Source organism: Bombina bombina, chromosome 3, assembly GCF_027579735.1.
Source record: "Bombina bombina isolate aBomBom1 chromosome 3, aBomBom1.pri, whole genome shotgun sequence".
NCBI lineage: Eukaryota > Metazoa > Chordata > Amphibia > Anura > Bombinatoridae > Bombina > Bombina bombina.
In genome coordinates this window covers 684,655,982-684,800,160 of record NC_069501.1, presented here as the reverse complement: position 1 = coordinate 684,800,160, position 144,179 = coordinate 684,655,982, and the positions used below count along the sequence as shown (strand labels likewise).

At 40.1% G+C, this 144,179-nt stretch overlaps 1 protein-coding gene and 4 non-coding genes across 5 annotated transcripts; all 5 read left to right on the top strand.

Annotated features, from left to right (window-relative positions):
• The first annotated feature begins 36,673 nt into the window (after nucleotides 1-36,673).
• CCT6A (chaperonin containing TCP1 subunit 6A) lies at nucleotides 36,674-110,554 on the top strand. The gene is made up of 14 exons (XM_053707458.1): nucleotides 36,674-36,903; nucleotides 37,854-37,917; nucleotides 38,912-39,046; nucleotides 39,921-40,094; nucleotides 41,580-41,683; nucleotides 54,502-54,612; nucleotides 62,517-62,676; nucleotides 72,397-72,479; nucleotides 73,281-73,377; nucleotides 85,884-86,031; nucleotides 86,188-86,321; nucleotides 87,783-87,885; nucleotides 110,004-110,076; nucleotides 110,225-110,554. The coding sequence occupies exons 1-14, from the start codon at nucleotides 36,767-36,769 to the stop codon at nucleotides 110,295-110,297; spliced, it is 1,596 nt and encodes a 531-aa protein (XP_053563433.1). The 5' UTR covers nucleotides 36,674-36,766; the 3' UTR covers nucleotides 110,298-110,554.
• On the top strand, nucleotides 45,258-45,387 carry LOC128654774 (small nucleolar RNA SNORA15). The gene has a single exon (XR_008401501.1). It is a non-coding gene; the product is annotated as a small nucleolar RNA SNORA15 (small nucleolar RNA).
• On the top strand, nucleotides 55,519-55,648 carry LOC128654780 (small nucleolar RNA SNORA22). The gene has a single exon (XR_008401506.1). It is a non-coding gene; the product is annotated as a small nucleolar RNA SNORA22 (small nucleolar RNA).
• LOC128654779 (small nucleolar RNA SNORA22) lies at nucleotides 62,739-62,870 on the top strand. Its single transcript, XR_008401505.1, has one exon. It is a non-coding gene; the product is annotated as a small nucleolar RNA SNORA22 (small nucleolar RNA).
• LOC128654767 (small nucleolar RNA SNORA23) lies at nucleotides 87,244-87,424 on the top strand. The gene has a single exon (XR_008401495.1). It is a non-coding gene; the product is annotated as a small nucleolar RNA SNORA23 (small nucleolar RNA).
• Nucleotides 110,555-144,179: the final 33,625 nt, after the last annotated feature.

Sequence of the window (144,179 nt, the reverse complement as noted above, 5' to 3'; positions counted from 1 at the left end):
ACAGGTTGGGGAGCTGTGTGGGGATCTCTGACGGCACAAGGAGTTTGGGAATCTCAGGAGGTGAGATTACCAATCAATATTTTGGAACTCCGTGCAATTTTCAGAGCTCTTCAGTTTTGGCCTCTTCTGAAGAGAGAATCGTTCATTTGTTTTCAGACAGACAATGTCACAACTGTGGCATACATCAATCATCAAGGAGGGACTCACAGTCCTCTGGCTATGAAAGAAGTATCTCGAATTTTGGTTTGGGCGGAATCCAGCTCCTGTCTAATCTCTGCGGTTCATATCCCAGGTGTAGACAATTGGGAAGCGGATTATCTCAGTCGCCAAACGTTGCATCCGGGCGAATGGTCTCTTCACCCAGAGGTATTTCTTCAGATTGTTCAAATGTGGGGGCTCCCAGAGATAGATCTGATGGCCTCTCATCTAAACAAGAAACTTCCCAGGTATCTGTCCAGATCCCGGGATCCTCAGGCGGAGGCAGTGGATGCATTATCACTTCCTTGGAAGTATCATCCTGCCTATATCTTTCCGCCTCTAGTTCTTCTTCCAAGAGTAATCTCCAAGATTCTGAGGGAATGCTCGTTTGTTCTGCTAATAGCTCCGGCATGGCCTCACAGGTTTTGGTATGCGGATCTTGTCCGGATGGCATCTTGCCAACCATGGACTCTTCCGTTAAGACCAGACCTTCTGTCGCAAGGTCCTTTTTTCCATCCGGATCTGAAATCCTTAAATATAAAGGTATGGAGATTGAACGCTTGATTCTTGGTCAAAGAGGTTTCTCTGACTCCGTGATTAATACTATGTTTCAGGCTCGTAAATCTGTATCTCGAGAGATATATTATAGAGTCTGGAAGACTTATATTTCTTGGTGTCTTTCTCATCATTTTTCTTGGCATTCTTTTAGAATACCGAGAATTTTACAGTTTCTTCAGGATGGTTTAGATAAGGGTTTGTCCGCAAGTTCTTTGAAAGGACAAATCTCCGCTCTTTCTGTTCTTTTTCACAGAAAGATTGCTATTCTTCCTGATATTCATTGTTTTGTACAAGCTTTGGTTCGTATAAAACCTGTCATTAAGTCAATTTCTCCTCCTTGGAGTTTGAATTTGGTTCTGGGAGCTCTTCAAGCTCCTCCGTTTGAACCTATGCATTCATTAGACATTAAATTACTTTCTTGGAAAGTTTTGTTCCTTTTGGCCATCTCTTCTGCTAGAAGAGTTTCTGAATTATCTGCTCTTTCTTGTGAGTCTCCTTTTCTGATTTTTCATCAGGATAAGGCGGTGTTGCGAACTTCTTTTGAATTTTTACCTAAGGTTGTGAATTCCAACAACATTAGTAGAGAAATTGTGGTTCCTTCATTATGTCCTAATCCTAAGAATTCTAAGGAGAAATCGTTGCATTCTTTGGATGTTGTTAGAGCTTTGAAATATTATGTTGAAGCTACGAAATCTTTCCGTAAGACTTCTAGTCTATTTGTTATCTTTTCCGGTTCTAGGAAAGGCCAGAAAGCTTCTGCCATTTCTTTGGCATCTTGGTTGAAATCTTTAATTCATCTTGCCTATGTTGAGTCGGGTAAAATTCCGCCTCAGAGAATTACAGCTCATTCTACTAGGTCAGTATCTACTTCCTGGGCGTTTAGGAATGAAGCTTCGGTTGACCAGATCTGCAAAGCAGCAACTTGGTCCTCTTTGCATACTTTTACTAAATTCTACCATTTTGATGTATTTTCTTCTTCTGAAGCAGTTTTTGGTAGAAAAGTTCTTCAGGCAGCGATTTCAGTTTGAATCTTCTGCTTATGTTTTTCGTTAAACTTTATTTTGGGTGTGGATTATTTTCAGCAGGAATTGGCTGTCTTTATTTTATCCCTCCCTCTCTAGTGACTCTTGTGTGGAAAGATCCACATCTTGGGTAGTCATTATCCCATACGTCACTAGCTCATGGACTCTTGTTAATTACATGAAAGAAAACATAATTTATGTAAGAACTTACCTGATAAATTCATTTCTTTCATATTAACAAGAGTCCATGAGGCCCACCCTTTTTTGTGGTGGTTATGATTTTTTGTATAAAGCACAATTATTCCAATTCCTTATTTTATATGCTTCGCACTCTTTTTCTTATCACCCCACTTCTTGGCTATTCGTTAAACTGATTTGTGGGTGTGGTGAGGGGTGTATTTATAGGCATTTTAAGGTTTGGGAAACTTTGCCCCTCCTGGTAGGAATGTATATCCCATACGTCACTAGCTCATGGACTCTTGTTAATATGAAAGAAATGAATTTATCAGGTAAGTTCTTACATAAATTATGTTTCTTCCCCTGTGTATTGCTTAATCTTATTTGGATACATTTTGACAACATTCACACACTTTTGCATATGTTTTGATTTTTAAAATATAGATTAAATTTTTGTCATTGATCACGTCATTTAAGGGACATGCCAACTAAATTTTACATTGAATGATTTCGAAACGTGATTTTATAGTTTTGTATAAACATTTTATTAGCTAAATTGGTTCAGTCTATTGTTTTAGTTCTTCTAAAAACATATTGATTTTGGTTTAGGTTAAACAATGCATTACTGGTATTATCCGGCTGTTTTTTTATGCATAAATTGGCCTTTTTTCATAATTTAAAATCATGTGTTCAGATAACAGTAGTACATAGTTTCAAAAAGTATACAATTACAAATTTTGAGCTTCATGTCCCTTTAAGAGAGGATAATTAAAGATTTTTTAGGATATCCTTAACTAACATATTAGATTGTAATTGCATGCTCCATCCCATTCATTACATCAACATATGGAGTAGAGAATTCATTAACAGCAACATTGTCAAATCAATATATTTTTATATTAAAGGGACACTGAGCTAAAATTATTACTGTTGTCATTCAGATAGAGCATGCAATATTAATCAACATTTAAATATAATACTATAATTATATTTTAAATATTCTATTGATAAATGTATTTTAAAATCAAGAATGTACGTTTATCTGCAGCTCCATTTTGGTTGACCAACCTGGGTTGTTATTGATGATTGGTGGATACCTTCAACAAACAATATTTATTGAATCCAATATTGCTTATCTGCCTTTAAGATTAAAATGTTGCAAAATTAAAATTATAATAGGAGTCAATGTTAAATAATTTGGAACAGTTTGAACAGTGAAATCACTGATTGAAATAAATCATGTCAGTGTCCCTTTGATAAACAATAGATTCATTAATCCTTACATTCTTTGGATTAAACAATATTGATATATAATTCACATATTCACTGTTTGAGTTACTTTTTAGATATAAGCATACTCTAACAGCGCCATGATTACATATTTGTACAAATCAATTTGGTTTGGTATTGTGATCAATATGTGTTGTGTCTTAAACAAGATTACTGTACATTGCACAAATGGCTCGATGTGCCACATGTCTTTGTTTATATTTGTCAACAGCTGTTATTCAAAATGTGGTTTGTGTGTATTCTTTTAAGAACATTGATCAATGGGTATATTTAGATATGCAATAGCATCGTATGAGATGAGTTTGATGTCTAATATAGTCAGAAATTAAACATATGTTAAATACATCATTTTTTACAGAATCCCCTTGATTCAATCAAGCATTTTTTATTCTAATGACTGCTCTATTCTTCACATTTTCAAGTTGATTATTCTTATAAATCGATACAGATGTGATTTAGTGCTATCCCAAATGTGTTCACTAATATATATCTATATCATTCATAGAGAGAGTTGTTGTGGGGAGCCCAGAGGGATCCAGCACCGACACAGAGCTGCCTTTGCAGTCTTCTGGTAAGTCCATTGACTCATTTATATGTCATTGAAGGTGTATTGGTAATCAATATTATAAGCATGATTCTGATGAAGCATAACATTTGAAACAAACATATAATTTACTCCTCTGATTATATATCAATTTTATTTTAATATTCAAAGATTAAGAATTACAATTTTCTTAGTCTACACCTTTGTTATTCAGAAGATGTATAGCATATGTTTGTGTCCATGTTCAATTTTGACAACAATCATCAAGTGATACACACATGAGAAATCTTAAATGTTCAATGTACTATGCTTTTATGATTTTTAAATTAATACAAACAATAAATCGAAAATCTGAATCATTAAGAATAACAAATCTAATGTCATTTGTATGCTCCATCAAAAGGATGTAAATCATAACTTTGGGTGTGTATATCTTTAATGCAACATTGATGTGCGTCTTTGAGCAACAGTAACATATGTTATAATATCTGATCTTAACGTGTACACAACATGTTATGTTTTACAGAGATTGATTTAACATGTGGGACGGAGGAGGAAGAGGCTCCCTTGAAGTCTGATGGTATGTGAAATATATCTAACATGTATCCAACATGTTTCTTTATTGGAAATCATTTTATTGAAGACATTCAAAGTCTACAGCTTTTGCACTTTAAAAAGGAATATTATTTGTCTGTTCAAATACACTACTGCCCCCTTTCTATATCAGGCAGCATGAAAATATGCTTGGATTATTCTTTTTTTTTTTTTGGATTCCAGGCCAAACCACAATAATAATTTTATAATTGTACAGACAGTCATTGCTATTCATCTGAGTGCCTATATGCATACCATATCCTCATGTCATCATTGTTTAGAAATTCAAACACACTTCTAAGTATATTGCAAACATAATCAAGTTGAAATGCGTTGATTTGATTTCATGATGTATGAGATGTTAATATATTTTTATTATTTATATCAGATGGATCCTCCACTTCTGGTCATCAGTTTTCCGCCCCTGCCCAATCCCCTGTCCAGTCCCCTGCCCAGTCCCCTGCCCAGACCCCTGCCCAGAACGCTGCCCAGGCCCAGTCCCCTGCCCAGACCCCTGCCCAGGCCCCTGCCCAGTCCCCTGCCCAGCCCCCTGCCCCTCCACAGACCACAGACCCTCCCGGTCCTTCACATTTTTCCTATCCTGTTCCTCCCAAAAAATGCCCCTTCGTTCCCCTTCTCCGCTCTCCCCGTCTTTTGGCCCGTACAGCTACCCCAGCTGCCCAGCCCCCAACTCACCACTCCCCAGCTCCCCCCTGTCTCAACCTTCATTGTCCTGGGTGTCGGATTGTCCTTCCCAGGCACAGCTGTAAGTATCATTCAAAATCAACATTATAAGATACTTAAAGGTACACTGAAGGCAAATTGTTTCTATTGTGATTCAAATAGAGCATGCAATGTTAATCAAATTTATAATTTACTACTCTTATCAATTATTCTTCATTCTCTTGCTATCTTTATTGAAGCAAAGAAATGCCTCTAATTATTTTTAAATAAAAAAATATCTGGACATCATTTCTTTATTGTTGGATGAATGTATCCATCAATCAGCAGGGACAACCAAAGTTGATAACCAAAAATGGCCTGCCCTGTAAACTTACATTCTTGCATTAAAAATATAGCTATAGAATTATAACATTTAAAGAATAGGAGTAAATTAATACATTTATTTAAATGTCATGCTCTATCTGAATCAGTAACTAAAATATTTTGGTTTAGTGTCCCTTTAATTTGATATCACTACATATACCAATCACCACTACTTGGATCCAACAATTTATGTACAAATGTTCATACATTATCTCTTGTATAACTCAGTGGGAATGTAATTTCTTCTGGTTGCTATGTTTACACAGCTTGTCCTCAACGCCAAAATGTTTAAGGATAGGTGTGCCTACCACAGTATAACTAAAATATTTAAATTGCTAATGTAAATACAATGTAAATCCTTTTACAAGATTTTATACACTCAAGCTGTAAAAGTGGATCATCGAAAACCAATTAAAGGGGACAACATGTTTGAGTAAACTGTCCCTTTAATGGTTTAGGTCTGTCTGAATAACATATTTCATGTGTAAAGAATCAATTTAAACTAATTGATGTAAAGAATGATTTGTCTTTATGATGACAATGTATCTTTGCTTATTTTTTATTCTGTTGTGTAATTATCATTAATATTTTATTTATTCTTTATTTTAGGCTGTGACTCAACATGGCTCATGCTAGAAGGTCTAGCCCGCGTAGAGCAGGCCGTGTTGAGGAACGCAGCTGTCCTGAGAGGGATGAACGACACCATGCAGGCCCAGCTACAGGTTCAGCATTTGACTCTGCGTCAGATGATGCGGTTCAATTCAATGCTTGAATCTGTAGCTGGACAGGCACAGGACGATGAAGGGGATGACCAGTAAGTGGAGGATCTGGAGATGCTCCAAGGGCGCAGATAAGAATCCTCCGTCCACATGTTGATTTTGTTTTTTATGGTTGTCATTTGGCCTTTTTGTTATTATTGTTGTGTCTGTTGCACTCTTTTACCTTGTCATATGGCTCCAATGGGGCTATGCTGGCCCTTGGCAACTCCCTTCATGGACTGTGATGCACTCTGTTACCTTGTCATATGGCTCCAATGGGGCTATGCTGGCCCTTGGCAACTCTCTTCATGGACTGTGATGCACTCTGTTACCTTGTCATATAGCTCCAATGGGGCTATGCTGGCCCTTGGCAACTCTCTTCATGGACTGTGATGCACTCTGTTACCTTGTCATATGGCTCCAATGGGGGTATGCTGGCCCTTGGCAACTCTCTTCATGGACTGTGATGCACTCTGTTACCTTGTCATATGGCTCCAATGGGGCTATGCTGGCCCTTGGCAACTCTCTTCATGGACTGTGATGCACTCTGTTACCTTGTCATATGGCTCCAATGGGGCTATGCTGGCCCTTGGCAACTCTCTTCATGGACTGTGATGCACTCTGTTACCTTGTCATATGGCTCCAATGGGGCTATGCTGGCCCTTGGCAACTCTCTTCATGGACTGTGATGCACTCTTTTACCTTGTCATATGGCTCCAATTTTCAGGATCTTTAAAAGATTATTTATAAACGTTGTTGATGTTTTCTGACATACTAATAAAAGACATGTCATTCCATGATTCTTTGTCCTCTTTATTCATGTCATTGATTGAAATCTCTAGTTTATCTGGTTAATCCTTAAAGGGACATTAGCAAAAATAATGGTGTTTCCTGAATCATATATGTAATACAATTGTAAATGACTTTAAGATTAACATCTCCAATTTTATTATTTGTCTTTATATATTTTTCTTTAAGCTTTATCATTGCATGATTATGATTAGCATAGTAATTCTTTTATATATGTATATATAGATTGTTATTTTTGTATATATATGTATATTTCAAATTTCACATACATGTGTTTATTTATAAACTCTGCGTGAATTGATGCACCTTTAACAAATGATCCGAGGATTGATACAATGAGATAATCCCTGTAAAGTATTAATTTTACTGAAATAGTATTCTCTCTGTGTATCCTCTTTTTTTTTTTAAATTTCATGTCCCTTTAAGTGATGCTGACCACAATTGTTAATGAATGGATTTCCATTTCTAAAGCGTTTTTGTCCTTTTTACATGAACAAGGACATATAATCTTATTAATAAATAATCTTATTGTAATGTTGACAGCACATGTATTTAAATTTCAATTCTATCTTATTGTAGTAGTGTAACCAAATCAATATCTGTGTGTAATGTGCATATTTTAGATGAGGAATATGTTTTTCAAAATATTTGTAAAAAATACTTCTCCTCCCATATATGGCTAGAGGTAGGCTGACCATATTTCAACTTGAATAAATGATACGTTTGATCAATACATGTGTCATTATTGTTATTCCAAAACAATCTAAACATATCTTAAAACATCAATGGCATATGTATTTCTCATGTGTATCTTTTAAATGTTAAAGATATACACCATAACTATAGTTAAAGGGACAGTCAAGTCCGAAAAGATGATTCATGATTTAAATAGGGCATGCGAGTTTAACCAACTTCCTAATTAGCTTTTATTCAACATTTAGCTTTGTTCTCTTGTTATTGTTATTTGAAAGGTAAACAGAGGAGGTTCATATGCTAAGTTCTTCGACCTTGAAGACTGCCTCTAATGTTTTAAAAATATTGACTACTATAAGGCATTAGTTCACATGTTTCATATAGATAACATTGAGATCATGCACGTAAAGTGACATAGGAGTGAGCATTGATTGGCTAAACTGCATGTCTGTCAAAAGAACCTAAATAATGGGGCAGTCATCAGAAGCTTAGATACAAGATAATAACAGAAGTAATATGTATATTAATATATAACTGTGTTTGTTGTTCAAAAATGAGTAATGTGTAATAAAGGGATTAGCTATATTTTTGAAAATTCAATTTCTGGGGTTGACTGTCCCTTTAACATATAATATCTAACACATCCCTATTTTACTAATGCATCTCCTAGCATTAATTTTCTTTTAAAGGGACAGGAAACACAATAATCCAAATATTTACATTTATTGTAACAATATATTTCAAATTGCAATGTTGTACATAAACGTGTAACCAATATTGATTTAATTTGTACTTAAAACATGCTGCTTGCTAAATATTTTAGTTATAAATCCTCTGCTTCTAATGAAATATCTCCTTATTTTCGATAATGTATTATATTTTATAGATCACAGTATTTCGTTATCTATCGTGACATTCCTAGATAGCAATATAGACACATACTAGTTACTAAAATATAAATACATTTCTTATTGATATGCCAAGCTATCAACTGAGTCCTTGTATTGGCTGCGTTTTTTCAGCGATCTCGGATGCGCCATGTTGCTTAAGACGTCACCTGCCAGGCTGTCCAATGATTCCTTGTATTGACTGACGTTTTTACGCGATCAAGTATGCGCCTTTTATTGGATGGCGTTTTTACGCGATCAAGGATGCGCCTTTTCTTGGATTGCGTTTTTACGTGATCAAGAATGCGCCTTTTATTGGATTGCGTTCTTACGTGATCAAGGAAGCGCCATGTTAATTAAGATGTCACATGCAAAGGTGTAAAAAACGTCTGATTGTATTACGTAGTCCCGCAATATTTGTTTGGGCACGTTACACACGTTTGTGAATGAGAAGACAAGTTTAAAACCATGGCGAATATGGATTGTGTGCATCATGTAACATTGTTGACCCATAGCTGATAAAGACCACCACATTCTCTTTTGCTGGATGTCTGGTTGAATAAACAAATGAAAGCAAAATGTTTTCATGCATAAGATATATTTCGAGGCAAGTGCAAATCTCTATAGTCCATCTTGTTTAAAATGTTTGTCAACAATATGTTCCTTTTTATGAAAAATTACTGTTGTGTTTAATTTTAAAGATATCGAAATCATAAATGTGCGCTATTGTATTAGAATAAAGTAATCAATATGCATTTATCTTTATCACATGATAAATATATGATGCTGACTTCTTCTAAATGTAATTTCGTCGTATATTTTATTAAAGGTTCATTAGACACTCACATTAAAAACCAAAATATTTTATTTGGTCTCTAGTTATATAGTCCATTGTTTACCAAATACATGTCTACTTTTGCTTCTGTTCAAATAAAGTGTAAGTAATTTTCAGACTCCTCGCCAAGCCTCAAAGTTTCATGTGAGTACCATCTCCAGCTTTCTCCTGTTTGTGTAAAGGGTCTTTTCATATGTTAATGATGGGTGTTGTCTTGTTTTACGGTTGTAATGGGGTTTCCATCTATATTTTCAATAGAGATAACCCGATTTTCTTTGAAAGTGTTTAAAGCTTTTTAATATTGATTTTGATATCAGTATATGTTAATCTTGTTGTTTCTAGTAGTGTCTATTACATGCAGTTCTGTTAAAAAGATTGTATACTGTCCCTTTAATGCAAATGTTGATTTTTGTATCATGTATGAGTTCCAGATTGGTTAATCTCCAAATATATTATTGTTAGCATATTTTTTTTGTCACTCCTAAAAGGACTTTAAACCAAATTCATTGTTAAAACAAATGTCTTTCTAAAAACAAACAAACACAATAATGTCTCTTTAAGAAAATAGACTTTATTTAACACATCAATAGAAATCTTTTTGCAATATTTCTTCTTTGAACAAGTACATGTAGATATACCAACAATCACCAAATATTATATGTTAGCATATGTAATTTTGTTAAAGGGACAGTCTAGAAAACAAATAATGTTTTGCATTATTAAAAAAGTAAATTTTGTAATATCAATGATATCAAAGGTTTCTCACCAATTAATCATTTTTCTGTGTTTATTTTTATTTGCTAGCTAAACCTATGAGGTTCGTGTGCTCATTTCTTAGAGCTTGAAGAGTGCATGTAATCAGAATGCAATTTGACCAATTGAGGGCATTTTGAGAGCATTTGTATATATAAAACCTTGAGCTCATACAGCATATGTACCATGTATTGATAATTGATTGTTTAAAATGTTGTTTTGTCAGAACAAGAAATAAGTGGTAATTTTTCATAGGCATAGATACAAGGGTAAGCACATAAGTCACACGTATTTCTCCATGTTTTGTTGTTTCAAACTTGATAATGCGTAATACAGTGTTTTCTTTGTAATCAATAATGTTCTGACTGTCCCTTTAAGCTGTGTTATTGGCATTCAAACAGTAATATGCCATCATGGATAATTGTAATGTTAATTTTGTTTGAGATTCGGGAAACAGTTTGGACATCATATCACAGAAACCAATCAATATCATGAACAAGGATAGGTATGTGATGATGTGGTTTTCACACACTTATAACCCACACTCTGCAAACAATCTGCCTCCATGGACCCGGTCCCATAGAAGTAGATTATATACAGAGTGTGGTCCACAAGTGTATGAAAACCACATCATCACATACCTATCCATTACACATTAAATAAAAAATAAGTAAACATGAAAACAAATACTTACTTCCTCTTCCTTCCCCTCTTCCCACGAGGCTGAGGCTCTGGGAGGGGCAACTGCCGCCGCCTCCGACGAGTTCTCATTGGAGATGTTGTGGGAAGAGTGGAAGGAAGAGTACTGGGACGACCAAGGTGAGGAGGAGGAGATGGCCGAGGAGATAGGCCGGCAGGAGGAGATGGCCCGGCAGGAGGAGATGGCCCGGCAGGAGAAGATGGCCCGGCAGGAGAAGATGGCCCGGCAGGAGAAGATGGCCCGGCAGGAGCAGATGGACCGGCAAGAGCAGATGGACCGGCAGGAGCAGATGGACCGGCAGGAGGCCCAGCAGATGGCGGCCCAGGAGCAGGAGGCCCAGCAGATGGCGGCCCAGGAGCAGGAGGCCCAGCAGATGGTGGCCCAGGAGCAGGAGGCCCAGCAGATGGCAGCCCAGGAGCAGGAGGCCCAGCAGGAGGTGGCCCAGGAGCAGGAGGCCCAGCAGGAGGCGGCCCAGCAGGAGGCAGACCAGCATGCGCCTCCCGGAAGAAATTAAACATCTCTTGTTGGAGTCGAAAGGTTCTGTTTTGGCCTTCTTCTATTCGAGTAAGGAGGTGTATGATTTGGGTTTGGCCTTCAATTATTTGGTTTTGGCCTTCAATAATTCTATTTCTGCCTTCTATATTTTGGATCCGGGAGGTACGCATCTGGTCAATGTAGTCTAGTAGAACCCGCACCTCCTCTATTTCCTCTTGTTGTGCACGGCGGGGTGCCCGTGCATGGCGGCCTGCTGGTGCACGGCGGCCTGCTGGTGCTTGAGGGGCCTCTTCCTCTGCTTCCGCGGCCTCTTCCTCTGCTTCCGGGGCCTCTTCGTCAAGGGGGGCCTCTTCCCTCTGAGGTGGAGATTCATCCCCACCACTCTCATCCCGGGGAAAAGGAGGAGCCGGTAGTTGCTGTGCTGCCTCCTCCCCTCTGTATATTTGAAAAAGAAATAAATGTATATATTAGCATATTTCCAAATAAAGCTTTAAATTATTTAGCTTACGATACAATTACAAATGCAGCCTCATTAATCCACTTTGAAATCTAACAATCAATACGATTTCCGCATTTTCAAAACCGTGTTTGTGATATCTCTGGTCAATTTGAATGTTTTAGCGTTTGTTTTCAGTCTGCACACCTAACCTATAGCCTAGATACTAATGTAACCGCAAAGTAATTGTGAATGTGTTTACGTAATAATGTGTTAAACAGCGTAATAGCATTAATCTTATCCTTAAAGGGACATGAAACCCAATGTTTTATCTTTCCTGATTTAGAAAGAGCATACAATTATAATCAACTTTCTAATTGACTTTTCTTATCTAATTTGCTTCATTCTCTGGATATTCTTTGCTGAAAAGCATATCTAGATATGCTTAGTAGCTGCTGATTGGTAGCTGCACATAGCTGCCTCCTGTGATTGGTTCACCGTGTGCATGGCTATTTCTTCATTAAAGTATATCTAAAGAATGAAGCAAATTAGGTAATATAAGTAAATTGGAATGTTGTTTAAAATTGTATTCTCTACCTTAATCATGAAAGGAAATGTTTGCGTATAGTGTCCCTTGAAATACATTCGTATGTTAATTTATTCTTAAATGAGCTTACCGTCAGATGAGAATGGCAGGTTCCCGGTATCGATTCCTCCGATACCGACTATATCCACCTTGGAGATGCTGGGACGCAACATTTCCTCCCATCGGTAGTACTCGACTACCAGTGCAGGGCCGCCACCGGTTCCTGCGGCATGTTGGGACTCCCGGGTTATCTTTTTTTTAAGATCCATCTTGCAGTCCCGGTAGCGATGTTTAATAGAGTCCATATCTCTATTCCGTCCACCCACTGCATTGACTGAATCCCTTATCTCCTGCCAGAGCCTCCTCTTCTCAGTCGGGGTGGTCTTCTGATGCTGCAGCCTCCTATACCTGGCCATATAGGCTTCTACGAGGGCCTCCTTCTCCTCCATAGAAAACCTCACCTCCCTAGTCGCCTTGGCCTTCCCCTGTGACGATGCCCTCTGTTTCCCAGACTGTGAAGCCCTACTCTGTCCGCCACTGGGCCCAGCCACTTGTTCATCTTGAACAAAGTGGCTGGGTCCACCGACCGCTTCCACCCCCGCTTCCACCCCCGCTTCCTGCCCTCCTTCCTGTCCTGTTCCTCTCCCCCTCCCTCTCCTCCCCCCTCTACCTCTCCCCTGCCTGCCCTCCATCTCTTCCCTAAACTAAACCCCAAATAAGCAAACAAAAAGTGAGTGTGATCAAATGAAAGGGGGTCAAAATAAAGAACTAAAAAGACCAAAAAAGTGCTGAAAGTGTGAAAGGGATATAAATAAAAGAGGGTAAGGAGTATTTAAATAAACAAAATGAAGAAGAAGACTAAAAGGAGGATATGTAAACTAAATGTAACTAGGGGATGGGGATGGGGTATGGGATAAGAGTAAATGGGATGAAAGGGAATGGGACTACAGGGAATGGGGTATGGAGTGTAGTATGAGAGGGTATGGGGTATGGAGTGTATGTAGTGTTATTGATAAGTGTATGTATGTATTGAATGTGTTTGCGTGTAAATGTGTTAAGTGTACAGAAAAAGCACTCGCACACTCACCCAAACCAACTGTCGCTCACTAACTCACACTACCACTAACTCACACTACCACTAACTGACTCTCTCACACTACCACTAACTCTCAATAACTCACACTACCACTAACTCTCTAACTCACACTACCACTAACTCTCTAACTCACACTACCACTAACTCTCTAACTCACACTACCACTAACTCTCAATAACTCACACTACCACTAACTCACTCACGATAACACTAACTGACTCTCTCACACTAACACTAACTCACTCATAATAATGCACAAAATCTCAAAGCTCCAATCTCATAAAACCCACCAGCAACACAGTCAAAGAAGCCATGCTTGTGTGGTGCTTATATACCCTGTGTAAATGTTTAATGATGTACCGGTTTGCGTTGTAAATTGTGTTCAGGTGTGCTTTATTAGTAATTAGTATTTGTGCAATGTGTATTAGGTGTGTGAATTTGCACATGCTCATTTTGAGTTAGTATTTGTGGAATGTGTAGAATGCGATGATGTTATAGTGCTCGTTTTCTATAACATTGTCCCATAGTATTATGTGTAAATGTTAATTTGCGATGATGTGGTATTAGTGAAGTGTTGTATATGTATGTTTGTCCTAATATATAGTAATATTGAATGCGAGTATTTTGCTAGTGTATGATTGTGATTTTTTTTTCCTTGTTGTTATTTTCCGTATTTCTGCATCTTAAATGATATGCGTATTCCCTGTATTTTATTTTATTAAATTTCCCCCCGCTTCTGAATGTGTAATACTTATGTGCTTTGTTTTGTGATTGTTGTTGTGACATTTGCGGTGTGTTATTGTTGTGCATTATGTGGTATACGTCATATGACCGAGCTGTGCGTATTTCTCGCGAGATCGAGTGTTAGATGAAAAAAGAGTGTTTGTTTGTTTTTCCATTGATCTCTATGGGAGACTGTCTAACGCGGGCGGGATTCCGCGTGTGAAATACACACGTTAGGAGTACCGTTAAATGGTTATTTATAAACTCTAAATACCCGCGTTAAAAAACTCTGTGCGTTAGAAATAAACCACGCGTAGCTAACGCACCCCATCTACCGCCAAACTCTAAATCTAGCCGTTACAGTTTTGCTTATTATTTTGCAGTCATGTCTGTACCCCCACTTAATTTGACTGACCCATTAAAAGGGACCCCAAAAGAACATACTGCAGCCCAAAAAAATTCATGCAGTTTATTTTCCCTGTTTGTTATGCAAAACTGTTCCAGTGGACTAAATTAATCAGTTATGTGCTAATTGTGTCCTACATCTCCAATTCAAAAGCCATAATCCTATCAGTATGACATCTGGCTAACAATTAGTGCCAGTGGGGCCGAATTATCAAGGGCCAAATGGCCCTGAATAACCCTGTTTCCGCATGAGCCTTCAGGCTTCTTAACTACAGAGGCGGCGGACAGCAATCAACCCAATCAGATTTGCGACCGCTAGCAGGGGGTCACATTGCACAAGCAGTTCATCATAACTACTTGTGCAATGTTAAATGCCGACTGTGTATGCTGTCAGCATTCAGCGAGGTCGGGGGGACAGGATCCACTGTGATCCAAGTTTGAATCCAGTATTCAAAGGACTATGACAGAGATTTTAGCGGCTATCCTCAAACCAAGTAAGCGAAAATCAGTTACCATCACTCTTACAAAACTCTGACTTGGCTGAGTCTCTGAGGGTGAAGTCTCCTCTGAAGACCTTGATACTATGCCTAAGCCTGAGGCTGATTCCACATTAGATTTAAAGTGGACCATTTCCACTTCCTACTTCAGGAAGTTTTGAATACCTTGCAACTATCTGAATCGAATCCAGAGGATTCCAAACGTGTAAATAACTTGAAGCAAGTTTTTAAAGCTCTGTCTAAAGTGCCTAAGGCTTTTGAAGCATAAGACTTGGTTACAGACTATATAGACAAAGAATGGCAGAAACCAGACATTCCTTTTGCACCTTCAAACAGGTTAACAAAATGTATCCAGCCTGGGAATTAGTTTCTAAGGTTGATGGAGCCATTTCCACCTAAGCTAGATACACTACTATTCCTATGGAGGATAGTTATTTGTTTAGGGATCCAATGGATCGCAAATCTGAGTTTTTGCTAACGAAATTATTCTCCCAATCGGCTCTTCAGCTTAGACCTGCAGTTGCAATCACCTCTGCGGCCGCTGTGGCGGCATCCTGGTGTGATTCTCGTCAGATGGTTTCTGATCAATCTTCTAAAGATATTACCAACTGCAGTTAAGTACTTAAAATGGCTAATGATTTAATTTGTGATGCAGTCTTTGACATCATCATTATTGATGTAAAAAATATGTCCATTGCTGTTTTCTTAAGGAGAGCTTTATGTCTTAAATCTTGGTCAGCTAACATGGTTTCTAAGAATAGGTTATTATCTGTACCTTTAGAAGGGTAGATGCGTTTTGGATCAGAATTGTATTCTATTATCAAAACTGTCTCTGGGGGAGAAAGGGGTAGCACAAACAAATTGTTTTTGTCCCTTTTGCTCCCCTAGAGTTTAAAAGTCCCCTCCAACCAGAAGTTATGCATAGGAGATGAGCATCGAACTGTTGTTAACTAACAGTCATCGATTTCGCATCTATTCAGCATTTTACCAACTTTATTTATACCCTGTCACTAAACGCCACCACTATACTAAAATGTTTAACCCCTATCTATATTACATATTAAAAAACACTAACCCTACTCAAATTATTTAAATCTACTATTAAAAATTACTAAATTCCACAAAAAAAAACGCTGTTACAAAAAATAAAAAACACTAAATTACGAAAAACAAACAAACCACAGTATCAAAAATAAAAACGAATTAAGCCTAAGCTAATAGTCCTATCAAAATAAAAAGGCCCCCAAAATAAAAAAAAAAACCCTAGCCTACAATAAACTACTAATGGCCCTTTAAAAGGGCCTTTTGCTGGGCATTGCCCCAAAGAAATCAGCTCTTTTACTTGTAAAGAAAAATACAAACACCCCCCAACAGTAAAACCCACCACCCAACCACCCAAATAAAAAGCCTATCTAAAAAAAAAACAAAGATAAGATAGGGAAAGGGAGGCTAGTAAAGCCAAAAATTAATTCTTTACCTTGGACTATATGGCAACGCCCAGGTGTAGCAAAACCTTATATGAAGGAAAAATAGCAAATGTGCAGACCCTTAAATTATTTAGGTATACAATATAAATAAGGGAGATTATACAGCAACCGCAATTAGATTGCTATAGAGATAGACAGGGATTTCAGCACATATTTTTTATTATTTATTTGTTTGTAAATAGCTCAGCAAAATTCTGAGCTCCGCTAAATAGCGGTAAGTGTGATCTAAACTCGTTCACCACATTCCCATATGTCACCCAGAGTCTATATGAGTCAAAAAAAATACCAACCAATGAACAAACAAATGAACCAATGAATCAGGAAACGTGATTGGACAAATGCATTAGCACAGATTCCACTGTGCAGTTTTATTGTAGATCACACAGAGCAAAACAAGGGGGCTATAAAGAGCTGTCTATACTGACAACACCTCCACTATTGGGTGGTTACGTGTGAGCGTAAAATCTGCCACCATAGTGATCATAGAGGATCTATGTCAGGACAGCTCATGTATAAATTAGACAGTAAGTAAATGACACTTAAAAGACTGAATAAAGTGTTAGATGTAATGCTTAAATAATGTGCACCTTACCTAAATTTGGCCAAATTGTGCAATAAACCTCCTCAAAATAATTTGGAAGAGAACAGTATAGTCTGTAGGGGGCCAATGAAACAACTCCAGTAACAGCGGGCACCACCAACTATATGAGAGGTATCAGGTGTCATGTTATAATGAATCAGGATCTATGTTTCTTAACCCCAGTGTATACAGACTAACTGTAAAGATATACATTGAGCAATATACATATGCTAATTTATACAATAATTTTCAAAGACAAGAAAAAGTTATGGGGATAGAAGATAACAACTCCAGGATTCAGCGGGCACCACCAATGATTAAAGGTATCCAGTGTCATGAATAATTACTTTCTGGATCTATGTTAGAACTACCCCAAAACAAATCTTTTTTCGTCTTTCACAGTTGCATATATACTGAAAATAAAAAGCATTTCAAACCCATTATACTTGATGCATAAAATGCCAGATAGAAATAAAGAAATTGTACACAGGTGGTTAATGTAGCGGTTTAGGTAGATCACCCTTTAAACAGCTTAAGTATGTCCCATAACTTGGAGCCGTGTGTACAAATGGTGCATCAAAACACCCTCTGATATCCAAAACTTTAACAGGCTGAAAAGTCAGATGATAAGTACTCAGTTAGTTATACAACCGTGTGTTAGCTTCCTGTAATAGGATTTCCAATTGGTTTCTGTGTGAGAATAGGCTTCTATTCGCCATCATGCTAGGTTTAGCACAGCGTGGACGCCACAACGATCTGTCCTTCATGCACGTCCATCTCCACTTCCTACGTCACTGCCGACGTACGTTTCACCCCCCACGTAACAGCCAGAAAGCACAGGGGTTTCCTCAGGGCAAAAGCGGATGCTGATTCTCAGTGCAGCCGCATTATAACCCTCCTTCTTTAAGCTCATAGGAGGATATAGGAAACAGTAGTAGCCAGTAGTAAAAGTTTTACTACTGGCTACTACTGTTTCCTATATCCTCCAATGAGCTTAAAGAAGGAGGGTATATATGCAACTGTGAAAGACGAAAAAAGATTTGTTTTGGGGTAGTTCTAACATAGATCCAGAAAGTAATTATTCATGACACCGGATACCTTTAATCATTGGTGGTGCCCGCTGAATACTGGAGTTGTTATCTTCTATCCCCATAACTTTTTCTTGTCTTTGAAAATTATTGTATAAATTAGCATATGTATATTGCTCAATGTATATCTTTACAGTTAGTCTGTATACACTGGGGTTAAGAAACATAGATCCTGATTCATTATAACATGACACCTGATACCTCTCATATAGTTGGTGGTGCCCGCTGTTACTGGAGTTGTTTCATTGGCCCCCTACAGACTATACTGTTCTCTTCCAAATTATTTTGAGGAGGTTTATTGCACAATTTGGCCAAATTTAGGTAAGGTGCACATTATTTAAGCATTACATCTAACACTTTATTCAGTCTTTTAAGTGTCATTTACTTACTGTCTAATTTATACATGAGCTGTCCTGACATAGATCCTCTATGATCACTATGGTGGCAGATTTTACGCTCACACATAACCACCCAATAGTGGAGGTGTTGTCAGTATAGACAGCTCTTTATAGCCCCCTTGTTTTGCTCTGTGTGATCTACAATAAAACTGCACAGTGGAATCTGTGCTAATGCATTTGTCCAATCACGTTTCCTGATTCATTGGTTCATGTGTTTGTTCATTGGTTGGTATTTTTTTTTTTACTCATATAGACTCTGGGTGACATATGGGAATGTGGTGAACAAGTTTAGATCACAATTACCGCTATTTAGCAGAGCTCAGAATTTTGCTGAGCTATTTACAAACAAATAAATAATAAAAAATATGTGCTGAAATCCCTGTCTATCTCTATAGCAATCTAATTGCGGTTGCTGTATAATCTCCCTTCTTTATATTGTATACCTAAAAAAAAACAAAGCTCTCCATTGCCCTGAAAAGGGCATTTGTATCGGTATTGCCCTTAAAAGGGCATTTAGCTACTCTAAAAATAAAACCCTGTCATGAGATGCAGGATATATGCAGGACACAGCAATGATGGTACAACTCTATTTTATTACAGAGCACAGAAACATACATCTAGTCAGGTTGATTTCACTAACTAACTGCAACACAGACTACCTGACCTCAGCCCCGTCCCCAACCTAGTGACATCACTTCCTGCTCTCATCACATCTTCCCCCTTTTCAAAGGGCGAAGCATACATTTAAATATAACAAATAACAGGGTATACAAAGAGCATACAACAACATTTTTGAACAGTATATAGCAAATTGGTTACAGAAAAATAAACAACATTAATTACATCCTGACTTGGACATCGGGGTAGACTACCCTAGTCCACAGTGACCATGGGATTATTCTGCCCATACTTCCGGTCACTGTTCTAGCTAACGTCAGTCCCTATATCGGGCCAGAAGTTTCACCACTCTTCCGCTTGATGTAACTTTGCATGAACTGTCCTCTGATACAGAAGAAGGTGAATAAGAGTCCGCTGGAGGCAAAGACATATCCCCGCTGTGATCTTGCTGAGGGGAAGGCACCTCTCTTAGAACAGGGGATCCCACAGGCGGTGGTACTGAGGCATCCAGTTCAACTCTCAGGTACAGGCTGAAGATGTCTTCGGTTACGGCGTGTAACCATCCCCCCATCAGTTAGGACTGCATAAGACCTTGGTTCTGGAGAGCGTCCAATTACCGTAGCAGGCGTCTTCCATTTCTTCTCATCATCCAGTTTAATTCTGACACTTTGCCCTGCATTTAGTTCCTGTAAGGGCCTGACAATGTCTCCTGTCGTAGAAGAAACAATAGCCCTTTTTGGCCTCTTCATCCCTCCTAAGGACTTCGCCCCGTGGAACAGAGCCAGTCGGCTTGAAGACACCCACTGAGGGTAAAGTGGTGCGAATCTGGCGTCCTAGCATCAGCTGTGCCGGGCTAAACCCGGTGGCTTGAATGGGCGTCGCCCTGTATGACAAGAGGGCTAGGTAAGGCTCAGATGGCTTTAAAATGAACTTTGTTGTTTGAACTGCCCTTTCAGCCATTCCGTTGGCCTGCGGGTAATGTGGACTTGACATGGAATGTACAAAGTCATATTCCCTGCTGAAAGCACTGAACTCTGTAGAAGCGAACTGCATGCCATTATCACTCACCAGCTCCATCGGAATGCCCCACCGGGCGAACAAACTCTTCAGACGAATGATAACGGCTTGACTTGTATATCATTCAAAGGTGCAATTTCCAAATACCTGGAATAGTAGTCGATCACAAGAAGGAACTTTTTCCTGTGCAGTTCACACAAATCAGCAGCTATTTTCTGCCACGGCCCCACAGGCAGCGGAGTAGAAATCAAGGGCTCCCTTCTCTGAGTAGACCGGCGTTCCCGGCAAAAGGCACATTTAGACACGTGATTTGCAATGTCGGAGCTGATTCCAGGCCACCACACAGCTGTATCTGCCCTTTCTCTGCACTTTGTAATGCCTAAGTGGCCATCGTGAATCCTGTTTAACATCTCCTTCCTCATGCTGACAGGAATAACGATGCGGTCTTGGAACAGCACCAGCCCCTCCAGCTCTGTGAGCTGCGACCTCTCTGACTGATAAGAACTTAAAGACATCCAGGCTGCCCGGCTCTCGGGCCAGCCTTCTTTTATGTACTTTATAACCTCTTGCAGATCTGTGTCCAAATATGTCTCTTTCTTTATTTCTTCCAGTTTCCTTGAAGAAATGGACTTTGAGGCCAGAACCAAATCAACATACACTTTCAAATCAGATTTGGTTGAGGATTCTTCAGCAGCAGCCAGCGGGAGCCTGGATAGTGTATCTGCCACAACCAGTTGTTTCCCCGGCACATGCACTGCCTGAACATTGAACCTGAGTAGTCTCATTAAAAGTATCTGGCATCTTAAGGGTGTTTTGTCGATATCATAAGAGCTGATTAGAGGGACTAGTGGTTTATGGTCAGTCTCCAGACTAAATTTCTCTAAACCCACTAGATAACGTTGAAAGCGCTCACAGGTCCAAACTGCAGCCAGGCACTCTTTCTCAATTTGAGCGTATTTTGACTCAGCAGCTGTAAGTGTGCGGGAACAGTAGGCGATGGGCTGTAGTTTATTTCCATTTAACTGCAGGAGAGCAACCCCCAACCCATAACTGCTTGCATCAGCACTAACCACAGTCTTTTTGGAAGGGTCGTAGAACCCCAGCACTGGGGCAGACCCCAGCAGGGACTTGGCCTGCATAAAATATTTTTCTTGTTAAGGTCCCCCGACCCAGGCAACGTCTTTCTTTAGCAACTCTGTGATAGGGTGTAGAACTGTGGATAAATCTGGCAGAAACTTGCCCACATAATTTACAAGGCCCAATATTTATCTTAGCTCATGTACATCAGAAGGACTTTTCATCTGTTCAATAGCACGAATTTTCTCGGGGGCTGGTTTGATGCCATCCCCATTGATAATATGCCCAAAGTAACATAATTCAGTTTTCCTAAAATGACATTTTTCTTTATTTAACTTCAGCCCAGGCTCTTTCATAGCCTGTAGCACACAACTTAAATGCTGATCATGCTCCTCCACTGTAGACACATACACAAGAATATCGTCCATGACTACTGCCGTGCCCACGTGGTCACTCAGGAGAGAACTCATTTCCCTTTGAAAAATTTCAGGAGCAGAGGCTATCCCAAAGGGGAGTCTGCATAAGCAAAACCGACCTACCGGTGTGATAAAGGTAGTCAGTTTGCGGCACTTTGGATCTAGGGGGATCTGCCAAAAGCCGCTAGAAGCGTCCAATGTAGAAAAGAACTTCGCCCCAGCCAACTTTGGAGCTATATCTTCTAATGTCGTCAGCACAAATCTCTCTCTCTTCACTGCCTCATTCAACCTTTTCAGGTCCACACAGATGCGCACCTTTCCGTTTTTCTTTGCAACAGGAACAATGGGGGCACACCAATCAGTTGCTTCAACAACCTCTTCAATAACCCCCATAGACTTCATGCGCATAAGCTCCTTCTCTACTTGAGGCATGAGCGGGAACGGAATTATACGGGGAGTAGAAATACTGTATGGGACTGCGTCACTTTTAAGTGCTATATGGACTGGCTTGCAATTCAGTAGGCCCAATTCGCCAAACATATCTTCGGAGATCTCATTTACTCTGGCCACGAGGCCCAAGTCACAGGCTGCTTTTCTGCTCAATAAATTGCTAACACAATTACCTCGAATCACATGCACCCACATAGTGAATTTCCTTTGCTTGTACTCACAGCTGGCAAGAAATTTCCCCGCATAATCAATGCGGCCACCGGGACTATGGACATTTGTAGTAACCTTCGCCAGCTGGGGCTGTCGAGGCAGTTTCATAAATGCAGCAAAAGACATTACAGTGATATCTGCTCCTGTGTCAATCTTAAAATCAACTTTGGCTCCCATTACAGTAAAAGTAACCTTCCAATCTTCCTCTGAGCTTGGCCGTTCCACAACAGATCCCACAAAAGACACTTCCTGACCCTCTTGGTCACTATCCACCTGCATCTCCTTAATGTATTCAGTTTTACACACCACTTCAAAATGGCCCATTCTGTTACATTTTCTGCATCTTTTATCTCTGGCCGGGCATATAGCACTCTGATCATGGGCACGGTTGTACCGTGTGCATCGGGCATGCTGCGCCCATCCACTTCTAGCTCTATCCGTTATTTTAGATCTACCGCTCACACTGTGCCTTTCACTAGCAGTTTTGCTGAACTGTTGCACTTCATCCACAATACTCTCAGACCTCAGATCAGCACTTTGCTTTTTCACCAGTTCACTCTGGCGGGCCATCCTAATAGCCCCATCTAATGTTAAATCAGGCTCTAACTGCAGCTTCAGCGAGACTTCAGCATCTGCAATTCCAATAACTATTCTGTCTCTGATTTGCTCTTCTTTAGCAACACCAAACTCACAGAATTCAGCTAGTTCATACAGGCTGCGCACAAATGACTCCATAGATTCTCCCACACGCTGATTACGTTTGTGAAAACAAGCTCTCTCATGAATCACATTTCTTTTGGGCACAAAGTGGGCACTGAGTTTATCCATAACTATATCAAAGTTAAATTCTTCCCTTTCTTGGAAAATAAAAGCATTGAACACTGGCTCCACATCCTTCCCCATAGAGTATAAAAGAGAATTAACTTGTACTTCACCACTCGGTAGTTACAAAGGTTTCAGGGTTTCTTAGGACTCCCTGTAGAGGTGCGCTCACGGAAGGTTATAACAAATAATATCAAATAAACAGTCCAATCGATTCCAAAAAACGGCAGCTCTTCCAATTGTTTGTGGTACGATGAGCGGATCTAGATTGAAAGTAAGAAGGCGCCAGACATAGGGTAATATTGTTACAATCTGCAGACACGCTCATGTTACTTGAGCGTGTCTGCAGATTGTAACAATATTACCCTATGTCTGGCGCCTTCTTACTTTCAATCTAGATCCGCTCATCATACTTCACCACTCTCCTTGTTCAGTTTAGAAGCGATCCTGAAGCGCTGAAACCGTTGACGCCATGTGGGCCAAGCTGCAGGCTGAGAGAAGTCAAAAGGCTCAGGTGGGGTAAACTTTGACATCGTCATCGATCAGGAACAGAAGCGCAGGCCAGAACTTCTGACACCATGTCATGAGATGCAGGACATACAGGGAGTGCAGAATTATTAGGCAAGTTGTATTTTTGAGGATTAATTTTATTATTGAACAACAACCATGTTCTCAATGAACCCAAAAAAAAAAAAGTAGTTTTTAGTTTGTTTTTAGTTATAGCTATTTTAGGGGGATATCTGTGTGTGCAGGTGACTATTACTGTGCATAATTATTAGGCAACTTAACAAAAAACAAATATATACCCATTTCAATTATTTATTTTTACCAGTGAAACCAATATAACATCTCAACATTCACAAATATACATTTCTGACATTCAAAAACAAAACAAAAACAAATCAGTGACCAATATAGCCACCTTTCTTTGCAAGGACACTCAAAAGCCTGCCATCCATGGATTCTGTCAGTGTTTTGATCTGTTCACCATCAACATTGCGTGCAGCAGCAACCACAGCCTCCCAGACACTGTTCAGAGAGGTGTACTGTTTTCCCTCCTTGTGAATCTCACATTTGATGATGGACCACAGGTTCTCAATGGGGTTCAGATCAGGTGAACAAGGAGGCCATGTCATTAGATTTTCTTCTTTTATACCCTTTCTTGCCAGCCACGCTGTGGAGTACTTGGACGCGTGTGATGGAGCATTGTCCTGCATGAAAATCATGTTTTTCTTGAAGGATGCAGACTTCTTCCTATACCACTGCTTGAAGAAGGTGTCTTCCAGAAACTGGCAGTAGGACTGGGAGTTGAGCTTGACTCCATCCTCAACCCGAAATGGCCCCACAAGCTCATCTTTGATGATACCAGCCCAAACCAGTACTCCACCTCCACCTTGCTGGCGTCTGAGTCGGACTGGAGCTCTCTGCCCTTTACCAATCCAGCCACGGGCCCATCCATCTGGCCCATCAAGACTCACTCTCATTTTATCAGTCCATAAAACCTTAGAAAAATCAGTCTTGAGATATTTCTTGGCCCAGTCTTGACGTTTCAGCTTGTGTGTTTTGTTCAGTGGTGGTCGTCTTTCAGCCTTTCTTACCTTGGCCATGTCTCTGAGTGTTGCACACCTTGTGCTTTTGGGCACTCCAGTGATGTTGCAGCTCTGAAATATGGCCAAACTGGTGGCAAGTGGCATCTTGGCAGCTGCACGCTTGACTTTTCTAAGTTCATGGGCAGTTATTTTGCGCCTTGGTTTTTCCACACGCTTCTTGCGACCCTGTTGACTATTTTGAATGAAACGCTTGATTGTTCGATGATCACGCTTCAGAAGCTTTGCAATTTTAAGAGTGCTGCATCCCTCTGCAAGATATCTCACTATTTTTGACTTTTCTGACCCTGTCAAGTCCTTCTTTTGACCCATTTTGCCAAAGGAAAGGAAGTTGCCTAATAATTATGCACACCTGATATAGGGTGTTGATGTCATTAGACCACACCCCTTCTCATTACAGAGATGCACATCACCTAATATGCTTAATTGGTAGTAGGCTTTCGAGCCTATACAGCTTGGAGTAAGACAACATGCATAAAGAGGATGATGTGGTCAAAATACTCATTTGCCTAATAATTCTGCACTCCCTGTATGCAGGACACAGCAATGATGGTACAACTCTATTTTATTACAGAGCACAGAAACATACATCTAGTCAGGTTGATTTCACTAACTAACTGCGACACAGACTACCGGACCTCAGCCCCGCCCCCAACCTAGTGACATCACTTCCTGCTCTCATCACAACCCAACCCTACTCTAAAAATAAAACCCAACCAAAAAAAACTTAAATAAACCTAACACTAACCCCCGAAGATCCATTTACAGTTATACAAGATGGAATTATATATATAGTTTAGGAATAAATTCAGGCCCTATTTTATATTGATGTATGTGTTTATGCTTATTATAAGATAAATGTTAGCTGTTGTTAGAATATTTACTATTGAAGGAAAAAGGGGTTCTGTAATAAATACTTCTCAATTGATTTTAAATTATTATAAAGTATTTTAGAAATTGTATTCAAATTTTAGCCATATTTTATTCATTAATGCTGCATTGATTGGTTAAAGGTCCAAAATAAATGACATAAATTTTGATAGCTTTAAATTCTTTAAATTTAAAAAAAAAAAAATCTGTATATTTTTTTAAAAACAAGCTGTTTTTATATATTTAATCTTACTTTGAACTTTGTAAAATAGTCCCACGTCGAGGTCTTTCAAAACGTCCCAGAAATGGCTGTTTCTTTCCTAAATTTTCCATGTCTAATCAGAATAGCCTTTCTGATCAGACACAAGAGCGAGCACGCAATATTACGCTGTCAAAGTAAGGAGGTTACACAAACTCTGCTAGCGTGTCAGTTTTACCGATGTGCTGTTGCAAGATGAAAAGAATACTAGATCGTATAATTGTTTAGCCCTCATTTTAAGGTAATAATTCTATAATATATATATTTTCAATGAAAAATAATATTATAGTGTATAATAATATATAAATAAACACATGTTTATATTATATGCTGTAATATTTTGCATTGACATTATAAGGCCGATTTAACAAGGGCAGAATGGCTCCTGATTGCTCTGTTTCCGCGCAAGCAGTTAAGACCGCTGTTCCTTGGGTTGATTGACACCCCCTGCTAGCGGCTGATTGGCCGTGAATCTGCAGGGGGTGGCATTGCACAAGCTTGTGCAATGTTAAATGCCGACAGCGTATGCTGTCGGCATTCGGCGATGTCAGGCAGACATGATCCACTACAGCCGATCATGTCCCTCTGACTGTTGATAAATCGGCCCCTATATTTATTATAGAATTATCAACTTAAAACAATTATACATTGTGCTTGCAATTATGTCACTGGCAGTCTTAAAGGGACACTGAACCCAATTTTTTTCTTTTGTGATTCAGATAGAGCATGCAATTTTAATTAACTTTCTAATTTACTCCTATTATCAATTTTTCTTCGTTCTTTGCTATCTTTATTTGAAAAAGAAGGCATCTAAGCTTTTTTTTGGTTGAGGACTCTGGACAGCACTTTTTTTTTGTTGGTGGATGAATTTATCCACCAATCAGCAAGAACAACCCAGGTTGTTCACCAAATATAGGCGGCATCTAAACTTACATTCTTGCATTTCAAATAAAGATACCAAGAGAATGAAGAAAATTTGATAATAGGAGTAAATTAGAAAGTTGCTTAAAATTCCATGCTCTATCTGAATCACTAAAGAAAAAAAATTGGGTTCAGTGTCCCTTTAAAGTAAATGTGCAGTCAATCAATCTACTAAGTAAACAAAGCAGGTAATAAAAACTTTAATAAGATATAGCTCCTTTTATGCAGATCTCACGCATGAGTTCACACAGCAGGACTGGATCGGCTTTTGAGTGACACTTTGCAGCCTGCACTTCTTTGCAGAAGCTTTGAGGAGGTAGATGAAGGCTTTAATGAGCAGGCTCCGACTTCCATATCGGTTATATGACGCGGAGCATAATTGGAAGCAGAATCAGTGATTTCACTGGGCGGTGGAAAGTATATAAATTTGTAAGACTAATATTTTTAAAACAGTGTAATACATTTAATAGGTATATATTGCTAAAATTGTATGCACACATTAAATGTTTTATTAACCCTTTCATTAAAAATGACTATAATGGCCATTTAACATTCTCATAGAGCTTCCTGGAAAAATCCCTGAATTATTATTGTGACTAAAATTGACTTTTAAATTTCTGCTTAAAAGTCTATTTTATATTTCAGCTCAATATTTTACATGTGACCATCCTAGGAATTGTTAATATATCAGTGTAATTTATACATTAGTGTATAGGAAATAAATGTATCCATTGAGACTAAAAGATTTGTAAATATTGATTAAGAATTTAAATTATTATAAAGTGTTCTAGGGTTATATTCAAGCGGAGATACATTGTATTCGCTGGTAAATGCTGGATAGCTGGGGAACCATTATAAGGTTTCTAACTGATATACAGTATATATGATTTATTGACAATTGTGCTAGGTCTGAAATTCAGTCATTAGATCAGTTGAGATCTAACTTTCCTATACAATATTGTGCCCACAAACATAGTGTAACATGATTTGGTCAAGTTTGAATTCATTTTAATATTTCTATAGCTTGTTGAACTTAGTTATTAATTAATAATAATAATTGTATTATTATTAATATTCATAAACATTCATAATATTTAATAGTTTCTGCAGTTCATAGTCCAGGGGTGTGCAATTGGGAAGCAGACTTTCCATGGGAATGGTCTTTTCATCTGAAAGTCTTCAGTCAGGTTATAGACCTATATAGGGTCTTCCGGAAGTGGATCTGATTGCTTCTTATTTTAACAAAGAACTCCCCAGATATTTTCTGAGGTTCAGGGATCCTCAGGTGGAGTTTGTGGATGCTCTAGTAGCTCCTCGGTTGTTTTGTCTGGCTTTGTTTTTTGTCCACCTCCTGTTCTGTACCAAGGGAAATAGCCAGAATCAAGCAGGAGGTATCACTAGTAATCCTGATTGCCCCAGTTTGGCCTGGCAGGATTTGGTTTGCAGATCTGGTGCAGATGTCCAGGGGTCCTTCGTGGCTTTTCCCTCTGCGTCACAGCCTTCTGTCTCAAGGTTAGTTTTTTTTATCAGGATTTAAAATCTCTAACCTTGATGGCTTTTACAAAGAGAGGTTTTTCTGATTCTGTCATTTTGGTGCAGGCCTGTAAACTTTTTGACAAGGAAGATTTATCACAAGGTTTGGAAGGTTTTTATTTCCTGGTGTGTGGAACATGGGTTTAGTTGGCAATCTTTTAGAGTTCCTAGAATTCTTCAGGGTGGTTTGGATAAGGGTTTATCCACTCTGCTCTTTCTGTCTTGCTTCACAAGAAGATTGCTGAATATTCAGAATTGTATCCAGGTTCTAGTAATGTTTAAGCCTGTGATTAACCAATTTTTCCTCCATGGAATCTTATTTGGTTTTCAGAGTTTTGCAGGTTTCTCCTTTTTGATCCTATGCTTTTTTTGGATATTTAGTTTTTGTCCCGAAAAGGTTTTGTTTCTCTTGGCTATTTCAGTATAAGGCAGTTTTGAGAACTACTAAGGATTTTGACAATCTTATAGCTTGTTTATTCAATTTTTCTCTGGTTCCAGAAAGGGTCAGACGGCTACTGATGGTTTTTTTAGCCTCTTGGTTAAAGCTTTTTTCAGTAATCCTGATTGCTCCAGTCTTGCAGGATTTGTTTGCACGTCTGGTGCAGATGTCCAGTTGTCCTTTGTAGCTTTTCTTTCATGTAATTAGCAAGAGTCCATGAGCTAGTGACGTATGGGATATACATTCCTACCAGGAGGGGCAAAGTTTCCCAAACCTTAAAATGCCTATAAATACACCCCTCACCACACCCACAATTCAGTTTTACAAACTTTGCCTCCAATGGAGGTGGTGAAGTAAGTTTGTGCTAGATTCTACGTTGATATGCGCTCCGCAGCAAGTTGGAGCCCGGTTTTCCTCTCAGCGTGTAGTGAATGTCAGAGGGATGTGAGGAGAGTATTGCCTATTTGAATGCAGTGATCTCCTTCTACGGGGTCTATTTCATAGGTTCTCTGTTATCGGTCGTAGAGATTCATCTCTTACCTCCCTTTTCAGATCGACGATATACTCTTATATATACCATTACCTCTGCTGATTCTCGTTTCAGTACTGGTTTGGCTTTCTACAAACATGTAGATGAGTGTCCTGGGGTAAGTAAATCTTATTTTCTGTGACACTCTAAGCTATGGTTGGGCACTTTATTTATAAAGTTCTAAATATATGTATTCAAACATTTATTTGCCTTGACTCAGAATGTTCAACATTCCTTATTTTTCAGACAGTCAGTTTCATATTTGGGATAAATGCATTTGTTTCAATCATTTTTTCTTACCTTAAAAAATTTGACTTTTTCCCTGTGGGCTGTTAGGCTCGCGGGGGCAGAAAATGCTTCATTTTATTGCGTCATTCTTGGCGCTGACTTTTTTGGCGCAAAATTTTTTTTCTGTTTCCGGCGTAATACGTGTCGCCGGAAGTTGCGTCATTTTTTGACGTTTTTTTGCGTCAAAAATGTCGGCGTTCCGGATGTGGCGTCATTTTTGGCACCAAAAGCATTTAGGCGCCAAATAATGTGGGCGTCTTTTTTGGCGCTAAAAAATATGGGCGTCATTTTTGTCTCCACATTATTTAAGTCTCTTTATTTATTGCTTCTGGTTGCTAGAAGCTTGTTCACTGGCATTTTTTTCCCATTCCTGAAACTGTCATTTAAGGAATTTGATCAATTTTGCTTTATATGTTGTTTTTTTCTTTTACATATTGCAAGATGTTCCACGTTGCAACTGAGTCAGAAGATACTTCAGGAAAATCACTGCACAGTGCTGGAGCTACCAAGCTAAGTGTATCTGCTATAAACTTTTGGTATCTGTTTCTCCAGCTGTTATTTGTATTGCATGTCATGTCAAACTTATTAATGCAGATAAAATTTCCTTTAGTACTGTTACATTACCTGTTGCTGTTCCGTCAACATCTAATTTTCAGAGTGTTCCTGATAACATAAGAGATTTTTATTTTTTAAATCCATTAAGAAGGCTATGTCTGTTATTTCTCCTTCTAGTATACATAAAAGTCTTTTAAAACTTCTCTTTTTTCAGATGAATTTTTAAATGAACATCATCATTCTGATACTGATAATGGTTCTTCTGGTTCAGAGGTTTCTGTCTCAGAGGTTGATGCTGATAAATCTTTGTATTTGTTCAAGATGGAATTTATTCGTTCTTTACTTAAAGAAGTGTTATTTGCATTAGAAATAGAGGATTCTGGTCCTCTTGATACTAAATGTAAACGTTTAAATAAGGTTTTTAAATCTCCTGTAGTTATTCCAGAAGTGTTTTACCTCCCTGATGCTATTTCTGAAGTAATTTCCAGGGAATGGAATAATTTGGGTAATTTATTTACTCCTTCTAGACGTTTAAGCAAATTATATCCTGTGCCATCTGACAGATTAGAGTTTTTTGGGACAAAAATCCATAAGGTTATGGGGCTGTCTCTACTCCTGCTAATGTACTACTATTCCTACGGCAGATAGTACTTAATTTAAGGATCCTTTAGATAGGAAAATTGAATCCTTTCTAAGAAAAGCTTCCTTATGTTCAGGTAATCTTCTTAGACCTGCTATATTTTTAGCGGATGTTGCTGCAGCTTCAACTTTTTGGTTGGAAGCTTTAGCGCAACAAGTAACAGATCATAATTTTATAGCATTATTATTATTCTATAACATGCTAATAATTTTATTGGTGATACCATCTTTTGATATCATTAGAGTTGATGTCAGGTATATGTCTCTAGCTATTTTAGCTAGAAAAGCTTTATGGATTAAACTTGAAATGCTGACATGTCTTCTAAGTCAACTTTGCTTTCCCTTTCTTTCCAGGGTAAATAATCATTTTCGTTCCTTTCCTCACAACAAGGAACAAAAGCCTGATCCTTCATCCTCAGGAGCGGTATCAGTTTGGAAACTATTTCCAGTTTGGAATATATCCAAGCCTTATAGAAACCTATAGCCAGCTCCTAAGTACCTATGAAGGTGCGGCCCTTATTCCAGCTCAGCTGGTATGGGGCAGATTACGTTTTCTTCAAAGAAATTTGGATCAATTCCGTTCTTAATCTCTGGTTTCAGAAACATTGTTTCAGAAAGGTACAGAATTGGCTTCAAGTTAAGGCCTCCTGCTAAGAGATTCTTTTCTTTCCCGTGTCCCAGTTAACACAGCAAAGGCTCAGCATTTCTGAAATGTGTTTCAGATCTAGAGTTGGCTGGAGTATTTATGCCAGTTCCAGTTCTGGAACAGGGGCTGGGGTTTTATTTTATCTCTTCATTGTACCAAAGAAGGTCAATTCCTTCAGACCAGTTCCGGATCTATCATTATTGAATCGTTATGTTAGGATACCAACATTCAAGATGGTTACTGTAGGACTATCCTGCCTTTTGTTTAGCAAGGGCATTATATGTCTACAATAGATTTACAGGATGTGTATCTGCATATTCCGATTCATCCAGATCACTTTTAGTGTCTGAGATTCTCTTTTTAGACAAGCATTACCAGTTTTGTGGCTCTACCGTTTGGCCTAGCCTCAGTTCCAAGAATTTTTTTCAAAGGTTCTCGGTGCCCTTCTTTCTGTAATCAGAGAATAGGGTTTTGGTATTTCCTTTGGACGATATCTTGGTACTTGCTCAGTCTTCTCATTTTCGAAGAATCTCATACGAATCGACTTGTGTTGTTTCTTCAAGTTCATGGTTGGAGGATCAATTTACCAATCAGTTCATTGATTCCTCAGACAAGGGTAACCTTTTTAGGTTTCTAGATAAATTCAGTGTCTATGACTCTGTCCTTGTCAGACAAGAGAAGTTTAACATTGATATCAGCTTTTCAAAACCTTCAGTCACAATCATTCCCTTTGGTAGCCTTATGCATGGAAATGTTGGGTCTTAGGACTGCTGCATCAGATGCGATCTCCTTTGCTCGTTTTCACATGCGACCTCTTCAGCTCTGTATGCTGAACCAATGGTGCAGGGATTGCTCTAAGATATCTCAATTAATATCTTTAAACCGATTTTACGACACTCTCTGACATGGTGGACAGATTACCATCGTTTAGTTCAGGGGGCTTCTTTGTTCTTCCGACCTGGACTATAATCTCAACAGATGCAAGTCTTACAGGTTGGGGAGCTGTGTGGGGGTATCTGACGGCACAAGGGGTTTGGGAATCTCAGGAGGTGAGATTTCCGATCAATATTTTGGAACTCCGTGCAATTTTCAGAGCTCTTCAGTCTTGGCCTCTTCTGAAGAGAGAGTTGTTCATTTGTTTTCAGATAGACAATGTCACAACTGTGGCATACATCAATCATCAAGGAGGGACTTACAGTCCTCTGGCTATGAAAGAAGTATCTCGAATTTTGGTTTGGGCGGAATCCAGCTCCTGTCTAATCTCTGCGGTTCATATCCCAGGTATGGACAATTGGAAAGCGGATTATCTCAGTCGCCAAACGTTGCATCCGGGCGAATGGTCTCTTCACCCAAAGGTATCTCTTCAGATTGTTCAAATGTGGGAACTTCCAGAAATAGATCTGATGGCTTCTCATCTAGACAAGAAACTTCCCAGGTATCTGTCCAGATCCCGGGATCCTCAGGCGGAGGCAGTGGATGCATTATCACTTCCTTGGAAGTATCATCCTGCCTATATCTTTCCGCCTCTAGTTCTTCTTCCAAGAGTATTCTCCAAGATTCTGAAGGAGTGCTCGTTTGTTCTGCCGGTAGCTCCGGCATGGCCTCACAGGTTTTGGTATGCGGATCTTGTCCGGATGGCCTCTTGCCAACCGTGGACTCTTCCGTTAAGACCAGACCTTTTGTCTCAAGGTCCTTTTTTCCATCAGGATCTGAAATCCTTAATTTTAAGGTATGGAGATTGAACGCTTGATTCTTCGTCAAAGAGGTTTCTCTGACTCTGTGATTAATACTATGTTACAGGCTCGTAAATCTGTATCCAGAGAGATATATTATAGAGTCTGGAAGACTTTTATTTCTTGGTGTCTTTCTCATCATTTTTCTTGGCATTCTTTTAGAATACCGAGAATATTACAGTTTCTTCAGGATGGTTTAGATAAGGGTTTGTCCGCAAGTTCCTTGAAGGTCAAATCTCTGCTCTTTCTGTTCTTTTTCACAGAAAGATTGCTATTCTTCCTGATATTCATTCAATTTCTCCTCCTTGGAGTTTGAATTTGGTTCTGGGGGCTCTTCAAGCTCCTCCATTTGAACCTATGCATTCATTGGATATTAAATTACTTTCTTGGAAAGTTTTGTTCCTTTTGGCCATCTCTTCTGCCAGAAGAGTTTCTGAATTATCTGCTCTTTCTTGTGAGTCTCCTTTTCTGATTTTTCATCAGGATAAGGCAGTGTTGCGAACTTCTTTTGAATTTTTACCTAAGTTGTGAATTCCAACAACATTAGTAGAGACATTGTGGTTCCTTCATTATGTCCTAATCCTAAGAATTCTAAGGAGAAATCGTTGCATTCTTTGGATGTTATTAGAGCTTTGAAATATTATGTTGAAGCTACTAAGTCTTTCCGAAAGACTTCTAGTTTATTTGTTATCTTTTCCGGTTTTAGAAAGGCCAGAAAACTTCTGCCATTTCTTTGGCATCTTGGTTGAAATCTTTATTTCATCTTGCCTATGTTGAGTCGGGTAAGACTCCGCCTCATAGGATTACAGCTCATTCTACTAGGTCAGTTTCTACTTCCTGGGCGTTTAGGAATGAAGCTTCGGTTGATCAGATTTGCAAAGCGGCAACTTGGTCCTCTTTGCATACTTTTACCAAATTCTACCATTTTGTTGTATTTTCTTCTTCTGAAGCAGTTTTTGGTAGAAAAGTACTTCAGGCAGCGGTTTCAGTTTGAATCTTCTGCTTATGTTTTTCATTAAACTTTATTTTGGGTGTGGATTATTTTCAGCAGGAATTGGCTGTCTTTATTTTATCCCTCCCTCTCTAGTGACTCTTGTGTGGAAAGATCCACATCTTGGGTAGTCATTATCCCATACGTCACTAGCTCATGGACTCTTGCTAATTACATGAAAGAAAACATAATTTATGTAAGAACTTACCTGATAAATTCATTTCTTTCATATTAGCAAGAGTCCATGAGGCCCGCCCTTTTTTGTGGTGGTTATGATTTTTTTGTATAAAGCACAATTATTCCAATTCCTTATTTTATATGCTTTCGCACTTTTTTCTTATCACCCCACTTCTTGGCTATTCGTTAAACTGAATTGTGGGTGTGGTGAGGGGTGTATTTATAGGCATTTTAAGGTTTGGGAAACTTTGCCCCTCCTGGTAGGAATGTATATCCCATACGTCACTAGCTCATGGACTCTTGCTAATATGAAAGAAATGAATTTATCAGGTAAGTTCTTACATAAATTATGTTTTTCCTCTGTGTCACAAGCCAGTGATTAACCAATTTCTTCTTCATGGAATCTTACTTGGTTTTCAGAGTTTTGCAGTTTCCTCCTTTTTGATCCTATGCATGTTTTGGATATCTAACAAATATCTATCAAATTATAGAACTTTTAGTCCAATGTTTTGTTAAGGGTGCTTATGACAGGTTAGCCCCCAAGCAAATAAATGTAAATACCAGTGTTTGCATGTTAGATCTAACGAAAATAACAATTGCCCTAACCTGATCTAACAAACTGAATGAGGCTTGTTTTAAAGTTTTGATTCGGGGGGGGGGGGTGCAATGTGTCTGGTTAGACTAATAATATATCCAGTTACAAAAATAGCCATACTCTCCGACCTGTGGACAAATTAGCCATTTGTTTATACAAATTAATGCAGAATTGCAGAAAATGCAAGTCTATTTGAAGGAACACTCAAGTCAAAATTAAACTTTAATGATTTAGATAGAACATGCACATTTAAAAACCTTTCCAATTTATTTCCATAAACAAAATGTGCAGTCTTTTTATATTTACACTTTTTGAGTCTACTGAGCATGTGCAAGAATTCACAGAATATACATATATGCATGTGTGATTGGCTGATGGCTGTCACATGATACAGGAGTGGAAATAGACGCAGACATCCCAACCTGCAAAAACTTATTTCAGGGAGGTGGCTTCACTCAGTACTGCGCTTCCACCCCCCCCCCACTCCAAGTTATATATTGGGACACTTTGAAACCCTAAATAAGATAGATAATTATCATTAAAGTAGCTTCCCACTAAAGTCTCATTAAAAAAGTAGCTATATTGCACAACTACATACAACAAACCTATTTTCCATTGATCGTATGCTTGTTGAATGCTTAAATATTTCAGAATACGTATTTTAATTACGTGCAGTAAATAAGATAGTATTTGTGTTTTATTTTATTAAAATCAGTGGGGGCTTTTTAGTTACTGACGCATGCTTTGAGGGTTCTATAACGTCTCAGCAACTAAAAGGCATTCCTTAAAAAAAATGCTTTTCTGGACCACAATGGATCATGGTACTTGGAGTTTTCAGGGAGATTGCATTCAGTTTGCTGGCATCAGGGAGCCGCTATTACAATCAGGGAGAGTTGGGATGTCTGTAGACATAACTTTTTATTGCATTGTCTTTTTATCATGCATTTGTTGATTATGCAAAACTTTTGTATTTACTGGTCCCCCCTTGGTGCAGTTAAACATATAGCATTGCATGATTACTAGTGTTAATAAAATGACATATTCCAATGAAATAGGTCACGTAATTTTTTCACTATAATTGTCATTTAATATAGCCAATAGTTTTAAAGCCTAACATATTGGTAACGCAGCCCGCTAATATGTATAGATAATATAACAGATGTGAAATCATCCCTTCCCACAATGCATTCCTTTACAAATCAGGAAAAAATAAAGACAATATTTAACGAAGACTGAATTGTAAATAAACAAATAAATGGTAAATCGCTACAATATATCATTGTAGAAATCTTTATTTGGCGTCACTGCACATTAATGAAACCGTTTAAAAAGATGGCTTTTGTACACATGTACATAGTTGACGTAACTAACGATGCAGCCCTAACTAGAGATAACGCTGCTTCTCAAGCTCCAGCCTCCAATGAACCACCCACCAACCAACCACTAGCTAATGAATAAATGCCGTTCGAGATTAATGCTTTGAAATCTCGCTGTAAAGTTACGTTGAGAACGCGAAAAAGTACAGCCAATAAGAAAACAGAATATCATGTCTCAGCCAATGAAATTAGTAATTAGGCGTGCCGTGGTTGCTTAGCAGTTTAGATTGTTCTGGAACTGCCCGGCACTTCTTTCTTCTACAGCGCGGTGTGGTAGGGAAGTGAGGCCTGGCCGTTAGCTGACTCACTGTCCTTCTCCGGCCTCTTGCAACGCTTTCGTGATGGCTGCAGTTAAAGCTCTTAATCCCAAAGCGGAGGTGGCCCGGGCTCAAGCGGCTCTGTCTGTTAACATCAGTGCGGCTCGTGGGCTCCAAGATGTGCTGCGCACTAACCTCGGGCCTAAAGGCACAATGAAGATGTGAGACCATTTGCAGTGTGTAACACGTGTGATTCTATTTCTAGTGAGAGTGATAACGGCATCAGCTGGAGACTGTAACTGTTCTACATTGTGCCATGGGCAGGTCTAGTTTAACCCTTTGTCTGCAAGGCAGATTTACCATAGTTGCATTGCAGTCATGTGGTTAACGCCTTTTTCGTTAGTCTATTGTTTTTAGACCGCGGCGCTAACAACGGAAGGGTTAAACGACCGATTTAGTGACAGGCATGGTTGTTGAGTCCTGTTGAACGTACACTTTTTGACTGGTTATTTAGTGTTAAAGGGACATGAAACCCATTTTTCTTTCTTTCATGATTTAGATAGAGAATGCAATTTTAAACAACTTTCTAATTTACTTTGATTATCTAATTTGCTTCATTCTCCTGATATATTTGCTGAAAAGCATATCTAGATATGCTCAATAGCGGCTGATTGGTTGATGCACATAGATGCCTCGTGTGATTGGCTCACCCATGTGCATTGCTATTTCTACAACAAAGGCTATCTAAAGAATGAAGCAAATTAAATAGAAGTAATTTGGAAAGTTATTTAATATTGTATACTCTACCTGAATCATGAAAGAAATTTTTGTGGTTAAGTTTTCCTTTAATAGCAGTCACTTGTTAACGATTGTGTAGGTATATAAACATATAGGTGATATGTATTTTATATAGAAAACTTGTATAGTTTAGATTTCTACCTAAATAAAATATATACATTTAGCTAGGTCTGTTCAGGTCAAACAACTGTTAGATTTTTTTTTTTACGATATTTGGCCTGTTTTCTTCATTCAGTTACATGTAAAGGATAAGTCAGTCACTAGACACTAGTTTTTTTTATATTTTTCAGCTAAAATATAAGCTGATTTTGATGCCAAGTAATGTTAGATACTGCTTCATGTCGTGTAATAACTGGTTTTGTGAATCTTACAGGCTTGTGTCTGGTGCTGGAGAAATTAAGCTTACCAAAGATGGCAATGTGCTTCTTCATGAAATGGTGAGTGTGTCAGCAGCAGGAATGTGGTGTCTGGTTGCTTATAACAGCCCTTCTTCAGGTTATTTTACACATTTCTTCTTGGAGGTTCACATTTGCAGACATTGAAACATGTTTGAGTTTTGCCAAACAGCACTTTTGCAATAAATCCTACACAGTGGCTTGGTGAAGTATATTTATAAAATGGTTCCTAGAGACAAGAGTGTAGATAGCATGTATAGGGGTTGGGGTTGTTCTTGGTATTTTAGGTAGAGCATGAGAGATCCTGATTGTTTGTGAGCGGGGAGTACACTATGCAAAAAGTTGTAGCATAAAGTGCATTCCATTCATAGTAGTTATGTAGTGTTGGCTAAAGTGATGGCAAACTCTCCCCTTTTTAAAATCAGATCCAGAATGTTGCAATGAAGTTGTGCTAAAACTTAACTTTTTAATATAGATCTGAAATTCAAAGAGCGCAACTAAATTATAACTGATGAATTAAATTCCATTTAAAATATCACTAACATTCCGGATCTGATTTTAAAAAGGTGGAGAGTTTACCATCACTAAGTCGTTAGGGACAGTAAGGTCAAAATTAATCTTTTGATTCAGATAGAGCATGTCATTTTAAATAACTTTCCAATTTACTTCTGTTATCAAATTTGCATCATTCTTTTGGTATATTGAAGAGTAAAACTAGGTAGGCTCACGAGTGTGCACGTGTATTTAGTTCTCTATAGCAGCAGTATTTTGCAACATTATTTGTAGCAAAATGTTGCTAAACTGCTGCAATAGAGTACTGTACTGTATATGTACATTCCTGAGCTCTTATAAGCCTACCTAGTTTTACTCTTCAGTAAAAGATACAAAGAACGACACAGCATTGTTAACATAAGTAAATTGGGAAAGTTGTTTAAAATTGCATGCTCTATATAAATTGTGAAAGTTTAGTTTTGACTTTACTGTCCCTTTAAATTTGTGTTCTATTATTAATATTGTATAACTTTCATGTTTGTAGCAAATTCAGCACCCCACCGCCTCCCTGATAGCAAAAGTAGCAACAGCTCAAGATGATATTACTGGAGATGGAACTACTTCTAATGTCCTCATTATTGGAGAGCTTCTGAAGCAAGCTGATCTGTATATCTCAGAGGTATGGTTCGATGATTATTGTAATATTTTCTTGAAAATGGCTTTGTGGGGACATAACCAAAGAACCAACAGTTTCTTACAAGCAATATAAACCAGAGCTTATATAATAAGCAAAATAAAAATATGGTAGACCACATGAGAACCTAATACTCTGTCTCTGATTACTGAAATGATACATTTAATAAACCAGACACTTTTTTTTTTTTTTTTTTTTAAACCTATATTTTGACTCCTGTGAACTTATGTAGCAAACAGTTTTATGTTAGATGCATTTAGACTGAATGTATAAATCAAATAATTTTTCTTTAACTTTATGGTCCCAGCCTCTTCCTTTTTTTAACTTCCAATCTTTTATCTATCATTAGTCCTGAGTTCACACTTTTGATTTACTGTGATTTTACTTTTGATCTCACAATATTTCATAGTAAACATTTTTTTAGCGTGATTTTAAATGTTGATGAATTAAAGCCCAGGATCAAAAAGTAATCTTTTAAACAGGGGCACTTTTAATTCATTAAAGTTTACAAAGGCGCTTGTTTTTAAAAATACTTACCTTTTGCGTTATGGTAAACATAATGCTGATCCTCTGCCCGTAGCTGCTTTTTTTTTTTTTTTTTTTTTTTTTTTAAGCAGATAAAGACGAATCCGACTTCCTCCAATCGTGCTGGACGCCAAAGGTGGCACACAAAGATTGAAGTAAGACGGATTCGTCATCTACAAAATAGAACTGCCATCGAATGTTAAATAGATTTTTGTAGGTGTTTGTTTTGAGATTTTAAGTGTTTTCCTTTAAATACAACTAACAAATTTTCTCTGGCATTAATTATTCCTTTTTAATATAAAAGTTTCTTGGTTTAATTTTTTTTTTGTTTTAGGGTCTTCACCCTAGAATTGTGACTGAAGGATTTGAAGCGGCAAAAATAAAAGCACTTAAAGTTTTGGATCAGCTTAAAGTATCCAAAGAAATGGACAGGGAGACGCTTGTTAATGTAGCAAGAACTTCTCTGCGAACAAAGGTTCATGCTGAACTAGCTGATATTTTAACCGAGGTAAAGGAATATTTGATAATTGTAATATTTTTGTAGTTTGTTATCCAAGGAGACTTTGGATTTAAACTGTCTTAAGGACTAATATGTATTATCCTTAAAGGGACAGTCAACACCAGAATTTTTGTTATTTAAAAAGATAGATAATCCCTTAGTTACCAATTCCCCAGTTTTGCATAACCAACAGTTATAATTATACACGTTTACCTCTGTAATTACCTTGTATCTAAGCCTCAGCAGACTGCCCCCTTATTTCAGTTCTTTTGACAGACTTGCATTTTAGCCAATCAAAGCTGTCTCCATGGTAAATTCACGTGCATGAGCTCAATGTTATCTATATGAAACACATGAACTAATGCCCTCTAGTGGTTAAAAACTATTAAAATGCATTTAGATTAGAGACGGCCTTCAAGGTCCAAGAAATAAGCATATGAACCTCCTAGGTTTAGCTTTTAACTAAGAATACCAAGAGAACAAAGCAGAATTAGTGATAAAAGTAAATTGGAAAGTTTAAAATTACATGCCGTATCAAATCATGAAGCTTTTATTTTTTTGGACTTGATTGTCCCTTTTAATCAAATAAATGGTACTCTGTATATTGCATTGAAGGCTGGATAAGGTTTGGCACCACCCAACTATGAAGCTAAAAATTATTTTATCATGCACTGCCTAAAGGAATCTAGGATGCTATACACCTTATATCCTTGTGCAATGAAAAATGTTATGCAGTTCTTTTAAAGAAGCGTTAAAGAGACGGCATACTGTAAATAGTTTTTACCTTAGTTTTTCCAGTGACTTTTTAAACCAGCTGCAGTGAATAACATGTGAGCAATAGCTCCTTTATGTATAGTTTTGCATTTGAAATAGCTTGTTTTGTTCTTTGAAACAACCCATCAAAATGGTTGAGCTTGAAGGGAATTCATATCCTTTAACACTTTCTGTACACACATGCTTCTTTATATTCTGTCTGTAAACCAAAGCCCAATACTTAGAACAATGGAAAACTAACATTTTATTATCTCTTAATTCATGTAGGGACTTTATTATACACCTCTAAAAAGACTTAGAAAGTATTTAATCAGTTATGGCATTTTGTTTTGACTATGTAACGGGCACATCTTGTATGCTACTGACTTAAATATAGTTTGTCTTCAAAACAAATGGTTTAAGAAACTGTCTCAAAAATAATTAGAATTGATCATAAAAGTCCTTAAGGGACATTAACATCTAAACTTTCACGATTCAGATACAGCTTGTAATTTTTTTTTTTTAACAGATTTCCCCTTTATTTGCTAATGCATGCCCTTCAACAAATACCAAGAGGACAAAGCTTATTTGATATTAATTTGTAAAATGGTTTAGAATTGCATGCTGTGTTTGTTATAAAGAAGAAAATAAACTTTGCTGTCCCTTTTTAAGCAATTGTTCTCATTGCTGCAAGTATGTTAAAGCCAAAGTGTTTTTGTTTGTTTTTTTTGTCCTCTCCAGGCTGTTGTGGATTCTGTTTTGGCTATTAGACAAGAAAATGAACCTATTGATTTGCACATGGTTGAAATTATGGAAATGAAACACAAAACTGAAAGTGATACAAAGTGAGTATCATCATTATTAGTATAATTTATACGTTTTACATATTATTCCTACAGTTAAAGACCAGTCAATAAAGTAAATTTGCATGATAACAAGACAATGTACAATAGTACTTAATCTGAACTTCAAATGAGTAGTAGATTTTTTATTTTATTTTTTCTCACATTTCAGTTATCGATTTCCACTCCTGTATCATGTGACAGCCATCAGCTAAACACAAATGCATATACATATATTCTGTGAATTATTGCACACACTTGGTAGGAGCTGGTAACACAGTGTAAATAGAAAATTAATTTAAATATAAAGACAGCACATTTGGAAGTAAATTGGAAGATTGTTTAAAATTTGCATGCTCTGTCTGAATCATGCGTTTTAAATTTTGACTTGAGTGTCCCTTTAAGCAAACTTACACCTAGATTTAGAGTTCTGCGTTAGCCTTAAAAAGCAGCGTTAAGGGGTCCTAACGCTGCTTTTTAACGCCCGCTGGTATTTAGTTTGGCAGGTACATGTGTACCGCTCACTTTTATTCCGCGACTCGAGGCTACCGCAAATCCCCTTACGTCAACTGCTTATACTATACTTTCTATGGGATTTGGCCAACGCTGGTATTACGAGTCTCCAACTACAAAAAAAGTCAGTAGTTAAGAGTTTTATGGGCTAACGCCGGAACATAAACCTCTTAACTGCAGTGCTATAAAGTACACTAACATCTTAAACTACCTATGAACCCCTAAACCGAGGCCCCCACATCACAAACCCTCTAACAATTTTTAACCCCTAATCTTCCGACCGGACATCGCCGCCATCTACATTATCCCTATGAACCCCTAATCTGCGCCCCCCCCCCCAACCTCGCCGCCACCTACCTACTTATTAACCCCTAATCTGCCCTCCCTAACATCGCCGCCACCTACCTACAATTAATGCCTAATCTCTAGCCCCAACGTCGCCGCTACTATAATAAAGTTATTAACCCCTAAACCTAAGTCTAACCTTAACACCCCCACTTAAGTTAAATATAATTTAAATAAAACAACTTAAATAGGAATAATTTATTTAATGATAGTAATTTTAAACTACTTACCTATAAAATAAAAACCCTAATATAGCTACAATATAACTAATAGTTACATTGTAGCTATTTTAGGATTTATATTTATTTTACAGTCAACTTTGTATTTTAACTAGGTACAATAGCTATTAAATAGTTAACTATTTAATAGCTACCTAGTTAAAATAATTACAAAATTACCTATAAAATAAATCCTAACCTAAGTTACAAATACACCTAACACTACACTATCAATAAATTACCTACAATTATCTAAACTAAAATACAATTCAATAAACTAAACTAAATTACCAAAAATAAAAAAATATTACAAGATTTTTAATCTAATTACACCTAATCTAAACCCCCTAATAAAATAAAAAAGCCCCCCAAAATAATAAAATGCCCTACCCTATACTAAATTACAAAGTAATCAGCTCTTTTACCAGCCCTTAAAAGGGCTTTTTGCGAGGCATTGCCACAAAGTAATCAGCTTTTACCTGTAAAAAAAAAAAAAAAATATAACCCCACACACCCCTACTCTAAAACCTAACACTACCCCCCCTGAAGATCACCCTACCTTGAGCTGTCTTCAGCCAGCCGGCCATCGATGGGACAGAAGAGGACGTCCGGACCGGCAGAAGTCTTCATCCGATCGGCATCTTCTATCTTCAATCAACCGGAGCGGAGCCATCCTCTTCCGATGTCCTAACGGCGAATGAAGGTTCCTTTAAATGACGTCGCCCAAGATGGCGTCCCTCGAATTCCGATTGGCTGATGGGATTCTACCAGCCAATAGGAATTAAGATAGGAAAAATCTGATTGGCTGATTACATCAGCCAATCGGATTGAAGTTCAATTATTAATTATTTAATTAATTTATTGATAGTGTAGTGTTAGGTGTATTTGTAACTTAGGTTAGGATCTATTTTACAGGTAATTTTGTAATTTTTTTTAACTAGGTAGCTATTAAATAGTTCTTAACTATTTTAATAGCTATTGTACCTTTTTTTTAAAATAAATACAAAGTTGCCTGTAAAATAAATATAAATCCTAAAATGGCTATAATGTAACTATTAGTTATATTGTAGCTATATTGGGGTTTATTTTATAGGTAAGTATTTAGTTTTAAATAGGATTAATTTATTTTATGATAGTAATTTTAGTTTGTTTTATTTAAATTATATTTAACTTAGGGGGGTGTTAGGTTTAGGGGTTAATAACTATTATTGTTGGGGGCGGGAGATTAGGGGTTAATAAATATAATATAGCTGTAGGCGATGTTAGGGACAGCAGATTAGGAGTTCAAAGCTATATTGTAGGTTGCGGTGGTGTTCGGAGCGGCAGATTAGGGGTTAATAAGTATAAGGTTAGGGGTGTTTAGACTCGCGGTTCATGTTAAGGTGGTGGGTGTAGGCTTTGAAAGTGTTTCCCCATAGGAAACAATGGGGCTGCGTTAGGAGCTGAACGCTGCTTTTTTGCAGGTGTTAGGTTTTTTTACAGCCAGCTCAGCCCCATTGTTTCCTATGTGGACATCGTGCACGAGCACGTTTTTCCAGCTTACCGCTACCGTAAGCAACAGTGGTATTGAGAGTAGAAGTGGAGCTAAATTATGCTCAACGCTCACTTTTCTGAGGCTAACGCAGCCATTCAGAAAACTCCTAATACCAGCGTTGTCTTAAGGGAGCACTGGAAAAAAAAAAAAACGTTAGAGCCGCAGGTTTTTACTGACAAAACTCTTAATCTAGCTGTTATTGTCTTAAACCTTTTTCCTGAAAATGTAGTGTGCGTGTGGTACACAATATATCCACTTTCTTTTATATTTAGTGTGTTAATACTGGGCCTATCCGATTATACATTTTATTTTATAAGTAATAAAGGTCTGTAAATTGTTAGGGTAAATATTTAAACATTTGTTTCTAACTTTAAAGGTTATGAAACCGATATTTGTTTCATAATTCAGATAGAGCATGCAATTTTTTTTTGGTTTACCAACTTTATTTACTTCTATTAATGTTTCTTTAATTTCTTGGGATCTTTTGTTTGAAAAGCAGGATATAATCTCAAGCATACATGTCTGGTGCACTATATGGCAGCAGTCTTGCAAGAATGTGATCCATTTGCAAGAGCACTAGATGGCTGCACTATTTCCTGTCATGTAGTGTTCCAGACACCTACCCTAGGTATCTTCAAGAAAATACCATGGGAATGAAGCACAATTGTACACTCTGGTCTGAATAACAAAAGCAACCTTATGGGTTTCATGTTCCTTTTTAATACCTGCAAAGACTTCAAACAAAGTAATCTGTGAGCCATTTGTGGATGGATGACTGGACATGTTCGTGGCTTATTTAACCTTAGTTGAGATTTAGATAAACCGTTAAACAAAAAAATAAATTTGTTTTTTAAAACATTTTCTAAAGATGTCTTTTTATTGGGATCTGCTTTAACATAGTTCAAGCTTTTCCTTGAATCTAGAGTGAGGAGGGGAAATGGTATTCAACTTTTTAGCAACACAAGTGGCATGGACGAATTCTGCATTATCTTGATGTAGGTATTGCAGTCAGACACCATGCTAGAATAAGTCTCCCTTTTGCTTGTTTGATATGGCATCCTAACTTTTAGGTTGACATAGCACAGGGGAGTACAAATGTAAAATTTAAAGGATTCCATAGAACCTTTTTAAGGGGGGGGGGGTAATTTTTATTCTAAATGTGTAGTTTAAGCATATTAGATGGAAATTCATAATTTAGTTTCCTTGTTTCATATGTATGGCATACATTCTCGGTAAAACTAGTATGTATGTGTATAAGAGACGCACACTTTTCTCCAACATTGGTGTGTCCGGTCCACGGCGTCATCCTTACTTGTGGGATATTCTCTTCCCCAACAGGAAATGGCAGAGTCCCAGCAAAGCTGGTCACATGATCCCTCCTAGGCTCCGCCCACCCCAGTCATTCTCTTTGCCGTTGCACAGGCAACATCTCCACGGAGATGGTTGAGTTTTTTGGTGTTTAAATGTAGTTTTTATTTTTCTATCAAGTGTTTGTTATTTTAAAATAGTGCTGGTATGTACTATTTACTCTGAAACAGAAAAGGATGAAGATTTCTGTTTGTGAGAGGAAGATGATTTTAGCAGACAGTAACTAAAATCAATTGCTGTTTCCACACAGGACTGTTGAGATGAAGTAACTTCAGTTGGGGGAAACAGTTAGCAGACTTTTCTGCTTAAAGGATTACTTTCTGTTATAATTTTTAAGCTAAACAACTAACATATTAAAGTTAATAAACATTAATTTTTACCTACTGACCTATATTTTCTCCAAAACAAAGTTTCATAACGTTCTAAAAGTTATATCTTTTATTCGCCGATGATGTCACGTTATCCTACCCACTATTTTCAGCACTGCATGTTCAAAATACTTAAACCAATAACTTTGTGTTTAAAGCGCCATTTTGAAACCTAGGTACTGTAAACGGATTGGTACAGAGCAAAGGATACCCACAGAGTGGGTTTGGAAAACAATTAAATTTGCAGACTAGATTTCTGATATACGGTAGAGATATGTTAATGAAATGCTATTGATAAAAAGCGTATTTGGGGTAGTTAGTTAGTAACAGGCATAGAAAATATTTACTTACAGTGGCCCTTTAAGGTATGACTAGCCATATTTCTAACAAGACCATGTAATGCTGGAAGGCTGTCATTTCCCCTCATGGGGACCGGTAAGCCATTTTCTTAGTCAAACATAAAAGAATAAAGGGCTTAAAAACTGGTAGACATTTTTATGGGCTAAAACGATTGCTTTATTGGGGCATATTATGCAGATTCTAGCTAATAATTGGCATTATAATCTTGGGGAACGTTTAAAAAACGGCAGGCACTGTGTTGGACACCTTTTTTAGTCTGGGGGCCTTTCTAGTTATAGACTGAGCCTCATTTTCGCGCCATTACTGCGCAGTTGTTTTTGGAGAGCAAGGCATGCAGATGCATGTGTGAGGATCTAAGAATCACTAAAAAAGCTTCTAGAAGGCGTCATTTGGTATCGTATTCCCCTCTGGGCTTGGTTGGGTCTCAGCAAAGCATATAGCTGGGACTGTATAGGGGTTAAATTTAAAAACGGCTCCGGTTCCGTTGTTTTAAGGGTTAAAGCTCTGAAATTTGGTGTGCAATACTTTTAATGCTTTAAGACACTGGTGAAATTTTGGTAATTTTTGAACAATTCCTTCATACTTTTTCACATATTCAGTAATAAAGTGTTTTCAGTTTGAAATTTAAAGAGACAGTAACGGTTTTATTTTAAAACTTTTTTGTGCTTTGTTGACAAGTTTAAGCCTGTTTAACATGTCTGTACCATCAGATAAGCTATGTTCTATATGTATGAAAGCCAATGTGTCTCCCCATTTAAATTTATGTGATAATTGTGCCATAGTGTCCAAACAAAGTAAGGACAGTAATGCCACAGATAATGATATTGCCCAAGATGATTCCTCAAATGAGGGGAGTAAACATGATACTACATCATCCCCTACTGTGTCTACACCAGTTATGCCCACACAGGAGGCCCCTAGTACATCTAGTGCGCCAATACTTATTACCATGCAACTATTAACGGCTGTAATGGATAACTCCATAGCAAATCTTTTAATGCCTACTTATCAGAGAAAGCGCGATTGCTCTGTTTTAAACACTGAAGAGCAAGAGGACGCTGATGATAACGGTTCTGACATACCCTCACACCAATCTCAAGGGGCCATGAGGGAGGTTTTGTCTGATGGAGAAATCTCAGATTCAGAAAAAAATTCTCATCAAGCTGAACCTGATGTTGTGACATTTAAATTTAAATTGGAACATCTCCGTGCACTGCTTAAGGAGGTGTTATCTACTCTGGATGATTGTGACAATTTGGTCATTCCAGAGAAATTATGTAAGATGGACAAGTTCCTAGAGGTTCCGGTGCCCCCCGACGCTTTTCCTATACCCAAGCGGGTGGCGGACATAGTAAATAAAGAGTGGGAAAAGCCCGGCATACCTTTTGTTCCCCCCCCCCCCTATATTTAAGAAATTATTTCCTATAGTCGACCCCAGAAAGGACTTATGGCAGACAGTCCCCAAGGTCGAGGGGGCGGTTTCTACTCTAAACAAACGCACTACTATTCCTATCGAAGATAGTTGTGCTTTCAAAGATCCTATGGATAAAAAATTAGAGGGTTTGCTTAAAAAGATTTTTGTACAGCAAGGTTACCTTCTACAACCAATTTCATGCATTGTTCCTGTCACTGCGGCAGCGTGTTTCTGGTTCGAGGAACTAGAAAAGTCGCTCAGTAAAGAATCTTCGTATGAGGAGGTTATGGACAGAGTTCAAGCACTTAAATTGGCTAACTCTTTTGTTTTAGATGCCGCTTTGCAATTAGCTAGATTAGCGGCGAAAAATTCAGGGTTTGCTATCGTGGCGCGCAGAGCGCTTTGGCTAAAGTCTTGGTCAGCGGATGTGTCTTCCAAGACAAAATTGTTTAACATTCCTTTCAAAGGTAAAACATTATTTGGACCAGATTTGAAAGATTATTTCAGACATCACTGGGGGAAAGGGCCACGCCCTCCCACAGGATAGGTCTTTTAAGGCTAAAAATAAGCCTAATTTTCGTCCCTTTCGCAGAAACGGACCATCCTCTAATTCTGCATCCTCTAAGCAAGAGGGTAATACTTCACAACCCAAACCAGCCTGGAAACCAATGCAAGGCTGGAACAAGGGTAAGCAGGCCAAGAAGCCTACCACTGCTACCAAAACAGCATGAAGGGATAGCCCCCGATCCGGGACCGGATCTAGTGGGGGGCAGACTCTCTCTCTTTGCTCAGGCTTGGGCAAGAGATGTTCAGGATCCTTGGGTGCTAGAAATAGTTTCTCAAGGTTATCTCCTGGAATTCAAGGAACTACCCCCAAGGGGAAGGTTCCACAGGTCTCTCTTATCTTCAAACCAAATAAAGAGACAGGCATTCTTACATTGTGTAGAAGACCTGTTAAAGATGGGAGTGATACATCCAGTTCCAATAAGAGAACAAGGAATGGGATTTTATTCCAATCTGTTCGTTGTTCCCAAAAAAAGAGGGAACATTCAGACCAATTTTGGATTTGAAGATCCTAAACAAATTTCTCAGGGTACCATCGTTCAAAATGGAAACTATTCGAACGATCCTACCCACCATCCAGGAAAGTCAATTTATGACTACCGTGGATTTAAAGGATGCGTACCTACATATTCCTATCCACAAGGAACATCATCAGTTCCTAAGGTTCGCTTTTCTGGACAAGCATTACCAGTTTGTGGCACTTCCATTCGGATTAGCCACTGCTCCAAGGATTTTCACAAAGGTACTAGGGTCCCTTCTAGCGGTTCTAAGACCAAGGGGCATTGCAGTAGTACCTTACTTGGACGACATCCTAATTCAAGCGTCGTCCCTGTCAAAAGCAAAGGCTCATACGGACATCGTCCTAGCCTTTCTCAATCTCACGGATGGAAGGTGAACAAAGAAAAAAGTTCTCTGTCCCCGTCAACAAGAGTTCCCTTCTTGGGAACAATAATAGATTCCTTAGAAATGAGGTTTTTTCTGACAGAGGTCAGAAAATCAAAACTTCTAAGCTCTTGTCAAGTACTTCATTCTGTTCCTCGTCCTTCCATAGCGCAGTGCATGGAAGTAATAGGATTGATGGTTGCAACAATGGACATAGTTCCTTTTGCACGAATTCATCTAAGACCATTACAACTGTGCATGCTCAGACAGTGGAATGGGGATTATACAGACTTGTCTCCGATGATTCAAGTAGATCAAAAGACCAGAGATTCACTCCGTTGGTGGCTGACCCTGGACAATCTGTCACAGGGAATGAGCTTCCGCAGACCAGAGTGGGTCATTGTCACGACCGACGCCAGTCTAGTGGGCTGGGGCGCGGTCTGGGAATCCCTGAAAGCTCAGGGTCTATGGTCTCGGGAAGAGTCTCTTCTCCCGATAAACATTCTGGAACTGAGAGCGATATTCAATGCTCTCAGAGCTTGGCCTCAACTAGCAAAGGCCAAATTCATAAGGTTTCAATCAGACAACATGACGACCGTTGCATAGATCAATCATCAGGGGGGAACAAGGAGTTCCCTGGCGATGAAAGAAGTGACCAAGATAATTCAATGGGCGGAGGATCACTCCTGCCACTTGTCTGCGATCCACATCCCAGGAGTGGAAAATTGGGAAGCGGATTTTCTGAGTCGTCAGACATTCCATCCGGGGGAGTGGGAACTCCATCCGGAAATCTTTGCCCAAATAACTCAATTATGGGGCATTCCAGACATGGATCTGATGGCGTCTCGTCAGAACTTCAAGGTTCCTTGCTACGGGTCCAGATCCAGGGATCCCAAGGCGACTCTAGTAGATGCACTAGTAGCACCTTGGACCTTCAACCTAGCTTATGTATTCCCACCGTTTCCTCTCATTCCCAGGCTGGTAGCCAGGATCAATCAGGAGAGGGCCTCGGTGATCTTGATAGCTCCTGCGTGGCCACGCAGGACTTGGTATGCAGACCTGGTGAATAGGTCATCGGCTCCACCATGGAAGCTACCTTTGAGACAGGACCTTCTTGTTCAGGGTCCATTCGAACATCCGAATCTGGTTTCCCTCCAACTGACGGCTTGGAGATTGAACGCTTGATTTTATCAAAGCGTGGGTTTTCAGATTCTGTAATAGATACTCTGATTCAGGCTAGAAAGCCTGTAACTAGAAAAATTTACCATAAAATATGGAAAAAATATATCTGTTGGTGTGAATCCAAAGGATTCCCATGGAACAAGATAAAAATTCCTAAGATTCTATCCTTTCTACAAGAAGGTTTGGAGAAAGGATTATCTGCAAGTTCTCTAAAAGGACAGATCTCTGCTTTATCTGTCTTACTACACAAAAGACTGGCAGCCGTGCCAGATGTTCAAGCATTTGTTCAGGCTCTGGTTAGGATCAAGCCTGTTTACAGACCTTTGACTCCTCCCTGGAGTCTAAATCTAGTTCTTTCAGTTCTTCAAGGGGTTCCGTTTGAACCTTTACATTCCATAGATATTAAGTTACTATCTTGGAAAGTTTTGTTTTTAGTTGCAATTTCTTCTGCTAGAAGAGTTTCAGAGTTATCTGCTCTGCAGTGTTCTCCGCCCTATCTGGTGTTCCATGCAGATAAGGTGGTTTTGCGTACTAAGCCTGGTTTTCTTCCGAAAGTTGTTTCCAACAAAAATATTAACCAGGAGATAGTTGTACCTTTTGTGTCCGAATCCAGTTTCAAAGAAGGAACGTTTGTTACACAATTTGGACGTAGTCCGTGCTCTAAAATTCTATTTAGAGGCTACTAAAGATTTCAGACAAACATCTTCCTTGTTTGTTGTTTGTTCTGGTAAAAGGAGAGGTCAAAAAGCGACTTCTACCTCTCTTTCCTTTTGGCTTAAAAGCATTATCCGATTGGCTTATGAGACTGCCGGACGGCAGCCTCCTGAAAGAATCACAGCTCACTCCACTAGGGCTGTGGCTTCCACATGGGCCTTCAAGAACGAGGCTTCTGTTGACCAGATATGTAAGGCAGCGACTTGGTCTTCACTGCACACTTTTGCCAAATTTTACAAATTTGATACTTTTGCTTCTTCGGAGGCTATTTTTGGGAGAGAGGTTTTGCAAGCTGTGGTTCCTTCCGTTTAGGTGACCTGATTTGCTCCCTCCCTTCATCCGTGTCCTAAAGCTTTGGTATTGGTTCCCACAAGTAAGGATGACGCCGTGGACCCGGACACACCAATGTTGGAGAAAACAGAATTTATGCTTACCTGATAAATTACTTTCTCAAACGGTGTGTCCGGTCCACGGCCCGCCCTGGTTTTTTTAATCAGGTCTGATGAATTATTTTCTCTAACTACGGTCACCACGGTTTCATATGGTTTCTCCTATATATATTTCCTCCTGTCCGTCGGTCGAATGACTGGGGTGGGCGGAGCCTAGGAGGGATCATGTGACCAGCTTTGCTGGGACTCTTTGCCATTTCCTGTTGGGGAAGAGAATATCCAACAAGTAAGGATGACGCCGTGGACCGGACACACCGTTGGAGAAAGTAATTTATCAGGTAAGCATAAATTCTGTTTTTTGTAATGGCAATCTAGAAAATGCCTTCTCTAGTATAGTGAGCTTGATTGTCTGTGACAATTTCCTCCAAGTCCTAGGACATTTGGATTCATAGAAGAATTTTATTAGTGAGAATCAATTTTCTGCACTTATATTAGTTTGCTAAAGGAATATTAAACAGTATGAGATTGTAATATAAAAGGTTTGTGTAGCTAAAAAAAAAATTATAATATACTTTCATTATTTTTGTCCCCTTTTTCCTTTAATTTAAAGGGACATAATACTCATTTGCTAAATCACTTGAAACTGATGCAGTATAACTGTAAAAAGCTGATAGGAAAATATCACCTGAGCATCTCTATGTAAAAAAGGAAGATATTTTACCTCACAACTTCCTCAGCTCGGCAGAGTATGTTCTGTGTAAAAAGTTATACTCTGCTGCTACCCAGCTGCAGGTAAAAGAAAAAAAAATGAAGACATGAACAGCAGCCATTCGGCATCAACAGTGCTGAGGTCATGAACTCTTACTGTGATCTCATGAGATTTCACTTAACTCTCATGGGATTTCATAGTAAACTTCCTTAAACTGTATAGGGAAATAAGATGAGTGTGCACAAAAGCTGTCCCGGGACAGACATACTGATTTGCTGCTTAGAAGTCCTTTACAATGGGATTTGGCTATTGAGCAACTTTTGAGGTAAATTATCTTATCTTCCTTTTTTACATAGAGATGTTCAAGTGATATTTTCTAGTCGGCTTTTTACAGCTATGCTGCATCATTTTCAAGTGTTTCAATATTTTGGGTATCATGGCCCTCTAACTCTGAAAATTATTTAGTTTTTTTTTTTTTTAAATTCCACTGGGTTTCTTTGAAGTAAAGGATGCAGCCATGTCAAAAGTTTTAAGCTAATCTTACTTTCCTGCTGTAAATAATTTGCAAAAGATATATAAAGCAGACACCACCGCCTTTTTCACAGCAAGTCTAACCACTGTTGGAGATGTGGTTATGGATGTGGCAATATGGCACATGCGGTGGTGCAATACAGTTCAAGACTTGTGGAGAAATATCATTGCAGAAATAGAAAACATGTTAACTCAATTTCCATTAGACACTGTGATCACAAGAAATTGGAGAAGTAAAGGGGCAACATCTTGAAGGGACACTGAACCCAAATTTTTTCCTTAATGATTAAGATAGAGCATGCAATTTTTAAGCAACTTTCTAATTTACGTCTTAATTTATTTGTTCTCTTGCCATCTTTATTTAAAAAATAAGACATCTAAGCTAAAGAGCCAGCAAATTTTTGGTTCAGAACCATGGACTGTGTATATGTGTGTGTGTATGTGTATATATGTATGTATATATATATATATATATATATATATATATATATATATATATATATATATATATATATATATATATATATATATATATATATATATATATCTCTTAAGAAACAATACCATACTTACACACATTGGATGTAGGTCTTTTTTTATTGAACATTTTAATAATTAACAATAAACCAAATCGTACAGGGTTTGTATCAATTACATCATGGATATATTGCTGGATAGTCTCAAATATCAAATGAGTAAGTTGTCTTGAATATTTAAGCAATCAGTATGTTATTGTATTATTTATGCAGCATATTTACTTATGAGTTAATTCTATACAATTATAGTAATGTGACTTGCATCTTACATTAAAATTGGTATTTAATAACAGGTCAAGCTAAAAGAAGGGTTTTCTATCTTCTGTTTTCTTCAATATTTCTTTATATAAAATTTACCGACCATTGTAAGTTACTAAATTGGGAACCGCGACTCCTACATTGTACCTTTTTTACATTCTTTCATTAAGTCTGTATGTAAAACAAACAAAAAAACCACACAATAACATTGAAAAAAGATATAGATATCTATATATATATATATATATATATATATATATATATATATATATATATATATATATATATATATATATATATATATATATATATATATATATATATATATATATATATATATATATATATATATATATATATATATCGGACAATAATATAATTTATTGGTTTTCAAACCTGTCCTCAGACTTCCCTAACAGGCCACATTTTGAGGATATCATCTGAATCGTGAGCACAGGTGAAATAATCAGCTGATTAGTAAATGTGGTTATTTTACCTGCTCTTATCCAAGGTTATCCTGAAAACCTGTCCTGTTCGGGAGGCCTGAGAACAGGTTGGAAAACCAGTGATATAGGCTAATATAATCAAGGATGTCTTGGTTTCCACTCAGCCTTGTTTGCACAAACTGTAATTTATTGCCTGGTTTTATACATCTTACCCTAATTGTTGTCCACAGAAGACAGATAAATATAAAACTATTTCAAACCTGGCAGCACCCATTACTTTATAGAATCTAGAGTACTTTTGTAGAAACTAAACTTTTGCACTTGTCTTGTAAACATTTAAACAACTAATATAATTATAAAAATACAGGTACATATTTATTCTAAGGCTAATATTTTTGTCTAGCATGTATTTACTGTTTATTATACCTTTTTAATGACCGCAAATTGTCTGAAGAATTATTTGTGACAGTATATTTATCTTTTTAAACAGGTTGATAAGGGGACTTGTTCTTGATCATGGAGCTCGTCATCCTGACATGAAGAAAAGAGTAGAAGATGCTTTTATTCTCACATGCAATGTGTCACTGGAATATGAAAAAACGTAGGTGCTTTTAGTAAATTTAAACTGTATTAATACTAATATGAAAACTTGCCTTTCATCAAGTTGACATTTCCTAAACTTTATTTTCCAGGGTACATTTGCAGTATTTGCTTTGTTCTCACGTTGAACAATAAAACTAGAAAGACTGATTAGTTTATTGGCGTGCATGTAGTTTTAGCAGTCTAAGGCAGCACTGCTTGCAACTATGTATAACATTGTAACAAATATTTTTGCAAACACTGCCGCCAGTTTGCTAAAGACACGTGAAGTAAATGGAAAAGGAAAAAATGAAAAATATTCTCCATCCAATCCATTTAAAAGATTTTTTGACTACTGTCCATTCAAGTAACCTGAGGGTCTTTAGTTTAGATTTCTACCAAGAGATTATTTACAATTGCAAGTAGATGCTCCAATGTAAAATTTAAGCTTTTTAACCTACTAACCATTATCCATGAGGTTTTGATTTAATACAGAAGAAGTTCTTCAGCATAAGAGAACCTGAAAATGTCATAGGCTATTTAAACATTTGTTTGATGGCTTTGATAACAAGTCACACCAACAAATTTGTATCCATGAAGATCTTTAAACCTGTTCTGTTTAGCAGGTGAAATCATGCAGATACAGAGCTTGGTGCGATTGTGTAGCTTAATATAAAATGGGGTTTTGAAAAATATAACAGTATGCATTTGAAGGTTTTTTTTTTTTATATATATTTAGAGTTGCAAAACTGCAGCCATTGTGTACACTCCTGAACTTACCTTCCTGCTTTTCAACAAAGGATAAGAAAGACATTTGAATATTAAGTACTTTGGAAAAGTTGTTTAAAATGGTATGCCTTTTTTCTAAATTTTGAAAGAAAAAACTTGGTTACAGTTAGGTAACGGTTCATATCTACTAATTACTGACATGCACAGAGAACACCCAAGTGTGCTTTATAGCTCCCTTGGTTCTAAACCTGTGCTAGATTGAAACCTGTCCTTCCCTCTGCGTTTAAGAAATTGATTCTAATATACGTATTCAGAAGTACAGTACATTGTGTGTGATGCTGGGTCCTTATTGTTGGAGCTGTGTGTTTCTTTTTTTAAACAGTAGTCTCATTTTGTAGTATTTGGAAGTATTAAAGGGACAGTCTACTCCAGAATTGAGTGAGGTAGTTTTTGTATGATTTTTAATGTTGCGTTTGTTTTTCAAGCTATTAGAAAATGTTTTGAGATGTAAACGGCAATCACTTTAACTTGATTTTTCACTTCTTTCAATAAAGAAAAATAAAAAGTAGGAAGTACACAACTGATATTTCTGTATTTGTTTTTTTAATAAGTTATTAAAAGAACATTAAACTTCTCACTGTTGCTGCAGCTCTTTACAAATCAATTATCCTGTTATAATAGCTTAAAGGTGCCAGGTACTTAATTTCTCACAGCCTGTGACAGAAGCAGTGCACACTCAGATTAGTAAAATTGTCAACTTTTTTACAGCTGTATAATGTACTTCAGCTTAGTGTGCATGATGAGCTTTACAGTTACACAATATAGTTAAAATAAACCCCACTCAATATAGAACAATGCAGCCACAGAATAAATACAGCTCCTGCTCTGTATTATGCACCCTAACCTGAAGCACATTATGCAGCTGGAAAAAAAGGGCAATATCGCTGATCTGAGAGTGTGCACTGCTGTCAAAATACCTGAGCTTCAAAATTGCAGCCACCAGTACAAAGAGGCGGAGCTTCAGTATCCGGAACCTTTTAAGCTATTAAAACAGGAGAGCGTGCTTAAAAAGAGCTGCAGGAGTAGGCTGAAATGCAATAACAGTGAATAGTTACTATTATAGGGTAGTTATGCCCAGCATATTTTCTCCAACATAGGTGTGTCCGGTCCACGGCGTCATCCTTACTTGTGGGATATTCTCTTCCCCAACAGGAAATGGCAAAGAGCCCAGCAAAGCTGGTCACATGATCCCTCCTAGGCTCCGCCTTCCCCAGTCATTCTCTTTGCCGTTGTACAGGCAACATCTCCACGGAGATGGCTTAGAGTTTTTTGGTGTTTAACTGTAGTTTTTATTATTCAATCAAGAGTTTGTTATTTTAAAATAGTGCTGGTATGTACTATTTACTCTGAAACAGAAAAGAGATGAAGATTTCTGTTTGTAAGAGGAAAATGATTTTAGCAACCGTTACTAAAATCGATGGCTGTTTCCACACAGGACTGTTGAGAGGAATTAACTTCAGTTGGGGGAAACAGTGAGCAGACTTTTGCTGCTTGAGGTATGACACATTTCTAACAAGACGATGTAATGCTGGAAGCTGTCATTTTCCCTATGGGATCCGGTAAGCCATTTTTATTACATAAAGAAAAAAAGGGCTTCACAAGGGCTTTAAGACTGTAGACATTTTCTGGGCTAAAACGATTTATATATAAGCATATTTTATACTTCATAGCCTTGAGGAATTATTTTAATCTTGGGAATTATGTAAAATAACCGGCAGGCACTGTATTGGACACCTTATTCTCTAGGGGCTTTCCCTAATCATAGGCAGAGTCTCATTTTCGCGCCTCTATTGCGCACTTGTTTTTGGGAAGCATGACATGCAGATGCATGTGTGAGGAGCTCTGATACATAGAAAAGACTTTCTGAAGGCGTCATTTGGTATCGTATTCCCCTTTGGGCTTGGTTGGGTCTCAGCAAAGCAGATACCAGGGACTGTAAAGGGGTTAAATATAAAAACGGCTCCGGTTCCGTTATTTTAAGGGTTAAAGCTTCCAAATTTGGTGTGCAATACTTTTAAGGCTTTAAGACACTGTGGTGAAATTTTGGTGAATTTTGAACAATTCCTTCATACTTTTTCACATTTGCAGTAATAAAGTGTGTTCAGTTTAAAATTTAAAGTGACAGTAACGGTTTTATTTTAAAACGTTTTTTGTACTTTGTTATCAAGTTTATGCCTGTTTAACATGTCTGAACTACCAGATAGACTGTGTTCTGTATGTGGGGAAGCCAAGGTTCCTTCTCATTTAAATAGATGTGATTTATGTGACACAAAATTTAGAGAAAATGATGCCCAAGATGATTCCTCAAGTGAGGGGAGTAAGCATGGTACTGCATCATCCCCTCCTTCGTCTACACCAGTCTTGCCCACACAGGAGGCCCCTAGTACATCTAGTGCGCCAATACTCCTTACTATGCAACAATTAACGGCTGTAATGGATAATTCTATCAAAAACATTTTAGCCAAAATGCCCACTTATCAGCGAAAGCGCGACTGCTCTGTTTTAGAAAATACTGAAGAGCATGAGGACGCTGATGATATTGGTTCTGAAGTGCCCCTACACCAGTCTGGTTTTGTCTGAGGGAGAAATTTCAGATTCAGGGAAAATTTCTCAACAAGCTGAACCTGATGTGATTACATTCAAATTTAAATTGGAACATCTCCGCGCTCTGCTTAAGGAGGTGTTATCTACTCTGGATGATTGTGAGAATTTGGTCATTCCAGAGAAATTATGTAAAATGGACAAGTTCCTAGAGGTCCCGGGGCCCCCCGAAGCTTTTCCTATACCCAAGCGGGTGGCGGACATTGTAAATAAAGAATGGGAAAGGCCCGGTATACCTTTCGTCCCTCCCCCCATATTTAAGAAATTGTTTCCTATGGTCGACCCCAGAAAGGACTTATGGCAGACAGTTCCCAAGGTCGAGGGGGCGGTTTCTACTCTAAACAAACGCACCACTATACCCATAGAAGATAGTTGTGCTTTCAAAGATCCTATGGATAAAAAATTAGAGGGTTTGCTTAAAAAGATGTTTGTTCAGCAAGGTTACCTTCTACAACCAATTTCATGCATTGTTCCTGTCACTACAGCAGCGTGTTTCTGGTTCGATGAACTAGAAAAGGCGCTCAAAGATTCTTCTTATGAGGAGATTATGGACAGAATTCATGCTCTCAAATTGGCTAATTCTTTCACCCTAGACGCCACTTTGCAATTGGCTAGGTTAGCGGCGAAAAATTCTGGTTTTGCTATTGTGGCGCGCAGAGCGCTTTGGCTAAAATCTTGGTCAGCGGATGCGTCTTCCAAGAACAAATTGCTTAACATTCCTTTCAAGGGGAAAACGCTGTTTGGCCCTGACTTGAAAGAGATTATTTCTGATATCACTGGGGGCAAGGGCCACGCCCTTCCTCAGGATAGGTCTTTCAAGGCCAAAAATAAACCTAATTTTCGTCCCTTTCGCAGAAACGGACCAGCCCCAAGTGCTACGTCCTCTAAGCAAGAGGGTAATACTTCTCAAGCCAAGCCAGCCTGGAGGCCAATGCAAGGCTGGAACAAAGGTAAGCAGGCCAAGAAACCTGCTACCAAGACAGCATGAGATGTTGGCCCCCGATCCGGGACCGGATCTGGTGGGGGGCAGACTTTCTCTCTTCGCTCAGGCTTGGGCAAGAGATGTTCTGGATCTTTGGGCGCTAGAAATAGTCTCCCAAGGTTATCTTCTGGAATTCAAGGGGCTTCCCCCAAGGGGGAGGTTCCACAGGTCTCAATTGTCTTCAGACCACATAAAAAGACAGGCATTCTTACATTGTGTAGAAGACCTGTTAAAAATGGGAGTGATTCATCCTGTTCCATTAGGAGAACTAGGGATGGGGTTCTACTCCAATCTGTTCGTAGTTCCCAAAAAAGAGGGAACGTTCAGACCAATCTTAGATCTCAAGATCCTAAACATGTTTCTCAAGGTTCCATCGTTCAAAATGGAAACCATTCGAACAATTCTTCCTTCCATCCAGGAAGGCCAATTCATGACCACGGTGGATTTAAAGGATGCGTATCTACATATTCCTATCCACAAGGAACATCATCGGTTCCTAAGGTTCGCATTTCTGGACAAGCATTACCAGTTTGTGGCACTACCGTTCGGATTAGCCACTGCTCCAAGAATTTTCACAAAGGTACTTGGGTCCCTTCTAGCGGTGCTAAGACCAAGGGGCATTGCAGTAGTACCTTACTTGGACGACATACTGATTCAAGCGTCGTCCCTTCCACAAGCAAAGGCTCACACGGACATTGTCCTGGCCTTTCTCAGATCTCACGGGTGGAAAGTGAACGTAGAAAAAAGTTCTCTATCTCTGTCAACAAGGGTTCCCTTCTTGGGAACAATAATAGACTCCTTAGAAATGAGGATTTTTCTGACAGAGGCCAGAAAATCAAAACTTCTAAACTCTTGTCAAATACTTCATTCTGTTCCTCTTCCTTCCATAGCGCAGTGCATGGAAGTAATAGGTTTGATGGTAGCGGCAATGGACATAGTTCCTTTTGCGCGAATTCATCTAAGACCATTACAACTGTGCATGCTCAGTCAGTGGAATGGGGATTATACAGACTTGTCTCCGACGATACAAGTAGATCAGAGGACCAGAGATTCACTCAGTTGGTGGCTGTCCCTGGACAACCTGTCACAGGGGATGAGCTTCCGCAGACCAGAGTGGGTCATTGTCACGACCGACGCCAGTCTGGTGGGCTGGGGTGCGGTCTGGGGACCCCTGAAAGCGCAGGGTCTTTGGTCTCGGGAAGAATCTATTCTCCCGATAAATATTCTGAAACTGAGAGCGATATTCAATGCTCTCAAGGCTTGGCCTCAGCTAGCAAAGACCAAGTTCATACGGTTTCAATCAGACAACATGACGACTGTTGCGTACATCAACCATCAGGGGGGAACAAGGAGTTCCCTGGCGATGGAAGAAGTGACCAAAATCATTCAATGGGCGGAGACTCACTCCTGCCACTTGTCTGCAATCCACATTCCAGGAGTGGAAAACTGGGAAGCGGATTTTCTGAGTCGTCAGACATTTCATCCGGGGGAGTGGGAACTCCATCCGGAAATCTTTGCCCAAATTACTCAATTGTGGGGCATTCCAGACATGGATCTGATGGCCTCTCGTCAGAACTTCAAGGTTCCTTGCTACGGGTCCAGATCCAGGGATCCCAAGGCGACTCTAGTAGATGCACTAGTAGCACCTTGGACCTTCAAACTAGCTTATGTATTCCCGCCGTTTCCTCTCATCCCCAGGCTGGTAGCCAGGATCAATCAGGAGAGGGCATCAGTGATCTTGATAGCTCCTGCGTGGCCACGCAGGACTTGGTATGCAGACCTGGTGAATATGTCATCGGCTCCACCATGGAAGCTACCTTTGAGACGAGACCTTCTTGTTCAAGGTCCGTTCGAACATCCGAATCTGGTCTCACTCCAACTGACTGCTTGGAGATTGAACGCTTGATCTTATCAAAGCGAGGGTTCTCAGATTCTGTCATTGATACTCTTGTTCAGGCCAGAAAGCCTGTAACTAGAAAAATCTACCACAAAATATGGAAAAAATATATCTGTTGGTGTGAATCTAAAGGATTCCCTTGGGACAAGATAAAAATTCCTAAGATTCTATCCTTTCTTCAAGAAGGTTTGGAGAAAGGATTATCTGCAAGTTCTTTGAAAGGACAGATTTCTGCCTTGTCTGTGTTACTTCACAAAAAGCTGGCAGCTGTGCCAGATGTTCAAGCCTTTGTTCAGGCTCTGGTTAGAATCAAGCCTGTTTACAAACCTTTGACTCCTCCTTGGAGTCTCAATTTAGTTCTTTCAGTTCTTCAGGGGGTTCCGTTTGAACCCTTACATTCCGTTGATATTAAGTTATTATCTTGGAAAGTTTTGTTTTTGGTTGCAATTTCTTCTGCTAGAAGAGTTTCAGAATTATCTGCTCTGCAGTGTTCTCCTCCTTATCTGGTGTTCCATGCAGATAAGGTGGTTCTGCGTACTAAACCTGGTTTTCTTTTGAATGTTGTTTCTAACAAAAACATTAACCCAGCAGATAGTCGTGCCTTCTTTGTGTCCGAATCCAGTTTCAAAGAAGGAACGTTTGTTGCACAATTTGGATGTAGTTCGTGCTCTAAAATTCTATTTAGATGCTACAAAGGATTTTAGACAAACATCTTCCTTGTTTGTTGTTTATTCTGGTAAAAGGAGAGGTCAAAAAGCAACTTCTACCTCTCTCTCTTTTTGGATTAAAAGCATCATCAGATTGGCTTACGAGACTGCCGGACGGCAGCTTCCTGAAAGAATCACAGCTCATTCCACTAGGGCTGTGGCTTCCACATGGGCCTTCAAGAACGAGGCTTCTGTTGATCAGATATGTAAGGCAGCGACTTGGTCTTCACTGCACACTTTTACTAAATTTTACAAATTTGATACTTTTGCTTCTTCTGAGGCTATTTTTGGGAGAAAGGTTTTGCAAGCCGTGGTGCCTTCCATCTAGGTGACCTGATTTGCTCCCTCCCTTCATCCGTGTCCTAAAGCTTTGGTATTGGTTCCCACAAGTAAGGATGACGCCGTGGACCGGACACACCTATGTTGGAGAAAACAGAATTTATGTTTACCTGATAAATTACTTAATCCAACGGTGTGTCCGGTCCACGGCCCACCCTGGTTTTTTTAATCAGGTCTGATAATTTATTTTCTTTAACTACAGTCACCACGGTATCATATGATTTCTCCTATGCAAATATTCCTCCTTTACGTCGGTCGAATGACTGGGGAAGGCGGAGCCTAGGAGGGATCATGTGACCAGCTTTGCTGGGCTCTTTGCCATTTCCTGTTGGGGAAGAGAATATCCCACAAGTAAGGATGACGCCGTGGACCGGACACACCGTTGGAGAAAGTAATTTATCAGGTAAACATAAATTCTGTTTTTTTATTTGTTTTGGCAGATTAAGTTTAATGCTTTTAAAGTCACATCAGTACAAACCTGAAATTAGAATGCTTTATGACGTGTGTGTGTATATATATATATATATATATATATATATATATATATATATATATATATATATATATATATATATATATATATATATTTTTTAATTGCATTTTATTTTTAGAGAAGTGAATTCTGGCTTCTTCTACAAAAGCGCAGAAGAAAGGGAAAAATTAGTAAAGGCAGAACGGAAGTTTATTGAAGAGAGAGTTAACAAAATCATAGCACTGAAACAAAAGGTGTGCGGCGATACTGGCAAAGGTTTTGTTGTCGTTAATCAAAAGGTGAGTTCATGTTTCAAGGGAAATTTGTCACTGGTAACAGTTAATCTCTACTAATTACTGACATGCACAGGGAACACCCAAGTGTGCTTTATAGCTCCCTTGGCTTTAAACCTGTGCCAGATTGAAGCCTGTCCTTCCCTCTGCGTTTAAGAAATTTTAATTCTTATATACGTATTCAGAAGTACAGTACATTATGTGTGTGATGCTGGGTGCTGCTTGTTGGAGCTGTGTGGTTTCCCCCCCCCCCCCCCCCCAGATCTGTATTTGTGTGTACACATCCATTTAACTGCTGATCAATTTCACACACCTTTGCTCCAATCTATTTTTAAGCATTTGTTCTCATTCTGTTTAATCTTACATTTTGAATCCTTTTACTGGTTTACTCTCACAATTAACCTTTGCGGAAAAACACCATGCAGAATTAGAGTATACGTTGAAGTCATTATTTGCTAATCCTGTAATGCTTGTAACGTCGCATCAGTACAAACTTGAAATTGGAATGCTTTATGATTTTTTACATTATATTTATACTTTTTTTTTTTTTTTTTTATCACCCAGTAGTCCCATTTCATAGTGTTTGGAAGTATTAAAGGTACAGTCTACTCTAGAATTATTGTTTAAAAAGATAGATAATCCCTTGCTCATTCCCCAGTTTTGCATAACCAACACTGTTATATTAAAATCATTTTAACCACTGATTACCTTGCATCTAAGCTACTGCTGACTGCCCCCTTATTTCAGTGCTTTTAACCCTTTCACGACAGGGTCATAAGCATGCACGCGATTGCGAAATTTCACTTATGTGATCGGGTCAGGGACGTCCCTATGACGCTAGGCACATCCTCCAGACTGTTGGCTTCCGGACAGCCAAACGGCTATGATCTATTCCATCCTAACGACTCTAAAGCCCAGCGCCGTTTGGACGGAATAGGCCATAACAGCGCTAAAAGGTTAAAGTGAAAGTAAGTGTATCTGAATACTGCTTTTGTTTACTCGACCATAAAGTTCAGTCACTAGCTTTTTTCTTTTACAAGATATCCCATAAGTAAAGATGAAATCCGTAGACTTGTCATATCGCCTCTTGGTCAGCAGGAAGTGGCAAAGAGCACCACAGCAGAGCTGTGTATATATATCTCTCCTCTCCTCCCTTCCCTCCCACTCAAGTCATTCTCTTTGCCTGTGTTAGTGATAGGAAGAGGTAAAGTGAGGTGTGTGTTTAGATTCTTCAATCAAGAAGTTTTTTTTATTTTAAAATGGTGCCAGTGAGTACTATTTTTCTCAGGGAGAAGTAGTCAATCACTTATTCCTAAGAGGAGTGGAGACATCTTATTTTTCTGCCCTAATGATAATGATCTTAGCAAACATTATCTAAGATCCTGCTGGTTTCCACAGAGCAGTTGAAGGTAGTGTAAAGAAATATCTTCAGTGTGGAGAACTGTCATGCTACAAGCAGCATTGAGGTATGTTCAGTCATTTGTTTCTGGGGAGACTTGATACATCAGAACAGGCTGACATTCCCTATCTGGGGAGGGGTAATCAGTATGCACTATATTATGGAAATGGTGTACTTGGAATTCCCTTTTATATTGATTACTTATCAGTATATTTCACTTCTGTATATTCAGTGTGGGCTGACGCTGGGTGATGCGGTGTGCTGCCTAAGGGCTATCGTAATATCAATATAGCTGGCATGAGAGAGTGCAGTTTTTTTTTTTAATGAAGTTGAGCTTGATTATTCAAGTGTATGTATAGAGGGGCACATGGCTTTAACATTTTATGTTGGAACAACCGACATGTTTTACTTCCCATCTCGGTACGGCTCGTGTTACGCCCACAATGGATGGGGCCTGATTTCGCGCGCTCAGCCGCACAGTACTCATCCGCATCGGTCCTGGGCTCTGGTGGGGCCTAAGTTGTTTTTTGTACACTAAGGAAGAGACTTAGGGGCGCTTCTTCAACAGAATCAGTGTGATCTGGGGGCAGGTAGGCGCCCAAGCAGGGCTGTGGCGAGGTGCAGGGACCTGAATTGTTAAAAATTGATAAAACTGATACATTTGATATATAACTTTACCAAACAGGCAGTGCAATATTGTTAAGCTAATTTGGGCACATAAGGGCATTTTTTTTATTGCCGCAGATGTTGTTTTGACTAATAACAGAAAAATTGTTGCGCTTTTATTCTTTAAAGGCGCAGTACGCTTTTTCTTTTGTTTTCAAGTTTTTTGAGTATATGTTTTGACTTCAGAGTTCAATATATCAAGTAAAGAACGACTATTGCTAGTCTGTTTAAGATGTCTGAACTTGAGGAATCTACTTGTTCTGTGTTTAGATGCCATTGTGGAACCCCCTCTTACTTTGTCATGTACTGAAAGGGCCTTACAATGCAGAGCAGATTTTCTTTAAGGAAAGTGTGTCTAAGGATGCTTCTCAGTCTGATGAGAATCGGGGTATGCTGCTTCTTTCTTCCCAAGCGTCGCAACCTTTAACGCCCACCCAAGCGACGCCGGGTTCTTCAACCGCGTCTACTTCATTTACTCTGCAGGATATGGCTGCAGTTATGTCATCTACCCTTACAGAGGTTTTATCTAAGTTGCCAGTGTTACAGGGCAAACGCAGCAGGACAGAAGTCAGTTTGAATACTGCGACCTCTGATGCTTTGTTGGCCATTTCAGATGTACCCTCACAGGGATCTGAATTGGTGGTCGGGGAAGTTTCCGATTTGGGAAGTGTTACCTCAGACGGTTTCGGACGTTATGTCATTTAGATTTAAGCTTAAACACCTCCGCCTGTTACTGCGGGAGGTTTTAGCGACTCTGGATGATTGTGACTCTATTGTGGTACCACCAGAGAAATTGAGTAAGATGGACAAATACTTAGAGGTGCCTGCTTACGCTGATGGTTTTTCTGGTTCCTAAGAGAATCTTGGAAATTATTAAGCGGGAATGGGAAAGACCGGTTATCACGTTCTCACCTTCTCCTAATTTTAAGAAAATGTATCCCATATTTGACACTGGACTTGGCAAACAGTCCCTAACGTGGAGGGAGCTATATCTACCCTGGCTAAGCGTACAACTATTCCTATTGAGAACAGTTGTGCTTTCAAAGACCCTATGGATAAGAAATTGGAGGGTCTTCTAAAAAAGTTATTTATTCATCAGGGTTTCCTTTTACAACCGACGGCCTGCATTGTACCAGTTACCACTGCGGCGGCCTTCTGGTTTGACGCCTTAGAGTCTCTTAAGACTGACTCCTTTAGAGGACATTTGAGATAGACTTTAGGCTCTTGAGCTGGCTAATTCTTTTATTACAGATGCCGCCTTTCAGATTGCCAAATTGGCGGCTAAGAATGGCAGATTTGCCATTTTAGCGCGTAGAGCGTTATGGTTAAAGGGACAGTATACTATAAAATTGTTTTTTCCTTAATGTGTTTCCAATTACTTTATTTACCAGCTGAAGAGTATAAAATGTATGAGATTTGCCTTTTTAAGGTTTATTTGTGTATATGAATCAGCTGATTTTGTGTTTTGAAGCCACAACCAAATAAAATGGGTTGAGCTTGTAGGTATAATTAGATTGCATTACTTTATCACATTGTGTACATATACTTGCTTTATCTTCTATCTGTCCATAAACTAATCACCAATACTTGGAAAGAACAATGGAAAACTAACATTTTATTACCTTATCTCTTCTATAACCCACTGGGAGTGTAATTTCTTCTACTGGCTGAGTTAATACAGCTTGGCCTCGTGGCCAAAAACTTTCAGGATAGGTGGGGATACTACAGGCTAAACTATTTCAAAAGTCAATATAGGGGCAATGGAAATAATTGTAAACAATGTAATACACTCCAGCAGGTAAAGTGGATCATTGGGAACAAATTAAAGGGGAGAAAAATTGAGTAAACTGTCCCTTTAAAATCTTGGTCTGCTGATGTGTCATCTAAGTCAAAGCTTTTGGCTATTCCTTACAAAGGAAAGACCCTATTCGGGCCTGACTTGAAAGAAATAATTTCTGACATTACGGGGGGTAAGGGTCGTCATCTACCTCAGGATAGAACAGATAAACTAAGGGGTAAACAGAATAATTTTCGTTCCTTTCGCAATTTCAAAGGAGTCCCTCTTCTGCTAAACAGGAAGGGAATTTTGCTCAGGCCAAGTCAGTTTGGAGACCCAACCAGGCTTGGAACAAGGGTAAACAACCCAAGAAGCCCGCTGCTGCTACCAAGACGGCATGAAGGGGCGGCCCCCGATCCGGGACCGGATCTAGTAGGGGGCAGACTTTCTCTTTGCTCAGGCTTGGGTAAGATGTTAAAGGACCCCTGGACACTGGAAATCAAAAATTCTCTCCCAAGGAGGAGGTTTCTTCTTTCATGATTGTCTGTAGACCAGATAAAGAGAGGCATTCTTAAGTTGTGTAAAAGACCTCTCTACTATGGGAGTAATTCGTCCCGTTCCAATACTGGGGCAGGGGTTTTACTCAAATCTTTTCGTGGTCCCCAAAAAAAAGGGCACGTAATGACCTATTTTAGATCTAAAAAGTCTTAACAAGTTTCAGAGTCCCATCCTTCAAAATGGAGACTATTCAAACAATTCTGCCATTGATCCAGGAGGGTCAATATATGACTACCGTGGACTTGAAGGATGCGTATCTTCATATTCCTATCCACAAGGATCATCACCAGTTCCTAAGGTTTGCCTTCCTGGACAAACATTTTCAGTTTGTGGCTCTTCCCTTTGGGTTGGCCACAGCACCCAGGATCTTCACGAAGGTTCTAGTGTCACTTCTGGCGTTTCTCAGGCCGCGGAGCATTGCAGTGGCGCCTTATCTGGACGATATTCTGTTCCAGGCGTCTTACCATATGACAAAATCTCATACAGACATGGTTCTGTCCTATCTGAGGACTCACGGGTGGAAGGTGAATCTAGAAAAGAGTTCTTTACTTCCACAGACAAGGGTTCCCTTCTTGGGAACTCTAATAGATTCCTTATCCATGAAAATTTTCTTTTGAGGTCAGAAAGTTAAAGATTCTGAATACATGCTGAGCCCTTCAGTCCAATCCTCGGCCATCAGTGACTCAGTGCATGGAGGTAATTGGATTGATGGTGGCGGCAATGGACATCATTCCGTTTGCTCGTTTTCATCTCAGACCGCTACAACTGAGCATGCTCGGGCAGTGGAATAGAGATTATGCAAATTTGTCTCCTCAGATAGATCTGGATCAGGTGACAAGAGACTCTCTTCTTTGGTGGTTGTCGCTGGATCATCTGTCCCAAGGGACGTGCTTCCACAGACCCTCATGGGTGATAGTGACAACGGATGCCAGTCTACTAGGTTGGGGTGCAATCTGGAATTCCCTGAAGGCTCAGGGTGTGTGGACTCAGTTGGAGTCTCTACTTCCAATCAATATTCTGGAATTGAGAGCAATATTCAATGCGCTTCAGGCTTGGCCTCAGTTGACTTCGGCCAAATTCATCTGTTTTCAGTCGGACAACATCACAACTGTGGCTTACATCAATCATCAGGGAGGAACAAGAAGTTCCTTAGCGATGACAGAAGTATCCAAGATAATTTGATGGGCGGAGGCTCACTCTTATCTGTCAGCAATCAACATCCCAGGGGTGGACAACTGGGAAGCTGACTTTTTAAGCAGACGTTTCATCCGGGGGAGTGGGAACTCCATCCGGAGGTCTTTGCCACTCTGATTCTTAGATGGGGCAGACCGGAATTGGATCTGATGGCGTCAAGTCAGAATGCCAAGCTCCCAAGATACGGATCCAGGCCGAGGGATCCTCAGGCCGAACTGATAGATGCCTTGGCAGTGCCTTGGTCGTTCAGCCTAGCTTATGTGTTTCCATTGTTTGCTCTCCTTCCCCGGGTGATTGCAAGGGTCAAACAGGAGAGGGCTTCGGTAATTCTAATCGTGCCTGCGTGGCCTCGCAGAACTTGGTATGCCGATCTAGTGGACATGTCCTCTCTGCCGCCGTGGAAGCTTCCATTGAGGCAGGACCTTCATTCAGGGACCCTTCCAACATCCGAAATCTAGTTTCTCTGCAGCTAACTGCTTGGAGATTGAACGCTTGATTTTATCTAAGCGGGGGTTCTCTGATTCGGTCATTGATACTTTGATTCAGGCACGTAAGCCTGTCACTAGAAAGATCTAAGATATGGCATAAATATCTTTATTGGTGCGAATCAAAGGGCTACTCATGGATTCCCAGGATTTTATCTTTTCTCCAAGAAGGATTTTAGAAGGGGTTATCAGCAAGTTCCTTAAAGGGACAAATTTCTGCTTTGTCTATTTTACTACACAAGCGTTTGGCAGATGTTTCAGACGTTCAGTCTTTTTGTCAGGCTCTGACTAGAATCAAGCCTGTGTTTAGACCAAATGCTCCACCCTGGAGTTTGAATTTAGTTAATGTTCTTCAAGGGGTTCCGTTTGAACCCATGCATTCCATAGATATTAAAGGACCAGTCAACACAGTAGATTTACATAATCAACAAATGCAAGATAACAAGACAATGCAATAGCACTTAGTCTGAACTTCAAATGAGTAGTGTATTTTTTTTTCTGACAATTTTAAAAGTTATATCTATTTCCACTCCCCATGTACCATGTGACCGCCATCAGCCAATCACAATTGCATACACGTACCATGTGACCGCCATCAGCCAATCACAATTGCATACACGTACCATGTGACCGCCATCAGCCAATCACAATTGCATACACGTACCATGTGACCGCCATCAGCCAATCACAATTGCATACACGTACCATGTGACAGCCATCAGCCAATCACAAATGCATACACGTTTGTTCTGTGAATTCTTGCACATGCTCAGTAGGAGCTGGTGACTCAAAAAGTTTAAATATAAAGACACTGCACATTTTGTTAATGGAAGTAAATTGGAAAGTTGTTTAAAATTGCATGCTTTATCTGAATAATGAAAGTTTAATTTTGACTTGAGTGTCCCTTTAAGTTATCTTGGAAGGTTTTATTTTTGGTTGCCGTTTCGTCTGCTCGTAGAGTTTCCAAGCTTTTAGCGTTGCATTGTGACTCTCCTTATCTTATTTTTCATTCTGATAAGGTGGTTTTATGTACCAAACCTGGTTTTCTTCCCAAGGTTGTTTCTAATAAGAATATTAATCAGGAAATTGTTCCTTCATTGTGTCCTAATTCTTTTTAAGAAGGAGCGTCTGCATAACTTGGACGTGGTCCGTGCCCTGAAGTTTTACTTGCAGGCGACTAAAGAATTTCGTCAATCATCTTCTTTATTTATTGGTTTTTCTGGATAGCGTAGGGGTCAGAAAGCTACGGCTAGCTCTTCCTTTTTGGCTGCAGAGTTATCCGTCTGACATATGAGACTGCTGGACAGCAGCCTCCTGAAAGAATTACGGCTCATTCCACTAGGGATGTGGCTTCCTCATGGGCATTTAAAAACAATGCTTCTGTTGAACAGATTTGAAAGGCTGCAACTTGGTTGTCTCTTCACACTTTTTTCAAACTTTACAAATTTGACACTTCATCTGAGGCTGGTTTTGGGAGAGAGGTTCTTCAAGCTGTGGTGCCTTCCGTTTTAGGTTCCTGTCTTGTCCCTCCCTTTCATCCGTGTCCTATAGCTTTGGTATTGTATCCCATAAGTAAGGATAAAATCCGTGGACTCGTCATATCTTGTTAAAAATAGGAAATTTATGGTTACCTGATTTATTTCTTTTGATATGACGAGTCCACGGCCCACCCTGTCATTTCTAAGACAGGTATTTTATTTTTGTTAAACTTCAGTCACCTCTGCACCTTTTGGATTTTCCTTTCTCTTCCTAACTTCGGTTGAATGACTGGAGTGGGAGGGAAGGGAGGAGCTATATATACAGCTCTGTGGTGCTCTTTGCCACTTCCTGCTGACCAGGAGGCGATATCCCATAAGTAAAGATGAAATCCGTGGATTCGTCATATTGTAAAATAAATGTATCAGGTAAGCATAAATTTCCTTTTTTTTTTTTTTTTTTACGGTTTCCGAAATATTTGTATAAATGAGATCTTACTGTTCGGTAACTTCCTTCGCCCCCTGGCTTTCTTCTGGATACATTGTTCTCACTCTGATTAGCGGTCCCACCCGCTGTATACGTAATGAAGCGTGCTCGTGATCGAGGAATTCATTTATGCGCATGCAAAAAAAATTGCTCGTTCACTCTTAAGTGCAGTGACGATATTACGGGATTCCCTTTGGTAGTGCACATGCGGCTTGCATAAACGCGCTTAGACTGACAAATTTCAGAGTTAGCCCCATGTGCATTTAAATCCATGGTCGTATATTAACCAATTGGTTAGATAATGCTGGAATCGTCACCTCTAAGGGCTTTTTTTTCGTGCCGGTGGATGATCGGTGAGTGACTTGGGCAAATGGAATAGTAAAGAAAAAAAGGGTTTTTGAAAACTGAAGAAAATCATGAATGAAAGTAGCTTATTTTTAATATTTCAAATCTTAACTGATATCTTTACTTTCACTTTAACAGGCATGGTTTTTTTTAGCCAATCAGTGCTGACTCCTGGGTAACTCAGTGCTTGCTCATGTGTGCCATAGATAACATTATGCTCACTCCCATTAACAAGTCTAGCTGTTAACTACTAACAAAATACTCTGAGTTACGAGGCAGCCTTCATTGGCTTAGAAATTTAGCATGAGGTTTAGCTTTAAACAAAGAATACCAAAAGAACAAAGCAAGAATGGTGATAAAAGTAATTTGGAAAGTTGTTTTACAATTGCAATTAAGTTTAATTTTGACTAGACTGTCTCTTAAGGAAACTCCAGATGGATAACTTTGCTTATATTTACAGTGTGTGTGTGCGCTCATTCCCCTGTCCAAACTTTAAAGTGAATGTAAATTTGAATAAGTGCCCAGTTTTTAAAAAAAATATTAAACTGGGGCAATTTCATTGATAAAAACTTACTTTGAAGCGTTTTATTTTAAATACTTTATTTCTTTAGTTAAACCAGGCCTGCAAATCTCCGCTGTCAGCTCCTCTGTACCGCAATAACATAACTGGCTGCCTCCATTCATTGAGAAACCCCCCCACTTGTGAGGCCACGCATTGAATAGAGGAAGCCGGCTTCGTCATAGGTATATAAAGTACAGTAGGAGCGGGCAGGGGATTGTCAGTCTGGTTTTCCTAAAAAAAGTTGTTGTTTTTTTTTTTTGGTTTTTTTATGCCTCAATATAATTTTTTTAATGCATGAAAGTCCCCCTGTTTTACCGGGCACTTATTAATTCAAATTTACATTCACTTTAAGACCTTGCTTTCATACAGTTTTACAACAGCAGTGGAAGCTATACCTAAATGTTAAATGGATTAGAACTATGACCTGTATTTTATCTACTATATGTTTATGACTCTCACTTGTACACGTTTACTAAAAATGGAACACTTACCCCACCCCCACAATACATGTGGAAGGAGTTCAAGCTTTGATTTGGGGCTGCCTTACTGCTTTAAGTTTGCTGTCTGATTAATACAGTGAGTGACAGTGCCATGTTCTAGCTTTACTTTTTTCAATTTGGTGAGAAAAATTTAAAATATTAGCTTTCTTGAGACAAGAACTTTGCACTGTAGCATACAAAGATCTCTGCTTGTCATATTATATACCATCTCTCTAGTCACTTTCTTCTATTATGCAATTATTGTTTCTTCACGTTAATATTTAAAAATTATATTTTAGGGAACTGATCCATTTTCTTTGGATGCACTTGCTAAAGAAGGAATTGTAGCACTTCGGAGAGCAAAGAGGAGGAATATGGAAAGGTTTGTACATTATATTTTAAGTAAGAACACAATTTATTACATTCAAAGTGTGTATAAAGCTACATAAATACTCCAGTAATGATGCAATCTCTCCCTTTCAATGTCATCAACCAGGAGTGCTGGCAGTTGTGCATAAAGCAAAACAGGCAGTCACTGAATTTTAAGTTTGTACTTTGTGGTTGTAAAGTTTTTGGGATGTCTCCACGTCCTCAAAATGTCACAGCTAAATGAATAAAATGCGAACAACTTTTAAAATCCAGTGAATGCCTGCTTCTTTTGAGAGGATTTTAATATACACCACTGCTATTTCATCTGCAATTATACAGGATTTTGCTTTTTTAGAAGCATTTGTGTCCCTATTTAGCTTGACTTGTAATTTTGTTAATGGGACAGTATACTCATTTTCATATAACTTCATGTAATAGACACTACTACAAAGAATAAGATGCACAGATACTGGTATAAAACTGTTTAAACACTTAGACTCTAAGTTTAGCAAGTGGGAAATAAGACACTCCCCCCTTTTGCATATGAAAAGACCCTTTACACAAACAGGAGCAAGCTGGAGAAGGTAGCTGACGGTATTCACATAAAACTTTGGGGCTTGGTTAGTAGTCTGAAAATCAGAGCAATGTTATTTAAAAATAAGCCAAACTATACATTTAAAAAAATAAAAAACTACTTTATGGGCTATATAAATAGATCATCTACAAAACATTTATGCAAAGAAAAAATGTGTATAATGTCCCTTTAATATGCTGATAAACCTTGCAAATTGAATGTTTTTAAATTTCTTTGTAGATTGACTCTGGCTTGTGGCGGCATTGCTATGAATTCAGTAGATGATCTCACTCCAGATTGTTTGGGACATGCTGGTCTTGTCTATGAATACACTTTGGTATGTAACCCATTGTACTACAATACATGTTTCTCCTACATTGGTGTGTCCGTTCCACAGCTTCATCCTTGTGGGATATTCTCTTCCCCAACAGGAAATGGCAAAGAGAGCACACAGCAAGAGCTGTCCATATAGCCCCCCTCTGGCTCCGCCCCCCAGTCATTCTCTTTGCCTGCTCTGAACAAGTAGCATCTCCACGGGGATGGTAAAGAGTATGTGGTGTTAGTTGTAGTTTTATTTCTTCTATCAAGAGTTTGTTATTTTAAAATAGTGCCGGTTTGTACTATTTACTCTACAACAGAAAGTGATGAAGAGTTCTGTTAAAAGAGGAGTATGATTTTAGCACCAGTAACTAAAATCCATTGCTGTTACCACGCAGGAATGTTGAAACCAGAGAACTTCAGTTGGGGGTAACAGTTTGCAGACTTATCTGCTTCAGGTATGACAAGTCTCTTTTCTAACACATAGTAATGCTAGAAGACTGTCAGTTTTCCCTTATGGGACCGGTAAACCATTTTCTTAGACTCAGTAACAGATTAAAGGCTTATAAATTGGGCTCTATGCTGGTTGACACTATTGTGGGCTAAATCGATTTGCTTATATCATATTCTTATGACATTTGGAGTTTTTTATGAGCTTAGAAACACTTTTGGGAACGTTTTAATTATGCCTGGCATTGGTTTAGACGCCTAATCTAGTCAGAAAGGCCCCTTCACTCTGGTATGCAGGCGTCATCCTTACTTGTGGGATATTCTCTTCCCCAACAGGAAATGGCAAAGAGCCCAGCAAAGCTGGTCACATGATCCCTCCTAGGCTCCGCCTACCCCAGTCATTCTCTTTGCCGTTGTACAGGCAACATCTCCACGGAGATGGCTTAGAGTTTTTTAGTGTTTAACTGTAGTTTTTATTATTCAATCAAGAGTTTATTTTGAAATAGTGCTGGTATGTACTATTTACTCAGAAACAGAAAAGAGATGAAGATTTCTGTTTGTATGAGGAAAATGATTTTAGCAACCGTCACTAAAATCCATGGCTGTTCCACACAGGACTGTTGAGAGCAATTAACTTCAGTTGGGGGAACAGTGAGCAGTCTCTTGCTGCTTGAGGTATGACACATTCTAACAAGACGATGTAATGCTGGAAGCTGTCATTTTCCCTATGGGATCCGGTAAGCCATGTTTATTACGATCGTAAATAAGGGCTTCACAAGGGCTTATTAAGACTGTAGACTTTTTCTGGGCTAAATCGATTCATTATTAACACATATTTAGCCTTGAGGAATCATTTATTCTGGGTATTTTGATATAATAATATCGGCAGGCACTGTTTTAGACACCTTATTCTTTAGGGGCTTTCCCAAATCATAGGCAGAGCCTCATTTTCGCGCCGGTGTTGCGCACTTGTTTTTGAGAGGCATGACATGCAGTCGCATGTGAGAGGAGCTCTGATACTTAGAAAAGACTTTCTGAAGGCGTCATTTGGTATCGTATTCCCCTTTGGGCTTGGTTGGGTCTCAGCAAAGCAGATACCAGGGACTGTAAAGGGGTTAAAGTTAAAAACGGCTCCGGTTCCGTTATTTTAAGGGTTAAAGCTTCCAAATTTGGTGTGCAATACTTTGAAGGCTTTAAGACACTGTGGTGAAAATTTGGTGAATTTTGAACAATTCCTTCATGTTTTTTCGCAATTGCAGTAATAAAGTGTGTTCAGTTTAAAATTTAAAGTGACAGTAACGGTTTTATTTTAAAACGTTTTTTGTACTTTGTTATCAAGTTTATGCCTGTTTAACATGTCTGAACTACCAGATAGACTGTGTTCTGAATGTGGGGAAGCCAGAATTCCCATTCATTTAAATAAATGTGATTTATGTGACAATGACAATGATGCCCAAGATGATTCCTCAAGTGAGGGGAGTAAGCATGGTACTGCATCATTCCCTCCTTCGTCTACACGAGTCTTGCCCACTCAGGAGGCCCCTAGTACATCTAGCGCGCCAATACTCCTTACTATGCAACAATTAACGGCTGTAATGGATAATTCTGTCAAAAACATTTTAGCCAAAATGAACACTTATCAGCGTAAGCGCGACTGCTCTGTTTTAGATACTGAAGAGCATGACGACGCTGATAATAATGGTTCTGAAGGGCCCCTAACCCAGTCTGATGGGGCCAGGGAGGTTTTGTCTGAGGGAGAAATTACTGATTCTGGGAACATTTCTCAACAAGCTGAACCTGATGTGATTACGTTTAAATTTAAGTTGGAACATCTCCGCATTCTGCTTAAGGAGGTATTATCCACTCTGGATGATTGTGACAAGTTGGTCATCCCAGAGAAACTATGTAAAATGGACAAGTTCCTAGAGGTCCCGGGGCTCCCAGAAGCTTTTCCTATACCCAAGCGGGTGGCGGACATTGTTAATAAAGAATGGGAAAGGCCCGGTATTCCTTTCGTCCCTCCCCCCATATTTAAAAAATTGTTTCCTATGGTCGACCCCAGAAAGGACTTATGGCAGACAGTCCCCAAGGTCGAGGGAGCGGTTTCCACTTTAAACAAACGCACCACTATACCCATAGAGGATAGTTGTGCTTTCAAAGATCCTATGGATAAAAAATTAGGTTTACTTAAAAAGATGTTTGTTCAGCAGGGTTACCTTCTACAACCAATTTCATGCATTGTCCCTGTAGCTACAGCCGCATGTTTCTGGTTCGATGAGCTGATAAAGGCGGTCGATAGTGATTCTCCTCCTTATGAGGAGATTATGGACAGAATCAATGCTCTCAAATTGGCTAATTCTTTCACCCTAGACGCCACTTTGCAATTGGCTAGGTTAGCGGCTAAGAACTCTGGGTTTGCTATTGTGGCGCGCAGAGCGCTTTGGTTGAAATCTTGGTCAGCTGATGCGTCTTCCAAGAACAAGCTACTTAACATTCCTTTCAAGGGGAAAACGCTGTTTGGCCCTGACTTGAAAGAGATTATCTCTGATATCACTGGGGGTAAGGGCCACGCCCTTCCTCAGGATCGGCCTTTCAAAGCAAAAAATAAACCTAATTTTCGTCCCTTTCGTAGAAATGGACCAGCCCAAAGTGCTACGTCCTCTAAGCAAGAGGGTAATACTTCTCAAGCCAAGCCAGCTTGGAGACCAATGCAAGGCTGGAACAAGGGAAAGCAGGCCAAGAAACCTGCCACTGCTACCAAGACAGCATGAAATGTTGGCCCCCGATCCGGGACCGGATCTGGTGGGGGGCAGACTCTCTCTCTTCGCTCAGGCTTGGTTGGGCAAGAGATGTTCTGGATCCTTGGGCGCTAGAAATAGTCTCCCAAGGTTATCTTCTGGAATTCAAGGGGCTTCCCCCAAGGGGGAGGTTCCACAGGTCTCAGTTGTCTTCAGACCACATAAAAAGACAGGCATTCTTACATTGTGTAGAAGACCTGTTAAAAATGGGAGTGATTCATCCTGTTCCATTAAGAGAACAAGGGATGGGGTTCTACTCCAATCTGTTCATAGTTCCCAAAAAAGAGGGAACGTTCAGACCAATCTTAGATCTCAAGATCTTAAACAAGTTTCTCAAGGTTCCATCGTTCAAGATGGAAACCATTCGAACTATTCTTCCTTCCATCCAGGAAGGTCAATTCATGACCACAGTGGATTTAAAGGATGCGTATCTACATATTCCTATCCACAAGGAACATCATCGGTTCCTAAGGTTCGCATTCCTGGACAAGCATTACCAGTTCGTGGCGCTTCCTTTCGGATTAGCCACTGCTCCAAGGATTTTCACAAAGGTACTAGGGTCCCTTCTAGCTGTGCTAAGACCAAGGGGCATTGCTGTAGTACCTTACTTGGACGACATTCTGATTCAAGCGTCGTCCCTTCCTCAAGCAAAGGCTCACACGGACATTGTCCTGGCCTTTCTCAGATCTCACGGTTGGAAAGTGAACGTGGAAAAGAGTTCTCTATCTCCGTCAACAAGGGTTCCCTTCTTGGGAACAATAATAGACTCCTTAGAAATGAGGATTTTTCTGACAGAGGCCAGAAAAACAAAACTTCTAGACTCTTGTCGGATACTTCATTCCGTTCCTCTTCCTTCCATAGCGCAGTGCATGGAAGTGATCGGTTTGATGGTAGCGGCAATGGACATAGTTCCTTTTGCGCGCATTCATCTAAGACCATTACAACTGTGCATGCTCAGTCAGTGGAATGGGGACTATACAGACTTGTCTCCGAAGATACAAGTAAATCAGAGGACCAGAGACTCACTCCGTTGGTGGCTGTCCCTGGACAACCTGTCACAAGGGATGACATTCCGCAGACCGGAGTGGGTCATCGTCACGACCGACGCCAGTCTGATGGGCTGGGGCGCGGTCTGGGGATCCCTGAAAGCTCAGGGTCTTTGGTCTCGGGAAGAATCTCTTCTACCGATAAATATTCTGGAACTGAGAGCGATATTCAATGCTCTCAAGGCTTGGCCTCAGCTAGCGAGGGCCAAGTTCATACGGTTTCAATCAGACAACATGACAACTGTTGCGTACATCAACCATCAGGGGGGAACAAGGAGTTCCCTAGCGATGGAAGAAGTGACCAAAATCATTCTATGGGCGGAGTCTCACTCCTGCCACCTGTCTGCTATCCACATCCCAGGAGTGGAAAATTGGGAAGCGGATTTTCTGAGTCGTCAGACATTGCATCCGGGGGAGTGGGAACTCCATCCGGAAATCTTTGCCCAGGTCACTCAGCTGTGGGGCATTCCAGACATGGATCTGATGGCCTCTCGTCAGAACTTCAAAGTTCCTTGCTACGGGTCCAGATCCAGGGATCCCAAGGCGGCTCTAGTGGATGCACTAGTAGCACCTTGGACCTTCAAACTAGCTTATGTGTTCCCGCCGTTTCCTCTCATCCCCAGGCTGGTAGCCAGGATCAATCAGGAGAGGGCGTCGGTGATCTTGATAGCTCCTGCGTGGCCACGCAGGACTTGGTATGCAGATCTGGTGAATATGTCATCGGCTCCACCTTGGAAGCTACCTTTGAGACGAGACCTTCTTGTTCAGGGTCCGTTCGAACATCCGAATCTGGTTTCACTCCAGCTGACTGCTTGGAGATTGAACGCTTGATCTTATCGAAGCGAGGGTTCTCAGATTCTGTTATCGATACTCTTGTTCAGGCCAGAAAGCCTGTAACTAGAAAGATTTACCATAAAATTTGGAAAAAATATATCTGTTGGTGTGAATCTAAAGGATTCCCTTGGGACAAGGTTAAGATTCCTAAGATTCTATCCTTCCTTCAAGAAGGATTGGAAAAAGGATTATCTGCTAGTTCCCTGAAGGGACAGATTTCTGCCTTGTCTGTGTTACTTCACAAAAAGCTGGCAGCTGTGCCAGATGTTCAAGCCTTTGTTCAGGCTCTGGTTAGAATTAAGCCTGTTTACAAACCTTTGACTCCTCCTTGGAGTCTCAACTTAGTTCTTTCAGTTCTTCAGGGGGTTCCGTTTGAACCCTTACATTCCGTTGATATTAAGTTATTATCTTGGAAAGTTTTGTTTTTAGTTGCAATTTCTTCTGCTAGAAGAGTTTCAGAATTGTCTGCTCTGCAGTGTTCTCCTCCTTATCTGGTGTTCCATGCAGATAAGGTGGTTTTACGTACTAAACCTGGTTTTCTTCCAAAAGTTGTTTCTAACAAAAACATTAACCAGGAGATTATCGTACCTTCTCTGTGTCCGAAACCAGTTTCAAAGAAGGAACGTTTGTTGCACAATTTGGATGTTGTTCGCGCTCTAAAATTCTATTTAGATGCTACAAAGGATTTTAGACAAACATCTTCCTTGTTTGTTGTTTATTCCGGTAAAAGGAGAGGTCAAAAAGCAACTTCTACCTCTCTCTCTTTTTGGATTAAAAGCATCATCAGATTGGCTTACGAGACTGCCGGACGGCAGCCTCCCGAAAGAATCACGGCTCATTCCACTAGGGCTGTGGCTTCCACATGGGCCTTCAAGAACGAGGCTTCTGTTGATCAGATATGTAGGGCAGCGACTTGGTCTTCACTGCACACTTTTACCAAATTTTACAAGTTTGATACTTTTGCTTCTTCTGAGGCTATTTTTGGGAGAAAGGTTTTGCAAGCCGTGGTGCCTTCCATTTAGGTGACCTGATTTGCTCCCTCCCTTCATCCGTGTCCTAAAGCTTTGGTATTGGTTCCCACAAGTAAGGATGACGCCGTGGACCGGACACACCTATGTTGGAGAAAACAGAATTTATGTTTACCTGATAAATTGTTTTCTCCAACGGTGTGTCCGGTCCACGGCCCGCCCTGGTTTTTTTAATCAGGTCTGATAATTTATTTTCTTTAACTACAGTCACCACGGTACCATATGGTTTCTCCTATGCTAATATTCCTCCTTAACGTCGGTCGAATGACTGGGGTAGGCGGAGCCTAGGAGGGATCATGTGACCAGCTTTGCTGGGCTCTTTGCCATTTCCTGTTGGGGAAGAGAATATCCCACAAGTAAGGATGACGCCGTGGACCGGACACACCGTTGGAGAAAGCAATTTATCAGGTAAACATAAATTCTGTTTTCGCGCCTCAGTTGCGCAGTTACTTCCAAAGGCAGTGCATGCAGCTTCATGTGAGAGGGTCCTGTGGCTGAGAAACAGACTCCGGAAGGCTTATTTCTGTGGTGAATAACCCCTAAGGAAGGTAAAAGCCGCAGCAATGTCTGTGTTTAAACCGGTTAATTGAACAATTAGCTCCGGTTTGCTTATTTAAGGGTCTAGAAACTTCATATTTGGTGTGCAATACTTTCAAAGAATTAAGACACTGGGGTGTAAATTTTATAAAGATCGGATATTTCCTTCATAGTTTTTCAAACATTCAGAAATAAAGTGTGCTCTTTATTATTTAAAGAGACAGTAACGGTTTTGTTTAAAAACGTTTTTATTGCATTAATAGCCTGCCAAAATCTGTCTAACATGTCTGTACCTTCAGATAGCATATGTTCTGTGTGTATGGAGGCCAAGGTGGTTCCCCCTTTAAATGTATGTGCAAATTGTGCCATGGCGTCCAAACAAAGTAAGGACAGTACTGTCACATTTAATAAGGTTGCCCAAGATGATTCTTCAAATGAAGGTAGTGGGGATAGCTCATCATCCTCTCCTGTGTCAACATACCTAGTTCATCTAGCGCGCCAATGCTTGTTACTATGCAGAAATTAACTGCAGTAATGGATAATTCTATAGCAAATCTTTTATCCAAACAGCCAGCATTTCCCAGAAAGCTTGATTGCTCAGTTTTAAATACAGAGGACGAGCAAGTTGATTCAGGAAAAATTTCTCAGCAGGCAGAACCTGATATCGTGGCATTTAAGTTAGAACATCTCCGCGCCCTGCTTAAGGAGGTGCTAACTACTCTTGATTGTGATTCTTTGATTCCAGAGAAGTTGTGCAAAATGGACAAATTCTTAGAGATCCCTGTGCACGCTGATGCCTTTCCGATACCCAAGAGGGTGGCGGACATAGTGACTAAGGAGTGGGAGAAGCCAGGTATACCTTTTTGTTCCACCTCCTATTTTTAAGAAAATGTTCCCCATTGTCGACCCCAGAAGGGACGCATGGCATACGGTCCCTAAGGTTGACGGGGCAGTTTCAACGTTGAGGACAGTTGCGCTTTCAAAGATCCTATGGATAAAAAATTGGCAGGATTGCTTAAAAAGATATTTGTTCTGCAAGGTTTCCTTCTTCAACCAATTTCGTGCATTATTCCTGTCACCACGGCAGCGTCTTTTTGGTTTGAGGAACTAGAAAATTCGCTACAAAAGGAGACTCCATATGATGAAGTCATGGACAGAATTCACGCTCTAAAGTTTGCTAATTCCTTTATTTTGGATGCCGCTTTTCAATTGGCTAAATTAGCGGTGAAAAATTCAGGTTTTGCAATAGTGGAGCGCAGAGCGATTTGGCTAAAATCTTGGTCGGCGGATGTGTCGTCCAAAACAAAATTTCTTAATATTTCTTTCAAGGGTAAGACCCTCTTCGGGCCGGAATTGAAGGAGATTATTTCAGACATCACTGGGGGGAAAGGGCCATGCCCTCCCTCAGGATAGGCCTTTCAAGGCTAAGAACAAATCTAATTTTCGTTCCTTTCGCAATTTCAGGAACGGACCGACTACTAACTCTGCAGCCTCTAGACAAGAGGGTAACGCTTCCCAGCCTAAACCAGCATGGAAACCATTGCAAGGCTGGAACAAGGGTAAACAGGCCAAGAAGCCTACTGCTACCAAGACAGCATGAAGGGGTAGCCCCGATCCGGGACCGGATCTAGTAGGGGGCAGACTTTCTCTCTTTGCTTGGGCAAGAGACGTTCCGGATCCCTGGGCACTAGAAATAGTCTCTCTCAGGGGTCTTCTAGAGTTCAAGGAACTTCCTCCAAGGGGAAGGTTCCACATGTCTCGCTTATCTTCAGACCAGATAAAGAGACAGGCATTCTTACATTGCGTAGGAGACCTATTAAAGATGGGAGTGATACACCCAGTTCCAACAGCGGAACAAGGTCTGGGTTTTTACTCAAATCTGTGTGTAGTTCCCAAAAAAGAGGGAACTTTCAGGCCAATTCTGGATTTAAAAATTCTAAACAAATTCCTCAGTTCCATCATTCAAAATGGAAACCATTCGGACGATTTTACCAACAATCCAGGAGGGTCAATATATGACTACCGTGGACTTAAAGGATGCGTACCTGCATATTCCTATCCACAAAGATCATCATCAGTTCCTGAGGTTCGCCTTTCTGGACAAACATTACCAGTTCGTGGCTCTTCCATTCGGTTTAGCCACTGCTCCCAGAATCTTCACAAAGGTGCTAGGGTCCCTTCTAGCGGTTCTAAGGCCGAGGGGCATTGCTGTAGCACCTTACCTAGACGACATTCTAATCCAAGCGTCGTCCCTTTCCAAGACAAGGGCTCATACAGACATTGTTTTAGCCTTTCTCAGGTCTCACGGGTGGAAGGTGAACGTAGAATAGAGTTCCCTGTCCCCGTCCACAAGGGTTCCTTTTCTGGGATCAATAATAGATTCTGTAGAAATGAAGATTTTCCTGACAGAGGTCAGAAAATTAAAGCTTCTAAACGCTTGTCAAGTTCTTCAATATATTCCTCAGCCTTCCATAGCTCAGTGCATGGAGGTAATAGGATTAATGGTTGCAGCAATGGACGTGGTTCCTTTTACTCAAATTCATGTAAGACCATTACAACTGTGCATGCTCAAACAGTGGCATGGGGATTATGCAGACTTGTCTCCCCAGATTCAGGTAAACAGACTCACTCCGCTGGTGGTTGACTCAGGATCACCTGTCTCAGGGAATGAGTTTCCGCAGACCAGAGTGGGTCATCGTCACGACCGACGCCAGTCTCTTAGGCTGGGGTGCGGTCTGGGACTCCCTGAAAACTCAGGGTCTATGGTCTCGGGAAGAGTCTCTCCTCCCGATAAACATTTTAAAAATGAGGCTTCTGTTGAACAGATTTGCAAGGTGGCGACTTGGTCTTCGCTTCATACTTTTTCAAAATTCTACAAATTTGATACTTTTGCTTCTTCGGGGGCTATTTTTGGGGGAGAGGTTTTACAGGCAGTGGTACCTGCCTTGTCCCTCCCTTTATCCGTGTGCTTTAGCTTTGGTATTGGTATCCCACAAGTAATGGATGATCCGTGGACTGGATACACCTTACAAGAGAAAACACAATTTATGCTTACCTGATAAATTTTATTTCTCTTGTGGTGTATCCAGTCCACGGCCCGCCCTGTCATTTTAAGGCAGGTAATTTTTTTCATTTAAACTACAGTCACCACTATGAGGAACATCTTCAGGGCTGCTGGAGGCTGAAGAGCAGAGTAAAGTTATAGTGGCTAGTGCTACTACTATAAGTAGGGCTGAAACAACTAATTGATAAGAATTTGACAACGATTTTCATTATAGATTATCAGTTGGTACACATGACATAGTGGCAGCGTGCACACTCAAGAGCAGAGACAGTGACACCAGACTTGCTCACATGCCTGTGTTAACCCATTTGGGTCTCATTGCGGGTCATTTTCAATCGCCGGCACTCACACAGGAAGACTTTGCTCATCTTTTGGCGCCATCAGCAGTCAAGCAGCAGCAACTAGTCAGACTGACGTGTAGCAGTGACCTTTCACTCACTCCTGGAAGCATGTTGATAGTTTTGGCAGTTGTGCTCAGCCTAAGTGTTATGTGATGATGGAGGTCACAGTGTTTGTTTTTTGGAGCTGTTCCTGGCTGCTGTTTCTGGAATTAAGCACTGTTCTGCACTGGAGGAGCCTAGTTAGGCTTCTGATACTACCCAGATTGTGCTGCTAGCTTTCCAAAGACTCAGTACTGTACGTCATGTTTCATATTAAAGTTAAACATTTCCTTTTTTTCCTTTGTTAGCGCCACGTAAGGAGTTAGGAATGTCTTTACATATTGGCGAAGCACCTGACAAAATCTGCAGGGTCAAATTCCACAACTATCAATTTCACTAAAAGTCAGGATTTAGCTGCATACTGAGGGATAACCAACCCATTTAGATTAAAACTGATTTTCACTTTGTATAAATATGACTAATTTAAAATATTCATACATATTTTTCTTATACTTATGAACCTCTCTGGGTATGCAGCCCATGGTAGACTTTTCATAAATCTTATGCATACCAATACTTCATAGGAAGATCGATCTAGAGAGACAGACTGATAAAAAAACAAAACAAAAAAAAAAACTCTGCCACTTAATCATATCCCTATGTTGCCACATCTCTGCCCTCAGGCAACCCTATTTCTGCCCCTTGTCTTCCATTTATGGGTAGAAGAAACAACAATTGTAATTTTTTATTAATCTTGATGGCAGCAATAAGTGACATTCTAAACACACAATTGTAGGAGCTGTTTGAAGGTGTTTATAGTTTGAAATATACACACTGTCCAAAAGTATGTTGCCACCCCTAGTAAATACTGAGTTCAGGTGTTTATCCGATTAATCGATTATGAAAATAAATTAGTTGAAGCCCTAGCTATAAGCCAGCAGCAGCACAAAAAAACATTTTATGGTGGTGTGATAACAAGGACATTGTTATAATGTAAATATTAAACTTTTCCTGCCATTAGAGAATTAATGGGACAGTCAACTTTAAAAAGTTTTTTTAAAAGATAATCCCTTTATTACCCATTACCCAGTTTTGCATAACCAACACGGTTATAATAACCTTTTAACCTCTGATTACTGTGTATTTAAGATTCTTTTGACAGCCACCTGATCACATGGCTATTGACTTGCATTTTAGCCAATTAGTGCAGTGTCGTCCACAACCCACGGGTATGAACACAATGTTATTTATATGGCCCGCATGAACTAGCAATCTCCTGTTGTGAAAAGCTAATAATAAAGCATGTGATAAGTGGCTGTCTGTAGTGGCTTAGAAGTAGGCAAAAATTTAGAGGTTTAAAATTTATAAAGTATATTAATAGAACAAAGCTGGTTGTGCAAAGCTGGGGAATTCTTTCTTTCATGATTCAGATAGCAACAGAACGAAGAAAAATTCATGCTCTATCTTTATTTTAAAAGCAGGAATATAAATCTTAGCAGCCAGACCATTTTATGTTCAGCACCATGGATAGCGCTTGCTTTATTGGAGGCTTACATTTATTTACTCACCAATAAGCAAGCATAACCCAGGGTTTCAACTAAAAATGGGCCAGCTCCTATGCATCACATTCCTGCTTTTTAAATAAAGATAGCAAGAGAATGAAGACGAAATGCATTCGTATATATTAGCTATCCTTTAACTTAGGTTTTAAAGGTAAATACCTACACCATAGCGTGGGAGCCACGCTAATCCGACCCTTCAGAGTCCAGGGGCCACGCTAATTGGACTAGTGCAGCTGGATGAGTTCTTTAGCGCAGGCTCTGTGATAATTGGTTGATTAGTATGGGATGGGGGCCACTTGCAACGAAGCAAAATTGGCATTTCTTTTAACTACGGTAAACAAAAAACAAATGTCAAATATTTATTATTCGTTTAGTTTAAATGAAACTAATACGGAGTAGTGCAGTCCATAAATATTTGTAAAAATTTTTTTTCAAGATTTGTTTAAAGCTAATTATTCAGTGCTGCACAAGTCTAAACCTCAAACCTGCTTATCTTCTCTTTGTACACAAAGACCAATATTGCATGTGTAAGAATAAAATTAAAGGAGACATTTGCAAAATACTGTATATATGGCTACTCAGCTGGTGTAAGTCATTGTGGGTAACATTTGGCACTTTTGTGTGTTTTGCTTAACTAAATGACTAAACTGGGGGCAATAAGATTGGTTTTCTGTAAGTGTTTTTTTTTTTTTTTTTTTTAACCTATATCCAGCTTACTGTAATACAGTGGCCTATAGTAGTCTTGTGGTTCATGTGCTGTCAATCATAGTGAATAATAAAAAAAAAAAATCATACTCTTAAATGCTGGGTTTTTTTTATATCCAAGGGTGAAGAAAAGTTCACTTTTATTGAAGAGTGTGACAACCCGCGCTCTGTGACTCTGCTTGTCAAAGGACCAAATAAACACACACTAACACAAATAAAAGATGCAATCAGAGATGGACTGCGTGCTGTCAAAAATGCAATTGAAGATGGTGAGTTTTTACAGTTTATTAAAGTATTTAGCGCTTTTTTTTTTTTTGTGACTAATGTTTTTATATTTGTTTTGCAACAGGCATATTACAAATATATCTGCTTGGGTGTATGATCAGAAAACTGTCGATTTTTAAATTAATGTTCTCTCTAAAAAGGTGCTGTGGTACCAGGAGCAGGTGCATTAGAAGTTGCAATTGCTGATGCCCTTGTCAAACATAAACCCAGTGTTAAGGGACGAGCCCAGTTTGGTGTGCAGGCTTTTGCTGATGCTCTTCTCATCATTCCCAAGGTGAGTTCTATCAGTTCATGAATATTTAGAAGGCAAAGCTCATCTAGCAGTTTTTTGACTACAAAAAATGACTCCGTAACATGAGCTAGTTGGCACTATTTCAGAAGAAACTGCAAATACTAAACAAGTAAATTTAGCAGTTAGTTACAGCTATGCTATTGGTCAGGAGATAAACCCTCTTCACAATCTCTCCAGTGCTTGTGTCCAAACAGCAGTGTTACATGCTGTTTTTTTAATAAAGCATTAAAACAAAAGCAAGCAGAGTTCTCTGGTATGAGGAAAAAGGGTTCTTGACAATGTCTTAAACTGGAATGTTCATTCCTAAATGCTCTTCTCACCTGCATATCTGGTCAGAACCTTAGAGGCTTTTGTGGAGCTTGTGCCCAGTGTGATCTGGATTGAAGACTTCTTTATAAATGTATTCTCATTTACCTTGAGAACAGCCACCTTTTTCCATTGAGTTCTCATGCCAGTCATTGTTAGTGGATTGCTACTTAAAATATCTACTCTGGGGTTATAATGGTTTTAGAGGAGCTCCTTGTCCCCTAAGTACACTGTACACATAATAGAAGCCATTACTTAATTTCTAATCTAGATAGTATGTAATTGCCACAACTCTTAGGTTTGTCATTGCTCTAAAAGGGACACTAATACTGTCATATGCACAGAGGCAAATAAAACCTTTTCTTATGACATGGTGAGTCCACAACGTCATTCCAATTACTAGTGGGATATTCAACTCCTGGCCAGCAGGAGGAGGCAAAAAGCACAAAAGCTTTTAAGTGTAACTTCCCTTACCCATAACCCCCAGTCATTCTCTTTGCCTCTGTCAATGGAGGATGTGCAAAGTTGGTGTCTGAAGATATTTTATCTTTTTATGGGTACTTTTCCCTGCAATTAAAAAATGAAAATGTTTATGGCTGCAGGAATGTGTGCACAGTGCTAGTCTGTGTCTAGTGGAACAGTCAGCTTGCGTTTTGCATGTTGGCTGTTTTGCTCATACAAACCCTGCGGCCAGAGATGAACATGAGATCATAGTACTGGTCTAGTGAAGTCTAACGGACAATCTCCCCACTGGCCAGCCTCCAAACTCTCATACATATCCTACTTTGGAGAAGGGGTCTTTACGGAGTTGTTGGACACTCATTTTGACATGTTTTATTGCTTGTATTTCAATTGAAATAAATCAGTCTAAATATTTATATTCTATGGAAATCGGGAATACAAAAGGACATGGTGGGTTTTTTTTTCTGCTGTGATATATTTTTAGACCAGTGTGCAAATTAGCCTTGAAAATGTATTTCATCTTAAAAAATAAAATGACTGGTTTTCATACAGCACGATCTTCAGGCCTTCATTAACATGTAGGTGTTTAAATGCGGGAGGGGGGGGGGGGTAAATGTTCTACTAGCATCCATTTAAACATGTTAACTTTTTTTTTTTTTCTCCCTTGGTGTAAAGGTCCTTGCACAAAATTCAGGCTATGATCCACAGGAAACCCTGATAAAACTTCAGACTGAATATGCAGAATCGGGCCAGCTTATTGGTGTTGATCTGAACACTGGTAAGTATTTTTGTTTTTTTATATATTTAAATTTTAACTTCCACTAATATTGGATTGTCTGTAAAATTACTTTTATTTCCAATGGCATGGAGAGTCCACAATGTCATTCCAATTACTAGGAGGCAAAGAGCACCCTAGCAAAGCTTTTAAGTGTAACTTCCCTTACCTGTAATCCCCAGTCATTCTCTTTGCCTCTGTCAATGGAGGATGTGAGAAGATGGTGTCTGAAGATCCTTTTATGGGTATTTCTCCAACATAGGTGTGTCCGGTCCACGGCGTCATCCTTACTTGTGGGATATTCTCTTCCCCAACAGGAAATGGCAAAGAGCCCAGGAAAGCTGGTCACATGATCCCTCCTAGGCTCCGCCTACCCCAGTCATTCTCTTTGCCGTTGTACAGGCAACATCTCCACGGAGATGGCTTAGAGTTTTTTAGTGTTTAACTGTAGTTTTTATTATTCAATCAAGAGTTTGTTATTTTGAAATAGTGCTGGTATGTACTATTTACTCAGAAACAGAAAAGAGATGAAGATTTCTGTTTGTATGAGGAAAATGATTTTAGCAACCGTCACTAAAATCCATGGCTGTTCCACACAGGACTGTTGAGAGCAATTAACTTCAGTTGGGGGAACAGTGAGCAGTCTCTTGCTGCTTGAGGTATGACACATTCTAACAAGACGATGTAATGCTGGAAGCTGTCATTTTCCCTATGGGATCCGGTAAGCCATGTTTATTACGATCGTAAATAAGGGCTTCACAAGGGCTTATTAAGACTGTAGACTTTTTCTGGGCTAAATCGATTCATTATTAACACATATTTAGCCTTGAGGAATCATTTTATTTGGGTATTTTGATATTTAGGGGCTTTCACAAAGCATAGGCAGAGCCTCATTTTCGCGCCGGTGTTGCGCACTTGTTTTTGAGAGGCATGGCATGCAGTCGCATGTGAGAGGAGCTCTGATACTTAGAAAAGACTTTCTGAAGGCGTCATTTGGTATCGTATTCCCCTTTGGGCTTGGTTGGGTCTCAGCAAAGCAGATACCAGGGACTGTAAAGGGGTTAAAGTTCAAAACGGCTCCGGTTCCGTTATTTTAAGGGTTAAAGCTTCCAAATTTGGTGTGCAATACTTTTAAGGCTTTAAGACACTGTGGTGAAAATTTGGTGAATTTTGAACAATTCCTTCATGTTTTTTCGCAATTGCAGTAATAAAGTGTGTTCAGTTTAAAATTTAAAGTGACAGTAACGGTTTTATTTTAAAACGTTTTTTGTACTTTGTTATCAAGTTTATGCCTGTTTAACATGTCTGAACTACCAGATAGACTGTGTTCTGAATGTGGGGAAGCCAGAATTCCTATTCATTTAAATAAATGTGATTTATGTGACAATAACAATGATGCCCAAGATGATTCCTCAAGTGAGGGGAGTAAGCATGGTACTGCATCATTCCCTCCTTCGTCTACACGAGTCTTGCCCACTCAGGAGGCCCCTAGTACATCTAGCGCGCCAATACTCCTTACTATGCAACAATTAACGGCTGTAATGGATAATTCTGTCAAAAACATTTTAGCCAAAATGAACACTTATCAGCGTAAGCGCGACTGCTCTGTTTTAGATACTGAAGAGCATGACGACGCTGATAATAATGTTTCTGAAGGGCCCCTAACCCAGTCTGATGGGGCCAGGGAGGTTTTGTCTGAGGGAGAAATTACTGATTCAGGGAACATTTCTCAACATGCTGAACCTGATGTGATTACATTTAAATTTAAGTTGGAACATCTCCGCATTCTGCTTAAGGAGGTATTATCCACTCTGGATGATTGTGACAAGTTGGTCATCCCAGAGAAACTATGTAAAATGGACAAGTTCCTAGAGGTGCCGGGGCTCCCAGAAGCTTTTCCTATACCCAAGCGGGTGGCGGACATTGTTAATAAAGAATGGGAAAGGCCCGGTATTCCTTTCGTCCCTCCCCCCATATTTAAAAAATTGTTTCCTATGGTCGACCCCAGAAAGGACTTATGGCAGACAGTCCCCAAGGTCGGGGGAGCGGTTTCCACTTTAAACAAACGCACCACTATACCCATAGAGGATAGTTGTGCTTTCAAAGATCCTATGGATAAAAAATTAGAAGGTTTGCTTAAAAAGATGTTTGTTCAGCAGGGTTACCTTCTACAACCAATTTCATGCGTTGTCCCTGTCGCTACAGCCGCATGTTTCTGGTTCGATGAGCTGATAAAGGCGGTCGATAGTGATTCTCCTCCTTATGAGGAGATTATGGACAGAATCAATGCTCTCAAATTGGCTAATTCTTTTACCCTAGACGCCACTTTGCAATTGGCTAGGTTAGCGGCTAAGAATTCTGGGTTTGCTATTGTGGCGCGCAGAGCGCTTTGGTTGAAATCTTGGTCGGCTGATGCGTCTTCCAAGAACAAGCTACTTAACATTCCTTTCAAGGGGAAAACGCTGTTTGGCCCTGACTTGAAAGAGATTATCTCTGATATCACTGGGGGTAAGGGCCACGCCCTTCCTCAGGATCGGCCTTTCAAGGCAAAAAATAAACCTAATTTTCGTCCCTTTCGTAGAAACGGACCAGCCCAAAGTGCTACGTCCTCTAAGCAAGAGGGTAATACTTCTCAAGCCAAGCCAGCTTGGAGACCAATGCAAGGCTGGAACAAGGGAAAGCAGGCCAAGAAACCTGCCACTGCTACCAAGACAGCATGAAATGTTGGCCCCCGATCCGGGACCGGATCTGGTGGGGGGCAGACTCTCTCTCTTCGCTCAGGCTTGGGCAAGAGATGTTCTGGATCCTTGGGCGCTAGAAATAGTCTCCCAAGGTTATCTTCTGGAATTCAAGGGGCTTCCCCCAAGGGGGAGGTTCCACAGGTCTCAGTTGTCTTCAGACCACATAAAAAGACAGGCATTCTTACATTGTGTAGAAGACCTGTTAAAAATGGGAGTGATTCATCCTGTTCCATTAAGAGAACAAGGGATGGGGTTCTACTCCAATCTGTTCATAGTTCCCAAAAAAGAGGGAACGTTCAGACCAATCTTAGATCTCAAGATCTTAAACAAGTTTCTCAGGGTTCCATCGTTCAAGATGGAAACCATTCGAACTATTCTTCCTTCCATCCAGGAAGGTCAATTCATGACCACGGTGGATTTAAAGGATGCGTATCTACATATTCCTATCCACAAGGAACATCATCGGTTCCTAAGGTTCGCATTCCTGGACAAGCATTACCAGTTCGTGGCGCTTCCTTTCGGATTAGCCACTGCTCCAAGGATTTTCACAAAGGTACTAGGGTCCCTTCTAGCTGTGCTAAGACCAAGGGGCATTGCTGTAGTACCTTATTTGGACGACATTCTGATTCAAGCGTCGTCCCTTCCTCAAGCAAAGGCTCACACGGACATAGTCCTGGCCTTTCTCAGATCTCACGGATGGAAAGTGAACGTGGAAAAGAGTTCTCTATCTCCGTCAACAAGGGTTCCCTTCTTGGGAACAATAATAGACTCCTTAGAAATGAGGATATTTCTGACAGAGGCCAGAAAAACAAAGCTTCTAGACTCTTGTCGGATACTTCATTCCGTTCCTCTTCCTTCCATAGCTCAGTGCATGGAAGTGATCGGGTTGATGGTAGCGGCAATGGACATAGTTCCTTTTGCGCGCATTCATCTAAGACCATTACAACTGTGCATGCTCAGTCAGTGGAATGGGGATTATACAGACTTGTCTCCGAAGATACAAGTAAATCAGAGGACCGGAGACTCACTCCGTTGGTGGCTGTCCCTGGACAACCTGTCACAAGGGATGACATTCCGCAGACCAGAGTGGGTCATTGTCACGACCGACGCCAGTCTGATGGGCTGGGGCGCGGTCTGGGGATCCCTGAAAGCTCAGGGTCTTTGGTCTCGGGAAGAATCTCTTCTACCGATAAATATTCTGGAACTGAGAGCGATATTCAATGCTCTCAAGGCTTGGCCTCAGCTAGCGAGGGCCAAGTTCATACGGTTTCAATCAGACAACATGACAACTGTTGCGTACATCAACCATCAGGGGGGAACAAGGAGTTCCCTAGCGATGGAAGAAGTGACCAAAATCATTCTATGGGCGGAGTCTCACTCCTGCCACCTGTCCGCTATCCACATCCCAGGAGTGGAAAATTGGGAAGCGGATTTTCTGAGTCGTCAGACATTGCATCCGGGGGAGTGGGAACTCCATCCGGAAATCTTTGCCCAAGTCACTCAGCTGTGGGGCATTCCAGACATGGATCTGATGGTCTTTCGTCAGAACTTCAAAGTTCCTTGCTACGGGTCCAGATCCAGGGATCCCAAGGCGGCTCTAGTGGATGCACTAGTAGCACCTTGGACCTTCAAACTAGCTTATGTGTTCCCGCCGTTTCCTCTCATCCCCAGGCTGGTAGCCAGGATCAATCAGGAGAAGGCGTCGGTGATCTTGATAGCTCCTGCGTGGCCACGCAGGACTTGGTATGCAGATCTGGTGAATATGTCATCGGCTCCACCTTGGAAGCTACCTTTGAGACGAGACCTTCTTGTTCAGGGTCCGTTCGAACATCCGAACCTGGTTTCACTCCAGCTGACTGCTTGGAGATTGAACGCTTGATCTTATCGAAGCGAGGGTTCTCAGATTCTGTTGTCGATACTCTTGTTCAGGCCAGAAAGCCTGTAACTAGAAAGATTTACCACAAAATTTGGAAAAAATATATCTGTTGGTGTGAATCTAAAGGATTCCCTTGGGACAAGGTTAAGATTCCTAAGATTCTATCCTTCCTTCAAGAAGGATTGGAAAAAGGATTATCTGCAAGTTCCCTGAAGGGACAGATTTCTACCTTGTCTGTGTTACTTCACAAAAAGCTGGCAGCTGTGCCAGATGTTCAAGCCTTTGTTCAGGCTCTGGTTAGAATTAAGCCTGTTTACAAACCTTTGACTCCTCCTTGGAGTCTCAATTTAGTTCTTTCAGTTCTTCAGGGGGTTCCGTTTGAACCCTTACATTCCGTTGATATTAAGTTATTATCTTGGAAAGTTTTGTTTTTAGTTGCAATTTCTTCTGCTAGAAGAGTTTCAGAATTATCTGCTCTGCAGTGTTCTCCTCCTTATCTGGTGTTCCATGCAGATAAGGTGGTTTTACGTACTAAACCTGGTTTTCTTCCAAAAGTTGTTTCTAACAAAAACATTAACCAGGAGATTATCGTACCTTCTCTGTGTCCGAAACCAGTTTCAAAGAAGGAACGTTTGTTGCACAATTTGGATGTTGTTCGCGCTCTAAAATTCTATTTAGAAGCTACAAAGGATTTTAGACAAACATCTTCCTTGTTTGTTGTTTATTCCGGTAAAAGGAGAGGTCAAAAAGCAACTTCTACCTCTCTCTCTTTTTGGATTAAAAGCATCATCAGATTGGCTTACGAGACTGCCGGACGGCAGCCTCCCGAAAGAATCACAGCTCATTCCACTAGGGCTGTGGCTTCCACATGGGCCTTCAAGAACGAGGCTTCTGTTGATCAGATATGTAGGGCAGCGACTTGGTCTTCACTGCACACTTTTACCAAATTTTAAAAATTTGATACTTTTGCTTCTTCTGAGGCTATTTTTGGGAGAAAGGTTTTGCAAACCGTGGTGCCTTCCATTTAGGTAACCTGATTTGTTCCCTCCCTTCATCCGTGTCCTAAAGCTTTGGTATTGGTTCCCACAAGTAAGGATGACGCCGTGGACCGGACACACCTATGTTGGAGAAAACAGAATTTATGTTTACCTGATAAATTACTTTCTCCAACGGTGTGTCCGGTCCACGGCCCGCCCTGGTTTTTTTAATCAGGTCTGATAATTTATTTTCTTTAACTACAGTCACCACGGTACCATATGGTTTCTCCTATGCAAATATTCCTCCTTAACGTCGGTCGAATGACTGGGGTAGGCGGAGCCTAGGAGGGATCATGTGACCAGCTTTGCTGGGCTCTTTGCCATTTCCTGTTGGGGAAGAGAATATCCCACAAGTAAGGATGACGCCGTGGACCGGACACACCGTTGGAGAAAGTAATTTATCAGGTAAACATAAATTCTGTTTTTTCCCTTCAAGCAAAGATTGGAGTTATGCTGTGTCCACGTCAATCTCTTTAGTAAGAGTAGTGGTGGCTTTTAGCAGAAGGCAGCGAGGTGGTCTTTGCTTTACTTTAACACTTTGCTACACCTTTATAGAAAGCCTGAGTTGGTTACTCTGTTTCTTTTTCCTACAGGTCCATGACAGTGAGTGGAGTACCTGTCACACCTAAGTAGCGGTTATCTCTCCTGCAGCTGTATCTAAGGTAAGTGCCTTTGCCTTCTAGGTACTGAAGGACAGCAGAATTTAAGAGGTTAATCCTCATATGGATCCATATTGGGACATAGTTATCCTTAATAGTTAAGGATACATCTTATGGACAGATTGACACTGTTAAAGATTTTTACACAGTAAGAGACTCAAGAGTTCACATGGCTAAGGGGACTTAAAGGATTAGCGTTTATTTGTTTCAACATAGGCTTTGGCAACTATGATAGATATGATTGGGTTTTAATACACATAGGCTATTAATAACTGTTTTACTTTATCAGCCGTTTACTGGGCTTTTATAGACATATTTAGGGTAACGGTTTAAGTCAAGCAGTTTTTTTTTTTGTTTTTTTTTCCCCCGCTACGTGACGACCGCACTTCCGCTTTTTTGGAGCTTAGTGAGACTGTTCTGTGTAGAGGATCAGTGTCTGCTTTGCGATTTTCATCAGCGGATTTGTCTAAGAGGAGAGGATCTCTGCAGGAGAGTCTTGCTTACTCTTGCTAGTGGGGTGTCAATCTTGTCCGGTAGGAGCCTCAGGCAATCTGAGGTCGCTTCTTAGATTAATTTTATTTTGTGTTATGTTTTTTTATAAGTCCCTACTAAATTTGAAAATTCTTTTATTTTTCACTAATTTGGTTAAAGCTGAATTCTGTAGTTATGGATTCAGAATTAGATCAGTCTGTCTGGATAAATGCTTACTATGTTTGGAGGCTCAAATTGTCCTGCCAATGCAATTTTGTTCCCCATGTTTAGCTAAAAGTTTAAAACTTAAAGACAAATTACTGCCTTTTGAGCCAAGTGTCTCTCGGGATAATGCTGTGCATAACATGCCTCAGCTTTCTTAAACGTCCCAAGCCTTTAATTGTTTCTCATTCTGTGTCCTCTCAACCACCTGGGGGTGTTTATGTACCTGGGGCTTTTTCCGCTCAGATTACTTCTGCAGTATCTGCGGCTTTGTCCGCTTTCCCTTTGGGTAAGCGAAAGAAAATCTAAACGTTTGCCTGATACTAAGGATTCTGACAAGACTGCATTAGCCAAGTAGCTTCTGAAAGTGAGATCTCAGACTTACACTTTTTCGAAAAATCTTCAGAATCCAAAGAGGATAATTTTAGATTTAAAGGGACACTGAACCCAAATTTTTTCTTTCGTGATTCAGATAGAGCATGCCATTTTAAGCAACTTTCTAATTTATTCCTATTACATTTTCTTCATTCTCTTTGTATCTTTATTTGAAATGCAAAAATGTAAGTTTAGATGCCGGCCCATTTTTGGTGAACAACCTGGGTTGTTCTTGCTGGCTGGTGGATAAATTCATCCACCAATAAAAAAAGTGCTATCCAGAGGTCTGAAACAAAAAAGCTTAGATACCTTTTTCAAATAAAAAAAAGCAAGAGAATGAAAAGAATACAACAAAAGAAAAGGGGGCGCCCTTGAGAGTATCTAATAAAAAAATGATAATATGTGATATATGAGGTAGCTCATATGTTACCAATAGGAATGTACCTTTCAGTATAAGTGATGATACACTGATTCAATAGTAACTTGTATATATATTGTGAATAGAGTAAATAGATATTAACCTATACAATTGATAATCACAATGTTAATAGGACAGTTGTATCTCACTCAAAGATAGTGGTTATAGGGTTATAATGATCACTATATTGTCCTTTATAAGAATCTTGATAGTAGAATACCAGGGCAGCAATCTGTAGTGGTCCAGACCAGGATCCAATTAAGCAATCTAAAATATCAAACAGAGACAGATGCGCCACATGGCCCAATATTGTAGTTTCCAAATGTATGTAGATTTTACTATATAGTTGAACTCACATGTATTGAAGCACCTCACTTGGTGCAAATGACACAGTCTGGGATCTATAACAGTCACCCAGCAGACCGGCCTCTCGAGTTGTTCAGGGTCTATGTAAAATAGAAAACACAAAAAAGCCTATATGGCCTAGTATTGTATGACTAGAGTGATTCCACACCAGATAGTAGTATAAGATTTTGAACTCACATTTGGTGAAGCATCCCCAATGATGCTATAGAGACAGGCTGGGATTAATTCAGTCACCCAACAGACTTAACTCGTGGCATACAGCATGCAATAGTCCTCTCGGTGGTCTTTAGGTCAGTTATATCCTCAGATAAAAAACAATTCATAGGCAGCAAGTGTTTTTAGTAAAAGTTAAAATCACTTTAATAAAATAATAGATTGCGACGCGTTTCTCAGTCTCAGACTGTTTCCTCAGGCATAATAAAATAGTTTACAAACACTTGCTATATATTCCTAAGCAAACCACTTAACATAATTGGTAACACTTGTTGTGGGTGTGGTTTATGACATCATCAGTATCCTAGCTACTAATATGTTTTAGCAACAAATGTGACACAGTATTGTATATTTAAACAATGTACATCAGAATTTACATTTTATGGGTCAAATGAAACAATCTACCTCATACTTTGTAGTACAAATATTAATCACAAAATTAGTTTAAACACATAAATAAATACAATATTGTAGTAATACATATATTTCCCATGCTACTCAGTCATATCTGATTCCTATCTCTATTTCTATATAATGTCTACACTGAGTCTGTTTTATATCTGAACATCTTTAGTGGTTCATCTTATTTTTTTTCATTTTTTTCCAAAATCTGATCCCTCTCTGCCAATAGACACAATCTACATTTAATGTGAGGGTAACTATTCTTTGTCCAAACACTTGTATTACACATTAAAAGTCCTTTGGTTTGTTGGTACGTTACAGTTTTATGATCTGCTGCTGTGCAAACACTGTGATTTCAAATGGCAGATGGTTGACTACCCTTATAGGGCTATTGATCCATTAAAATAATATTCAAGATCACTTACTTTGGTTACAAACGCCATCTGAGGTTCTAAATGGCGTGTGTGTTGCGCTAGTGCGCATGTGTGCAGCGCCAATGCATCTGTAGTTACTGTTGCCAAGGGAACAATAACGTTAATCAATTACACGTTATGCGTAAAACGTGAAAGAGCGCAGCTAGTAGTAGGTTGCGCTAGTGCGCATGTCTGTATTGCCAATGCGTCTCAGGTTTTTGTTGCTAAGGGAACCAGAATCTTATTCAATTACACGTTATGCGTGTAATAGCGCTGCTAATGATAAGTCAATTTTATCTTGTAGGAGGTTTTTTATTTTATTTATTTGGTCTGTTAGTTTTGTCTATGGGAAATAGACACTCACTATCGATTGAGCCGTATCTATTTGCTCTACTATTTGCCATAGCCCCCATATTATAATGGCAAATTACTGGCAAAAAAAAATAATAAAAAAAATATATAATAATAAAAGAGCAATATCCTATTAATGTATTCCGAGTCCTACAGCATATCCTTCCCATCATCTATAACATATCACAGTAAGATCTGATTACAGGCATATAATGAGTTAATAACATATTTAGAACAAATGTTAACCGAAGTAATGTATATTGCTGTGTAGTGTTATTAATGTTATATGTTGTTCATAGAAGAAATAATAATTATTATAAACTAGTGCTCTTGTGACTCACAATATGTGTATTTTATTAATTAATGTCCAGTGATACATACTACTATGTGATGTTATTATAACAATATATAAGTCATATTATAACTAATCGTTATTATTGAGCTGATAGTATTGCGGCTCCAAAGGTGTATATTTTACTAATACCCTTCCTTTATATGATGTGACTATGTATAATTACTAAGTTGTCATGTATGTGTATAAACAAGAGTGTATCTGTATGTGCCAAATTTCATAAACAATAAGACTAGTGATGCAGTTTTGAGATATAGTTGTTAGTTAGAAATTTTTATATATAATTAATATGTATGTTCATTACTATTTTACTAAAGTAACTGTGTGTTTACTAGTGTCAAGTGTGTGTGTTAGATAGGTGTGTATTTGATGGTGTCAAATTGGGAGAAATGGTGTCTAGTAATTCTATTTAAGTCTTTATAAGAATTTCATTAGTGTGTAGGACGAGATAAACTAGGTTGTTAGTGCATAACGTGTAAGATCAATATTATATGTAGTATATCTATGAGTTTAGATATATCCTAAAATATAATTAAGTGTGATATATAAGTGTGTGTGCCCTCCCAGTGATTAATCCCAATGTGTCACTTGTGTCATAATATGTATCATAAAAGTGTATTACCAATATAGATAGATGGTAATCAGTGCAAAATATGCCCAGTGGTGGGCACATCTATCCTCCATAAAAAGGCATAATGTATGTAAATAGATCTATATACGCGTAGGTATCGATATTTTGTTATTAGATCTATAGGGTTATTCTTAGGGTATTATGGTGGACTTGATATAACTTTACAGATCAAATGCTGCTAGGTCTACGCACTCATTCAGACCCTCTGGAACTAAAGTATGTAGTTTATGAATCCAGAATGTTTCTCTACGGCGTAGAGTAAGCATGGGATTATGACTGTTCCTTGGTACTTGCTCTATAGGTAGAATATGAACAGATTTGGAACTACCCTTATGTGCGTAAGCACAGTGCCTTGATAGGCTGTGTTTAAGAAATTTTCTTTTTATGTTATATTTGTGTTCACTCCATCTCTTCTTTATGGTTCGGGAGGTACGCCCTACATATTGGACCCCACATGTACAGCTAATCAGATAGATTACGTACGTGGATTCACATGAGAGTCTCTTAGTGATCTGCTGGGTGACTGTTATAGATCCCAGACTGTGTCATTTGCACCAAGTGAGGTGCTTCAATACATGTGAGTTCAACTATATAGTAAAATCTACATACATTTGGAAACTACAATATTGGGCCATGTGGCGCATGTCTCTGTTTGATATTTTAGAATGAAAAGAAATTGATAAAGTAAATTACAAAGTTGCTTAAAATTGCATGCTCTATCTGAATCACAAAAGACAAATTTTGGGTTCAGTGTCCATTTAAGCTTGAACACCTCTGGTTACTATTGAAGGAGGTTCTAGCTTCTTTAGACTCTGAACCTTTGGTTGCTGTCAACCCTACAAAACCTTCTAAATTGGATAGTTTTAATGATTCTCCGTCTTATGTTTTTTCCTGTCCCTAGGAAGATGTCTGACCTTTTTGCTCAGGAATGGGATAAACCAGGGGTTCTTTTTTCCCCTTCTCCTGTTTTTTAAAAAGATGTTCCCTGTTGTTGACTCTAGGAACAGTGCGCCTTGAGTCACGAATAAAGTTGGAGCTATTTCTACTCTTGCCAAGAGGATAGTTGCTCTTTTAAGGATCCAATGGATAATAAGCTAGAGGCTTATTTAAAAAAGATGTACATCCATCAAGGATTACAGTGGCAACCTGCAGCGAGTGTTGCCACGGTTGCGTGAGCTGCATCCTATTGGTGCGATGCTTTGTCGGATCTTATTGCAGAAGAGACTACGGTGGAGATCAAAGATATGATCAAAGCTCTCAAATTGGCCATTACCTTTTATCTGATGCCAACATGCAGATAATTCGACTGGGGGCTAAAATGTCTAGTTTCACTGTACTAGCACGCAGAGCTCTGTGGTTTAAATCTTGGATGGCTGAACTCTCTCTAAGGCCAAGCTTGGCTTTACCTTTTAAGGGAAAGACTGTTTATACCTGGTCTGGTGGAACTAATTTCAGAGATTACGGGTGGAAAGGGATCTTTCCTACCTCAGTACAAGAAGGATAGAGCTAGAGGTCATCAGACTTCTAATTTTCGTTCCTTTCTTAATTTTAAGGGACAAAAGTTTTCCTCTTCCAAACCTGACCGATCCAGAACCACTTGGAAAGCCAGTCAGCCCCTGGAACAAGGGAAAGCAGAACAAGAAACCTTCTGCTGACTCTAAATCAGCATGAAGGTTCCGCCCCCGATTCGAGTGGGGGGCAGGCTTTCTTTTTTTCGTCAAGCCTGGATATGCGATGTCCAAGATCCATGAGCTGTGGACATAGTATCTCAGTTACAGAATGGGATTCAAGTCTTGCCCTCCAAGGGGAAGATTTCTCCTGTAAAGACTTTCCTCAAACCAGGTAAAGGAGGCCTTCTTAAACTGCATAAACTACCTATCCTCCCTGGGAGGAGGAGTTCAGCTAAGGGAATAAGGTCTAGGATTCTATTCAAATCTATTTGTGCTGCCCAAAAAGGAGGAAACTTTCCATCCAATTCTAAACCTCAAATGTCGTCAAATTCCTGAGGGTTCCTTCCTTCAAGATGGAAACTATTCGTTGCATTCTTCCTTTGGTACAGGAAGGTTAGTTTATGATCATAGACCTGGATGGGAACACCATCAGTTTCTGAGGTTTGCCTTCTTGGGCAAGCATTTTCAATTTGTTGCACTTCCGTTTGGTCCAGCCACAGCTCCCAAAATATTCACAAAGGTTCTGGGGGTGTTTTTAGCAGTGATCAAATCCCAGGGAATTGCTGTGGCGCCTAAGCTAGACGAAATTGAGGTTCAGGGGTCATCTTTTCAACTAGCCCAATCTCATACACAGATGCTGTGGTCTTTTCTTCGTTCCCATGGGTGGAAGGTGAATTTGGAAAATAGTTCTCTAATTCCATCTACCAAGTATGTTTCCTAGGGACAATAATAGATTCCCTGTCTATGAAAAGTTTCCTGACTGAGGTCAGAAAATCCAAAATTCTTGCTTCCTGCCTTCCGTCCATCTGTGGCTTAATGCATGGAGGTGATTGGTCTGATGGTGGCATCCATGGACATTATTCAGTTTGCTCGGTTTCATCTGCGACCGCTGCAACTTTGTATGCTCTGTCAATGGAACAGAGACCATTCGGATTTATCAGAGAATAAATTTGGACCCTCTAACAAGAGACTCGTGTGGTGGATGTCACAGGAACATCTGTCTCAGGGTACCTGCTTTCTGAGACCTTCCTGGGAGATTGTGACTATGGACGCCAGGCTGGGGAGCTGTTTGGAGTCCTCTGAAGGCTATGGGCTTGTGGTCTCGGGAAGAGTCCTCTCTTCCCATAAACATCTTGGAGTTGAGAGCCATCTTCAATGTCCTATCCGCGTGGCCTCAACTGTCTTTAGTCCGATTTTTATCAGATTCCATATTTTGAGACATCCTTTCTGGCTTGCATCAACCACAGGGGAGACTCTGAGTTCCATAGCGAAGGAGGGGACTCGCATTTTGCAGTGGGCGGAAGCTCACAATTGTCTTCTATCTGCCATCCACATTCCAGGAGTGGACAACTGGGAGGCAGATTTTCTGAGCAGCAGACCTTTCATCCCGGGGGTGGGCTCTCCATCCGGAAGTGTTCTCTCAGATAATCAAGTAGAGGGGGTTCCAGCAGTGACGTGCAGTGGCTAGGATACGCCTTCATTCTTTAGATATCCTTTGTTGAAGACATAGCAATGCACATGGGTGAGCCAATCACATGAGGTATCTATGTGCAGCCACCAATCAGCAGCTACTGAGCATATTTAGATATGATTTTCAACAATTGACATCAAAAGAATAAAGAAAATTAGATATTAGATGTAAATTGGAAAGTTATTTAAATTTGCATATGGGTTTCATGTCCCTTTAAATGGTGTCTTGGAAAACTGGTCAACTTAGTAAACATCTGATTTTAGTCTAAAAGGATTGTAACATAAACTCTTGCTAGATAACACAATGCATGCTCTGATTAGGAGATCTAGAAATCCATGCCCATTAAAATATGTTTAAAACATACTTTTTACTTTAATGCTGCAAATTATGCTTATAGATTCTTTCATTACATAAGGGATGAGAGTCAGAGGGGGAGGAAGAGAGACAGAGAGAGAAAGAGACCATGGGGGAGAACACATAAGGAGAGAGATGGATAGACACACACACACACACACAAGGGGGGGGACGGACCACTGCATTTTAAAGTGATAAAACAGCAGAGCTACAGAGTTCAGAAAATGAGTCTAATTTAGTGTGAAGTACAGAGGCAAGCTGCTAAGTTAGTGGGTGTAAAGTTTGAGTTAACAAAATACAAAAACGATCCTGCTGTAAAAGAGTAAAAAAACACTAAACCACATTAATTATCATTTTCACTAACAGAATCCCTTTCAGTAAAATCTTACTTTAATAAGATGTGGCTGAAACACTGCTCTCTGTGCCTCTTTTCCTGCTCTGTAAGGATTCAGGAAGTGACAGTGGGACATTCCACTGCACTTAGAGGGGAAGAACAGAACTTTTTCACTTTAGCAAAGCTGACAGGTTCACAGGGCAGCAACAAAATATATGAAAGTTGTTGTTGTTTTGCGTTTTTGTTTTATATGATTTAACATCCAGCCCCAACCCTATGTTCCACTTACTAATGCCTCTCGCTGGATTGGTTCAGCCCAAATAGGACTGCCTCAAATAAGCAGTTAATGGGCAATGCAATGATCTTAACCACTTGCATCCAGTAGGTGGCGCAGCATGTTGTGTAATGGTGGACAGACCTGCTTGTGCCTCTCCATTGCACAACATGTAGCTGTGAGGGAAAAAAAATGCTGGGGGGAATTTTTTTTTTTAAAGACAATAAAAAATAATATATTTTTGCCCATATGAGAGGTGAAGCACTGCCTCACCTGCCTCTAGTGACTGCACATCACTGGGTTCCAGAGTTGGATCTGATGGCGTCTCCCCAAAACGCTAAGGTTCCAAAGTACGGTTCAAGGTCAAGAGATCCTCAGGCAGTTCTGATAGATGCTCTAGAGGTTCCTTGGAGGTTTTCTCTGGCTTATTAGTTTCCTCCGTTTTTTGCTCTCCTTCCATGAGTCATTGCTCGTACTAAACAGGAGAGCATCCTAATAGCTCCTGCATGGCCTCACAGGATATGGTTTGCAGATCTGGTGAGGATGTCCTCTCTACCTCCTTGGAAGTTACCTCAGAGGAAGGACCTTCTAATTCAGGGTCCTTTCCTCCATTCAAACCTAGATTCTCTGAAGTTGACTGCTTGGAGATTGAACTCCTAAATCTGTCTAGACATGATTTCTCCTGTTAAGTGTGGTCAGTCCACGGGTCATCATTACTTCTGGGATATTAACTCCTCCCCAACAGGAAGTGCAAGAGGATTCACCCAGCAGAGCTGCTATATAGCTCCTCCCCTCTACGTCACACCCAGTCATTCTCTTGCACCCAACGAATAGATAGGATGTGTGAGAGGACTGTGGTGATTATACTTAGTTTCATACCTTCAATCAAAAGTTTATTTTATAATAGCACCGGAGTGTTATTCCTTCTCTGGTAGAATTTGAAGAAGAATCTACCTGAGTTTTTTCTATGATTTTAGCCGGCGTAGTTAAGATCATATTGCTGTTTCTCGGCCATCTGAGGAGAGGTAAACTTCAGATCAGGGGACAGCGGGCAGATTAATCTGCAAAGAGGTATGTAGCAGCTTATTATTTTCTGACAATGGAATTGATGAGAAAATTCTGCCATACCGATATAATGTAAACTCAGCCTTAAATGCAGTAGCAGCAACTGGTATCAGGCTGTCATGTATGTATATTTTACACTTCAGTATTCTGGGGAATGGCACTTCACTGGAATTATACTGTATGCATAAGACTTTAGCCTAATTTGCAGGGACTAGCAACAGGCTTTTGAATAACACTTAATTTATTTAATGTTAAACGTTTTTTGCTGGCATGTAAAATCATTTAATTTTCTGAGGTACTGGGTGAAAAAATGTTTTGGGCACTATTTTTTTCCACTTGGCAGTTTTATTTAATTTTAGACAGTTTACTGATCTCTCTCACTGTTGTGTGTGAGGGGGAGGGGCCTTTTTTGGCGCTTTTGCTACGCATCAAAAAATTCAGTCAGAGGTTTATTGTCTTCCCTGCATGATCCGGTTCATCTCTACAGAACTCAGGGGTCTTCAAAACTTGTTTTGAGGGAGGTAATCACTCACAGCAGAGCTGTGAGATTGTAGTTGACTGTGATAAAAAACGTTTATTTCTGTATTTTTTTTCTGCTATCAGGGTTTGTTATCCTTTGCTAATGGGAGCAATCCTTTGCTAAAATTGTGTTTTTACAAAGATTTGATGCTATAACTTCTGTTTATTAATTTTCAACTGTCATAACTTTTTCTGTGCTTCTTATAGGCACAGTACGTTTTCATATTATAGTAAATTACTTGAAAAGTATTTCCAAGTTGCTAGTTTATTTGCTAGTGTGTTAAACATGTCTGATTCAGAGGAAGATATCTGTGCTATATGTGCTAAAGCCAAAGTGGAGCCCAATAGAAATTTATGCTCTAACTGCATTGATGCTACTTTAAATAAAAGTCAATCTGTACAAATTGAACATATTTCACCAAACAACGAGGGGAGAGTTATGCCGACTAACTCGCCTCACGTGTCAGTACCTGCATCTCCCGCTCGGGAGGTGCGTGATATTGTAGCGCCGAGTACATCTGGGCGGCCATTACAAATCACATTACAGGATATGGCTACTGTTATGACTGAAGTTTTGGCTAAATTACCAGAACTAAGAGGTAAGCGTGATCACTCTGGGGTGAGAACAGAGTGCGCTGATAATATTAGGGCCATGTCAGACACTGCGTCACATTTTGCAGAACATGAGGACGGAGAGCTTCATTCTGCGGGTGACTGTTCTGATCCAAACAAACTGGATTCAGACATTTCAAATTTTAAATTTAAGCTGGAAAACCTCCGTGTATTACTAGGGGAGGTGTTAGCGGCTCTGAATGATTGTAACACAGTTGCAATACCAGAGAAAATGTGTAGGTTGGATAAATATTTTGCGGTACCGTGTTGCTAAGGAGTGGGATAGACCCGGTGTGCCGTTCTCACCCCCTCCTATATTTAGAAAGATGTTTCCAATAGATGCCACCACACGGGACTTATGGCAAACGGTCCCTAAGGTGGAGGGAGCAGTTTCTACTTTAGCTAAGCGTACCACTATCCCGGTGGAGGATAGCTGTGCCTTTTCAGATCCAATGGATAAAAAGTTAGAGGGTTACCTTAAGAAAATGTTTGTTCAACAAGGTTTTATATTGCAACCTCTTGCATGCATTGCGCCTGTCACGGCTGCGGCAGCATTTTGGTTTGAGTCTCTGGAAGAGACACTTGAATCAGCTCCTTTAGATTAGATTACACACAAGCTTAAAGCCCTTAAGTTAGCTAACTCATTTATTTCGGATGCCGTAGTACATTTAACTAAACTTACGGCTAAGAATTCCGGATTCGCCATTCAGGCGCGCAGAGCACTGTGGCTAAAATCCTGGTCAGCTGACGTTACTTCTAAATCTAAATTGCTTAATATACCTTTCAAAGGGCAGACCTTATTCGGGCCCGGGTTGAAAGAAATTATCGCTGACATTACAGGAGGTAAAGGCCATGCCCTGCCTCAAGACAGAGCCAAACCTAAGGCTAGACAGTCTAATTTTCGTTCCTTTCGTAATTTCAAAGCAGGAGCAGCATCAACTTCCTCTGCACCAAAACAGGAAGGAGCTGTTGCTCGCTACAGACAAGGCTGGAGACCTAACCAGTCCTGGAACAAGGGCAAGCAGGCCAGGAAACCTGCTGCTGCCCCTAAGACATCATGAATTGAGGGCCCCCGATCCGGGAACGGATCTAGTGGGGGGCAGACTTTCTCTCTTCGCCCAGGCTTGGGCAAGAGATGTCCAGGATCCCTGGGCGTTAGAGATCATATCTCAGGGATATCTTCTGGACTTCAAATCCTCTCCCCCAAAAGGGAGATTTCATCTGTCAAGGTTGTCAACAAACCAAATAAAGAAAGAGGCGTTTCTACGCTGTGTACAAGATCTTTTACTAATGGGAGTGATCCATCCGGTTCCGCGGTCGGAACAAGGACAAGGGTTTTACTCAAATCTGTTTGTGGTTCCCAAAAAAGAGGGAACTTTCAGGCCAATTCTGGATTTAAAAATCCTAAACAAATTCCTAAGAGTTCCATCGTTCAAGATGGAAACTATTCGGACAATCTTACCCATGATCCAAAAGGGTCAGTACATGACCACAGTGGATTTAAAGGATGCTTACCTTCACATACCGATTCACAAAGATCATTACCGGTATCTAAGGTTTGCCTTCCTAGACAGGCATTACCAGTTTGTAGCTCTTCCATTCGGATTGGCTACGGCTCCAAGAATCTTCACGAAGGTTCTGGGTGCTCTTCTGGCGGTACTAAGACCGCGAGGAATTTCGGTAGCTCCGTACCTAGACGACATTCTGATACAAGCTTCAAGCTTTCAAACTGCCAAGTCTCATACAGAGTTAGTACTGGCATTTCTAAGGTCGCATGGATGGAAGGTGAACGAAAAGAAGAGTTCTCTCTTTCCACTCACAAGAGTTCCCTTCTTGGGGACTCTTATAGATTCTGTAGAAATGAAGATTTACCTGACAGAAGACAGGTTAACAAAGCTTCAAAATGCATGCCGTGTCCTTCATTCCATTCAACACCCGTCAGTAGCTCAATGCATGGAGGTGATCGGCTTAATGGTAGCGGCAATGGACATAGTACCCTTTGCACGCCTACATCTCAGACCGCTGCAATTGTGCATGCTAAGTCAGTGGAATGGGGATTACTCAGACTTGTCCCCTACTCTGAATCTGGATCAAGAGACCAGAAATTCTCTTCTATGGTGGCTTTCTCGGCCACATCTGTCCAGGGGGATGCCATTCAGCAGGCCAGACTGGACAATTGTAACAGACGCCAGCATACTAGGTTGGGGCGCTGTCTGGAATTCTCTGAAGGCTCAGGGACAATGGAATCAGGAGGAGAGTCTCCTGCCAATAAACATTCTGGAATTGAGAGCAGTTCTCAATGCCCTTCTGGCTTGGCCCCAGTTAACAACTCGGGGGTTCATCAGGTTTCAGTCGGACAACATCACGACTGTAGCTTACATAAACCATCAGGGAGGGACAAGAAGCTCCCTAGCAATGATGGAAGTATCAAAGATAATTCGCTGGGCAGAGTCTCACTCTTGCCACCTGTCAGCAATCTACATCCCGGGAGTGGAGAACTGGGAGGCGGATTTCCTAAGTCGTCAGACTTTTCATCCGGAGGTCTTTGCCCAAATACTTCGACGTTGGGGCAAACCAGAGATAGATCTCATGGCGTCTCGACAGAACGCCAAGCTTCCTCGTTATGGGTCCAGATCCAGGGATCCGGGAGCGGTTCTGATAGATGCTTTGACAGCACCTTGGACCTTCGGGATGGCTTATGTGTTTCCACCCTTCCCGATGCTTCCTCGATTGATTGCCAGAATCAAACAGGAGAGATCATCAGTGATTCTAATAGCGCCTGCATGGCCACGCAGGACTTGGTATGCAGATCTAGTGGACATGTCATCCTGTCCACCTTGGTCTCTACCTCTGAAACAGGACCTTCTGATCCAGGGTCCCTTCAAACATCAAAATCTAATTTCTCTGAAGCTGACTGCTTGGAAATTGAACGCTTGATCTTATCAAAACGTGGTTTTTCTGAGTCAGTTATTGATACCTTAATACAGGCTAGGAAGCCTGTTACCAGAAAGATTTACCATAAGATATGGCGCAAATACTTATATTGGTGCGAATCCAAGAGTTACTCATGGAGTAAGGTTAGGATTCCTAGGATATTGTCTTTTCTACAAGAAGGTTTAGAAAAGGGTTTATCCGCTAGTTCCTTAAAGGGACAGATTTCAGCTCTGTCCATTCTTTTACACAAACGTCTGTCAGAAGTTCCGGACGTTCAAGCTTTTTGTCAGGCTTTAGCTAGGATCAAGCCTGTGTTTAAATCTGTTGCTCCACCATGGAGTTTGAACTTAGTTCTTAATGTTTTACAGGGTGTTCCGTTTGAACCCCTTCATTCCATTGATATAAAGTTGTTATCTTGGAAAGTTCTGTTTTTAATGGCGATTTCCTCGGCTCGAAGAGTCTCTGAGTTATCTGCCTTACATTGTGATTCTCCTTATCTGATTTTTCATTCAGACAAGGTAGTTCTGCGTACTAAACCTGGGTTCCTACCTAAGGTGGTCACTAACAGGAATATCAATCAAGAGATTGTTGTTCCTTCTTCGAAGAAGGATTAGGACACAAAGATGGAACGTCTGCTACACAATCTAGATGTAGTCCATGCCCTGAAATTTTATCTACAGGCAACTAAGGATTTTCGACAAACGTCTTCCCTGTTTGTCGTTTATTCTGGTCAGAGGAGAGGTCAAAAAGCTTCGGCTACCTCTCTCTCTTTTTGGCTTCGTAGCATAATACGGTTAGCCTATGAGACTGCTGGACAGCAGCCTCCTGAAAGAATTACAGCACATTCTACTAGAGCTGTGGCTTCCACTTGGGCCTTTAAGAATGAGGCTTCTGTTGAACAGATTTGCAAGGCTGCAACTTGGTCTTCGCTTCATACTTTTTCCAAATTTTACAAATTTGACACTTTTGCTTCTTCGGAGGCTGTTTTTGGGAGAAAGGTTCTTCAGGCAGTGGTTCCTTCCGTATAAAGAGCCTGCCTGTCCCTCCCGTCATCCGTGTACTTTAGCTTTGGTATTGGTATCCCAGAAGTAATGATGACCCGTGGACTGACCACACTTAACAGGAGAAAACAAAATTTATGCTTACCTGATAAATTCCTTTCTCCTGTAGTGTGGTCAGTCCACGGCCCGCCCTGTTTTTTATGGCAGGTCTAAAAAAAAATTTAAATTATACTCCAGTCACCACTGCACCCTTTGGCTTCTCCTTTCTCGTTGGTTCTTGGTCGAATGACTGGGTGTGACGTAGAGGGGAGGAGCTATATAGCAGCTCTTCTGGGTGAATCCTCTTGCACTTCCTGTTGGGGAGGAGTTAATATCCCAGAAGTAATGATGACCCGTGGACTGACCACACTACAGGAGAAAGGAATTTATCAGGTAAGCATAAATTTTTTTTTTTTTTTTTTAAAGCAGTAATTGAAACATGATTCAGGCTCGAAAGCCTGTTACGTGCAAGATTTACCATTAGATATGGCTTAAATATCTTGATTGGTGCAAATCTAAGGGGTTCTCATGGAGCCAGGTGAGGATTCCCCAGATTTTGTCCTTTCTGCAGCATTGCCTGGAGAATGACTTATCGGTCAGTAACCTAAAGGGTCAGATTTCTGCATTATCTATCAGATGTTCAAGCATTTCTACAGGCCCTGTGGAGCCTTAATTTAGTTATTAAAGTTTTGCAGTAGGCTTTGTTTGAGCCAATGCCATGTTGTTGATATAAAGTTATCCTGGAATGTTTTTTGTTTCCGGTTGCCATTTCTTCCGCTCGCAGAGTGCCTGAACGTTCAGCTTTGCAGTGTGATTTTCCCGTACCTTATTTCTCATGCTAATAAGGCATGTCTGTCCTTCGTACTATATTGGGTTTTCTCCCTAAGGTGGTATTGGATCAAAACATTAATCAGGAAATTTATTGTTCGTTTTTGTTCTAATCCTTCTCAAAAGAATGACTGGGGGTTATGGGTAAGGCAGTTACAATTAACAGCTTTGCTGGGGTGCTCTTTGCCTCCTGCTGGCCAGGAGTTGAATATCCCACTAGTAATTGGAATGAGGTTGTGAACTCGATGTCCAGAAATAAATTTATCAGGTAAGCATAAATTTTTTTTTTCTTTTTTTAGTTTAGTACCCTGGGTAGCACTTGCTGATTGGTGGCTTAAATGTATCTGAATCATGAGAGAAAATAGATTGCAATATTAAAGGGATATGAAATTCAGTTATTTGAAGTTTTGACATTTTATACATTGAACCTAGTATGACAGAACACAACTTCATTATGTATAGTAAATCATAAGTTGCAATTTTCTATTACTAGGTGAACCCATAGTTTCTGCTGAAGCTGGAATCTGGGATAACTACAACGTCAAAAAGCAGCTTCTTCATTCATGGTAATTTAAGATTGAGGTTATATTTTTTATTATGAGATTGCTCCGTACTCTATTCTTCAAAGATAAATTGTAATTAAACATACAGATTGTGGGAGGGAGGGGGGTTAAGAATCACTCATTTGTATCATGAATCCTATTCTCTTCACAGCACTGTCATTGCAAGTAATATCCTTTTGGTGGATGAAATCATGCGAGCTGGAATGTCGTCATTGAAAGGGTGAAACCACTGACTTTGTTATCATTGCGGTTACAGTACCAGAGTATCACTTCAAGGCATTCAGCTACAGCACCGCTACATTTGCAGAACATATTTGCAGAGGGAAGTGGAATCTGAAGCGTGGTCCCCTAAAATAGCACCTATTGAAATTAATTTGTTCTAATGTTGAAATATATTTATTCTTTTTTTTTATAGCACTGAAAAGTACATGCTGCCCAGCAGTCTTTGTACTCAATAAAAAGAAAACAAATTTGCTCTTCACTTTTACTTCAGTTTGTTTATTTATTTGATAGGGCACCTTTTTTTAATTTTCTAAATATTCAGTAGCCCATTCGTCTCCCAGGGTTCTTCAAGCTTTTTTTTTTTTTTTCCCCCCCAAGACCCAGTGGAATTATACCACATACTTTAAAGACCCTATCTTTATGCTTGTTCTGAAAATTTCTGAAGTTAATATAATTGCGGCTGCCATTTTTAACTATTAAAATGTGTGCATACTTTATTCCTGAGGGTAGTCAAAATTTAATTTATTTTTTTTGTAACGGTAATAATACACGTAAATAGGCAGAAATACACCCACTCACATTCTTTCACACATCCACCCAGACACACTCACACATACACTCAAAGTCCCAAAATCTCTCTCCCTCTCCTCGGATACACACCCTCTCTCACAGGCAGCAACACTAACATCAGCAACCACAATGATGGAGGGCAGATAATGGGTCACATCAGAGCAGTTTCAGTGGCAAGTGAAAGACAATGTTCAGCAAAAGAATAAACTAAATTACACACTCCATGATGCATGTAAAAGTTAAAAGCTGCCTCAGCAATGATGCAACTTCAAAGGTGAAATGGCATGTGTCAAGAATCATACATCCATTAAAGCAAGTAAGCTGCCATAAAGGATTCCCTAGGTGTGGAGCAGTGGATACACATGGACAACTGATTTAACATAATGCTTTTGCTGCATTCTAAAACTGTTAACATATTTTTTCCAATCAGAATAAAAACAAGTTATATTTATATCCAAAAATCAAAGTATTAATGTATAAATCATTTAACCCCTTAAGGACCATCGACGTACCCTGTATGTCACTGGCCTTTTTTTGGGACGTGATTGTTTTATAGCGCGGTCTTGCCACCGGCGTTGAGACTGCTCTATTCCACAAAGCCTGCTGGAGGGAGTGCATTAATAGCGTGTTCTTGCTAGATTTGTGCTATCATGTCCTGAAAAAACCCTTAACGACCAGTGACATACAGGGTACATTGTGGTCATTAAGGGGTTAAAAATAACGCCCAAAGCCTTTAAATAAAAATACACATGCAACCTAAATAATAAATTATGAGTTGACATCTGTTACCAGCAACTCTAGATCTGTACTTTCAATTGCTAATGCCGTAACTAAGTAGCAGATGACTTACCAAATTGGCAACTGCTAACAGTGTAAGGTTAGACATTTGGGAATGGGGTTGTAGTGCAGCTGCTCAGCGCTCTTTCCTAATTTGTAGCCAATAAATATGTTTTCCCTGTCACACAGCAGCTCAAACATACTATTGGTCTTGCCCGTGCCAGAAAACATAGCAACCTTGTTGCCCTTTCTCTCCCTTCTAAGGCACCCAGCTCACTGTCTCCCAATCATAGTGCTGAAACTCTCGTCACTTCCAGTTCAATCACTTAAACTCTGCCATCTTCCTCAGATTAGTTGTGTTAAATTCTAGGCATAACGTCACGTGGTAGGATAGTAAAGGAAGAGGTCTCGTGACCTGGCACACAGCGGTGTAGGAAAAGTTTTTGGGTCATCCCATGATATGACGGAGCAGAGGGGTGTGTGCAATCCAGAGCATGTGTAGTTTAGTCCATGCTGTTTTGACGGATCCTATGTATGTGAAACACTAAGCTTTTTAATAAGGAAGGACGTAACAGTTTTCTTTCTGACACAGGGAGTCCACGGTTCATTAGTAAATACTATTGGGAATATCTAGTGTTTCAGTGATGATATCACTAAAGCACTTATAAGATGCGCCTAGGATAGGTATTACAAAGATTAGTGATGAAAAAAGTAAATGAACTGTAAAGATAAAAATAATTTTATATAAATATATATAAAATAACAATAACAGTATTATAATATTAGTATCAGAACATTGCTTGTAATGACACTCAAAAGTAAAAGTAACAATAAAACCTGTAAAGTTCAATGTATGTATTCTGATACAGAGTCCAAGAATACACAATGGCAATTCCAGAAGCTGATAGACAGGTGAGGGTATTCCAAGATGGTATAGGCTGCTCCTCCAGGGTGTTGTGCCGCAACACGGATGATATATCTAGGAAGGAAAGGATAGAGGGTGCCACATAGTGCAGATCATAAAAATAAATAAAAAACAGCAGCAAATGGATCACAAGAATCCTACTAACACAGTGTAAAGCACCAATGTGCAGTATTCGCAGTCCGGAACCACACGTCGTCCGGTAGACCTTTTAAGGGATGTCGTCAGGTGGGATTCCTCGTCTCACCAGGGAGAGTCCAGGGAAATCCAAAATGGTGTGATTGGAGCAAGTCAATGTCCAATATGGTTCATACCAGAAAATTCCAAAAAAAAACAAATGGATGGTGGTGATATAAAATTGGCCTAGGCCAAAATGATGCAGCAGATAGAGAGTTAAAAAGTAATAAAATTTATTCCAAATTAAAAACAGCAACGCGTTTCAGTGTTCAACACTGTTTCATCAGGCTATACAAACATACTCTCAACTGCCATATTTAAAATAAACAGGAACCAATCAACAATCTGAACAGAGTCCACACCCTAATTGGGGTATACCATTATACACTTAATGTGGTGAACAACAGTTTTTATTTATAACATTGTTTCAAATAAAACTATAAATTCTCTGAAAATCTGCAGAACCTGTTATAGTATGCTATATAAACAATCAATTACCAAAGACAACAAAAACAGAATTTATGCTTACCTGATAAATTGCTTTCTCCAACGGTGTGTCCGGTCCACGGCGTCATCCTTACTTGTGGGATATTCTCTTCCCCAACAGGAAATGGCAAAGAGTCCCAGCAAAGCTGGTCACATGATCCCTCCTAGGCTCCGCCTACCCCAGTCATTCGACCGACGGACAGGAGGAAATATATATAGTAGAAACCATATGATACCATGGTGACTGTAGTTAGAGAAAATAATTCATCAGACCTGATTAAAAAACCAGGGCGGGCCGTGGACCGGACACACCGTTGGAGAAAGTAATTTATCAGGTAAGCATAAATTCTGTTTTCTCAAACATTGGTGTGTCCGGTCCACGGCGTCATCCTTACTTGTGGGAACCAATACCAAAGCTTTAGGACACGGATGAAGGGAGGGAGCAAATCAGGTCACCTAAACGGAAGGAACCACAGCTTGCAAAACCTTTCTCCCAAAAATAGCCTCCGAAGAAGCAAAAGTATCAAATTTGTAAAATTTGGCAAAAGTGTGCAGTGAAGACCAAGTCGCTGCCTTACATATCTGGTCAACAGAAGCCTCGTTCTTGAAGGCCCATGTGGAAGCCACAGCCCTAGTGGAGTGAGCTGTGATTCTTTCAGGAGGCTGCCGTCCGGCAGTCTCATAAGCTAATCGGATAATGCTTTTAAGCCAAAAGGAAAGAGAGGTAGAAGTCGCTTTTTGACCTCTCCTTTTACCAGAATAAACAACAAACAAGGAAGATGTTTGTCTGAAATCTTTAGTAGCCTCTAAATAGAATTTTAGAGCACGGACTACGTCCAAATTGTGTAACAAACGTTCCTTCTTTGAAACTGGATTCGGACACAAAGAAGGTACAACTGGTTAATATTTTTGTTAGAAACAACTTTCGGAAGAAAACCAGGCTTAGTACGCAAAACCACCTTATCTGCATGGAACACCAGATAGGGCGGAGAACACTGCAGAGCAGATAACTCTGAAACTCTTCTAGCAGAAGAAATTGCAACTAAAAACAAAACTTTCCAAGATAGTAACTTAATATCTATGGAATGTAAAGGTTCAAACGGAACCCCTTGAAGAACTGAAAGAACTAGATTTAGACTCCAGGGAGGAGTCAAAGGTCTGTAAACGGGCTTGATCCTAACCAGAGCCTGAACAAATGCTTGAACATCTGGCACGGCTGCCAGTCTTTTGTGAAGTAAAACAGATAAAGCAGAGATCTGTCCCTTTAGAGAACTTGCAGATAATCCTTTCTCCAAACCTTCTTGTAGAAAGGATAGAATCTTAGGAATTTTTATCTTGTTCCATGGGAATCCTTTGGATTCACACCAACAGATATATTTTTTCCATATTTTATGGTAATTTTTTCTAGTTACAGGCTCTCTAGCCTGAATCAGAGTATCTATTACAGAATCTGAAAACCCACGCTTTGATAAAATCAAGCGTTCAATCTCCAAGCCGTCAGTTGGAGGGAAACCAGATTTGGATGTTCGAATGGACCCTGAACAAGAAGGTCCTGTCTCAAAGGTAGCTTCCATGGTGGAGCCGATGACCTATTCACCAGGTCTGCATACCAAGTCCTGCGTGGCCACGCAGGAGCTATCAAGATCACAGAGGCCCTCTCCTGATTGATCCTGGCTACCAGCCTGGGAATGAGAGGAAACGGTGGGAATACATAAGCTAGGTTGAAGGTCCAAGGTGCTACTAGTGCATCTACTAGAGTCGCCTTGGGATCCCTGGATCTGGACCCGTAGCAAGGAACCTTGAAGTTCTGACGAGACGCCATCAGATCCATGTCTGGAATGCCCCATAATTGAGTTATTTGGGCAAAGATTTCCGGATGGAGTTCCCACTCCCCCGGATGGAATGTCTGACGACTCAGAAAATCCGCTTCCCAATTTTCCACTCCTGGGATGTGGATTGCAGACAAGTGGCAGGAGTGATCCTCCGCCCATTGAATTATCTTCGCCAGGGAACTCCTTGTTCCCCCCTGATGATTGATATATGCAACGGTCGTCCTGTTGTCTGATTGAAACCTTATGAATTTGGCCTTTGCTAGTTGAGGCCAAGCTCTGAGAGCATTGAATATCGCTCTCAGTTCCAGAATGTTTATCGGGAGAAGAGACTCTTCCCGAGACCATAGACCCTGAGCTTTCAGGGATTCCCAGACCGCGCCCCAGCCCACTAGACTGGCGTCGGTCGTGACAATGACTCACTCTGGTCTGCGGAAGCTCATTCCCTGTGACAGATTGTCCAGGGTCAGCCACCAACGGAGTGAATCTCTGGTCTTTTGATCTACTTGAATCATCGGAGACAAGTCTGTATAATCCCCATTCCACTGTCTGAGCATGCACAGTTGTAATGGTCTTAGATGAATTCGTGCAAAAGGAACTATGTCCATTGTTGCAACCATCAATCCTATTACTTCCATGCACTGCGCTATGGAAGGACGAGGAACAGAATGAAGTACTTGACAAGAGCTTAGAAGTTTTGATTTTCTGACCTCTGTCAGAAAAATCCTCATTTCTAAGGAATCTATTATTGTTCCCAAGAAGGGAACTCTTGTTGACGGGGACAGAGAACTTTTTTCTTTGTTCACCTTCCATCCGTGAGATCTGAGAAAGGCTAGGACGATGTCCGTATGAGCCTTTGCTTTTGACAGGGACGACGCTTGAATTAGGATGTCGTCCAAGTAAGGTACTACTGCAATGCCCCTTGGTCTTAGAACCGCTAGAAGGGACCCTAATACCTTTGTGAAAATCCTTGGAGCAGTGGCTAATCCGAATGGAAGTGCCACAAACTGGTAATGCTTGTCCAGAAAAGCGAACCTTAGGAACTGATGATGTTCCTTGTGGATAGGAATATGTAGGTACGCATCCTTTAAATCCACGGTAGTCATAAATTGACTTTCCTGGATGGTGGGTAGGATCGTTCGAATAGTTTCCATTTTGAACGATGGTACTTTGAGAAATTTGTTTAGGATCTTCAGATCCAAAATTGGTCTGAATGTTCCCTCTTTTTTGGGAACTATGAACAGATTGGAATAAAATCCCATTCCTTGTTCTCTTATTGGAACTAAATGTATCACTCCCATCTTTAACAGGTCTTCTACACAATGTAAGAATGCCTGTCTTTCTTTGGTTTGAAGATAAGTGAGACCTGTGGAACATTCCCCTTGGGGGTAGTTCCTTGAATTCCAGGAGATAACCTTGAGAAACTATTTCTAGCACCCAAGGATCCTGAACATCTCTTGCCCAAGCCTGAGCAAAGAGAGAGAGTCTGCCCCCCACTAGATCCGGTCCCGGATCGGGGGCTATCCCTTCATGCTGTTTTGGTAGCAGTGGTAGGCTTCTTGGCCTGCTTACCCTTGTTCCAGCCTTGCATTGGTTTCCAGGCTGGTTTGGGTTGTGAAGTATTACCCTCTTGCTTAGAGGATGCAGAATTAGAGGCTGGTCCGTTTCTGCGAAAGGGACGAAAATTAGGCTTATTTTTAGCCTTAAAAGACCTATCCTGTGGGAGGGCGTGGCCCTTTTCCCCCCCAGTGATGTCTGAAATAATCTCTTTCAAATCTGGTCCAAATAATGTTTTACCTTTGAAAGGAATGTTAAACAATTTTGTCTTGGAAGACACATCCGCTGACCAAGACTTTAGCCAAAGCGCTCTGCGCGCCACGATAGCAAACCCTGAATTTTTCGCCGCTAATCTAGCTAATTGCAAAGCGGCATCTAAAACAAAAGAGTTAGCCAATTTAAGTGCTTGAACTCTGTCCATAACCTCCTCATACGAAGATTCTTTACTGAGCGACTTTTCTAGTTCCTCGAACCAGAAACACGCTGCCGTAGTGACAGGAACAATGCATGAAATTGGTTGTAGAAGGTAACCTTGCTGTACAAAAATCTTTTTAAGCAAACCCTCTAATTTTTTATCCATAGGATCTTTGAAAGCACAACTATCTTCGATAGGAATAGTAGTGCGTTTGTTTAGAGTAGAAACCGCCCCCTCGACCTTGGGGACTGTCTGCCATAAGTCCTTTCTGGGGTCGACTATAGGAAATAATTTCTTAAATATAGGGGGGGAACAAAAGGTATGCCGGGCTTTTCCCACTCTTTATTTACTATGTCCGCCACCCGCTTGGGTATAGGAAAAGCGTTGGGGGGCACCGGAACCTCTAGGAACTTGTCCATCTTACATAATTTCTCTGGAATGACCAAATTGTCACAATCATCCAGAGTAGATTACACCTCCTTAAGCAGTGCGCGGAGATGTTCTAATTTAAATTTAAATGTCACAACATCAGGTTCAGCTTGATGAGAAATTTTTCCTGAATCTGAGATTTCTCCATCAGACAAAACCTCCCTCATGGCCCCTTGAGATTGGTGTGAGGGTATGTCAGAACAGTTATCATCAGCGCCCTCTTGCTCTTCAGTGTTTAAAACAGAGCAATCGTGCTTTCTCTGATAAGTAGGCATTTTGGATAAAAGATTTGCTATGGAGTTATCCATTACAGCCGTTAATTGTTGCATGGTAATAAGTATTGGCGCACTAGATGTACTAGGGGCCTCCTGTGTGGGCAAAACTGGTGTAGACACAGTAGGGGATGATGTAGTATCATGTTTACTCCCCTCATTTGAGGAATCATCTTGGGCAATATCATTATCTGTGGCATTACTGTCCTTACTTTGTTTGGACACTATGGCACAATTATCACATAAATTTAAATGGGGAGACACATTGGCTTTCATACATATAGAACATAGCTTATCTGATGGTACAGACATGTTAAACATTCTTAAACTTGTCAACAAAGCACAAAAAACGTTTTAAAATAAAACCGTTAATGTCTTTAAATTTCAAACTGAAAACACTTTATTACTGAATATGTGAAAAAGTATGAAGGAAGGCAGGTTTCTGCTTTCAAGATTTTCTTCAGACCAGACAGAGGCGTTCTTACACTGCGTAAGAGACCTTTCCAACCTGGGAGTGATTTGTTCTGGTAAAGTAACAGGGTCTAGGATTTTATTCCAGTCCGTGGTTTCCAACAAAAGAGGGAACCTTCAGGCCGTTTTTAGCTCTCAAGAGTCTAAACAAATTTCTCAGAGTGCTGTCCTTCAAGATGGAAACTATTCGTTCCATTCTCTCTTGGACCCAAGAGGGTCAATTTATGACAACAGTGGATTTAAAGGACGAGTACCTGCATGTTCCTTTTCACAGGGATCATTTTTTAAATGGCGTCACTTGCGTTCCTATTGGCTGATTTGGATCTTCAAATTCAAATCAGCCAATAGGATGAGAGCTACAGAAATCCTATTGGCTGTTCTAATCATTTTTGGGTGGGGGCTTTTTTATTTTCATAGGGATTAGGTTTAATTTCTTTCATGTAATTAGCAAGAGTCCATGAGCTAGTGACGTATGGGATATACATTCCTACCAGGAGGGGCAAAGTTTCCCAAACCTCAAAATGCCTACAAATACACCCCTCACCACACCCACAAGTCAGTTTTACAAACTTTGCCTCCTATGGAGGTGGTGAAGTAAGTTTGTGCTAGATTCTACGTTGATATGCGCTCCGCAGCAGGTTGGAGCCCGGTTTTCCTCTCAGCGTGCAGTGAATGTCAGAGGGATGTGAGGAGAGTATTGCCTATTTGAATTCAATGATCTCCTTCTATGGGGTCTATTTCATAGGTTCTCTGTTATCGGTCGTAGAGATTCATCTCTTACCTCCCTTTTCAGATCGACGATATACTCTTATATATATATATATACCATTACCTCTGCTGATTTTCGTTTCAGTACTGGTTTGGCTTTCTACAACATGTAGATGAGTGTCCTGGGGTAAGTAAGTCTTATTTTCTGTGAGACACTAAGCTATGGTTGGGCACTTTTTTATAAAGTTCTAAATATATGTATTCAAACATTTATTTGCCTTGACTCAGGATGTTCAACATTCCTTATTTACAGACAGTCAGTTTCATATTTGGGATAATGCATTTGAATATAACAATTTTTCTCTTACCTTATCAATTTGATTTTCCCTGTGGGCTGTTAGACTTGCGGGGGCTGAAAATGCTTCATTTTATTGTGTCATTCTTGGCGCAGACTTTTTTGGCGCAAATTTTTTTTTTCTTTTTTTTTTCTTTCTGTTTCCGGCGTCATACGTGTCGCGGGAAGTTGCGTCATTTTTTTGACGTTCTTTTGCACCAAAAATGTCGGCGTTCCGGATGTGGCGTCATATTTGGCGCCAAAAGCATTTAGGCGCCAAATAATGTGGGCGTTTTATTTGCCGCTAAAAAAATATGGGCGTCACTTTTGTCTCCACATTATTTAAGTCTCATTTTTTATTGCTTCTGGTTGCTAGAAGCTTGTTCACTGGCATTTTTTCCCATTCCTGAAACTGTCATTTAAGGAATTTGATCAATTTTGCTTTATATGTTGTTTTTTCTATTACATATTGCAAGATGTCCCATGTTGAAGCTGAGTCAGAAGATACTTCTGGAAAATCGCTGCCTGGTGCTGGAGCTACCAAAGCTAAGTGTATCTGCTGTAAACTTTTGGTAGCTGTTCCTCCAGCTATTGTTTGTATTGAATGTCATGACAAACTTGTTAATGCAGATAATATTTCCTTTAGTAAAGTTACATTACCTGTTGCTGTTCCATCAACATCTAATACTCAGAGTGTTCCTGATAACATAAGAGATTTTGTTTCTAAATCCATTAAGAAGGCTATGTCTGTTATTCCTCCAAGTAAACGTAAAAAATCTTTTAAAACTTCTCATTTTTCAGATGAATTTTTAAATGAACATCATCATTCTGATACTGATATTGGTTCTTCTGATTCAGAGGATTCTGTCTCAGAGGTTGATGCTGATAAATCTTCATTTCTCCAACATTGGTGTGTCCGGTCCACGGCGTCATCCTTACTTGTGGGAATATCTCTTCCCCAACAGGAAATGGCAAAGAGTCCCAGCAAAGCTGGCCATATAGTCCCTCCTAGGCTCCGCCCCCCCCAGTCATTCTCTTTGCCGTTGCACAGGCAACATTTCCACGGAGATGGTTAAGAGTATGTGGTGTTTAGTTGTAGTTTTTTATTCTACTATCAAGAGTTTGTTATTTTAAAATAGTGCTGGTATGTACTATTTACTCTGAAACAGAAAAAGATGAAGATTTCTGTTTGTGAGAGGAAGATGATTTTAGCAGACAGTAACTAAAATCAATTGCTGTTTCCACATAGGACTGTTGAGATGAAGTAACTTCAGTTGGGGGAAACAGTTAGCAGACTTTTCTGCTTAAGGTATGACTAGCCATATTTCTAACAAGACTGTGTAATGCTGGAAGGCTGTCATTTCCCCTCATGGGGACCGGTAAGCCATTTTCTTAGTCTCAAACAGAATAAAGGGCTTAATATGGGCTATAAAACTGGTAGACACTTTTATGGGCTAAATCGATTGCTTTATTTGGACATTTTATACATGTTTATGCTGATAATTCACACTTATAAACTTGGGGAACGTTTTTTAACGTCAGGCACTATATTAGACATCTTTTCCAGTCAGGAAGGGCCTTCCCAGTTGTAGGCTGAGCCTCATTTCCGCGCCATTACTGCGCAGTTGTTTTTGAGAGCAAGACATGCAGATGCATGTGTGAGGACCTGAAAGTAGTTGGAAAAGTTCCTAGAAGGCGTCATTTGGTATCGTATTCTCCTGTGGGCTTGGTAAAGTCACAGCAAAGGCTGTAGCTGGGACTGTATAGGGGTTAAATCTGTAACCGGCTCCGGTTTCGTTATTTTAAGGGTTAAAGCTCTGAAAATTGGTGTGCAATACTTTTAATGCTTTAAGACACTGTGGTGAAATTTTGGTAAATTTTGAACAATTCCTTCATATTTTTTCACGTATTCAGTAATAAAGTGTGCTCTGTTTAAAATTTAAAGAGACAGTAACGGTTTTGTTTTAAAACGGTTTTTGTGCTTTATTGACAAGTTTAAGCCTGTTTAACATGTCTGTGCCTTCAGCTAAGCTATGTTCTATATGTTTGAAAGTCAATGTGTCTCCCCCTTCAAAATTGTGTGAGAATTGTGCCATAGCGTCCAAACAATGTAAGGACAGTACTGTCACAGATAATGAAGTTGCCCAAGATTATTCATCAGATGAAGGGAGTAGACATGGTTCTACATCATCTCCTTCTGTGTCTATACCAGTTTTGCCCACGCAGGAGGCCCCTAGTACTTCTAGCGCGCCAATGCTTATTACCATGCAACAATTGACGGCTGTAATGGATAACTCCATAGCAAATATTTTATCCAAAATGCCTGCATATCGGAGAAAGCGCGATTGCTCTGTTTTAAACACTGAAGAGCAGGAGGGCGCTGATGATAATTGTTCTGTCATACCTTCACACCAATCTGAAGGGGCCATGAGGGAGGTTTTGTCAGATGGGGAAATTTCAGATTCAGGAAAAATTTCTCAACAGGCTGAACCTGATGTTGTGACATTTAAATTTAAATTCGAACATCTCCGCGCACTGCTTAAGGAGGTGTTATCTACTCTGGACGATTGTGACAATTTGGTCATTCCAGAAAAATTATGCAAGATGGACAAGTTCCTAGAGGTTCCGGTGCACCCCGACGCTTTTCCTATACCCAAGCGGGTGGCGGACATAGTGAATAAGGAGTGGGAGAAGACCGGCATACCTTTTGCTCCCCCTCCTATATTTAAGAAATTATTTCCTATGGTCGACCCCAGAAAGGACTTATGGCAGACAGTCCCTAAGGTCGAGGGGGCAGTTTCTACTCTAAACAAGCGCACTACTATTCCTATCGAGGATAATTGTGCTTTCAAAGATCCTATGGATAAAAAATTGGAGGGTTTGCTTAAAAAGATTTTTGTACAGCAAGGTTACCTTCTACAACCCATTTCGTGCATTGTTCCTGTCACTACAGCAGCGTGGTTCTGGTTCGAGGAACTAGAAAAGTCGCTCAGTAGAGAGACTCCATATGAGGAGGTTATGGACAGAGTTCACGCACTTAAGTTGGCTAACTCTTTTATTTTAGATGCCGCTTTGCAATTAGCTAGATTAGCGGCAAAAAATTCAGGGTTTGCAATTGTGGCGCGCAGAGCGCTTTGGCTAAAGTCTTGGTCAGCGGATGTATCATCCAAGACAAAATTGCTTAACATCCCCTTCAAGGGTAAAACTCTCTTTGGACCAGAATTGAAAGAGATTATCTCAGACATCACTGGGGGAAAGGGCCACGCCCTCCCACAAGATAGGCCTTTCAAGGCCAAGAATAAGTCTAATTTTCGTTCCTTTCGTAATTTCAGGAACGGACCGGCCTCTAATTCTGCATCCTCTAAGCAAGAGGGCAATGCCTCACAGTCCAAACCAGCCTGGAAACCGATGCAAGGCTGGAACAAGGGTAAGCAAGCCAAGAAGCCTGCTACCGCTAACAAAACAGCATGAAGGAATAGCCCCCGATCCGGGACCGGATCTAGTGGGGGGCAGACTCTCTCTCTTTGCTCAGGCTTGGGCAAGAGATGTTCAGGATCCCTGGACGCTAGAAATAGTTTCTCAGGGTTATCTTCTGGAATTCAAGGAACTACCCCCAAGGGGAAGGTTCCACATGTCTCATTTATCCTCAAACCAAATAAAGAGACAGGCGTTCTTACATTGTGTAGAAGACCTGTTAAAGATGGGAGTGATACACCCAGTTCCAATGACGGAACAAGGAATGGGATTTTACTCAAATCTGTTCGTAGTTCCCAAAAAAGAGGGAATCTTCAGACCAATTCTGGATTTAAAGATCCTAAACAAATTTTTCAGGGTACCATCGTTCAAAATGGAAACCATTCGAATGATTCTACCCACTATCCAGGAAGGTCAATTTATGACTACCGTGGATCTAAAGGATGCGTACCTACATATTCCTATCCACAAAGAACATCATCAGTTCCTAAGGTTCGCCTTTCTGGACAAACATTACCAGTTTGTGGCCCTCCCATTCGGATTAGCCACTGCTCCAAGGATTTTCACAAAGGTACTCGGGTCCCTTCTAACGGTTCTAAGACCGAGGGGCATTGCAGTAGTACCATACTTGGACGACATTCTAATACAAGCGTTGTCCCTTTCAAAAGCAAAGGCTCATACAGACATCGTTCTGGCCTTTCTCAGATCTCATGGATGGAAGGTGAACATAGAAAAAGTTCTCTGTCTCCGTCAACAAGAGTTCCCTTCTTGGGAACAATAATAGATTCCTTAGAAATGAGGATTTTTCTGACAGAAGTCAGAAAGTCAAAACTTCTAAGCGCTTGTCAAGTTCTCCATTCTGTTCCACGTCCTTCCATAGCTCAGTACATGGAAGTAGTAGGGTTGATGGTTGCAGCAATGGACATAGTTCCTTTTGCGTGAATTCATCTAAGACCATTACAACTGTGCATGCTGAAACAGTGGAATGGGGACTATACAGACTTGTCTCCAGTGATTTAAGTAGATCAGAAGACCAGAGATTCACTCCGTTGGTGGCTAACCCTGGACCACCTATCCCAGGGAATGAGCTTCCGCAGACCAGAGTGGGTCATTGTCACGACCAACGCCAGTCTAGTGGGCTGGGGCGCGGTCTGGGAATCCCTGAAAGCTCAGGGACTATGGTCTCGGGAAGAGTCTCTTCTCCCGATAAACATTCTGGATGCGTATATTAATCATCAGTGGGGAACAAGGAGTTCCCTGGCAATGAAAGAAGTGACCAAGATAATACAATGGGCGGAGGATCACTCCTGCCATCTATCTGCGATCCACATCCCAGGTGTGGAAAACTGGGAAGCGGATTATCTGAGTCGTCAGACATTCCATCCGGAGTGGGAACTCCACCCGGAGATCTTTGCCCAGTTGACTCAATTATGGGGCATTCCAGACATGGATCTGATGGCGTCTCGTCAGAACTTCAAGGTTCCTTGCTACGGGTCCAGATCCAGGGATCCCAAGGCGACTCTAGTAGATGCACTAGTAGCACCTTGGACCTTCAACCTAGCCTATGTGTTTCCACCGTTTCCTCTCATTCCCAGGCTGGTAGCCAGGATCAAACAGGAGAGGGCCTCGGTGATCTTGATAGCTCCTGCGTGGCCACGCAGGACTTGGTATGCAGACCTGGTGAATATGTCTTCGGTTCCACCATGGAAGCTACCTTTGAGACAGGACCTTCTTGTTCAGGGTCCATTCGAACATCCAAATCTGGTCTCCCTCCAGCTGACGGCTTGGAGATTGAACGCTTGATTCTATCAAAGCGTGGGTTTTCAGATTCTGTGATAGATACTCTGGTTCAGGCCAGAAAACCGGTAACTAGAAAGATTTACCATAAAATATGGAAAAGATATATCTGCTGGTGTGAATCAAAGGGATTCCCATGGAATAAGATAAAAATTCCTAAGATTCTTTCCTTTCTGCAAGAAGGTTTGGATAAAGGATTATCTGCGAGTTCTCTAAAGGGACAGATTTCTGCTTTATCTGTCTTACTACTCAAACGATGTTCAAGCATTTGTTCAGGCTCTGGTTAGGATCAAGCCTGTTTACAGACCTTTGACTCCTCCCTGGAGTTTAAATCTAGTTCTTTCAGTTCTTCAAGGGGTTCCGTTTGAACCTCTACATTCCATAGATATTAAGTTGTTATCTTGGAAAGTTTTGTTTTTGGTTGCTATTTCTTCTGCTAGAAGAGTTTCAGAGTTATCTGCTCTGCAGTGTTCTCCGCCCTATCTGGTGTTCCATGCAGATAAGGTGGTTTTGCTTACTAAGCCTGGTTTTCTTCCAAAGGTTGTTTCTAACAAAAATATTAATCAGGAGATAGTTGTACCTTCTTTGTGTCCGAATCCTGTTTCAAAGAAGGAACGTTTGTTACACAATTTGGACGTAGTCCGTGCTCTAAAATTCTATTTAGAAGCTACAAAAGATTTCAGACAAACATCTTCTCTGTTTGTCGTCTATTCTGGTAAAAGGAGAGGTCAAAAAGCGACTTCTACCTCTCTTTCCTTTTGGCTTAAAAGCATCATCCGATTGGCTTACGAGACTGCCGGACGGCAGCCTCCTGAAAGAATCACAGCTCACTCCACTAGGGCTGTGGCTTCCACATGGGCCTTCAAGAACGAGGCTTCTGTTGATCAGATATGTAAGGCAGCGACTTGGTCTTCACTGCACACTTTTGCCAAATTTTACAAATTTGATACTTTTGCTTCTTCGGAGGCTATTTTTGGGAGAAAGGTTTTGCAAGCTGTGGTTCCTTCCGTTTAGGTAACCTGATTTGCTCCCTCCCTTCATCCGTGTCCTAAAGCTTTGGTATTGGTTCCCACAAGTAAGGATGACGCCGTGGACCGGACACACCAATGTTGGAGAAAACAGAATTTATGCTTACCTGATAAATTACTTTCTCCAACGGTGTGTCCGGTCCACGGCCCGCCCTGGTTTTTTAATCAGGTCTGATGAATTATTTTCTCTAACTACAGTCACCACGGTACCATATGGTTTCTCCTATTTTTTCCTCCTGCCCGTCGGTCGAATGACTGGGGTGGGCGGAGCCTAGGAGGGACTATATGGCCAGCTTTGCTGGGACTCTTTGTCATTTCCTGTTGGGGAAGAGATATTCCCACAAGTAAGGATGACGCCGTGGACCGGACACACCGTTGGAGAAAGTAATTTATCAGGTAAGCATAAATTCTGTTATTTATTTAAAATGGAATTTATTCGTTCTTTACTTAAAGAAGTCCTAATTGCATTAGAAATTGAGGATTCTGGTCCTCTTGGTACTAAATCTAAACGTATAGATAAGGTTTTTAAAACTCCTGTAGTTATTCCAGAAGTTTTTCCTGTTCCTGGTGCTATTTCTGAAGTAATTTCCAGGGAATGGAATTATTTGGGTAATTCATTTACTTCTTCTAAACGTTTTAAGCAATTATATCCTGTGCCATCTGACAGGTTAGAATTTTGGGACAAAATCCCTAAGGTTGATGGGGCTGTCTCTACTCTTGCTAAGCGTACTACTATTCCTACGGCAGATGGTACTTCCTTTAAGGATCCTTTAGATAGGAAAATTGAATCCTTTCTAAGAAAAGCTTACTTGTGTTCAGGTAATCTTCTTAGACCTGCTATATCTTTGGCGGATGTTGCTGCAGCTTCAACTTTTTGGTTGGAAGCTTTAGCGCAACAAGTAACAGATCATAATTCTCATAGCATTATTATTCTTCTGCAACATGCTAATAATTTTATTTGTGATGCCATCTTTGATATAATTAGAGTTGATGTCAGGTATATGTCTCTAGCTATTTTAGCTAGAAGAGCTTTATGGCTTAAAACTTGGAATGCTGATATGTCTTCTAAGTCTACTCTGCTTTCCCTTTCTTTCCAGGGTAATAAATTATTTGGTTCTCAGTTGGACTCTATTATCTCAACTATTACTGGAGGGAAAGGAACATTTTTACCACAGGATAAAAAATCTAAAGGTAAATTTAGGTCTAATAATCGTTTTCGTTCCTTTCGTCACAACAAGGAACAAAAGCCTGATCCTTCATCCTCGGGAGCGGTATCAGTTTGGAAACCATCTCCAGTCTGGAATAAATCCAAGCCTTTTAGAAAATCAAAGCCAGCTCCTAAGTCCACATGAAGGTGCGGCCCTCATTCCAGCTCAGCTGGTAGGGGGCAGATTACGTTTTTTTAAAGGAATTTGGATCAATTCCGTTCACAATCTTTGGATTCAGAATATTGTTTCGGAAGGGTACAGAATTGGCTTCAAGATAAGGCCTCCTGCAAAGAGATTTTTTCTTTCCCATGTCCCAGTAAATCCAGCGATGGCTCAAGCATTTCTGAAATGTGTTTCAGATCTAGAGTTGGCTGGAGTAATTATGCCAGTTCCAGTTCTGGAACAGGGGCTGGGGTTTTATTCAAATCTCTTCATTGTACCAAAGAAGGAGAATTCCTTCAGACCAGTTCTGGATCTAAAAATATTGAATCGTTATGTAAGGATACCAACATTCAAGATGGTAACTGTAAGGACTATCCTGCCTTGTTCAGCAAGGGCATTATATGTCTACAATAGATTTACAGGATGCATATCTGCATATTCCGATTCATCCAGATCACTATCAGTTTCTGAGATTCTCGTTCCTAGACAAGCATTACCAGTTTGTGGCTCTGCCGTTTGGCCTAGCAACAGCTCCAAGAATTTTTACAAAGGTTCTCGGTGCCCTTCTGTCTGTAATCAGAGAACAGGGTATTGTGGTATTTCCTTATTTGGACGATATCTTGGTACTTGCTCAGTCTTCACATTTAGCAGAATCTCATACAAATCGACTTGTGTTGTTTCTTCAAGATCATGGTTGGAGGATCAATTTACTAAAAAGTTCATTGATTCCTCAGACAAGGGTAACCTTTTTGGGTTTCCAGATAGATTCAGTGTCCATGACTCTATCTTTGACAGACAAGAGACGTCTAAAATTGATGTCAGCTTGTCAAAACCTTCAGTCACAATCATTCCCTTCGGTAGCCTTTTGCATGGAAATTCTAGGTCTTATGACTGCTGCATCGGACGCGATCCCCTTTGCTCGTTTTCACATGCAACCTCTTCAGCTCTGTATGCTGAAGCAGTGGTACAGGGATTACACAAAGATATCTCAATTAATATCTTTAAAACCGATTGTACGACACTCTCTGACGTGGTGGACAGATCACCATTGTTTAGTTCAGGGGGCTTCTTTTGTTCTTCCGACCTGGACTGTAATCTCAACAGATGCGAGTCTTACAGGTTGGGGAGCTGTGTGGGGGTCTCTGACGGCACAAGGGGTTTGGGAATCTCAGGAGGTGAGATTACCGATCAATATTTTGGAACTCCGTGCAATTTTCAGAGCTCTTCAGTCTTGGCCTCTTCTAAAGAGAGAATCGTTCATTTGTTTTCAGACAGACAATGTCACATCTGTGGCATACATCAATCATCAAGGAGGGACTCACAGCCCTCTGGCTATGAAAGAAGTATCTCGAATTCTGGTTTGGGCGGAATAAAGCTCCTGTCTAGTTTCTACGGTTCATATCCCAGGTATAGACAATTGGGAAGCGGATTATCTCAGTCGCCAAACGTTGCATCCGGGCGAATGGTCTCTTCACCCAGAGGTATTTCTTCAGATTGTCCAAATGTGGGGGCTTCCAGAAATAGATCTGATGGCCTCTCATCTAAACAAGAAACTTCCCAGGTATCTGTCCAGATCCAGGGATCCTCAAGCGGAAGCAGTGGATGCATTGTCACTTCCTTGGAAGTATCATCCTGCTTATATCTTTCCGCCTCTAGTTCTTCTTCCAAGAGTAATCTCCAAGATTCTGAAGGAATGCTCGTTTGTTCTGCTGGTAGCTCCAGCATGGCCTCACAGGTTTTGGTATGCGGATCTTGTCCGGATGGCCTCTTGCCAACCGTGGACTCTTCCGTTAAGACCAGACCTTCTGTCACAAGGTCCTTTTTTCCATCAGGATCTCAAATCCTTAAATTTAAAGGTATGGAGATTGAACGCTTGATTCTTAGTCAAAGAGGTTTCTCTGACTCTGTGATTAATACTATGTTACAGGCTCGTAAATCTGTATCTAGGGAGATATATTATAGAGTCTGGAAGACTTCTATTTCTTGGTGTCTTTCTCATCATTTTTCCTGGCATTCTTTTAGAATTCCGAGAATTTTACAGTTTCTTCAGGATGGTTTGGATAAAGGTTTGTCTGCAAGTTCCTTGAAAGGACAAATCTCTGCTCTTTCTGTTCTTTTTCACAGAAAGATTGCTAATCTTCCTGATATTCATTGTTTTGTACAAGCTTTGGTTCGTATAAAACCTGTCATTAAGTCAATTTCTCCTCCTTGGAGTTTGAATTTGGTTCTGGGGGCTCTTCAAGCTCCTCCGTTTGAACCTATGCATTCGTTGGACATCAAATTACTTTCTTGGAAAGTTTTGTTCCTTTTGGCCATCTCTTCTGCCAGACGAGTTTCTGAATTATCTGCTCTTTCTTGGGAGTCTCCTTTTCTGATTTTTCATCAGCATAAGGCGGTGTTGCGAACTTCTTTTAAATTTTTACCTAAGGTTGTGAATTCTAACAACATTAGTAGAGAAATTGTGGTTCCTTCATTGTGTCCTAATCCTAAGAATTCTAAGGAGAGATCATTGCTTTCTTTGGATGTAGTTAGAGCTTTGAAATATTATGTTGAAGCTACTAAGAATTTCCGAAAGACTTCTAGTCTATTTGTTATCTTTTCCGGTTCTAGGAAAGGTCAGAAGGCCTCTGCCATTTCTTTGGCATCTTGGTTGAAATCTTTAATTCATCATGCTTATGTCGAGTCGGGTAAAACTCCGCCTCAAAGGATTACAGCTCATTCTACTAGGTCAGTTTCCACTTCCTGGGCATTTAGGAATGAAGCTTCGGTTGATCAGATTTGCAAAGCAGCCACTTGGTCTTCTTTGCATACTTTTACTACATTCTACCATTTTGATGTGTTTTCTTCTTCTGAAGCTGTTTTTGGTAGAAAAGTACTTCAGGCAGCTGTTTCAGTTTGAATCTTCTGCTTATGTTTTCAGTTTTTTCATCATAAAATTTAAACTTTATTTTGGGTGTGGATTATTTTTCAGCGGAATTGGCTGTCTTTATTTTATCCCTCCCTCTCTAGTGACTCTTGCGTGGAAAGATCCACATCTTGGGTAGTCATTATCCCATACGTCACTAGCTCATGGACTCTTGCTAATTACATGAAAGAAAACATAATTTATGTAAGAACTTACCTGATAAATTCATTTCTTTCATATTAGCAAGAGTCCATGAGGCCCACCCTTTTTGTGGTGGTTATGATTTTTTTGTATAAAGCACAATTATTCCAATTCCTTATTTTTTATGCTTTCGCACTTTTTTCTTATCACCCCACTTCTTGGCTATTCGTTAAACTGATTTGTGGGTGTGGTGAGGGGTGTATTTGTAGGCATTTTGAGGTTTGGGAAACTTTGCCCCTCCTGGTAGGAATTTATATCCCATACGTCACTAGCTCATGGACTCTTGCTAATATGAAAGAAATGAATTTATCAGGTAAGTTCTTACATAAATTATGTTTTTTTTATTTTGCTTTATTTTGTAATTTTAGCCTTTTTTTTTTATTTTAGATTTAATTATTGTAATTTTAATCTTAGGTTTAAATTAATGTTAGGATTTTTATTTTATTTGTAATTTAGGATTTTTTAAATTAATGTAATGTGGGTTAATTAAGGGGATGTTAGGTTAATTAAGGGGATGTTAGGATAGGGGGCTAAGTAATTTAATTTGTTTGCGTTGTGGGGGGTTTGGCGGTTTAGGAGTTAATAGCTTAATTAGGTTAATTGCGTTGTGGGGGTTTGGCAGTTTTGGGGTAAATAGATTTATTAGGTTAATTGCAATGTGGGTAATGGCAGATAAGGGGTTAATAGTTTAATTAGGTTAATTGCGATGTGGGTGAATGGCGGATTAGGGGTTAATAGTTGAAATGGCTAGATTGCGTTTTGGGAGATGGCGGTTTAGGGGTTAATAGCTTTGATAGATACTTTGCGATATGGGGGTTGGCGGATTAGGAGTTAATACATTAGTTGTTGCGGTTGAGGTAGATATTGCGCATGCGTTAGGTGTTTGATTTTATTTTAACAGTGAGCGGCGGGGAACATATATACGCGCTGTATATGCGATCAAGTGTAGTGTAAGGTCAGGTTACCATAGTAACCTATTAATGTTTTAGAAATCTGGCATCGGATGGAAGCGTTAACACAACCCTAACTTACACCTACACGAAAAGAGCGAAAAGAGGAAACTTTTTCAATGGAAACCTGGTACTAAAACGGAGCAGTAAATTACTTTTAGTTGTCGGCCGCTTCAGTAGCTTACGGCTCCATTTTTAACGGCTCAATGGAAGCGAGCTCTAAGAAAGCCATACAGATTAATTTCTTTCTAATGACACGGTGTGCCAACGGATCATCAGTAATTACTATTGGGAATATCACTCCTGGCCAGCAGGAGGAGGCAAAGAGCACCACAGCAAAGCTGTTAAGTATCACTTCCTTCTCACAACCCCTAGTCATTCTCTTTGCCTGCGTTGCAAGGAGGTAGTAAAGTTTAGGTGTCTGATAGAAACTTTTTAATCAAGATTTTTTTTATTTTAAAGCAGAGCAGGTTGGCTCTGATCTTTCCTGGGGTTTAGCCGTAGTCCACTTCAGTCTCTTCAGTAGAGCAGTGGTGGCTTTTAAGCAATTGGGAACTTGTGGGGTATAATACTCACTGCGCCTCCCAAACAGTTGTTGCTGCCCTGTCTTGAAAGCCTGAGTAGGATTATTCAGTCTCTTTGCTTTTCACAGGTCCATGTGAGGAGGTTTGCCTCTCAAACAAAGTGAGCCGCCCTACTGCTGGGCAGTGTTGAATTCAGGTAAGTGTCTAATTTTATTGGGTCAGGAGAATATAAATGCACTTTTACAGTTAAATCTGTATGGGACTTTTTATATTTACAATCCTATTTAGGCTTAATGGGATTAAGGTAGGTAGTTTATGCAGGCACTGGGGGCTTGAGGAGCAGTAGCATATTTACAGGTATTGCTGCTGTTATGTGTGTTTTTGAGAGGTAACTCGTTATAAGAGGCTCAGCTCTGGTTTAATTCCGAACGTTGTGGAATGTGTTTGTATGTTTTACTTATGTGACGGCTACAGGGAGGCTAATGGCGACCGGGAGTTCAGTTTAGACACGCCCACAATTATTGGGCGGGCTTTTCTGAGGCGTCAAGATAGTGTTGCGCACATCTGGTTTCTCCTTCTGTGCGGTCCGGTATAGAGGGGTTTGTTGCGGCTCTTCTAGCAAGGAACTTGTCGTCTGGTAGCCTGTTTGAGCAGCTCTGGGTCCGGATTGTTGAAATTTCTTTCCGTTTTCCAGCAGGACAGGTAGGCACCTCAGCAAAGAGTGCTGAGGTGAAGAGGCTGTCTGAGGTTGCGAGTTGAATATAAAGTTTAATTTTAAAATTTAAATTGACTAACGTTTTTTGATAATTATTTTAAAAATTAAATAAGGACATATTTTATTTAATTTGGTTTGTTTTTTGGGTAAAGATGGACCAAGAGGCCCAGCAAAATGTTACATGTAGCTTGTGTTTTGATTCCAATGTTGAACGACCAATCCCTTTTTGTTCCTCATGTATTGAGAGAACATTACATTACAGGGATAGACTTTTTGATTCTGAGCCATCATTATCTAAGGCAGATGCTGTTCAGGGGTCTCCTGTTCAAGATATGCCGCAGCTTTCTCCTCAAGTGTCCCAAACATCGTCCCCACATGCAGCGCCCTGCGCTTACTTTTACACTCCGGTTGGAGTTACCTTGCTAGACATTGCTACCCACATATCCTCTGCGGTAAATGATGCGCTGTCTGCTTTTCCCATGCTGCAGGGAAAGCGCAAGAGGAAATGTAAAGAATCAGTGAGTAAGGTTTCTGACAGTTGTGGCTATTACGAATGTTCCCTCCCAGAAGTCTGAGGAGAAAGATACTTCAGTAGCATCTGAGGGTGAAATCTCAGACAGTGTAATTCCTTCTGATGCTGAAGTTGTATCCTTCAGGTTTAAGCTAGAACACCTCCGTTTGTTACTTAAGGAGGTTTTGGCCACCTTGGACGACTCCGACACGACTGTCGTCAATCCTTAGTCTAGTAAGCTAAACAAATACTTGTACCTTCCACGGTAGGTACCTTCCACAGTGGAGGTTTTTCCTGTACCAGACTGGGCTACAGAGATTATTGCTTGGGAATGGGAGAGACCTGGTATCCCTTTATCTCCATCCCCAATTTTTAAGAAGATGTTTCCAATAGCTGACTCTATCAAGGAGTCTTGGCAGACGGTCCCCAAGGTAGGTGGAAGGGGCAATTTCCACTTTGGCTAAGAGAACCACTATCCCTGTAGAGGAAAGCTGTTCTTTTAAGGATTCTATGGATAAGAAGTTGGAAGGGTTACTTAAAAAGATGTATGTACACCAGGGTTTACAATGGCAACCTGCAGTATGTATTGTTACCGTCACCAGTGTGGCAGCATACTGGTTTGATGCGTTGTCTGATTCTATTCAGACAGATACCCCTTGAAATGATCCAGGATAGGATTAAGGCCTTAAAGTTGGCCAATTCCTTTATTACGGATGCTTCTTTACAAGTTATTAAGTTGGAAGCAAAGATTTCTGGCTTTGCCATACTGGCCCGCAGAGCTTTATGGTTGAAGTCCTGGTCTGTGGGTGTGTCATCTAAGCTTTTGGCGATTCCCTACAAGGTTAAGACCTTGTTTGGGCCGGGCTTGGCTGAAATTTTTCCAGACATTACGGGAGGAAAGGGTCATTTCCTCCCTCAGGATAAGAGGAATAAGCAGAAAGGATGTCAGAGTAATTTTCATTCCTTTTGAAATTTTAACCCCTTAACGATATGAGTCGTATAGGGTACGTCGCACACAACCTGGTCTTTAAAGACCAGCGACGTACCCTGTACGACGTTGGGGTTGAAAGCGGCTGGAAGCGATCCTGATCGCTTCCAGCCGGTTTCCGGTTATTGCAGTGATGCCTCGATATCGAGGCATCACTGCAATAACATTTTACCCCATCCGATGCAGAGAGAGCCACTCTGTGGCCCTCTCTGCACCGGACATCGATGGCCCGCAATCGTTGGTGTGTGGGAGGCGGGTGGGCGGCCATCGGTGGATTATTGTGCAGAGGTGGGCTGGATCGTGGACAGAATCGCTGGGGGCGCGTGCACGTGGGAGGCGGGCGGCCGCGTGCACGGGGAGGGAGCGGGTGGGAACCATTACACTATGGAACAGATTTAGTTTAAATTTAGAGGGAGAGAGGGGGGGATATAAAATTTAATATAGATAATTGAAGCGATTTGGTGGGGGGAAGCTACACTACAGAAAAGTGGGGGGGAAAAATAAAAAATATATATTTTTTGTAAACTGGGTACTGGCAGACAGCTGCCAGTACCCAAGATGGCTCCCAATAATGTAGAGGGGGAGGGTTAGAGAGCTGTTTTTGGGGATCAGGGAGGTTTGGGGCTAAGGGGGATCCTACACAGCAGCATATGTAAATATGCTTAAAAAAATTAAGGATTAAAAAAAAGATACCTTTTATTTTAGTACTGGCAGACTTTCTGCCAGTACTTAAGATGGCGGGGACAATTGTGGGGTGGGGGAGGGAAGAGAAGAGAGCTGTTTGGGAGGGATCAGGGGGTCTGATGTGTTAGGTGGGAGGCAGATCTCTCCACTAAAGCTAACATTAACCCTGCAAGTTCCCTACAAGATCCTTAATTAACCCCTTCACTGCTAGACATAATACACGTGTGATGTGCAGCGGCATTTAGCAGCCTTCTAATTACCAAAAAGCATCGCCAAAACCATATATGTCTGCTATTTCTGAACAAAGAGGATCCCAGAGAAGCATTTACAACCATTTATGCCATAATTGCATAAGTTGTTTGTAAATAATTTCTGTGAGAAACCTAAAATTGCGAAAAAATTTACGTTTTTTTAAAATTTGATCGCATTTGGCGGTGAAATGGTGGCATTAAATATACCAAAATGGGCCTAGATCAATACTTTAGGTTGTCTACTACACTAAAGCTAAAATTAACCCTACAAGCTCCCTACATGCTCTCTAATTAACCCCTTCACTGCTGGGCATAATACACGTGTGGTGCGCAGTGGCATTTAGCAGCCTTCTAATTACAAAAAGCAAAGCCAAAGCCATATAAGTCTGCTATTTCTGAACAAAGGGGATCCCAGAGAAGCATTTACAACCATTTATGCCATAATTGCACAAGTTGTTTGTAAATAATTTCTGTGAGAAACCTAAAGTTTGTGAAAAAATTTGTGAAAAATTGAACAATTTTTTTTTATTTGATCGCATTTGGCAGTGAAATGGTGGCATGAAATATACCAAAATGGGCCTAGATCAATACTTTGGAATGACTTCTAAAAAAAATATATACATGTCAAGGGATATTCAGGTATTCCTGACAGATATCAGGGTTCCAATGTAGCTAGCGCTCATTTTGAAAAAAAGTGGTTTTGAAATAGCAAAGTGCTACTTGTATTTATTGCCCTATAACTTGCAAAAAAAAAGCAAAGAACATGTTAACATTGGGTATTTCTAAACTCAGGACAAAATTTAGAAACTATTTAGCTTGGTTGTTTTTTGGTGGTTGTAGATGTGTAACAGGTTTTGGGGGTCAAAGTTAGAAAAAGTGTGTTTTTTTCAATTTTTTCCTTATATTTTATAATTTTATTAATAATAAATTATAAGATATGATGAAAATAATGTTATCTTTAGAAAGTCCATTTAGTGGCGAGAAAAACGGTATATAATATGTGTGGGTACAGTAAATGAGTAAGAGGAAAATTACAGCTAAACACAAACACCGCAGAAATGTAAAATTAGCCCTGGTCTTTAAGGGAAAGAAATTGAAAAATGGCCTTGGTCCTTAAGGGGTTAAAGGTAAGCCTTTCTCTCCCTAGCAGGAACAGTCCAAGTCTTCCTGGAAGTCCAATCAGTCTTGGAACAAGGGGAAGCAATATAAGAAGCCCGTTAATGACTCAGTCAGCATGAAGGGTCTGCCCCCGATCCGGAAGCGGATCTTGTGGGTGGCAGACTTTCTTTCTTTGCTCAGGCCTGGGTTCGGGATGTTCCGGATCCCTGGGCGGTGGACATCATGTCCTAGGGATACAAACTAGAGTTCAAGACCTTTCCTCCCAGGGGCAGGTTTCTGTTCTCAAGATTATCTGTAGACCAGATAAAAAGAGGCATTCTTACACTGTGCCTGGGACCTTTCCGTCCTGGGAGTAATAGTTCCCATTCTAGTACAGGGACAGGGTCTGGGATTCTACTCCAATCTGTTCGTAGTTCCCAAAAAAGAGGGAACTTTCAGACCGATTTTAGATCTCAAGAGTCTAAACAGGTTCCTCAGAGTACCGTCCTTCTAGATGGAAACTATTCGTTCCATTCTTCCCTTGATTCAAGAGGGTCAATTCATGACAACAGTAGATTTAAAGGATGCATACCTGCATGTTCCCATCCACAGGGATCATCATAAGTTTCTGAGGTTCGCCTTTCTAGACAAACACTTTCAGTTTGTGGCTCTTTTATTTGGCCTTGCTCCGGTTGTGGGGAATTGCAGTGGCGCCTTATCTGGACTACATTCTCGTTCAGGCTCCATCTTTTCAACAAGCAAACTCCCACACAGAGATGTTATCTTTTCTGCACTCTCACAGATGGAAGGTGAATTTGGGAAAGAGTTTCTTGATTCCAGCTACAAGGGTAGTGTTCTTGGGGACCATAATAGATTCCTTATCAATGAAGATATTTCTAACAGAGGTCAGAAAGACAAAGATCTTCGACTCTTGTCTTGCCCTTCAGTCCTCTCCTCGACCGTCAGTGGCCCAATGTATGGAGGTGATTGGTCTGATGGTAGCTGCCATGGACGACATTCCATTTGCCCGGTTATATCTCAGACTTCTGCAGTCATGCATGCGCAAACAATGGAACGGGGATTATGTTTCCGCGATTACAACTGGATCAGGCGACAGGAGATTCTCTTCCATGGTGGTTGTCTCAGGAACAGCTCTCCCAGGGAACCTGCTTCCGCAGACCTACCTGGGTGATTATGACCACCGATGCCAGCCCACTGGGATGGGGATTCGCTTAAGGCTCAGGGGAATATGGACTTGGCAGGAGTCAGTTCTCCCCATAAACATCCTAGAGCTGAGGGCAATCTTCAATGCTCTTCTGACCTGGCCTCAGCTTCAGCCCAGTTTATCAGGTTCCAGTCGGACAACATAACTTCAGTGACTTACATCAATCATCAGGAAGGAACGCTGAGTTCCGTGGCCATGACAGAGGTAGCCAAGATTATTCAGTGGATGGAAACCCACAACTGCTGTCTATCTGCAATCCACATTCCAGGAGTGGACAATTGGGAAGCGGATTTTCTGAGCAGACAGACCTTTCATCCGGGGGAGTAGGAACTCCACCCGGAGGTTTTTTCCAGCTTGATTCTCAAATGGGAACAGCCGGAGCTGGATCTCATGGCATCTCAACAGAATGTCAAGGTCCAGAGGTATAGGTCTAGGTCGAGGTATCCTCAGGCTGTACTGATAGATGCTCTGGCAGTTCCTTGGTATTTCATTCTAGCATACCTATTTCCTCCATTCGCTCTCCTTCCACGGGTCATTGCTCAATTCAGTACAGGAGAAGTCGTCGGTGATCCTCATTGCACCTGCATGGCCTCGCAGGATCTGGTATGCAGACCTAGTGGAGATGTCTTCTCTTCCACCTTGGAGACTTCCACTGAGGAAGGACCTTCTACTTCAAGGCCCCTTCCTTCATCCAAATCTTGTTTCCCTGAAGCTGACTGCTTGGAGATTGAACGCTTAATTCTATCTAAGCATGGGTTCTTGGAGTCGGTCATTGGGCCCTTGATTCAGGCTCGTAAGCCTATGACGAGAAAGATTTACCACAAGATATGACATATCTGTTCTGATGTGAATCCAAGGGGTTCTCGTGGAGTAGAGTCAGGATTACTAGCATTTTGTCCTTTCTCCAGGAGGGTCTGGAGTTGGGTTTGTCTGCAAGTACTTTGAAGGGTTAAATATCTGCCTTATCTATGTTGTTACATAAATGTCTGGTGGATGTACCAGATGTGCAATCCTTTTGTCAGGCCTTGGTCAGAATCGGGTCTGTGTTCAAATCTGTTACTCCTCCCTGGAGTCTTAACCTTGTTCTTACAGTTCTTCAGCAGGCTTCGTTTGAGCCTATGCATTCCTTAGATATTAAGATGTTATCTTGGAAAGTTTTTTTTCTTGTTGCAATTTCCTCTGCTCGTAGAGTCTCTGAACTTTCGGTGTTGCAGTGCAAATCCCCTTACCTTGTTTTTCATTCGGATAAGGTAGTTTTGCATACGAAGTTGGGTTTCCTTCCTAAAGTGGTTTCGGATAGGAACATTAATCAAGAAATGGTTGTTCCTTCCCTGTGTCCTAACCCTTCTTCTCATAAAGAGCGTTTACTGCACAACCTAGATGTAGTGCGTGCGTTGAAATACTATTTACAGGCGACTAAGGATTTTCGCTAGTCTTCCGTCTTGTTTTTTTGTCGCTTTCTCTGGGAAACGCAAGGGTCAGAAAGCTACGGCTACTTCTCTTTCTTTGTGGCTGAGGAGTATAATTTGTTTGGCCTATGAAACTGCTGGACAGCAGCCTCCTGAGAGAATCACAGCTCATTTCACGAGGGCTGTTTCCTCCTCCTGGGCATGCAAAAATGAAGCTTCTGTTGAACAGATTTGTAAGGCTGCAACTTGGTCCTCTCTACACACTTTTTCAACATTTTATAAGTTTGCTACTTTTGCCTCGGCTGAGGCTTCTTTTGGGAGAAAGGTTTATCAAGCAGTGGTGCCTTCTATTTAGGTTCCCTTATCATCTGTGTCCTCTAGCTTGGGTATTGATTTCCAATAGTAATTACTGATGATCCGTGCACTGATTTATTTATTTCTTGACTCGGTGAGTCCACTGCCTGCCCTGTATTTTTCAGACAGTTTTTTTGTTGTGTAAACCTCAGGCACCTCTGCACCTTGTGTTGCTTCCTTTCTCTCCTTTTCCTTCGGTTGAATGACTGGGGGTTGTGGGAAGGGAAGTGATACTTAACAGCTTTGCTGTGGTGCTCTTTGCTTCCTCCTGCTGGCCAGGAGTGATATTCCCAATAGTAATTACTGATGATCTGTGGACTCACCATGTCAAGAAAGAAATACATTTATCAGGTAAGCATAAATTTTGTTTTTTTTTAAACTTAAGATGTAATTGCCCAGACTGGGATACCTTTAAACTGAGGGCCAAATGTTTACGTGCAAGACTTCAAGGCTACTCAACAAAATTAAATAAGGGGGCATATCAAAAATCTATCCACACCTCTAAGAATAATTTGCTAGCAACAAATTAAGACAAGGTTTATTACTACTTGTAATACTAATCACCACCAAATCACTCACATTTTGAATAAACAATATCCTACATACTGATGAGGATTTGCAGAAAAGCATTGCAGACAGGATCTTTGAGTTAGAGAAGAGTACCAATACTTGGAGACAGATTGACGATGAGTCATTTCATTAAGAGGACCCCGATAAGGAAGGATATTCTGAATGGTACGTATCCATGCGAGTCCTGTTCATTTTGTAATATATGTGTAATATGAAGAGGATGGAAGTCATTCCTAAAGGAACAAAACACATTTTTTTGAGTACACAACTGTAGGACTAACAACATTATCTATTGCTTGGCGTGTATATGTAAACAGATATATGTAGGTATGTCCAGTTGGACTTTCTACCAATGCCTAGGCCCTAGGGGAACATATCGACAATATAAAAAATGGTCAGAAAGATTCCAAAGCTGTTAAAAAAAAAAAAAAAAAAATATTACAGCTGTTGCACAACATTTCTTTTTGGTTAAACATAGTGGCAGACCAAATCTCAAAGCCTGGATATTACAAAGATTTGAAAAGGCATATGGGGAGGGGGATGTGGAAAGGATACTGCTACAGACAGAGAGCATATAGATCTTTTCCAGATGGCATGAATGAGCAGATTGCTTTTAGCTCTTTTCTGTGATTTATTTCACTATACCTGTTAGTGTGTATATATATATATATATATATATATATATATATATATATATATATATATATATATAATTTAAAAAGGACATAATGGGGAGAATTTGACTTTAGCGAGTTATACTTACAAAAAAAGCTCCAGTTGAGATTAAATTAATCCCATTATAAAAAGGTGACCTATTTAACACAAGCAATCATATCCCTGAATTCTGTTTCTAGACAGAAATGTATCTAAACCGGGGGACTTCCAGGCGGCGGCCATCTTACTGGTCGCACTGAGCTTCTGCTCCTGACTTATTCATCATTTTTATCCAGATTTAGATTGAAATCTTGGTGTCAGACCAGCCAAATAGATGGAAAAGCTTGACTGAAGACACCCTGACCCAAAGGACGGGGTTTGGGACCGTGGTGTGGCCACCTAGCCCTCAGTACCGGACTTTTTACTCTGAGGCCTTCCCCTAGCTCTGAAGCCTCATCTGTCCTCAAAATTGCTGCGCCACTGTTGCGCTGCCAGCACTCTACGAAGCAAGCTATTTTACAGTCTAACATATATCGAGTTAGAAAGAGCAAGCTACTTGTATATAAAATCATAATGGATAGTGGAGAAGAATCGCTAGTAGCTATTATTGCTGGACTTTTAGAAGTTCAACTCAAATGTATCTCTGAACATCTGGCCAGAGACCGGAGTAGTGTTTGTACTGAGCCTATACTAACTGCCTCAAAGACGCCAGAAACTGTGCTCACATTGGGAGAGGAAATAAGCTCTGAAACACACAGCTACCTGGAAGTAACAACTGCTACTCCTCTTGCCTCCGGGCTCCGGAGTGAACGCGGAGCTATACTTGACAATAGCGCTCGGAACGAGAGCTTCAAAGTCAGTGCTCTACTCACCACGTTTCAAGAACCGTCTACAGCGATCTGTAGGTCGGAATTCGGCAACTGATTCCACTTTGCCTTCCGTGGTTCCCCAGAACCCTTTTGTCGGCAACAGAGGAGAGGGTGGCAGCGCTCTGGAGACCCGACGTATGCCGCCAATTGTGTTCTTGACTTATCAGGAGCTGTTGGGGAAACCCCAGCTGGGAAATGATTATGATGCGAGAGTACTCTCCAACTTCAATGGGGCCATTTGTACAGCTGTCCGGCCTGGCGACAGAGAGCTGACCTCTGCTGAGCCTGCTTATGAAGCGGAGAAGTTTTGTGCAATGATCCTTGCCGTCTCGGCACGGGTGGACTGGGACCCTGGGGGATCTGGAGCCTCCAGCAGTGCGCTCAGAGCGGTTTCAGCTTCAGTGTTGGATCTGGACCAAGAGCTGGGATCGATCTGGAAGCAGAGCCTGTTCCGTGATACCGGTGTGGGGTAAGGTGCTATGCCCCAAGCCGGCGTCATTCTAACAGCTGGGAGGTTTGTGGGAGCTCTTTGATTCACCTCCCCATAACATATGGAACTGAGCTAATGTGGCGATTGTACAACAGACATTGGGTAATCTTTATTATATTTCAGGCTCCGATGTCTCCTATATAGCTATTAATTTACTTCAGAGACTTTTTCATACACTAGAAACTTCAGCATATGGAGCCAACAAGTACAAGTTTGAGTTTATACCATATAAGAATATTATCATATAGAGCTGTTGCTTTGTGCAGGACTTCATCTTGAAAACGTTAGTGAGGCAAGTCTGACTGTCAGTAGTTTGTAAAATCTAGGCGTGTTTTTCCCAGTCCATAAAATATCTGTCTTTATTATTATTTTTTTTATTCTGTTGGTTCTGTTTCAGGGATCTGTGTAATGTGATGCTGAGTGTGGATTTAATTATGGAACTTCCTTTTAACACCCACAACACATTCTTGCTACTCATACTATGAAGAGTGCCACTGACATTCTGCTGTAAACGTTTACCTGTTTTATGGTGCTCTTGTTTCCAGAATTTATTATGCTGTTGTCCCTAGACTTCTGATTTTTCACTTCAGGGGCATATATGTTTTATTATGTGTGTTCAACCTAGAGACATATAACTTTATACATAGTTTTAGGTATCTGCTTGTGAGTGACCATAAATGGGCTCTAAGATCATTAAGATCCTCTCCCCCTACTACTTCACAGTATATAATTGATACCTCAAGTATTCCCTCTCACTAATACTCTAAAGTATATAACCTATCCTTCAATCCCCTAGACTTGCGGCTATATTATCCCCACATCACTACTATAGGCCCTCCAATATACCTTATTTTAAAATAGATCCCCCAGTTAATAGTTAGTCTTTGGATGCTTGCTTATTAATTCTCCTAAGCTATATATTTCATCCATATGTAATGATCTACAATTATATGAATCCTTTTTTTTTCCTTTATAAAAACTGAGGTTTTCATAATGGGACCCAAAAGTGGTCTCCTCAATTCATTACACCTTCTTCTATATATGTTAACTTTAAACATTTGAGGCCCAAGAGTGGCCTTCTAAGACCATTTGGAAGGTTCCCCTGTGTTCAGGCACTTTGAACTAATGCTTCCATCATTACTAGTTAATTATTTCTTTGCTGAGCTGTGCAATTAATAAGGTACTAGGGTGGAATGTATACTTTGCTTTGTGTGCTGTATTGCAAATTTCTTTGTATATTTGTTTACTGTTTTGTAAGCCTGATTTCAATACCTCAATAAAAACAAACTTAAAAAAAAAAAAAAAATATGTATCTAAACCATTTTTAAATGTATGCCTTTACTATCTCCTCAGGTAATGGGTTCCACAATTTGATTGCTCTTACAGTTAAAGTTTATGTTGCAGCCTTAAATTGTGACCTCTTGTTACAAACAATTTGGTATAAACAGAGCTTCTGCCATCTCTGTATATGGGCCTTAAATATATTTATGTAAAGTAATTACCTTTCAAGCACCTTTCTTTCTAGTGAAAACAGACCCAGTTTGGCTAACCTCTCCTCATAGAGGCTAGGTGATATGAAAATAGTCAGACTATTGGGAGAATGCTGAATGAGAGGAGTAGCTCAATTAACCTTTTCATAGAAAACAATGAGAGAATTAACCCTCGGAAGGAATTTGTTTTCTAATACCAAAGAGAATGAGAAACCGTAATACTATATATTACTATATATATCAGATATATATTATCTGATATAAGTGGCTGGTTGCTGGATATATATGTATTGAAATTGCATCATTATACCTGTATATACAAGTTATGGGAGTCAATGAAGAATGAAATTGCTATTCTGTTATGTATAATAATATGTGAGTCTTGTGATTGGCTGTGGGCATGTTAATCCTGATACTATTAAAGATGATTGACAATATTAATATTATGTAGAAGATAGGGAATAACAAGGGGGCTGCCGAGGACTTGTTTTTTGTAATTGTTTTTTGTATTGAATGATAGTGTGATTGTGGTAATGATTTGCTGAAGCCGGGGGAAGGATGGAGTGTGTACATATTAGGGATAGACCGATATATCGGAGCAGCCGATTTTTAGGGCTGATGTTTAGAATTTCTGACATATTGGTATCAGCCAGAAACTTACTAATATTACCGATATGGAGCAAATGACAAGAAATTTAGCTATGTGTACTTCAGGGAAACAATGTTGTTTTAAGTGACACAAATCATCTATAGCACATATAATATGGACAAAGAGCCGGTGCTAGGATTTTTGGCTACACAGGCAAAGACACATTTTTGTGCCAAAGTGGTGGTTCAGTTCAACATAGCAGGTGACAAAATGTACCTACATAAATACTCACACATACATACTCAGACAATTTTACACATGCATACATATTCACATACATATTTTCACACACACACATTTACACATACACACACACACATTTACACATACATACACACACATTTACACATACATTTACACATACATACACACACACATTTACACATACATACATATATATATATATATAATATATATTTATATATATATATATATATACACACACACATTTACGCACATTTACACATACACACACATATTTACACATATATACAAACATATTTACACATACATACACACACACACACATTTACACACATATATATATATATATATATATATATATACACACACACACACACACATTTACGCATACACACACATATATATTTACACATACATACATACATACATACACACACACACACACATTTACACATATATACACACACATATTTACACATACATATTTATACATACATACATACATACATACATACATACACACACAT

Bases quoted from the DNA above. Each gene is read 5' to 3' on its own strand.
- CCT6A (XM_053707458.1), top strand. From the start codon at position 36,767: ATGGCTGCAGTTAAAGCTCTTAATCCCAAAGCGGAGGTGGCCCGGGCT. The intron at 62,677-72,396 runs GTGAGTTCATGT...ATTATATTTTAG, and splicing joins TTGTTGTCGTTAATCAAAAG to GGAACTGATCCATTTTCTTT. The intron at 87,886-110,003 runs GTAAGTATTTTT...TTCTATTACTAG, and splicing joins TGGTGTTGATCTGAACACTG to GTGAACCCATAGTTTCTGCT.